General features: G+C 42.6%; 20 non-coding genes and 5 pseudogenes across 20 annotated transcripts; 10 read left to right on the top strand and 15 right to left on the bottom strand.

Annotated features, from left to right (window-relative positions):
* Positions 1–2,370: 2,370 nt before the first annotated feature.
* Positions 2,371–2,547, bottom strand: LOC140285760 (U2 spliceosomal RNA; annotated as a pseudogene).
* A 5,072-nt stretch (positions 2,548–7,619) lies between these two features.
* On the top strand, positions 7,620–7,733 carry LOC140285777 (U5 spliceosomal RNA). Its single transcript, XR_011910730.1, has one exon. It is a non-coding gene; the product is annotated as a U5 spliceosomal RNA (small nuclear RNA).
* Positions 7,734–8,041: 308 nt separating this feature from the next.
* Positions 8,042–8,225, top strand: LOC140285749 (U2 spliceosomal RNA). The gene has a single exon (XR_011910723.1). It is a non-coding gene; the product is annotated as a U2 spliceosomal RNA (small nuclear RNA).
* A 3,175-nt stretch (positions 8,226–11,400) lies between these two features.
* On the bottom strand, positions 11,401–11,514 carry LOC140285779 (U5 spliceosomal RNA). The gene has a single exon (XR_011910731.1). It is a non-coding gene; the product is annotated as a U5 spliceosomal RNA (small nuclear RNA).
* A 15,257-nt stretch (positions 11,515–26,771) lies between these two features.
* Positions 26,772–26,885, top strand: LOC140285776 (U5 spliceosomal RNA). Its single transcript, XR_011910729.1, has one exon. It is a non-coding gene; the product is annotated as a U5 spliceosomal RNA (small nuclear RNA).
* A 316-nt stretch (positions 26,886–27,201) lies between these two features.
* On the top strand, positions 27,202–27,392 carry LOC140285739 (U2 spliceosomal RNA). Its single transcript, XR_011910714.1, has one exon. It is a non-coding gene; the product is annotated as a U2 spliceosomal RNA (small nuclear RNA).
* Positions 27,393–30,032: 2,640 nt separating this feature from the next.
* On the bottom strand, positions 30,033–30,216 carry LOC140285747 (U2 spliceosomal RNA). Its single transcript, XR_011910721.1, has one exon. It is a non-coding gene; the product is annotated as a U2 spliceosomal RNA (small nuclear RNA).
* Positions 30,217–30,524: 308 nt separating this feature from the next.
* On the bottom strand, positions 30,525–30,638 carry LOC140285780 (U5 spliceosomal RNA). The gene has a single exon (XR_011910732.1). It is a non-coding gene; the product is annotated as a U5 spliceosomal RNA (small nuclear RNA).
* Positions 30,639–62,676: 32,038 nt separating this feature from the next.
* LOC140285735 (U2 spliceosomal RNA) lies at positions 62,677–62,866 on the top strand. The gene has a single exon (XR_011910710.1). It is a non-coding gene; the product is annotated as a U2 spliceosomal RNA (small nuclear RNA).
* Positions 62,867–63,263: 397 nt separating this feature from the next.
* LOC140285727 (U5 spliceosomal RNA) lies at positions 63,264–63,377 on the top strand. The gene has a single exon (XR_011910703.1). It is a non-coding gene; the product is annotated as a U5 spliceosomal RNA (small nuclear RNA).
* A 275-nt stretch (positions 63,378–63,652) lies between these two features.
* Positions 63,653–63,829, top strand: LOC140285752 (U2 spliceosomal RNA; annotated as a pseudogene).
* Positions 63,830–65,694: 1,865 nt separating this feature from the next.
* Positions 65,695–65,859, bottom strand: LOC140285774 (U2 spliceosomal RNA; annotated as a pseudogene).
* Positions 65,860–66,041: 182 nt separating this feature from the next.
* On the top strand, positions 66,042–66,232 carry LOC140285741 (U2 spliceosomal RNA). The gene has a single exon (XR_011910716.1). It is a non-coding gene; the product is annotated as a U2 spliceosomal RNA (small nuclear RNA).
* Positions 66,233–73,697: 7,465 nt separating this feature from the next.
* On the top strand, positions 73,698–73,847 carry LOC140285773 (U2 spliceosomal RNA; annotated as a pseudogene).
* Positions 73,848–78,500: 4,653 nt separating this feature from the next.
* On the bottom strand, positions 78,501–78,688 carry LOC140285748 (U2 spliceosomal RNA). The gene has a single exon (XR_011910722.1). It is a non-coding gene; the product is annotated as a U2 spliceosomal RNA (small nuclear RNA).
* A 267-nt stretch (positions 78,689–78,955) lies between these two features.
* Positions 78,956–79,069, bottom strand: LOC140285726 (U5 spliceosomal RNA). The gene has a single exon (XR_011910702.1). It is a non-coding gene; the product is annotated as a U5 spliceosomal RNA (small nuclear RNA).
* A 411-nt stretch (positions 79,070–79,480) lies between these two features.
* Positions 79,481–79,668, bottom strand: LOC140285746 (U2 spliceosomal RNA). Its single transcript, XR_011910720.1, has one exon. It is a non-coding gene; the product is annotated as a U2 spliceosomal RNA (small nuclear RNA).
* A 275-nt stretch (positions 79,669–79,943) lies between these two features.
* On the bottom strand, positions 79,944–80,057 carry LOC140285725 (U5 spliceosomal RNA). The gene has a single exon (XR_011910701.1). It is a non-coding gene; the product is annotated as a U5 spliceosomal RNA (small nuclear RNA).
* Positions 80,058–80,468: 411 nt separating this feature from the next.
* Positions 80,469–80,656, bottom strand: LOC140285744 (U2 spliceosomal RNA). The gene has a single exon (XR_011910719.1). It is a non-coding gene; the product is annotated as a U2 spliceosomal RNA (small nuclear RNA).
* A 275-nt stretch (positions 80,657–80,931) lies between these two features.
* Positions 80,932–81,045, bottom strand: LOC140285724 (U5 spliceosomal RNA). The gene has a single exon (XR_011910700.1). It is a non-coding gene; the product is annotated as a U5 spliceosomal RNA (small nuclear RNA).
* Positions 81,046–81,456: 411 nt separating this feature from the next.
* Positions 81,457–81,644, bottom strand: LOC140285743 (U2 spliceosomal RNA). Its single transcript, XR_011910718.1, has one exon. It is a non-coding gene; the product is annotated as a U2 spliceosomal RNA (small nuclear RNA).
* A 275-nt stretch (positions 81,645–81,919) lies between these two features.
* LOC140285781 (U5 spliceosomal RNA) lies at positions 81,920–82,033 on the bottom strand. Its single transcript, XR_011910733.1, has one exon. It is a non-coding gene; the product is annotated as a U5 spliceosomal RNA (small nuclear RNA).
* A 411-nt stretch (positions 82,034–82,444) lies between these two features.
* Positions 82,445–82,634, bottom strand: LOC140285722 (U2 spliceosomal RNA). The gene has a single exon (XR_011910699.1). It is a non-coding gene; the product is annotated as a U2 spliceosomal RNA (small nuclear RNA).
* A 41,249-nt stretch (positions 82,635–123,883) lies between these two features.
* On the top strand, positions 123,884–124,074 carry LOC140285750 (U2 spliceosomal RNA). The gene has a single exon (XR_011910724.1). It is a non-coding gene; the product is annotated as a U2 spliceosomal RNA (small nuclear RNA).
* Positions 124,075–137,261: 13,187 nt separating this feature from the next.
* On the bottom strand, positions 137,262–137,438 carry LOC140285765 (U2 spliceosomal RNA; annotated as a pseudogene).
* Positions 137,439–144,179: the final 6,741 nt, after the last annotated feature.

The following is a 144,179-nucleotide window of genomic DNA, read 5'->3' as shown; positions in this document are numbered from 1 at the left end:
TCGAACCTTTTCTTACCCGCTTTTTACAAACTATGGTTGGACATTCAAACCTTCTTGTAGCCGAACACATCCAGTCCTGCTTTTGATGATGTATGGTTGGGCATTCGCACCTTTTTTTTTACCCATTTTTGAGGAATTATGGGTGGACATTCACACCTTCTTGCAGCTGAACCCCTCTGCTCCCACTTATGATCATGTGCGGTTGGATATTCGAACATTTTTTTTCATGTTTTCTAGCAATTATTGATGGACATTCAGACCTTCTTGCAGCTGAACACCTCCGCTCCCGCTTTTGATGGTGTATAGTCGGGCTTCCGAGCCTTTTCTTCCCCGGTTTTTACAAATTATGGTTGGACATTTAGACCTTCTTGCAGCCGAAAACCTCCGTTCCCTCTTTTGATCATACATTGTAGGGCATTCGCACCTTTTCTTACCCGCTTTTTACAAACAATGGTCGGACTTTCACACCTTTTAGTAGCTAAACAACTCCGCTCCCGCTATTGATTGTGTACAGTCGGGTATTTTAACCTTTTCTTACCCGCTTTTTACCAATTATGGTGGGACATTCACACCTTCTTACAGCGGAACACCTCCGCTCCCTGTTTTGATCATTTATGGTCTGGCAATACTACCTTTTCTTACCCGTTTTTGAGTTATTATGGCTGGACATTCACAGCTTCTTGCAGCCGAACACCTCTTCTCCGGCTTTTGATGATGAATGGTCCGGCATTCTTACCTTTTCTAACACATTTTTCAGCAATTATTGTCGGTCATTCACACCTTTCTCATCAGCTTTTTACAAATTATGATCTGACATTCACACCTACTTGCAGCCGAACACCTCGGCTTCCGCTTTTGATGGTGTATATTTTGGCATTCGAACCTTTTCTTACCCGCTTTTTACAAACCATGGTCGGACTTTCATACCTTCTTTTAGCCGAACAACTCCGCTCCCGCTATTGATTGTGTAGAGTTGGGTATTTTAGCCTTTTCTTACCCGCTTTTTACCAACTATGGTCGGACATTCACACCGTCTTACAGCGGAACACCTCCGCTCCCTCTTTTGATGGTGTATGTTCTGGCATTCGAACCTTTTCTTACCCACTTTTTACAAACTATGCTCGGACATTCACACCTTCTTGCAGTGAAACACCTCCGCTCCCTCTTTTGATTGTGTATGTTCGGGCATTCGAACCTTTTCTTACCCGCCTTTTACAAACTATGGTCGGACATTTAAACCTTCTTGTGGCCGAACACATCCACTTCTGCTTGTGATGATGTATAGTTGGGCATTTACACCTTTTCTTACCCATTTTTCAGTAATTATTGGTGGACATTCAGACCTTCTTGCAGCTGAACACCTCCGCTCCCGCTTTTGATGGTGTATAGTCGGGCTTTCGAGCCTTTTCTTCAACGGTGTTTACAAATTATGGTTGGAAATTCAGACCTTGCAGCCGAACAACTCCGCTCCCTCTTTTGATCATACATTGTCGGGCATTCGCACCTTGTCTTACCCGCTTTTTACAAACCATGGTCGGACTTTCACACCTTCTTGCAGCCGAACACCTCCGCTTCCGCTTTTGATGGTATATATTCCGGCATTCGAACCTTTTCTTACCCACTTTTTACAAACTATGCTCGGACATTCAAACCTTCTTGTAGCCGAACACATCCACTCCTGCTTTTGATGATGTATGGTATGGCATTCGAACCTACTTGTTGCCCGCTTTTCATTAATTATGGGTGGACATTCACACCTTGTCGCAGCCAAACACCCTGTTTCGATCATGTATGGTTGGACATTCGCACTTTTTCTCACCCGCTTTTTGCAAACTATGGTCGGCCATTCACAGCTTCCTCTCCACCATACTTGTATGGTGGGATATTCACACCCACTTGCATCCGAAGACCTCCGCCCCCACTTTTGTTGATATTTAGTCGGTCATTCGCACCTTACCCGCTTTTGGCAAACTATGGCCTTCTTGCAGCCAAAAACCTCTGATCTCGCTTTTGATGATGTAAGGTTGGGCATTCAGACCTTGCTTCACCTGCTTTTCACCAAATATAGTCGGACATTCACACCTTCTTGCAGCCGAACACTTCCTTCCGCTCCACCTTTTAGTTTTCTATGGGGCATTCACACCTTTATTTTCACCGCATTTTATAAAAACACCACAGGAACACCGTATTGAGGCTTTGTTCTGACCGCTCATTCGGTGTCGCGTTTCTTTCAAGCATTTCTCCTGGTTAGCCCGCACTCGGCTCGCTCCCAGAGCCGTGTTAAAGTCTACTTCGCATTCACTCTCTTTTCTCAGCAGACTAAAAGAAACTTCCATCCTGCACCGCTGTTAGCTTTTTCACAAGAGCAGAGGAGAGCGCATCGTTCCCAGCGGCACTGCAGTACCGGGTCGATGCTTGGAGTGAACGGAGCAAGCTCCTTTTTCAACTCCTATTGATAAAAATCCATTTAATATGTAGTCCTTGCATAGACATATCACATATTAAACTGATAAGTACAGATGGATTATGTGCAATTAGTAAAGAGAGTAGAGGACGATCTCTCTCGTTGGAAGTCCTTACCTATATCAATTATGGGGAGAGTTACAACCATTAAAATGATGATACTACCAAAAGTTAACTATTTGTTCTCAATGATCCCCATAAAAAACTATTTGCTACTTGGTTTAAGTCACTAGATTCATGCATCTCCAAATTTCTGTGGAAAAACAAACCACCACGTATTAGTTTAAAAACCCTACAGAAGACCAAGGACAGTGGTGGATTAGATTTACCTCATTTTCAGCACTATTCCTTAGCCAATAGGTTACAATATATATCAAAATGGTTTAAACCTTGTTGTTGTCACAGTTCCCAGAGACGTTGTAATCGTTGAGGATTCTATATTCACCCCCTCATTAGAGGCACGTGTTGCAGATTGATGACACTGAATCTTCTTCTCTGTTCATTGCTGGCATCATTCCCAGCATCGTAAGTGTTCGTGGCATTGTTAGCCTCTTCTTCTGGATCTTGATATCGAGCATCCTTTTGTATTTCTGGTTTGTAAGTCGTCTCTCTTCGTTCACCGGAGTCTTCGTCTCTTTGTCCTTGAGTTTGGTGATTTTTTCTTCTTTTGATGCCTTGACACAGTGTGACAGGTGATACCACATGGGAGATCCTTTAACTTGGACTGCTGTCCCTGTGCTGCGAAATGGCTGTGCTGCTCAAATGGTCTCTCCTTCATCATATACACAGTTATTTATACATCACCTTCCACCATGAAGCGTTGTCCCTTTTTGTTTCTCTCTTTGTTCTTAAAATGCTGTTATAAATGTCTAAACCAATCCATTAAACTAGATCATTTTGGCAGTAAAGCGATCTACAATGTGCTTGGTTGCAAAGCTGCTCATCTGTGGTAAACAGCTCTTCAGAAAGGCATTCTTCAATTGATTTCACTCATTTTATGTAATAATTTTGTGATTTCCTACAAAACTACACTTCTTCTCCCATCTGTCTGAGTATTTAATATTGTCTGGGTCCCGTTAAAACATGTATTTTTCCCATCTAATTCCTTGTTTGCTTTAAAACAAGTATTCCCCATTTTCTATCCCTTCAGTAGCCAACCAGTTTGTATGGAGTACACTGGAGCAACTTGACTGATCAGTAAAACACTGCTTTTGTTGTCACCGCAAGGCTTCCCCCGTCGGTTGTTTCACTGAGACACTACTGAGTAACTACAACTCAACACAGTTTATACACATAACATTCATATACATACTAACAAACAAACAAACAATAATTTATCGCAATTTTCTCATCTCTGTTTGAACGTACACCCAGGTAAATATTCCTGTAGTCTTCTCATACCGACTATGGACCCATTCATTGTTTAACTTCACTGTTTTGCAAATCCTAATTGGATATTACACATTGACATTGAACTTTACTGGATAAGCAGGTCTTCATTGCATTCAGCAGCCTATATGTGAGCATTTATGTGTAAGCTGTTCTTCTTTGCATTTATCAGCAGCAAGCAATTCTTCACTGCACATGCATATGTAAATAGTAAAACAATTACAATGTGTTAGCGAAACCTTCTATATCACAGTGGTTTCTAAGGTCTATTTTAAGTTCTTTGCCATCAGTGAGATGACATTGTTTACAAAGTGTGTCAAATTATCACTGAAGATCTTTTCAGGAATTTCAAATCTAGAAATGAGTTATTTTACGCGTGATTTTGCTACTGAGAGTGCATCTGCTTGTGCACATGGAAATATTTCAGACCATTTGGTAAAAACCTCTGTTGTCACTGAGCAGAACCGTTTCCCTTAACATTAATTTAGTTCAATGAAATCTACAAAATAATGAAATAATGAAATCCAAACAAATATGTTGAAAAAGATACACTGGCTTAGGGAATTATCTTCGTTTTGGTCTTAGATTGCCCTGTGGAATGTATTTTGCACATATTTGACCTGCTAGACAAAACTTTATTCATTTATTTATTCTAAAAAAATGTTTTTAATAATTAGTAAAACCATATGCTGTAAAAACCTGGTTCATTATTGCTTCCATCCCTCCTGTTGAGACATGACATGGTCCGTGGCTCAATACTGCAGCATATTTAAACAAATTCTTTGGCAGTATGGTTTTCCTTCCGGTCATTCATACGAGTCTATTGTAGATGGCAATTGAATAACATCTAATAATGCTAAAATATTTGTAGTTTATACATTTAGCTGTGGATGTCAACATACCTGTTTTTCCAATGCTGTGTTAACACATGTACAGTTGAGAAGGCATACTGACTGTCAGTGTAAACGTTAACAACCTTTTTGTTATTTAATTTACAAGCTTCAGTTAAAGCTACCAATTCGACTGCTTGAACAGAGTAATTTTTTGGTAGTGGTTGTTTTAAGAAAACTTCAGTTTCTGTTACTACTGCAAATCCTGTAGCATTTGTGCCATCAGGGTTTTTTTCCTTGATCTGTTGAATAAATATAGTTATTTCTGCATTTTCATAATGTATATCAGTTAAGTCTGGCCTGGGTAAAACACTGATGGTTATTTCTGACATGCAATCATGAGGCTTTCCATCTGTGGGGTAGGTAGCAGTGTGGATGGATTAAGTGTAGCACATCTCTCGACAACAAGGTGTGGCTGTGAAAGAAGAACTGTTATGTAGGAGAGATGTCTGGTAAAGATATTTTGTTAAGTAACCATATCACAGCCACTGCATGAGGTACCTTAAGTGTTAATGGGTGAAATAACACCATTATTGTTGATGCCTGCACTGCCAATGGCTTCTGGCCATTGATTCAAAAGTACGATCTCGTCCCTTTTTCCCCTTTCAGTGGACACTGGCCCCTAATTACCGCAATTCAGCAGGGGGTCTTTCATTAGGAGTACTAGACTCCCCCGTGCACGGTTTCAGCTCCGACCCTGGACAGCGGAAAAAACGTTGAGATCTGGTTTGAGGACCCAATTGTTGAGAAAAGTCTCTCAATGAGACTCAGAGTTGCTGGAGTCAGTTAATGCAAAGGTTTAATCTTGCAGCAAGTTCAAGAATGTGTGTGTGTATGGGTGTATGTGTGCGAACGTGTGTGAGTTTGTGTGTGTGAGAGTTTAAAGAACCTGTAATCCACAGGCAGGCCTTAACTAGTATGGCACGGGTCCAGCCTGTCTCATCTTTTTTGGAAGGTCCAGCGCTCGGCCGTAACCCTTCTGTCTGTTTGGACTCTCACATACATTCGGTTAATCATAGAAAAACGAGAACAAAACTTTTTAGCCCCTTAAATTCATAAAACAGACATGGTGCAGTTATTTCCATTCTAGAAAATAAGAGTAATCACCACCATTCCTATAAATTCTGGATATTCTAACAATCTGAATCTTTTTTAAATGTTCGATGAAGCCCTTTGCTGTTCTGTTTAGAGACTCAGCTGATCATAAACCAAGTTTTGCTCTTGAACCAAGCTTCTAAACTCTTCACCTTTTTCATTTCTCAGTTAGTATTCACTTTAAAACTGATTAAAAGAAAAATTAAATGAATGCCTATCAACAAATGTGGGATCTAAACTCTAGTGCTTCCTCTAAAATAATTTCCTTTCTCAATTCAGAAATGTGTGTGTGTAAGTCACAACACCCGTGACACCAAAACGGCTTTCTTTTCTCTCTTTTCTCTACACTCTGCACTATGAGCACACACACCAAATCAGAAAGGCTTTTTTCTCTCTTTTCTACATTATGGACTGTGGGGACACAAAACCACTCTCTCTTCTTTTTTTTTTGATTGTGTGCCAGGGCGTTGTCTCACGTATTAGATTATGCTTAAGATACGAATGGGTTTATCAGTCACATCAGAATCCATACATACTGATCCTCCCGTAATAAAATGGTCGGATCTTATCAAACAGACTTTGTTTCTTGTGACAATCAAGTCAGCGAAACAGCGTATACACGTCAAGACACTGAATCAAGTTTGCCACAAGAACTCATAAGTTTGGCAGTATTGCTCTGCCGTCAGCAATCATACACCCATTTTATTTTCGTGAGACGTGCAGGCACCTGTTCATCTACTGTTCTATCACTATGAATTAGTTTATCTATTATCAATAAGGATACTTCTACAACTACTATCAAAGTATGTCCGGACTTCTTATGTTGTCAGTTGCTATATATGAATAAGTGGGTAGCTACTGACAAGCATTAAGCATGTCACACAGCCCAAACATATAACATTTCAGGACACACCACACAGTTAACAACCACAGTGAAGTGTCAAAGCCCAAACATTCAACAGGACACTTACACAACACATTCAAATCAAACAGTCAGACAACATACAAGAACATATACCCCAGCCGGCATTGCTCCCTGCCTATTTTCCTACAGCTCACTATGTGTGCGCACACCTTTATTCACAAACTCTTCAACTTATACTCTTTTACCGAAGCTGCTACAGCTCGATTGGCCGAATACCCTTAGATCCTATTTCGGTGAATTTGACATCTGCCTTACATGTAACAGATTAGCGGTTTAGCAGTTTTAATTTAGTTTGAGTGAAGGAATTCATTTTATAGCAAAATCCGAAATCGTGAAGCACTCCTGAAAGTAAGCTTATTCTCGGATTCCTGAAACTTTAGATTTGCTCTTTCTTTTACTGCAAAGTACAACGTTGTTTTTTTTGTTTAAATCTTTCTAGACATGGTAAATATGAACGACAAAGCAGTTTTAACATAGTTTGAGTGAAGGAATTCATTTTATAGATAAAATCCCAAGAGTCTGCTGAGAAAAGAGAGTGAATGCGAAGTAGACTTTAACACGGCTATGGGAGCGAGCCGAGTGTCGGCTAACCGGGAGAATTGCTTGAAAGAAACGCGACACCGAATGAGCGGTCAGAACAAAGCCTCAATACGGGATTCTCGTGGTGTTTTTGTTGCTGCCTTGTCTTTTGCATAGAGTAAAAGACAAGGCAGCCATCGAATAGGGCCCGATTGTTCCTACTTGGTCAGCCGAGGAGCAAGGGGGGGGGGCAAGCGTCTCAACCAAGCAAAGCTCACCATGGGGAAGGTGGCTAAACCAACTAGCCTGATGCCCTGCTCCCGCAGTGACGGATAATCGTACTCTGGTTTCTCTTCATAACATACAAGTCTTTCGCCTTTTACTAAAGACTTCCGTGGAGAGCAGCACTAATGAGTTGTTTCTATTATTGGCAGGCTTTACCTTTGCGGGTGAAGCCCTTTCTGTCTGTGCAAAAGAAATCTTGCTACTTTGCAGAGTGACTTCTCTGAGTAGAGTCGCCTTACTTGTTGCGACTGTGCCGATGTTCGAAGCTGGAGTGCAAAGTTGTTGCTTGAATGGTGCTTGCTGGAGCATGCGGGAGTGCAAAGTTATACCATTTAAAAGGGCTGAAGAGTGCTCAGTGCAGCGGGTGGGCGGAGGTGCAACGTGACACTCTGGCCACCTATGGCCATAAAAAGAACACTGCTAAAAGTGCGCATTGTGCCAGCAAGGGCCCTTTGACCTGAAACAGTGGACAGTTATCGCTTCGCGGCCTTTTGGCTAAGATCAAGTGTAGTATCTGTTCTTATCAGTTTAATATGTCCTCTATACGAGGACAACATATTAAATGGATTTTTAAGAATAGGAGTTGAAAAAGAAGCTTGCTCCGTTAACTCCAAGCCTCGACCCGGTACTGCAGTGCCGCTGGGAACGGTGCGCTCTCCTCTGCTCTTGTGAAAAAGCAAACAGCGGTGCAGGATGGAAGTTTCAGGGAGCCCAAGATGAAACTTTCTTTTAATCTGCTGAGAAAAGAGAGTGAATGCGAAGTGGAGTTTAACACGGCTCTGGGAGCGAGCCGAGTGCGGGCTAACCGGGAGAATTGCTTGAAAGAAACGCGACACCGAATGAGTGGTCAGAACAAAGCCTCAATACGGTGTTCCCGTGGTGTTTGTGGCTGCCTTGTCTTTTGCACAGAGTAAAAGACAAGGCAGCCATCGAATAGATTGTTTCTACCTGGTCAGCCGAGGAGCAGGGGGGGGGGGCAAGCGTCTCAACCAAGCAAAGCTCACCAAGTAGGAACAATCGGGCCCTTTTCGATGGCTGCAACACCTGAAAGAGATATTGATGCGAGACCCGATCAAATGCTTTTTCAAAGTCTAAATTTAAGATGACAAGCCGGGTGTTTCTGTCTCTAGCGTAATCAATGATGTCTCGAATCAGTACGAGGCTGTCGGTGAGTTGTCTCCCTGAGATGGCACAAGCTTGGTCTGGGTGAATTACCTCCTCTAAAACAGAGGACATCCGTGTCGCTAAAACCTTGCTAAAAAGTTTACAGTCAAAGTTTAAAAGTGTGATGGGCCTCCAATTCTTTAGGTCAGTCTTATCATTTTTTTTATAAAGTAGAGTCACTATTCCCACTCTAAAACTGTCAGGCAGTCGGTCGAGTTTTTCAAAATCTTTAAAAACATCTAAAATGTCTGATGATAAAAGGTCCCAATAGGTCAGATAGAATTCTGCAGGAAGCCCGTCTAAACCCGGAGCTCAACTTCTCTTAAAACCTGTTAGGCATTTTTTTAACTTAGCCGATGTTTCCAAGTGCACTGGTTTCTCTTTGTACATGTTACTATAAAAGGTATGTACAGTTTCAATCATCTCTTGTGTGGATTTTGTTAAAAACCCATCTTCTCTTTTTAGATTTTGATTACACTCCTTTTTATTTATAACTTTCTTTCTTTTTCACCTTCCTCAATTTCCTGCTCCCTGCTTCTTACAAAAATTCCTTTACTCTTTATTTCTGCTAAAACTGACATTTCCTTTTTGACATCTTTGATTTCTTCTTTAAAGTCTATGCCACACTGATTTAGTTTAAAGTAGCGCTGTAAGCGTTTATGTAGTCCCATCATACATCTATTCTCTTTCCTTTTTTTACGTTTACCTTGCTGTTTAAAAAAAGTCTGGGTCATTTCCTTCACCATTTCCCACCATTGTGCATGTGTTTCGTAGAGGTCTTGAAGGGTCTGCCACTCTTTATAACATTCCCTGTACTGACTGACTATGATTTCATCCTCCAACAGGGAACAGTTGAGTTTCCACAGACCACTTCCTACCGTCACACCAGAAGGGGGTGAAAGGGTGCAGGAGAGCATAAGGTGGTCTGAAAAGAAAACAGGGGTTAATCTAACATCAGTGGGTGGGCAATCTCTAGTAAAGAAATAATCAACGCGAGAGGCTCTGGTGCCATCATGACTAAACCAGGTGAAGCCCTCCTCTCTGGGATGCATGGTTTTAAAACAGTCAGTAAGCTTAAAATCCCTGCATATGCCCTGAAGTAAAATCGAAGTCTTATCCACTTTAAAATCTACCCCTGCTCTTTTTCTATCTTTCCTGCTCAAGATACAGTTAAAATCCCCTCCTACAACTAAAGGTACTTGCCCTAGCATGTAAAGCTGTATATCTTCTAAAAGGTCATACCTTTCATTTTTTCCATTGAAACCATAAATATTTAAGAGGTTAAAGTCTTGCCCCATAAAATTCAAGTGTGCTAAAAGTGCCCGTCCGTCTCTCACCACTGTGCTACCTTTCACCAGAACATGCGGATTTTTAATTAGAATGGCCACACCATCATTTTTATTTTGATTTGAGCCACTCCATATCGATAAATGGGGCCACATTTCCTCCCATTGTCTATGGTTTTTTAAAAAAGGTAGTCCACATTCTTGTATTAAAAACACATCTGATTTTATGGAGTCTAAGAAGGATAAAATACTCTGGGCTCTTGTCTTTGATTTCACACTTCTCACATTTAGTGTTGAGAAGGTGAGAACCATTAAAAGCATAAAGGAAAGTAGGTATGTCATTTTCGTTTTTCTAAGTTATCAAAACAAATTACACACAGGTTATTTCTTGGGAAACTAGCTCTTCCTTCATTTCTTTAGGTGAAAAGTGAGTAGGGTGATCTATATTTCCTTTTCGGACTCTCGGTGTTGGCCTCTGACGCAATGTTGCATTTAACTTTGAGTCCCTGGGGGTTGATTGCAGAGCTGAAGTTAAAAAGGAGACCTCATTTGGTGAGTCGGAGGGGAAGACTCTAGGTTCTTCCACTGAAGAACTGTCTGAAAGGGACCTAACCCTTCCCCTCTTCTCTGATACCACTGGGGAATCAGAGGCTCAGATGCCGTCCTCTTCGGCTGTTGACCTTCGGGGAGGTGAGTATCTTCACTAGACTCACCTGTCTGCTCTTCCTCCTCATTTAGCGTAGCTCCACCCTCTGCCTGTGAATTCTCACAGACTTCAACACTGAGTGGTGAGGCCTCTACAGGCCCCTCCCCTTTTTGCTCCTCACTTCCAATCCAAGCTTTTGGCGGGAAGTTTGAATTTATTGGGTCAACCTCTTCACTTTGTTCACCAACTGCCACCTTTGGTCCTTCTCTTTGTTGGCTTGACTGTGGCTTTACCGTCTTTAATTTGTTGGCAAAAGATTTAGGGCAATCTCTGAAGAGGTGATTTAATTCTCCACAGAGATTACATTTCCTGCCATTTGGACACTCTCCAAAAGTTTGCCCAATTTCTCTGCTCTTCCCACATAACACCTTGGTACAAGCCTCAACCAGGTGTCCATGCTCACCACACTTGCGGCAGAACTTGGGCTGCCCCTGGTAGTGGATGTAACCTCGGTTTTCAAGGTGGCCAGAGTGTCGCCCACCCGCTGCACTGAGCACTCTTCAGCCCTTTTAAATGGTATAACTTTGCACTCCCGCACGCTCCAGCAAGCACCATTCAAGCAACAACTTTGCACTCCAGCTTCGAACATCGGCACAGTCGCAACAAGTAAGGCGACTCTACTCAGAGAAGTCACTCTGCACAGTAAGAAGATTTCTTTTGCACAGACAGAAAGGGCTTCACCCGCAAAGGTAAAGCCTGCCAAAAATAGAAACAACTCATTAGTGCTGCTCTCCACAGAAATCTTTAGTAAAAGGCGAAAGACTTGTACGTTATGAAGAGAAACCAGAGTACGATTATCCGTCACTGCGGGAGCAGGGCATCAGGCTAGTTGGCATAGCCACCTTCCCCATGGTGAGCTTTGCTTGGTTGAGACGCTTGCTCCCCCCCCCCTTGCTCCTCGGCTGACCAAGTAGGAACAATCGGGCCCTATTCGATGGCTGCCTTGTCTTTTACTCTGTGCAAAAGACAAGGCAGCAACAAAAATACCACGAGAATCCCGTATTGAGGCTTTTTTCTGATCGCTCATTCGGTGTCGCGTTTCTTTCAAGCAATTCTCCCGGTTAGCCCACACTCGGCTCGCTTCCATAGCCGTGTTAAAGTCTACTTCGCATTCACTCTCTTTTCTCAGCAGACTCTTGGGATTTTATCTATAAAATGAATTCCTTCACTCAAACTATGTGAAAACTGCTTTGTCCTTAATATTTACCATGTCTAGAAAGATTTAAACAAAAAAAACAACGTTGTACTTTGCAGTAAAAGAAAGAGCAAATCTAAAGTTTCAGGAATCCGAGGATAAGCTTACTTTCATGAGTTCTTCACGATTTCGGATTTTGCTATAAAATGAATTCCTTCACTCAAACTAAATTAAAACTGCTAAACCGCTAATCTGTTACTTGCAAGGCAGATGTCAAATTCACCGAAATAGGATCTAAGGGTATTTGGCCAATCGAGCTGTAGCAGCTTCGGTAAAAGAGTATAAGTTGAAGAGTTTGTGAATAAAGGTGTGCGCACACATAGTGAGTTGTAGGAAAATAGGCAGGGAGCAATGCCGGCTGGGGTATAGGTTCTTGTATGTTGTCTGACTGTTTGATTTGAATGTGTTGTGTAAGTGTCCTGTTGAATGTTACATGTTTGGGCTTTGACACGCTTCACTGTGGTTGTTAACTGTGTGGTGTGTCCTGAAATGTTATATGTTTGGGCTGTGTGACATGCTTAATGCTTGTCAGTAGCTGCCCACTTATTCATATATAGCAACTGACAACATAAGAAGTCCGGACATACTTTGATAGTAGTTGTAGAAGTATCCTTATTGATAATAGATCACTAATTCATAGTGATAGAACAGTAGATGAACAGGTGCTTGCACATGTCTCACGAAAATAAAATGGGTGTATGATTGCTGACGGCAGAGCAATACTGCCAAACTTATGAGTTCTTGTGGCAAACTTGATTCAGTGTCTTGACGTGTATACGCTGTTTCGCTGACTTGATTGTCACAAGAAACAAAGTGTGTTTGATAAGATCCGACCATTTTATTACGGGAGGATCAGTATGTATGGATTCTGATGTGACTGATAAATCCATTCGTATCTTAAGCATAATCTAATACGTGAGACAACGCCCTGGCACACGATTAAAAAAAAAAAAGAGAGAGAGCGGTTTTGTGTCCCCACAGTCCATAATGTAGAAAAGAGAGAAAAAAGCCTTTCTGATTTGGTGTGTGTGCTCATAGTGCAGAGTGTAGAGAAAAGAAAGCCGTTTTGGTGTCACGGGTGTTGTGACTTACACACACACATTTCTAAATTGAGAAAGGAAATTATTTTAGAGGAAGCACTAGAGTTTAGATCCCACATTTGTTGATAGGCATTCATTTATTTCTTCACTTCTGATGAAGTTTCAACAATAAACAACAAACTTTGTATTATGAGATAGAACCAGACTCATTCTTCAGGAATCCGAAAATAAGCTCTATTTTATGAGTTATGCACGAATTCGGATTCTCCTATAAAACGAATTCATTAACTCAAACCAAGTTAAGACTGCTTTGTCCTTCATATTTATTCATGTCTAATCAAGTTTCAACGATAAACAATGTTGTACTTTGTAGAATGAGAAAGAACTTCTTCAGCAATAAGCATCTCTCGACATATGACGAAATACAGATTTTGCTATAAAATTAATTCCTTCTATCAGCCTGACTTAAAACTGTTTTTCCTCCTTATTTATCCACTTCAAATCAAGTTTCAACAATTAAAAAAAATTTGTAGTTTGAGAAAGAACAACTTAATCTTCAGCAATCAGTATAAAAAGAGGTGCAAATGCCAACCATACATACCTAAAAGGTGGAGCGGAAGTATTCAGCTGCAAGTAGGTGTGAATGTTCGACCATAATTTGTAAAAAGCGGGTAAGAAAAGGTTCGAATGCCCGACTATATATTAACAAAAGCGAGATCAGAGGTGTTTGGCTGCAAGAAGGCCATAGTTTGCCAAAAGCGGGTAAGGTGCGAATGACCGACTAAATATCAACAAAAGTGGGGGCGGAGGTCTTCGGATGCAAGTGGGTGTGAATATCCCACCATACAAGTATGGTGGAGAGGAAGCTGTGAATGGCCGACCATAGTAAAAGGCGGGTGAGAGAAGGTGTGAATGTCCAACCATAGTTGGTAAAAAGCGGGTAAGAAAAGGTTAAAATACCCGACTGTACACAATCAATAGCGGGAGCGGAGTTGTTCGGCTACTAAAAGGTGTGAAAGTCCGACCATGGTTTGTAAAAAGCGGGTAAGAAAAGGTGCGAATGCCCGACAATGTATGATCAAAAGAGGGAGTGGAGGTTTTCGGCTGCAAGAAGGTCTGAATGTCCAACCATAATTTGTAAAAACCGGGGAAGAAAAGGCTCGAAAGCCCGACTATACACCATCAAAAGTGGGAGCGGAGGTGTTCAGCTGCAAGACGGTCTGAATGTCCGTCAATAATTGCTAGAAAACATGAAAGAAAATTTTCGAATATCAAACTGCACATGATCATAAGCGGGAGAGGAGGTGTTCAGCTGCAAGAAGGTGTGAATGTCTACCCATAATTACTGAAAAATGGGTAAGAAAAGGTGCGAATGCCTAACCATACATCATCAAAAGAGGGAGCGGAGGTGTTCCGCTGTAAGACGGTGTGAATGTCCGACCATAGATGGTAAAAAGCGGGTAAGAAAAGGTTAAATTACCCGACTGTACACAATCAAAAGAGGGAGCGGAGTTGTTCAGCTAAGAGAAGGTGTGAAAGTCCGACCTTGGTTTGTAAAAAGCGGGTAAGAAAAGGTTCGTATGCCCGAATATACACCATCAAAAGCGGAAGCGGAGGTGTTCGGCTGCAAGATATTGTGAACGTCCGACCAAAGTTTGTAAAAAGCAGTTAAGAAAAGGTTCGAATATCTAACCAAACATAATCAAAAGCGGGAGCAGAGCTGTTCGACTGGAAGTAGGTGTGAATGTCAGATCATAATTTGCAAAAAGCTGATGAGAAAGGGTGAGAATGCCCGACTATACACCATCAAATGCGGTAGCGGAGTTGTTCGGCTGTGAGTAGGTGTGAATCTCCAACCATAATTGCTGAAAAATGTGTTAGAAAAGGTAAAAATGCCGGTCCATACATCATCAAAATCGGGAGAGGTGGTGTTCAGCTGCAAGAAGGTCTAAATGTCCATCAATAATTGCTAGAAAACATGAAAGAAAATTTTCGAAAATCAAACCGCACATGATCATAAGTGGGAGAGGAGGTGTTCAACTGCAAGAAGGTGTGAATGTCCACCCATAATACCTGAAAAATGGGTAAAAAAAAGGTGCGAATGCCCAACCATACATCATCAAAAGCAGGAGTGCATGTGTTCGGCTACAAGAAGGTGTGAACGTGCAACCAAAGTTTGTAAAAAGCAGTTAAGCAAAGGTTCGAATATCCAACCATACATAATCAAAAGCGGGAGCAGAGCTGTTCGACTGCAAGTAGGTGTGAATGTCAGATCATAATTTGCAAAAAGCTGATGAGAAAGGGTGAGAATGCCCGACTATACACCATCAAATGCGGGAGCGGAGTTGTTCGGCTGTGAGTAGGTGTGAATGTCCAGCCATAATTACTCACAAACGGGTAAGAAAAGGTAGTATTGCCAGACCATATATGATCAAAACAGGGAGCGGAGGTGGTTCAGCTGCAAGAAGGTTTGAATGTCCGACTAAAGTTCAAATATATTAACAAAAGCGGGAGGAGAGGTCTTCGGATGAGAGTGGTTGAAAATTTCCAACCATAATGTATAAAATGCGGTGAAAAAAAGGTGTGATAGAACACTAAAAGGTGGAGCGGAAGTGTTCGGCTTCAAGAAGGTGTGAATGTCCGACTATATTTGGTGAAAAGCAGGTGAAGCAAGGTCTGAATGCCCAACCTTACATCATCAAAAGCGAGATCAGAGGTGTTTGGCTGCAAGAAGGCCATAGTTTGCCAAAAGCAGGTAAGGTGCGAATGTCCGACTAAATATCAACAAAATTTGGGGCAGAGGTCTTCGGATACAAGTATGGTGGAGAGGAAGCTGTGAATGGCCGACCATAGTAAAAGGCGGGTGAGAGAAGGTGCGAATGTCAAACCATACATAATCAAAACAGGGAGCGGAGGTGTTCTGCTGTAAGAAGGTGTGAATGTCCAACCATAGTTGGTAAAAAGCGGGTAAGAAAAGGTTAAAATACCCGACTGTACACAATCAATAGCGGGAGCGGAGTTGTTCGGCTACTAAAAGGTTTGAATGTCCCACCATAGTTTGTAAAAAGCGGGTAAGAAAAGGTTCGAAAGCCCGACTATACACCATCAAAAGCGGGAGCAGAGGTGTTCCGCTGTAAGACGGTGTGAATGTCCGACCATAGTTGGTAAAAAGCGGGTAAGAAAAGGTTAAAATACCCGACTGTACACAATCAATAGCGGGAGCGGAGTTGTTTGGCTACAAGAAGGTGTGAAAGTCACACCATGGTTTGTAAAAACCGGGAAGAAAAGGCTCGAAAGCCCGACTATACACAATCAAAAAGAAGGTTTGAATGTCCATCAATAATTGCTTTAAAACAAGAAAGTAAATTTTCGAATATCAAACCGTACATGATCATAAGCGGGAGAGGAGGTGTTCCGCTGTAAGACGGTGTGAATGTCCGACCATAGTTGGTAAAAAGCGGGTAAGAAAAGGTTAAAATACCCGACTGTACACAATCAATAGCGGGAGCGGAGTTGTTCGGCTACTAAAAGGTGTGAAAGTCCGACCCTGGTTTGTAAAAGCGGGTAAGAAAAGGTTCGAATGCCCGAACATACACCATCAAAAGAGGGAGCGGAGGTGTTCCGCTGTAAGACGGTGTGAATGTCCGATCATAGTTGGTAAAAAGCGGGTAAGAAAAGGTTAAAATACCCGACTGTACACAATCAAAAGAGGGAGCGGAGTTGTTCAGCTAAGAGAAGGTGTGAAAGTCCGACCATGGTTTGTAAAAAGCGGGTAAGAAAAGGTTCGTATGCCCGAATATACACTATCAAAACCGGAAGCGTAGGTGTTCGGCTGCAAGAAGGTGTGAACGTCCGACCAAAGTTTGTAAAAAAGCAGTTAAGAAAAGGTTCGAATATCTAACCAAACATAATCAAAAGCGGGAGCAGAGCTGTTCGACTGCAAGTAGGTGTGACTGTCAGAGAATAATTTGCAAAAAGCTGATGAGAAAGGGTGAGAAATCCCGACTATACACCATCAAATGCGGTAGCGGAGTTGTTCGACTGTGAGTAGGTGGGATTCTCCAACCATAATTGCTGAAAAATGTGTTAGAAAAGGTAAGAATGCCGGTCCATACATCATCAAAAGCGGGAGAGGTGGTGTTCGGCTGCAAGTAGGTGTGAATGTCCATTAATAATTGCTTTAAAACATGAAAGAAAATTTTCGAATATCAAACCTTACATGATCATTAGCGGGAGAGGAGGTGTTCAGCTGCAAGAAGATGTGAATATCCACCCATAATTACTGAAAAATGGGTAGGAAAAGATGCGAATGTCCAACCATAAATCATCAAAAGCAGGAGTGGAGTTGTTCAGCTACAAGAAGGTATGAAAGTCCAACCATGGTTTGTAAAAAGCGGGTAAGAGAAGGTTCGAATACTGAAAAATGTGTTAGAAAAGGTAAGAATGCCGGACCATATATCATCAAAAGCGGGAGAGGTTGTGTTCGGCTGCAAGAAGGTGTGAATGTCCAGCCATAATTACTCACAAACGGGTAAGAAAAGGTACTATTGCCAGACCATATATGATCAAAACAGGGAGCGGAGGTGGTTCAGCTGCAAGAAGGTTTGAATGTCCGACTAAAGTTTGTAAAAAGCGGGTAAGACAAGGTGTGAATGCCCGACAATGTATGATCAAAAGAGGTGCGGAGGTTTTCAGCTGCAAGAAGGTCTGAATATCCACCCATAATTACTGAAAAATGGGTAAGAAAAGGTGCGAAAGCCCAACCGCACATGATCATAAGTGGATGAGAAGGTGTTCGACTGCAAGTAGGTGTGAATGTAAGATCATAATTTGTAAAAAGCGGGTAAGAAAAGGTAAGAATGCCCAACCATAAATTATCAAAAGTGGCAGCAGAGTTTCGGCTGGTATTTATCAATGTCTAGATAGATTTCAACAAAAAACAACGTTGTACTTTGCAGTAAAAGAAAGTGCAAATCAAAAGTTTTAGGAATCCGAGAATAAGCTTATTTTCATGAGTTCTGCACGATTTCGGATTTTATGTATAAAATGAATTTCTTCACGCAAACTAAGTTAACACTGCTTTGTCCTTCATATGTACCCATTTCTACATATATTTCAAGCATAAACTTCCTCATATTACCCTGAATGAGAAAGAGCCACACTTGTGATTAAGCCATACCTCCCTTTTGAGGAGTTCTGCATGATTTGGGATTTTATCTATAAAATTAATTCCTTCACTCAAACTATGTTAAAACGGCTTTTACCTTCATATTTATCAATGTCTCGATAGATTTAAACAAAAAACCCACGTTGTACTTTGCAATAAAAGAAAGAGCCAATCAAAAGTTTTAGGAATCCGAGAATAAGCTTATTTTCATGAGTTCTGCACGATTTCGGATTTTATGTATAAAATGAATTCATTCACTTAAACCAAGTTAAAACTGCTTTTTCCTTCATATTTATCAATGTCTAGATCGACTTCAACAAAGAACAACATTGTATTTTGCAGTAGAAGAAAGAGCAAAACTGAAGGATCAGGAATCCGAGAATAAGCTTCTTTTCATACGTTCTGCATGATTTGGGATTTTATGTATAAAATGAATTCCTTCACTCAAACTAAGTTAACACTGCTTTGTCCTTCATATGTACCCATTTCTACATATATTTCAAGCATAAACTTCCTCATACTACCCTGAATGAGAAAGAACCACACTTGTGATTAAGCCATACGCCCCTTTTGAGGAGTTCTGCATGATTTGGGATTTTATCTATAAAATCAATTCCTTCACTCAAACTATGTTAAAACGGCTTTTACCTTCATATTTATCAATGTCTCGATAGATTTAAACAAAAAAACAACGTTGTTTAAATATTTCTAGACATGGTAAATATGAAGGACAAATCAGTTTTAACATAGTTTGAGTGAAGTAATGCATTTTATAAGCAAAATCCCAAATCATGCAGAACTCACGAAATGCTTTTTCTCACTTTTCACTGCTTTTTACAAACTTTGGTCGGACGTTCACACCTTCTTGCATCCGAACACCTCCGCTTCCGCTTTTGATGATGTATATTCGGGCATTCGAACCTTTTTTTACCCGCTTTTTACAAACCATTGTCGGACTTTCACACCTTCTTGCAGCCGAACACCACCTCTCCCGCTTTTAATGATGTATGGTCCAGTATTCTTACCTTTTCTAACACATTTTTCAGCAATTATGGTCGGACATTCACACCTACTCACAGCTGGACACCTCCGCTCTCGCTTTTGATTATACAATGAAGGGACATCGCTCCTTGTCTTACCAGCTTTTTACAAACTTTAGTCGAACATTCACACCTTCTTGCAGCTGAACACATCCGCTCCCGCTTTTGATGATGTATAGTCGGGCTTTCGAGCCTTTTCTTACCCGGTTTTTACAAATTATGGTTGGACATTCAGACCTTGCAGCCGAACACCTCCGCTCTCTCTTTTGATCATACATTGTTGGGCATTCGCACCTTGTCTTACCCGCTTTTTACAAACTATAGTCAGACATTCACACCTTGCAGCTGAACCTCCGCTCCCTGTTTTGATCATGTATGGTCTGGCAATACTACCTTTTCTTCCCCCGTTTGTGAGTAATTATGGCTGGACATTCACACCTACTTGCAGTCGAACAGCTCTGCTCCCGCTTTTGATTATGTTTGGTTGGATATTCGAACCTTTTCTTAACTGCTTTTTACAAACCATGGTCGGACTTTCACACCTTCTTGTAGCCGAACAACTCCGCTCCTGCTATTGATTGTGTACAGTCGGGTATTTTAACCTTTTCTTACCCGCTTTTTACCAACTATGGTCGGACATTCACACCGTCTTACAGCGGAACACCTCCGCTCCCGCTTTTGATGGTGTATAGTCGGGCATTCGAACCTTTTCTTACCCGCTATTTACAAACTATGGTAGGACATACAAACCTTCGTGTATCCGAAAACCTCCGCTCTCTCTTTTGATCATACATTGTCGGACATTCGCACCTTTTCTTACCCGCTTTTTATAAACCATGGTCGGACTGTCACACCTTCTTGTAGCCGAACACATCCGCTCCCGCTATTGATTGTGTACAGTCGGGTATTTTAACCTTTTCTTACCCGCTTTTTACCAAGTATGGTTGGACATTCACACTTTCGTACAGCGGAACACCTCCGCTCCCTCTTTTGATGGTGTATGTTCGGGCATTCAAACCTTTTCTTACCCGCTTTTTCCAAACTATGGTCGGCTATTCACAGCTTCCTCTCCACCATACTTGTATGGTGGGATATTCACACCCACTTGCATCCGAAAACCTCCGCCCCAAATTTTGTTGATATTTAGTCGGACATTCGCACCTTACCCGCTTTTGGCAAACTATGGCCTTCTTGCAGCCAAACAACTCTGATCTCGCTTTTGATGATGTAAGGTTGGGCATTCAGACCTTGCTTCACCTGCTTTTCACCAAGTATAGTCGGACATTCACACCTTCTTGCAGCCGAACACTTCCGCTCCACCTTTTAGTGTTCTATCACACCTTTTTTTTCACCGCATTTTATACATTATGGTTGGAAATTTTCAACCACTTTCATCCAAAGACCTCTCCTCCCGCTTTTGTTAATATATTTGAACTTTACTTTGACATTCAAACCTTCTTGCAGCCTTACCACCTCCGCTCCCTGTTTTGATCATATATGGTCTGGCAATACTACCTTTTCTTACCCGTTTGTGAGTAATTATGGCTGGACATTCACACCTACTTGCAGCCGAACACAACCTCTCTCGCTTTTGATGATGTATGGACCGGCATTTTTACCTTTTCTAACACATTTTTCAGCAATTATGGTCGGAGATTCACACCTACTCACAGCCGAACAACTCCGCTCCCGCATTTGATGGTGTATAGTCGGGCATTCTCACCCTTTCTCATCAGCTTTTTGCAAATTATGATCTGACATTCACACCTACTTGCAGTCGAACAGCTCTGCTCCCGCTTTTGATTATGTTTGGTTGGATATTCGAACCTTTTCTTAACTTCTTTTTACATATTTTGGTTGGACGTTCACACCTTCTTGTTGCCGAACACTTCCACTCCTGCTTTTGATGATGTATGGTTGGGCATTCACACCTTTTTTTTGCCCATTTTTCAGGAATTATGGGTGGACATTCACACCTTGCAGCTGAACACCTCCTATCCCACTTATGATCATGTGCGGTTTGATTTTCGAAAAGTTTCTTTCATGTTTTCTAGCAATTATTGATGGACATGTAGACCTTCTTGCAGCTGAACACCTCCGCTACCGCTTTTGATCATACATTGTCAGGCATTCGCACCTTGTCTTACCCACTTTTTACAAACTTTAGTCGAACAGTCACACCTTTTTGCAGCCGAACACCACCTCTACCGCTTTTGATGATGTATGGTCCAGCATTCTTACCTTTTCTAACACATTCTTCAGCAATTATGGTCGGACATTCACACCTACTCAGAGCCGAACACCTCCGCTCCCGCATTTGATGGTCTATAGTCGGGCATTCTACAGCGGAAAAGACTCATTCTTATGTTTGGTTAGATATTCGAACCTTTTCTTAACTGCTTTTTACAAACTTTGGTCGGACGTTCACAATATCTTGCAGCCGAACACCTCCGCTTCCGCTTTTGATGGTGTATATTCGGGCATACGAACCTTTTCTTACCCGCTTTTTACAAACCAAGGTCGGACTTTCACACCTTCTCTTAGCTGAACAACTCCGCTCCCTCTTTTGATGGTGTACAGTCGGGTAATTTAACCTTTTCTTACCCGCTTTTTACCATCTATGGTCGGACATTCACACCGTCTTACAGCGGAACACCTCCGCTCCCTCTTTTGATGATGTATGGTTAGGCATTCGCACCTTTTCTTACCCATTTTTCAGTAATTATGGGTAGACATTCACACCGTCTTGAAGTTGAACACCTCCGCTCCCACTTTTGATGGTGTATAGTCGGGCTTTCGAGCCTTTTCTTCCCCGGTTTTTACAAATTATGGTTGGACATTCAGACCTTCTTGCAGCCGAAAACCTCCACTCCCTCTTTTGATCATACATTGTCGGGCATTCGCACCTTTTCTTACCCGCTTTTTACAAACCATGGTCGGACTTTCACACCTTCTTGTAGCGGAACAACTCCGCTCCCGCTATTGATTGTGTACAGTCGGGTATTTTAACCTTTTCTTACCCGCTTTTTACCAACTATTGTTGGACATTCACACCGTCTTACAGCGGAACACCTCCGCTCCCTCTTTTGATGGTGTATGTTCGGGCATTCGAACCTTTTCTTACCAGCTTTTTACAAACTATGCTCGGACATTCAAACCTTCTTGTAGCCGAACACATCCACTCCTGCTTTTGATGATGTATGGTATGGCATTCGAACCTACTTGTTGCCCGCTTTTCATTAATTATGGGTGGACATTCACACCTTGTCGCAGCCAAACACCTCCGCTCCCTGTTTTGATCATGTATGATTGGACATTCGCACCTTTTCTCACCCGCTTTTTACTATGGTCGGCCATTCACAGCTTCCTCTCCACCATACTTTATGGTGGAATATTCACACCCACTTGCATCCGAAGACCTCCGCCCCCACTTTTGTTGATATTTAGTCGGTCATTCGCAGCTTACCCGCTTTTGGCAAACTATGGCCTTCTTGCAGCCAAACACCTCTGATCTCGTTTTTGATGATGTAAGGTTGGGCATTCAGACCTTGCTTCACCTGCTTTTCACCAAATATAGTCGAACAGTCACACCTTCTTGCAGCCGAACACTTCTGCTCCACCTTTTAGTGTTCTATGGGGTATTCGCACCTTTTTTTTCACCGCATTTTATTGATTATGGTTGGAAATTCTCACCCACTCTTATCCGAAGACCTCTCCTCCTGCTTTTGTTAATATATAGTCGAGCATTCAAACCTTTTCTTACCCGCTTTTTACAAATTATGGTCGAACATTCACACCTACTTGCAGCCGAACACCTCCGCTCCCGCTTTTGATGGTGTATAGTCGGGCTTTCGAGCCTTTTCTTCCCCGGTTTTTACAAATTATGGTTGTACATTCAGACCTTGCAGCCGAAAACCTCCGCTCCCTCATTTGATCATACATTGTCAGGCATTCGCACCTTGTCTTACCCGCTTTTTATAAACTTTAGTCAGACATTCACACCTTGCAGCTGAACCACCTCCGCTCCCTGTTTTGATAATGTATGGTCTGGCAATACTACCTTTTCTTACCGGTTTGTGAGTAATTATGGCTGTATATTCACACCTACTTGCAGCCGAACACCACTTTTCCCGCTTTTGATGATGTATGGTCCGGCATTCTAGTCTTTTCTAACACATTTTTCAGCAATTATGGTTTGACATTCACACCTACTCACAGCCGAACACTTCCGCTCCCGCATTTGATGGTGTATAGCCGGGCATTCTCACCCTTTCTCATCAGCTTTTTGCAAATTATGATCTGACATTCACACCTACTTGCAGTTGAACAGCTCTGCTCCCGCTTTTGATTATGTTTGGTTGGATATTCGAAACTTTTCTTCACTGCTTTTTACAAACTTTGGTCGGACGTTCACACCTTCTTGTAGCCGAACACATCCACTCCTGCTTTTGATGATGGGTATTCAAACCTACTTGTTGCCCGCTTTTCATTAATTATGGGTGGACATACACACCTTGTCGCAGCCAAACACCTCCGCTCCCTGTTAGGATCATGTATGGTTGGGCATTCGTACCTTTTCTTACCCATTTTGCAGTAATTATGGGTGGACATTCACACCTTCTTGCATTTGAACACCTCCTCTCCCGCTTATGATCATGTGCGGTTTGATATTCGAAAATTCTCTTCCATGTTTTCTAGCAATTATTGATGGACATTCAGACCTTCTTGCAGCTGAACACCTCCGCTCCAGCTGTTGATGGTGTATAGTCGGGCTTTCGAGCCTTTTCTTCCCAGATTTTTACAAAATATGGATGGACATTCAGACCTTGTTTCAGCCGAAAACCTCCTCTCCCTCTTTTGATCATACATTGTCGGGCATTCACACCTTTTCTTACCCGCTTTTTACAAACCATGGTCGGACTTTCACACCTTTTAGTAGCGGAACAACTCTGCTCCCGCTATTGATTGTGTACAATCGGGTATTTTATCCTTTTCTTACCTGCTTTTTGCCAACTATGGTCGGACATTCACACCTTCTTACAGCTGAACACCTCCGCTCCCTCCTTTGATGGTGTATGTTCGGGCATTCGAACCTTTTCTTACCCGCTTTTTACAAACTATGGTCAGACATTCACACCTTCTTGCAGCCGAACACTTCCGCTCTACCTTTTAGTGTTCTATGGGGTATTCACACCTTTTTTTTCACCGCATTTTATAGATTATGGTTGTAAATTCTCACCCACTCTTATCCGAAGACCTCTCCTCCTGCTTTGGTTAATATATAGTCGGGCATTCGAACCTTTTCTTACCCGCTTTTTACAAATTATGGTCGAACATTCACACCTACTTGCAGCCGAACACCTCCGCTCCTGCTTTTGATGGTGTATAGTCGGGCTTTCGAGCCTTTTCTTCCCCGGTTTTTACAAATTATGGTTGGACATTCAGACCTTGCAGCCGAAAACCTCCGCTCCCTCTTTTGATCATACATTGTCAGGCATTCGCACCTACTTGCAGCCGAATACTTCCGCTCCACCTTTTAGTGATGTATGGTTGGCATTTGCACCTTTTCTTACCCTTTCTTACCCTACTGATTGCTTAAGATGAAGTTGTTTTTTCTCAAACTACAAAATTTTTTTAATTGTTGAAACTTGATTTGAAGTGGATAAATAAGGAGGACAAACAGTTTTAAGTCAGGCTGATAGAAGGAATTAATTTTATAGCAAAATCTGTATTTCGTCATATGTCGAGAGATGCTTATTGCTGAAGAAGTTCTTTCTCATTCTAGAAAGTACAACGTTGTTTATCGTTGAAACTTGATTAGACATGAATGAATATGAAGTACAAAGCAGTCTTAACTTGGTTAGAGTTAAGGAATTCGTTTTATAGGAGAATCCGAATTCGTGCATAACTCGTAAAATAGAGCTTATTTTCGGATTCCTGAAGAATGAGTCTGGTTCTTTCTCATAATACAAAGTTTGTTGTTTATTGTTGAAACTTCATCAGAAGTGAAGAAATAAATGAATGCCTATCAACAAATGTGGGATCTAAACTCTAGTGCTTCCTCTAAAATAATTTCCTTTCTCAATTCAGAAATGTGTGTGTGTAAGTCACAACACCCGTGACACCAAAACGGCTTTCTTTTCTCTCTTTTCTCTACACTCTGCACTGTGAGCACACACACAAAATCAGAAAGGCTTTTTTCTCTCTTTTCTACATTATGGACTGTGGGGACACAAAACCGCTCTCTCTTTTTTTTTTTGATTGTGTGCCAGGGCGTTGTCTCACGTATTAGATTATGCTTACGATACGAATGGGTTTATCAGTCACATCAGAATCCATACATACTGATCCTCCCCTAATAAAATGGTCGGATCTTATCAAACACACTTTGTTTCTTGTGACAATCAAGTCAGCGAAACAGCGTATACACGTCAAGACACTGAATCAAGTTTGCCACAAGAACTCATAAGTTTGGCAGTATTGCTCTGCCGTCAGCAATCATACACCCATTTTATTTTCGTGAGACATGTGCAGGCACCTGTTCATCTACTGTTCTATCACTATGAATTAGTTTATCTATTATCAATAAGGATACTTCTACAACTACTATCAAAGTATGTCCAGACTTCTTATGTTGTCAGTTGCTATATATGAATAAGTGGGTAGCTACTGACAAGCATTAAGCATGTCACACAGCCCAAACATATAACATTTCAGGACACACCACACAGTTAACAACCACAGTGAAGTGTCAAAGCCCAAACATGTAACATTCAACAGGACACTTACACAACACATTCAAATCAAACAGTCAGACAACATACAAGAACATATACCCCAGCCGGCATTGCTCCCTGCCTATTTTCCTACAGCTCACTATGTGTGCGCACACCTTTATTCACAAACTCTTCAACTTATACTCTTTTACTGAAGCTGCTACAGCTCGATTGGCCGAATACCGAATAATCCTAATTCGGTGAATTTGACATCTGCCTTACATGTAACAGATTAGCGGTTTAGCAGTTTTAATTTAGTTTGAGTGAAGGAATTCATTTTATAGCAAAATCCGAAATCGTGAAGAACTCATGAAAGCAAGCTTATTCTCGGATTCCTGAAACTTTAGATTTGCTCTTTCTTTTACTGCAAAGTACAACGTTGTTTTTTTTTTGTTTAAATCTTTCTAGACATGGTAAATATGAAGGACAAAGCAGTTTTAACATAGTTTGAGTGAAGGAATTCATTTTATAGATAAAATCCCAAGAGTCTGCTGAGAAAAGAGAGTGAATGCGAAGTAGACTTTAACACGGCTCTGGGAGCGAGCCGAGTGTGGGCTAACCGGGAGAATTGCTTGAAAGAAACGCGACACCGAATGAGCGGTCAGAACAAAGCCTCAATACGGTTTTCCCGTGGTGTTTTTGTTGCTGCCTTGTCTTTTGCACAGAGTAAAAGACAAGGCAGCCATCGAATAGGGCCCGATTGTTCCTACTTGGTCAGCCGAGGAGCAAGGGGGGGGGGGGGGGCAAGCGTCTCAACCAAGCAAAGCTCACCATGGGGAAGGTGGCTAAACCAACTAGCCTGATGCCCTGCTCCCGCAGTGACGGATAATCGTACTCTGGTTTCTCTTCATAACATACAAGTCTTTCGCCTTTTACTAAAGACTTCCGTGGAGAGCAGCACTAATGAGTTGTTTCTATTATTGGCAGGCTTTACCTTTGCGGGTGAAGCCCTTTCTGTCTGTGCAAAAGAAATCTTGTTACTGTGCAGAGTGACTTCTCTGAGTAGAGTCGCCTTACTTGTTGCGACTGTGCCGATGTTCGAAGCTGGAGTGCAAAGTTGTTGCTTGAATGGTGCTTGCTGGAGCGTGCGGGAGAGCAAAGTTATACCATTTAAAAGGGCTGAAGAGTGCTCAGTGCAGCAGGTGGACGGAGGTGCAAAGTGACACTCTGGCCACCTATTGCCATAAAAAGAACAGGGGTGTTAGCGGACAAGTGCGCATTGTGCCAGGAAGGGCCCTCGGACGTGAACCAGTGCACAGTTGTCGCTTCTCGGCCTTTTGGCTAAGATCAAGTGTAGTATCTGTTCTTATCAGTTTAATATCTGATATGTCCTCTATACGAGGACTACATATTAAATGGATTTTTAGCAATAGGAGTTGAAAAATTAGCTTGCTCCGTTCACTCCAAGCATTGACCCCGTACTGCAGTGCCGCTGGGAACGGTGCGCTCTTCTCTACTCTTGTGAAAAAGCAAACAGCGGTGCAGGATGCAAGTTTCAGGGAGCCCAAGATGAAACTTTCTTTTAGTCTGCTGAGAAAAGAGAGTGAATGCGAAGTAGATTTTAACACGGCTCTGGGAGCGAGCCGAGTGCGGGCTAACCGGGAGAATTGCTTGAAAGAAAAGCCATACCAAATGAGCGGTCAGAACAAAGCCTCAATACAGTGTTCCCGTTGTGTTTTTGTTGCTGCCGCTGTTTGCTTTTTCACAAGAGCGCACCTGTTGAGGGGGGTTCTGGGGGGGCCTGGGTGATGGTGGGTCTCAGGCCTGGGCTGCTGCGACTGGTGTGACCGGGTGGTTTGTTTGTTTGTTTTTTGTTGTTGTTTGTTTGTTTTTTGTAGAGGTCCTCCGGAGTGGGGTTGGGTTGAGTGGGGTGGGGCGGGATGGGTACCTTCTGGGGGTACAGTAGCTCCCAGAATATGGTCGCTGCAGGCCCCGAGCCTGGTGGACATCAGGCCCTCCTGTCCTGTGTTGGCTCCCTGGTAGCGGGGATGCCTATTGCAGCCAGTCCCTGGCTGCCCCCAGTGTATATCCCCATACCCCTCTCCCTTCTGGCTCCTGTACACAGCACACACTCACACATGAAGGGTTTTGGGGGCGTGTGTGTTCGGTGGGGTGTAGTGGACTCTGCAGTAGTTGCACTCTGCAGTTCCCACCCCTGTTTTAATTACACCTTAGACATTACTACTTATCAAACACACTCACACACACACATTAGGTCTTGGGGGGTGGTTGCACTGAGTGGCATCTGGTGGGCGGGGCTCTTTGGGTATGTAGGCTTCCCAGAGGGCCACGCTCCCAGTTCTACAAGTTTGGCTGCCCCTCAATTTTAATTGCTCACTATTAGAAAATATTGAAGAGCCAGAAGGGTGAGGGGAGGGGTCTTCTTCGCACACCCCTGCTTCCTGGTTGCTGCTCGGGGTGGGAGGGGCCAGGAGGATTAATTAATTGTTCTGCTGGTTTGGGGTCTGTGGTGGCTGGGGGGCTGCTGGCCCCCTGGTGTGCCCGCTGCACTACACCCCAGCGGAGTCGAGGGAGGGAGGACGTGTGGATGTATGGGACATGAAAGTGTGTGTGGTAATGATTGGGCCTGGATCTTGGACTTGCTGTCGCCTGGCCTGCCTGTGCTTCTCCCGATGGGGGGGGCGGCGTGGCCTCTCTCCGCTGCTCGCGACTTCACCCACCTGTGGGCACGTCTTGACTCCCAGGGCACTTGGCCAGGGGTGCTGGGGCAGGCGCTGACCCACTGTGTGGCTGTCTGGGGCGCTTGGCCCTCCTGGGTATTGGGTGGGGCCTCTGCCGGGGGGTTTGGGGGCGCTCGGGCTCCTGGGGCCCGGATCCAGTGCACGGCCCATGTCTGGGCGGCTGGTGCCTGGCGACGTCGGTGGGCTGTTGCCCCTGGCTCCCGGAGGGCCTCTGCCCTATGCTTATGGGGGCTCTTTCCGGGGGCTTCCTCTGCAGTCTTCTGGGTGGATGCGTGGTTGCCCCTGCGGTGGGCTTCCTGGGTTCTGTGCTCTGTGGGGGCTGCTGGTGGCCCGGGTCTTGTGGCCCTCTCTGCCTGCTTCTGATTGCTTGGGGGGGCTGTGGATTGTGGCCCTGTATGCTTATACACTCATAACTAAGCACGGTTATCATGTAGGTCCTGTGCCATGGGTGTTGCATGTTCTCACACACACACAACCACATTCATTAGTCCAGTAGCATGGTCGCTAAGCAGTTGATGTATTATCATGTCGTCTCAGGTCATCTATATCCACAGCTGTGTTGTATGCGATGTATGTTCTGTTTTTCTCTTCTTTCCTCTTCTTCTTTCCTTGTCCCCCGGTCCGGTTCAGTTCTATTACATGTCATATATTGTAAACAGAAATAAATAAATGGGCATCAAGGGGAGCTTTACATTTATAAAACTTCCCTTGGCAAAGCAAATCTGTTTGGCATCAAAGGTATTCAGACTACAATTCTGCTGCCATAATACTGAACACGATAAGGGGAAAAAAAAAAAAAGTAAAGAAGACAGTTCTGCCGAAAGCCAGGGACTAGACCTGTTCTAAGTTCTGTACTTTTTAAAAGGGAGCCAACACAGGACAGGAGGGCCTGATGTCCACCAGGCTCGGGGCCTGCAGCGACCATATTCTGGGAGCTACTGTACCCCCAGAAGGTACCCATCCCGCCCCACCCCACTAAACCCAACCCCACTCCGGAGGACCTCTACAAAAAACAAACAAACAACAACAAAAAACAAACAAACAAACCACCCGGTCACACCAGTCGCAGCAGCCCGGGCCTGAGACCCACCATCACCCAGGCCCCCCCCAGGCCCCCCCTCAACAGGTGCGCTCTTGTGAAAAAGCAAACAGCGGCAGCAACAAAAACACAACGGGAACACCGTATTGAGGCTTTGTTCTGACCGCTCATTTGGTATGGCGTTTCTTTCAAGCAATTCTCCCGGTTAGCCCACACTCGGCTCGCTCCCAGAGCTGTGTTAAAGTCTACTTCGCATTCACTCTCTTTTCTCAGCAGACTAAAAGAAAGTTTCATCTTGGGCTCCCTGAAACTTCCATCCTGCACCGCTGTTTGCTTTTTCACAAGAGCAGAGAAGAGCGCACCGTTCCCAGCGGCACTGCAGTACTGGGTCGATGCTTGGAGTGAACGGAGCAAGCTTCTTTTTCAACTCCTATTCTTAAAAATCCATTTAATATGTAGTCCTCGTATAGAGGACATATTAAACTGATAAGAACAGATACTACACTTGATCTTAGCCAAAAGGCCGAGAAGCGATAACTGTCCACTGTTTCAGGTCCGAGGGCCCTTGCTGGCACAATGCGCACTTGTAGCAGTGTTCTTTTTATGGCCATAGGTGGCCAGAGTGTCACGTTGCACCTCCGCCCACCCGCTGCACTGAGCACTCTTCAGCCCTTTTAAATGGTATAACTTTGCACTCCCGCATGCTCCAGCAAGCACCATTCAAGCAACAACTTTGCACTCCAGCTTCGAACATCGGCACAATCGCAACAAGTAAGGCGACTCTACTCAGAGAAGTCACTCTGCACAGTAACAAGATTTCTTTTGCACAGACAGAAAGGGCTTCACCCGCAAAGGTAAAGCCTGCCAAAAATAGAAACAACTCATTAGTGCTGCTCTCCACGAAAGTCTTTAGTAAAAGGCGAAAGACTTGTATGTTATGAAGAGAAACCAGAGTACGATTATCCGTCACTGCGGGAGCAGGGCATCAGGCTAGTTGCCATAGCCACCTTCCCCATGGTGAGCGTTGCTTGGTTGAAACGCTTGCCCCTGTGCAATCGACAAGGCAGCAACAAAAACACCACGGGAACACCGTATTGAGGCTTTGTTCTGACCGCTCATTTGGTGTCGCGTTTCTTTCAAGCAATTCTCCCGGTTAGCCCACACTCGGCTCGCTCCCAGAGCCGTGTTAAAGTCTACTTCGCATTCACTCTCTTTTCTCAGCAGACTCTTGGGATTTTATCTATAAAATGAATTCCTTCACTCAAACTATGTTAAAACTGCTTTGTCCTTCATATTTACCATGTCTAGAAAGATTTAAACAAAAAAAAAACAACGTTGTACTTTGCAGTAAAAGAAAGAGCAAATCTAAAGTTTCAGGAATCCGAGAATAAGCTTACTTTCATGAGTTCTTCACGATTTCGGATTTTGCTATAAAATGAATTCCTTCACTCAAACTAAATTAAAACTGCTAAACCGCTAATCTGTTACATGTAAGGCAGATGTCAAATTCACCGAAATAGGATCTAAGGGTATTCGGCCAATCGAGCTGTAGCAGCTTTGGTAAAAGAGTATAAGTTGAAGAGTTTGTGAATAAAGGTGTGCGCACACATAGTGAGCTGTAGGAAAATAGGCAGGGAGCAATGCCGGCTGGGGTATATGTTCTTGTATGTTGTCTGACTGTTTGATTTGAATGTGTTGTGTAAGTGTCCTGTTGAATGTTACATGTTTGGGCTTTGACACTTCACTGTGGTTGTTAACTGTGTGGTGTGTCCTGAAATGTTATATGTTTGGGCTGTGTGACATGCTTAATGCTTGTCAGTAGCTACCCACTTATTCATATATAGCAACTGACAACATAAGAAGTCTGGACATACTTTGATAGTAGTTGTAGAAGTATCCTTATTGATAATAGATAAACTAATTCATAGTGATAGAACAGTAGATGAACAGGTGCCTGCACATGTCTCACGAAAATAAAATGGGTGTATGATTGCTGACGGCAGAGCAATACTGCCAAACTTATGAGTTCTTGTGGCAAACTTGATTCAGTGTCTTGACGTGTATACGCTGTTTCGCTGACTTGATTGTCACAAGAAACAAAGTGTGTTTGATAAGATCCGACCATTTTATTACGGGAGGATCAGTATGTATGGATTCTGATGTGACTGATAAACCCATTCGTATCGTAAGCATAATCTAATACGTGAGACAACGCCCTGGCACACAATAAAAAAAAAAAAGAGAGAGCGGTTTTGTGTCCCCACAGTCCATAATGTAGAACAGAGAGAAAAAAGCCTTTCTGATTTGGTGTGTGTGCTCACAGTGCAGAGTGTAGAGAAAAGAGAGAAAAGAAAGCCGTTTTGGTGTCACGGGTGTTGTGACTTACACACACACATTTCTGAATTGAGAAAGGAAATTATTTTAGAGGAAGCACTAGAGTTTAGATCCCACATTTGTTGATAGGCATTCATTTATTTCTTCACTTCTGATGAAGTTTCAACAATAAACAACAAACTTTGTATTATGAGAAAGAACCAGACTCATTCTTCAGGAATCCGAAAATAAGCTCTATTTTACGAGTTATGCACAAATTCGGATTCTCCTATAAAACGAATTCCTTAACTCTAACCAAGTTAAGACTGCTTTGTCCTTCATATTTATTCATGTCTAATCAAGTTTCAACGATAAACAACGTTGTACTTTGTACTTCTTCAGCAATAAGCATCTCTCGACATATGACGAAATACAGATTTTGCTATAAAATTAATTCCTTCTATCAGCCTGACTTAAAACTGTTTGTCCTCCTTATTTATCCACTTCAAATCAAGTTTCAACAATTAAAAAAATGTTGTAGTTTGAGAAAAAACAACTTAATCTTAAGCAATCAGTAGGGTAAGAAAGGGTAAGAAAAGGTGCAAATGCCAACCATACATCACTAAAAGGTGGTGCGGAAGTATTCGGCTGCAAGTAGGTGCGAATGCCTGACAATGTATGATCAAAAGAGGGAGCGGAGGTTTTCGGCTGCAAGGTCTGAATGTCCAACCATAATTTGTAAAAACCGGGGAAGAAAAGGCTCGAAAGCCCGACTATACACCATCAAAAGCGGGAGCGGAGGTGTTCGGCTGCAAGTAGGTGTGAATGTTCGACCATAATTTGTAAAAAGCGGGTAAGAAAAGGTTCGAATGCCCGACTATATATTAACCAAAGCAGAAGGAGAGGTCTTCGGATAAGAGTGGGTGAGAATTTACAACCATAATCTATAAAATGCGGTGAAAAAAAAGGTGTGAATACCCCATAGAACACTAAAAGGTAGAGCGGAAGTGTTCGGCTGCAAGAAGGTGTGAATGTCTGACCATAGTTTGTAAAAAGCGGGAAAGAAAAGGTTCGAATGCCCGACAATGTATGATCAAAAGAGGGAGCGGAGGTTTTCGGCTGAAACAAGGTCTGAATGTCCATCCATAATTTGTAAAAATCTGGGAAGAAAAGGCTCGAAAGCCCGACTATACACCATCAACAGCTGGAGCGGAGGTGTTCAGCTGCAAGAAGGTCTGAATGTCCATCAATAATTGCTAGAAAACATGGAAGAGAATTTTCGAATATCAAACCGCACATGATCATAAGCGGGAGAGGAGGTGTTAAAATGCAAAAAGGTGTGAATGTCCACCCATAATTACTGCAAAATGGGTAAGAAAAGGTACGAATGCCCAACCATACATCATCAAAAGCAGGAGTGGATGTGTTCGGCTACAAGAAGGTTTTAATGTCCGACCATAGTTTGTAAAAAGCGGGTAAGAAAAGGTTCGAGTGCCCGAATATACACCATCAAAAGAGGGAGCGGAGGTGTTCCGCTGTAAGACGGTGTGAATGTCCAACAATAGTTGGTAAAAAGCGGGTAAGAAAAGGTTAAAATACCCGACTGTACACAATCAATAGCGGGAGCGGAGTTGTTCGGCTACAAGAAGGTGTGAAAGTCCGACCATGGTTTGTAAAAAGCGGGTAAGAAAAGGTGCGAATGCCCGACAATGTATGATCAAAAGAGGGAGTGGAGGTTTTCGGCTGCAAGAAGGTCTGAATGTCCAACCATAATTTGTAAAAACCGGGGAAGAAAAGGCTCGAAAGCCCGACTATACACCATCAAAAGTGGGAGCGGAGGTGTTCAGCTTCAAGACGGTCTGAATGTCCATCAATAATTGCTAGAAAACATGAAAGAAAATTTTCGAATATCAAACCACACATCATCATAAGCGGGAGAGGAGGTGTTCAGCTGCAAGAAGGTGTGAATGTCTACCCATAATTACTGAAAAATGGGTAAGAAAAGGTGCGAATGCCTAACCATACATCATCAAAAGAGGGAGCGGAGGTGTTCCGCTGTAAGACGGTGTGAATGTCCGACCATAGATGGTAAAAAGCGGGTAAGAAAAGGTTAAATTACCCGACTGTACACAATCAAAAGAGGGAGCGGAGTTGTTCAGCTAAGAGAAGGTGTGAAAGTCCGACCTTGGTTTGTAAAAAGCGGGTAAGAAAAGGTTCGTATGCCCGAATATACACCATCAAAAGCGGAAGCGGAGGTGTTCGGCTGCAAGATATTGTGAACGTCCGACCAAAGTTTGTAAAAAGCAGTTAAGAAAAGGTTCGAATATCTAACCAAACATAAGAATGAGTCTTTTCCGCTGTAGAATGCCCGACTATAGACCATCAAATGCGGGAGCGGAGGTGTTCGGCTCTGAGTAGGTGTGAATGTCCGACCATAATTGCTGAAGAATGTGTTAGAAAAGGTAAGAATGCTGGACCATACATCATCAAAAGCGGTAGAGGTGGTGTTCGGCTTCAAAAAGGTGTGACTGTTCGACTAAAGTTTGTAAAAAGTGGGTAAGACAAGGTTGCTAATGCCTGACAATGTATGATCAAAAGCGGGAGCGGAGGTGTTCAGCTGCAAGAAGGTCTACATGTCCATCAATAATTGCTAGAAAACATGAAAGAAACTTTTCGAAAATCATACCGCACATGATCATAAGTGGGATAGGAGGTGTTCAGCTGCAAGGTGTGAATGTCCACCCATAATTCCTGAAAAATGGGCAAAAAAAAGGTGTGAATGCCCAACCATACATCATCAAAAGCAGGAGTGGAAGTGTTCAGCTACAAGAAGGTGTGAACGTCCAACCAAAATATGTAAAAAGAAGTTAAGAAAAGGTTCGAATATCCAACCAAACATAATCAAAAGCGGGAGCAGAGCTGTTCGACTGCAAGTAGGTGTGAATGTCAGATCATAATTTGCAAAAAGCTGATGAGAAAGGGTGAGAATGCCCGACTATACATCATCAAATGCGGGAGCGGAGTTGTTCGGCTGTGAGTAGGTGTGAATCTCCGACCATAATTGCTGAAAAATGTGTTAGAAAAGGTAAAAATGCCGGTCCATACATCATCAAAAGCGAGAGAGGTTGTGTTCGGCTGCAAGTAGGTGTGAATGTCCAGCCATAATTACTCACAAACGGGTAAGAAAAGGTAGTATTGCCAGACCATATATGATCAAAACAGGGAGCGGAGGTGGTTCAGCTGCAAGAAGGTTTGAATGTCAAACTAAAGTTAAAATATATTAACAAAAGCGGGAGGAGAGGTCTTCGGATGAAAGTGGTTGAAAATTTCCAACCATAATGTATAAAATGCGGTGAAAAAAAAGGTCAGATAGAACACTAAAAGGTGGAGCGGAAGTGTTCGGCTGCAAGAAGGTGTGAATGTCCGACTATATTTGGTGAAAAGCAGGTGAAGCAAGGTCTGAATGCCCAACCTTACATCATCAAAAGCAAGATCAGAGTTGTTTGGCTGCAAGAAGGCCATAGTTTGCCAAAAGCGGGTAAGGTGCGAATGTCCGACAAAATATCAACAAAATTTGGGGCGGAGGTTTTCGGATGCAAGTGGGTGTGAATATCCCACCATACAAGTATGGTGGAGAGGAAGCTGTGAATAGCCGACCATAGTTTGGAAAAAGCGGGTAAGAAAAGGTTTGAATGCCCGAACATACACCATCAAAAGAGGGAGCGGAGGTGTTCCGCTGTACGAAGGTGTGAATGTCCGACCATACTTGGTAAAAAGCGGGTAAGAAAAGGTTAAAATACCCGACTGTACACAATCAATAGCGGGAGCGGATGTGTTCGACTACAAGAAGGTGTGACAGTCTGACCATGGTTTGTAAAAAGCGGGTAAGAAAAGGTGCGAATGTCCGACAATGTATGATCAAAAGAGAGAGCGGAGGTTTTCGGATACACGAAGGTTTGAATGTCCTACCATAGTTTGTAAATAGCGGGTAAGAAAAGGTTTGAATGCCCGACTATACACCATCAAAAGAGGGAGCGGAGGTGTTCCGCTGTACGAAGGTGTGAATGTCCGATCATATTTGGTAAAAAGCGGGTAAGAAAAGGTTAAAATACCCGACTGTACACAATCAATAGCGGGAGCGGAGTTGTTCGGCTACAAGAAGGTGTGAAAGTCCGACCATGGTTTGTAAAAAGCAGTTAAGAAAAGGTTCGAATATCCAACCAAACATAATCAAAAGCGGGAGCAGAGCTGTTCGACTGCAAGTAGGTGTGAATGTCCAGCCATAATTACTCACAAACGGGGGAAGAAAAGGTAGTATTGCCAGACCATACATGATCAAAACAGGGAGCGGAGGTTCAGCTGCAAGGTGTGAATGTCTGACTATAGTTTGTAAAAAGCGGGTAAGACAAGGTGCGAATGCCCAACAATGTATGATCAAAAGAGAGAGTGGAGGTGTTCGGCTGCAAGGTCTGAATGTCCAACCATAATTTGTAAAAACCGGGTAAGAAAAGGCTCGAAAGCCCGACTATACATCATCAAAAGCAGGAGCGGAGGTCTTCAGCTGCAAGAAGGTGTGAATGTTCGACTAAAATTTGTAAAAAGCTGGTAAGACAAGGAGCGATGTCCCGACATTGTATGATCAAAAGCGGGAGCGGAGGTGTCCAGCTGTGAGTAGGTGTGAATGTCCGACCATAATTGCTGAAAAATGTGTTAGAAAAGGTAAGAATACTGGACCATACATCATCAAAATTGGGAGAGGTGGTGTTCGGCTGCAAGAAGGTGTGAAAGTCTGACAATGGTTTGTAAAAAGCGGGTAAAAAAAGGTTCGAATGCCCGAATATACATCATCAAAAGCGGAAGCGGAGGTGTTCGGATGCAAGAAGGTGTGAACGTCCGACCAAAGTTTGTAAAAAGCAGTGAAAAGCGAGAAAAAGCATTTCGTGAGTTCTGCATGATTTGGGATTTTGCTTATAAAATGCATTACTTCACTCAAACTATGTTAAAACTGATTTGTCCTTCATATTTACCATGTCTAGAAATATTTAAACAAAAAAACAACGTTGTACTTTGCAGTAAAAGAAAGAGCAAATCTAAAGTTTCAGGAATCCGAGAATAAGCTTACTTTCATGAGTTCTGCACGATTTCGGATTTTGCTATAAAATGAATTGCTTTGCTCAAACCAAGTTAAAACTGCTTTGTCCTTCCATATTCATCAATGTCTAGATCGACTTCAACAAAGAAAAACATTGGACTTTGCAGTAGAAGAAGTTGAAATCCATCTACACATTGATAATTATGAAGGACAAAGCAGTTCCCACTTGCCCATAAGAAAACAAGCTTATTCTCGGATTCCTGATCCTTCAGTGTTGCTCTTTCTTCTACTGCAAAATACAACGTTGTTCTTTGTTGAAGTCGATCTAGACATTGATAAATATGAAGGAAAAAGCAGTTTTAACTTGGTTTGAGTGAATGAATTCATTTTATACATAAAATCCGAAATCGTGCAGAACTCATGAAAATAAGCTTATTCTCGGATTCCTAAAACTTTTGATTGGCTCTTTCTTTTACTGCAAAGTACAACGTTGTTTTTTTGTTTAAATCTATCGAGACATTGATAAATATGAAGGTAAAAGCCGTTTTAACATAGTTTGAGTGAAGGAATTGATTTTATAGATAAAATCCCAAATCATGCAGAACTCCTCAAAAGGGGCGTATGGCTTAATCACAAGTGTGGTTCTTTCTCATTCAGGGTAGTATGAGGAAGTTTATGCTTGAAATATATGTAGAAATGGGTACATATGAAGGACAAAGCAGTGTTAACTTAGTTTGAGTGAAGGAATTCATTTTATACATAAAATCCCAAATCATGCAGAACGTATGAAAAGAAGCTTATTCTCGGATTCCTGATCCTTCAGTTTTGCTCTTTCTTCTACTGCAAAATACAATGTTGTTCTTTGTTGAAGTCGATCTAGACATTGATAAATATGAAGGAAAAAGCAGTTTTAACTTGGTTTGAGTGAATGAATTCATTTTATACATAAAATCCGAAATCGTGCAGAACTCATGAAAATAAGCTTATTCTCGGATTCCTAAAACTTTTGATTTGCTCTTTCTTTTATTGCAAAGTACAACGTTGTTTTTTGTTTAAATCTATCGAGACATTGATAAATATGAAGGTAAAAGCCGTTTTAACATAGTTTGAGTGAAGGAATTAATTTTATAGATAAAATCCCAAATCATGCAGAACTCCTCAAAAGGGAGGTATGGCTTAATCACAAGTGTGGCTCTTTCTCATTCAGGGTAATATGAGGAAGTTTATGCTTGAAATATATGTAGAAATGGGTACATATGAAGGACAAAGCAATGTTAACTTAGTTTGCGTGAAGAAATTCATTTTATACATAAAATCCGAAATCGTGCAGAACTCATGAAAATAAGCTTATTCTCGGATTCCTAAAACTTTTGACTTGCACTTTCTTTTACTGCAAAGTACAACGTTGTTTTTTGTTGAAATCTATCTAGACATTGATAAATACCAGCCGAAACTCTGCTGCCGCTTATGATAATTTATGGTTGGGCATTCTTACCTTTTCTTACCCGCTTTTTACAAATTATGATCTTACATTCACACCTACTTGCAGTCGAACACCTTCTCATCCACTTATGATCATGTGCGGTTGGGCTTTCGCACCTTTTCTTACCCATTTTTCAGTAATTATGGGTGGACATTCAGACCTTCTTGCAGCCGAAAACCTCCGCTCCTCTTTTGATCATACATTGTCGGGCATTCACACCTTGTCTTACCCGCTTTTTACAAACTTTAGTCGGACATTCAAACCTTCTTGCAGCTGAACCACCTCCGCTCCCTGTTTTGATCATATATGGTCTGGCAATAGTACCTTTTCTTACCCGTTTGTGAGTAATTATGGCTGGACATTCACACCTTCTTGCAGCCGAACACAACCTCTCCCGCTTTTGATGATATATGGTCCGGCATTCTTACCTTTTCTAACACATTTTTCAGCAATTATGGTCGGACATTCACACCTACTCACAGACGAACACCTCCGCTCCCGCATTTGATAGTGTATAGTCGGGCATTCTCACCCTTTCTCATCAGCTTTTTGCAAATTATGATCTGATATTCACACCTACTTGCAGTCGAACAGCTCTGCTCCCGCTTTTGATTATGTTTGGTTGGATATTCGAACATTTTCTTAATGCTTTTTACAAACTTTGGTCGGACGTTCACACCGTCTTGCAGCCGAACACCTCCGCTTCCGCTTTTGATGGTGTATAGTCGGGCATTCGAGCCTTTTCTTACCCACCTATTACTTACTATGGTTGGACATTCAAACCTTCTTGTAGCCGAACACATCCGCTCCTGCTTTTGATGATGTATGATTTGGCATTCGCACCTTTTCTTACCCATTTTTCAGTAATTATTGGTCGGACGTTCAGACCTTCTTGCACCTGAACACCTCTGCTCCCGCTTTTGATGGTGTATAGTCGGGCTTTCGAGCCTTTTCTTCCCCGATTTTTACAAATTATGGTTGGACATTCAGACCTTGCAGCCGAAAACCTCCGCTCCCTCTTTTGATCATACATTGTCGGGCATTCGCCCCTTGTCTTACACGGTTTTTACAAACTTTAGTCAGACATTCACACCTTGCAGCTGAACCACCTCCATTCCCTGTTTTGATCATGTGTGGTCTGGAAATACTACCTTTTCTTTCCCCGTTTGTGAGTAATTATGGCTGGACATTCACATCTACTTGCAGCCGAAAAACCACCTCTCCCGCTTTTGATGATGTATTGTCCGGCATTCTAGTCTTTTCTATCACATTTTTCAGCAATTATGATCTGACATTCACACCTACTTGCAGTCGAACAGCTCTGCTCCCGCTTTTGATTATGTTCGGTTGGATATTCAAACCTTTTCTTAACTGCTTTTTACAAACTTTGGTCGGACGTTCACGCCTTCTTGCAGCCGAACACCACCTCTCCCGATTTTGATGATGTATGGACCGTCATTCTTACCTTTTCTAACACATTTTTCAGCAATTATGGTTGGAGAATCACACCTACTCACAGCCGAACAACTCCGCTACCGCATTTGATGGTGTATAGTCGGGATTTCTCACCCTTTCTCATCAGCTTTTTGCAAATTATTCTCTAACATTCACACCTACTTGCAGTTGAACAGCTCTGCTCCCGCTTTTGATTATGTTTGGTTAGATAATCGAACCTTTTCTTAACTGCTTTTTTACAAACTTTGGTCGGACGTTCACACCTTCTTGCAGCCGAACACCTACGCTTCCGGTTTTGATAGTGTATATTCGGGCATACGAACCTTTTCTTACCCGCTTTTTACAAACCATGGTCGGACTTTCACTATTTCTCTTAGCTGAACAACTCCGCTCCCTCTTTTGATTGTGTACAGTCGGGTATTTTAACCTTTTCTTACCCGCTTTTTACCAACTATGATCGGACATTCACACCGTCTTACAGCGGAACACCTCCGCTCCCTCTTTTGATGGAGTATGTTCGGGCATTCGAACCTTTTCTTACCCGCTTTTTACAAACCAGGGTCGGACTTTCACACCTTTTAGTAGCCGAACAACTCCGCTCCCGCTATTGATTGTGTACAGTCGGGTATTTTACCTTTTCTTACCCGCTTTTTACCAACTATGGTCAGACATTCACACCGTCTTACAGCGGAACACCTCCTCTCCCGCTTATGATCATATACGGTTTGATATTCGAAAATTTACTTTCTTGTTTTAAAGCAATTATTGATGGACATTCAAACCTTCTTTTTGATGGTGTATAGTCGGGCTTTCGAGCCTTTTCTTCCCGGTTTTTACAAACCATGATCGGACTTTCACACCTTCTTGTAGCCGAACAACTCCGCTCCCGCTATTGATTGTGTACAGTCGGGTATTTTAACCTTTTCTTACCCGCTTTTTACCAACTATGGTCGGACATTCACACCGTCTTACAGCGGAACACCTCTGCTCCCACTTTTGATGGTGTATAGTCGGGCATTCGAACCTTTTCTTACCCGCTTTTTACAAACTATGGTGGGACATTCAAACCTTCTTGTATCCGAAAACCTCCGCTCTCTCTTTTGATCATACATTGTCGGACATTCGCACCTTTTCTTACCCGCTTTTTACAAACTATGGTCGGACTTTCACACCTTCTTGTAACCGAACACATCCGCTCCCGCTATTGATTGTGTACAGTCGGGTATTTTAACCTTTTCTTACCCGCTTTTTACCAACTATGGTCGGACATTCACACCTTCGTACAGCGGAACACCTCCGCTCCCTCTTTTGATGGTGTATGTTCGGGTATTCAAACCTTTTCTTACCCGCTTTTTCCAAACTATGGTCGGCTATTCACAGCTTCCTCTCCACCATACTTGTATGGTTGGATATTCACACCCACTTGCATCCGAAGACCTCTGCCCCAAATTTTGTGGATATTTAGTCGGACATTCGCACCTTACCCGCTTTTGGCAAACTATGGCCTTCTTGCAGCCAAACACCTCTGATCTCGCTTTTGATGATGTAAGGTTGGGCATTCAGACCTTGCTTCACCTGCTTTTCACCAAATATAGTCGGACATTCACACCTTCTTGCAGCCGAACACTTCCGCTCCACCTTTTAGTGTTCTATCACACCTTTTTTTCACCGCATTTTATACATTATGGTCGGAAATTTTCAACCACTCTCATCCGAAGACCTCTCCTCCCGCTTTCTTTAATATATTTGAACTTTAGTCGGACATTCAAACCTTCTTGCAGCTGAACCACCTCCGCTCCCTGTTTTGATCATATATGGTCTGGCAATACTACCTTTTCTTACCCGTTTGTGAGTAATTATGGCTGGACATTCACACCTACTTGCAGCCGAACACAACCTCTCTCGCTTTTGATGATGTATGGACCGGCATTTTTACCTTTTCTAACACATTTTTCAGCAATTATGGTCGGAGATTCACACCTACTCACAGCCGAACAACTCCGCTCCCGCATTTGATGATGTATAGTCGGGCATTCTCACCCTTTCTCATCAGCTTTTTGCAAATTATGATCTGACATTCACACCTACTTGCAGTCGAAAAGCTCTGTTCCCGCTTTTGATTATGTTTGGTTGGATATTCGAACCTTTTCTTAACTGCTTTTTACATATTTTGGTTGGATGTTCACACCTTCTTGTAGCCGAACACTTCCACTCCTGCTTTTGATGATGTATGGTTGGGCATTCACACCTTTTTTTTGCCCATTTTTCAGGAATTATGGGTGGACATTCACACCTTGCAGCTGAACACCTCCTATCCCACTTATGATCATGTGCGGTTTGATTTTCGAAAAGTTTCTTTCATGTTTTCTAGCAATTATTGATGGACATTTAGACCTTCTTGCAGCTGAACACCACCTCTCCCGATTTTGATTATGTATGGACCGGCATTTTTACCTTTTCTAACACATTTTTCAGCAATTATGGTTGGAGATTCACACCTACTCACAGCCGAACAACTCCGCTCCCGCATTTGATGGTGTATAGTCGGGCATTCTCACCCTTTCTCATCAGCTTTTTGCAAATTATGATCTGACATTCACACCTACTTGCAGTTGAACAGCTCTGCTCCCGCTTTTGATTATGTATGGTTGAATATTCTAACCTTTTCTTAACTGCTTTTTACAAACTTTGGTTGGACGTTCACACCTTCTTGTAGCCGAACACATGCACTCCTGCTTTTGATGATGTATGGTTGGGCATTCGCACCTTTTTTTTTACCCATTTTTCAGGTATTATGGGTGGACATTCACACCTTCTTGCAGCTGAACACCTCCTCTCCCACTTATGATCATGTGTGGTTTGATTTTCGAAAATTTTCTTTCATGTTTTCTAGCAATTATTGATGGACATTTAGACCTTCTTGCAGCTGAACACCACCTCTCCCGATTTTGATTATGTATGGACCGGCATTTTTACCTTTTCTAACACATTTTTCAGCAATTATGGTTGGAGATTCACACCTACTAACAGCCGAACAACTCCGCTACCGCATTTGATGGTGTATAGTCAGGCATTCTCACCCTTTCTCATCAGCTTTTTGCAAATTATGATCTGACATTCACACCTACTTGCAGTCGAACAGCTCTGCTCCCGCTTTTGATTATGTTTAGTTAGATATTCGAACCTTTTCTTAACTGCTTTTTACAAACTTTGGTCGGACGTTCACAATATCTTGCAGCCGAACACCTCCGCTTCCGCTTTTGATGGTGTATATTCGGGCATACGAACCTTTTCTTACCCGCTTTTTACAAACCAAGGTCGGACTTTCACACCTTCTCTTAGCTGAACAACTCCGCTCCCTCTTTTGATTGTGTACAGTCGTGTAATTTAACCTTTTCTTACCCGCTTTTTACCATCTATGTTCGGACATTCACACCGTCTTACAGCGGAACACCTCCGCTCCCTCTTTTGATGATGTATGGTTAGGCATTCGCACCTTTTCTTACCCATTTTTCAGTAATTATGGGTAGACATTCACACCTTCTTGCAGCTGAACACCTCCTCTCCCGCTTATGATCATGTGCAGTTTGATATTCGAAAATTTTCTTTCATGTTTTCTAGCAATTATTGATGGACATTCAGACCGTCTTGCAGCTGAACACCTCCGCTCCCACTTTTGATGGTGTATAGTCGGGCTTTCGAGCCTTTTCTTCCCCGGTTTTTACAAATTATGGTTGGACATTCAGACCTTCTTGCAGCCGAAAACCTCCACTCCCTCTTTTGATCATACATTGTCGGGCATTCGCACCTTTTCTTACCCGCTTTTTACAAACCATGGTCGGACTTTCACACCTTTTAGTAGCCGAACAACTCTGCTCCCGCTATTGATTGTGTACAGTCGGGTATTTTAACCTTTTCTTACCCGCTTTTTACCAACTATGGTTGGAAATTCACACCTTCTTACAGCAGAACACCTCCGCTCCCTGTTTTGATTATGTATGGTTTGACATTCGCACCTTCTCTCACCCGCCTTTTACTATGGTCGGCCATTCACAGCTTCCTCTCCACCATACTTGTATGGTGGGATATTCACACCCACCTGCATCCGAAGACCTCCGCCCCCACTTTTGTTGATATTTAGTCGGTCATTCGCACCTTACCCGCTTTTGGCAAACTATGGCCTTCTTGCAGCCCAACACCTCTGATCTCGCTTTTGATGATGTAAGGTTGGGCATTCAGACCTTGCTTCACCTGCTTTTCACCAAATATAGTCGGACATTCACACCCACTTGCATCCGAAGACCTCCGCCCCAAATTTTGTTGATATTTAGTCGGACATTCGCACCTTACCCGCTTTTGGCAAACTATGGCCTTCTTGCAGCCAAACACCTCTGATCTCGCTTTTGATGATGTAAGGTTGGGCATTCAGGCCTTGCTTCACCTGCTTTTCACCAAATATAGTCGGACAGTCACACCTTCTTGCAGCCGAACACTTCCGCTCCACCTTTTAGTGTTCTATCACACCTTTTTTTCACCGCATTTTATACATTATGGTTGGAAATTTTCAACCACTCTCATCCGAAGACCTCTCCTCCCGCTTTTGTTAATATATTTGAACTTTAGTCGGACATTCAAACCTTCTTGCAGCTGAACCACCTCCGCTCCCTGTTTTGATCATATATGGTCTGGCAATACTACCTTTTCTTACCCGTTTGTGAGTAATTATGGCTGGACATTCACACCTACTTGCAGCCGAACACCACCTCTCTCGCTTTTGATGATGTATGGACCGGCATTCTTACCTTTTCTAACACATTTTTCAGCAATTATGGTCGGAGATTCACACCTACTCACAGCCGAACAACTCCGCTCCCGCATTTGATGGTGTATAGTCGGGCATTCTCACCCTTTCTCATCAGCTTTTTGCAAATTATGATCTGACATTCACACCTACTTGCAGTCGAACAGCTCTGCTCCCGCTTTTGATTATGTATGGTTGGATATTCGAACCTTTTCTTAACTGCTTTTTACAAACTTTGGTTGGACGTTCACACCTTCTTGTAGCCGAACACATGCACTCCTGCTTTTGATGATGTATGGTTGGGCATTCGCACCTTTTTTTTACCCATTTTTCAGGTATTATGGGTGGACATTCACACCTTCTTGCAGCTGAACACCTCCTCTCCCACTTATGATCATGTGTGGTTTGATTTTCGAAAATTTTCTTTCATGTTTTCTAGCAATTATTGATGGACATTTAGACCTTCTTGCAGCTGAACACCACCTCTCCAGATTTTGATGATGTATGGACCGGCATTTTTACCTTTTCTAACACATTTTTCAGCAATTATGGTTGGAGATTCACACCTACTTGCAGCCGAACAACTCCGCTACCGCATTTGATGGTGTATAGTCGGGCATTCTCACCCTTTCTCATCAGCTTTTTACAAATTATGATCTGACATTCACACCTACTTCCAGTCGAACAGCTCTGCTCCCGCTTTTGATTATGTTTGGTTAGATATTCGAAACTTTTCTTAACTGCTTTTTACAAACTTTGATCGGACGTTCACAATATCTTGCAGCCGAACACCTCCGCTTCCGCTTTTGATGGTGTATATTCGGGCATACGAACCTTTTCTTACCCGCTTTTTACAAACCAAGGTTGGACTTTCACACCTTCTCTTAGCTGAACAACTCCGCTCCCTCTTTTGATTGTGTACAGTCGGGTAATTTAACCTTTTCTTACCCGCTTTTTACCATCTATGGTCGGACATTCACACCGTCTTACAGCGGAACACCTCCGCTCCCTCTTTTGATGATGTATGGTTAGGCATTCGCACCTTTTCTTACCCATTTTTCAGTAATTATGGGTAGACATTCACACCTTCTTGCAGCTGAACACCTCCTCTCCCGCTTATGATCATGTGCAGTTTGATATTCGAAAATTTTCTTTCATGTTTTCTAGCAATTATTGATGGACATTCAGACCGTCTTGCAGCTGAACACCTCCGCTCCCACTTTTGATGGTGTATAGTCGGGCTTTCGAGCCTTTTCTTCCCCGGTTTTTACAAATTATGGTTGGACATTCAGACCTTCTTGCAGCCGAAAACTTCCACTCCCTCTTTTGATCATACATTGTCGGGCATTCGCACCTTTTCTTACCCGCTTTTTACAAACCATGGTCGGACTTTAACACCTTTTAGTAGCCGAACAACTCCGCTCCCGCTATTGATTGTGTACAGTCGGGTATTTTAACCTTTTCTTACCCGCTTTTTACCAACTATGGTTGGACATTCACACCTTCTTACAGCAGAACACCTCCGCTCCCTGTTTTGATTATATATGGTTTGACATTCGCACCTTCTCTCACCCGCCTTTTACTATGGTCGGCCATTCACAGCTTCCTCTCCACCATACTTGTATGGTGGGATATTCACACCCACTTGCATCCGAAGACCTCCGCCCCCACTTTTGTTGATATTTAGTCGGTCATTCGCACCTTACCCGCTTTTGGCAAACTATGGCCTTCTTGCAGCCAAACACCTCTGATCTCGCTTTTGATGATGTAAGGTTGGGCATTCAGACCTTGCTTCACCTGCTTTTCACCAAATATAGTCGGACATCCACACCTTCTTGCAGCCGAACACTTCCGCTTTTAGTGTTCTATGAGGCATTCACATATTTTATTTCACCGTATTTTATAGATTATGGTTGGAAATTCTCACCCACTCTCATCCGAAGACCTCTCCTCCCGCTTTTGTTAATATATAGTCGGGCATTCGAACCTTTTCTTACCCGCTTTTTACAAATTATGGTCGAACATTCACACCTACTTGCAGCTGAATACTTCCGCTCCACCTTTTAGGTATGTATGGTTGGCATTTGCACCTCTTTTTATACTGATTGCTGAAGATTAAGTTGTTCTTTCTCAAACTACAAATTTTTTTTAATTGTTGAAACTTGATTTGAAGTGGATAAATAAGGAGGACAAACAGTTTTAAGTCAGGCTGATAGAAGGAATTAATTTTATAGCAAAATCTGTATTTCGTCATATGTCGAGAGATGCTTATTGCTGAAGAAGTTCTTTCTCATTCTACAAAGTACAACGTTGTTTATCGTTGAAACTTGATTAGACATGAATAAATATGAAGGACAAAGCAGTCTTAACTTGGTTTGAGTTAATGAATTCGTTTTATAGGAGAATCCGAATTCGTGCATAACTCACAAAATAGAGCTTATTTTCGGATTCCTGAAGAATGAGTCTGGTTCTTTCTCATAATACAAAGTTTGTTGTTTATTGTTGAAACTTCATCAGAAGTGAAGAAATAAATGAATGCCTATCAACAAATGTGGGATCTAAACTCTAGTGCTTCCTCTAAAATAATTTCCTTTCTCAATTTAGAAATGTGTGTGTGTAAGTCACAACACCCGTGACACCAAAACGGCTTTCTTTTCTCTACACTCTGCACTATGAGCACACACACCAAATCAGAAAGGCTTTTTTCTCTCTTTTCTACATTATGGACTGTGGGGACACAAAACCGCTCTCTCTCTTTTTTTTTTTTATCGTGTGCCAGGGCGTTGTCTCACGTATTAGATTATGCTTAAGATACGAATGGGTTTATCAGTCACATCAGAATCCATACATACTGATCCTCCCGTAATAAAATGGTCGGATCTTATCAAACACACTTTGTTTCTTGTGACAATCAAGTCAGCGAAACAGCGTATACACGTCAAGACACTGAATCAAGTTTGCCACAAGAACTCATAAGTTTGGCAGTATTGCTCTGCCGTCAGCAATCATACACCCATTTTATTTTCGTGAGACATGTGCAAGCACCTGTTCATCTACTGTTCTATCACTATGAATTAGTGATCTATTATCAATAAGGATACTTCTACAACTACTATCAAAGTATGTCCGGACTTCTTATGTTGTCAGTTGCTATATATGAATAAGTGGGTAGCTACTGACAAGCATTAAGCATGTCACACAGCCCAAACATATAACATTTCAGGACACACCACACAGTTAACAACCACAGTGAAGCGTGTCAAAGCCCAAACATGTAACATTCAACAGGACACTTACACAACACATTCAAATCAAACAGTCAGACAACATACAAGAACATATACCCCAGCCGGCATTGCTCCCTGCCTATTTTCGTACAGCACACTATGTGTGCACACACCTTTATTCACAAACTCTTCAACTTATACTCTTTTACCGAAGCTGCTACAGCTCGATTGGCCGAATACCCTTTGATCCTATTTCGGTGAATTTGACATCTGCCTTACATATAACAGATTAGCGGTTTAGCAGTTTTAATTTAGTTTGAGTGAAGGAATTCATTTTATAGCAAAATCTGAAATCGTGAAGAACTCATTAAAGTAAGCTTATTCTCGGATTCCTGAAACTTTAGATTTGCTCTTTCTTTTACTGCAAAGTACAACGTTGTTTTTTTTGTTTAAATCTTTCTAGACATGGTAAATATTAAGGACAAAGCAGTTTTCACATAGTTTGAGTGAAGGAATTCATTTTATAGATAAAATCCCAAGAGTCTGCTGAGAAAAGAGAGTGAATGCGAAGTAGACTGTAACACAGCTATGGGAGCGAGCCGAGTGTGGGCTAACAGGGAGAATTGCTTGAAAGAAACGCGACACCGAATGAGCGATCAGAACAAAGCCTCAATACGGGATTCTCGTGGTGTTTTTGTTGCTGCCTTGTCTTTTGCACAGAGTAAAAGACAAGGCAGCTATCGAATAGGGCCCGATTGTTCCTAGTTGGTCAGCCGAGGAACAAGGGGGGGGGGGGGGAGCAAGCGTCTCAACCAAGCAAAGCTCACCATGGGGAAGGTGGCTATGCCAACTAGCCTGATGCCCTGCTCCCGCAGTGACGGATAATCGTACTCTGGTCCAGGCTCTCAGAGCTAACAAAGCTAATTTATGTGCAATTATTAATGACAGTAGAGGACAATCTCTCTCGTTGGAAGTCCTTACCTATATCACTTATGGGGAGAGTTACAACCATTAAAATGATGATACTACCAAAAGTTAACTATTTGTTCTCAATGATCCCCATAAAACCAACCTGCTACTTGGTTTAAGTCACTAGATTCATGCATCTCCAAATTTCTGTGGAAAAACAAACCACAGTTTGTTTAAAAACCCTACAGAAGACCAAGGACAGTGGTGGATTAGATTTACCTAATTTTCAGCACTATTCCTTAGCCAATAGGTTACGGTATATATCAAAATGGTTTAAACCTAGCCCAATAGATGAACATGGATAAATATAGAACAAGCATTGTGTGATAATCTGGAAATCTCTGACCTGCCACTTATTAGTCAAAACGTAAAAAATCACAAATGTTTCAAAAGCATTAACATCAGCACCTCTCTGACAGCCTGGTGGGAATTTCTTAAAATAACAAAGTCTTCACTTGTCCCGTGTAAGCTTACACCCATCTGGAACAATCCTGACATCCTGCAAAACAAAAAAATGCTAAACTTTACTCTGTGGAAGATCAAAGGAATCAAACATCTGGAACATATAATCCAAAATGGACATTTTATTTCATTTGATGAGCTCATATCACAACATGAGATAGGCAGCAATAAATTCCTAGAATATCAACAACTTAAGTCTATAATAACAAAGAAATATATCCTCCACCAACCAGACTTACAACTCCCGATTAGGGTAGTAGAATTTCTAAGCATCTGCACCCCAAAACTACTATCAAAAATATATAAATTATTGTCTAAGATAGATGACACAATGTCTCTACCGTCCTCAAAATGGGAGGCAGATTTATCCATCAGTTCTAGTCATAGCTTCTGGCCACATATATGTTTGAACACCTTCAGAATGACTCAAAATCCTAATTTAGAGCTCATACAATACAAAATTCTTCATAGAACACACTATACAGGACAAAGGATGTTCAGGATGGGTCTAACACACTCAAACATCTGCTCACATTGCACAGATAACACACCTGATGATTATGCACACGCTTTGTGGTTTCGTGCGCCTGTCCAGAGGTTCTGGCTTGAAGTCTGTGCGGACCTATCAACATGACTAAAGTGTAGCATTCCTGCATGCCCCACACTGTGCATACTGGGTGACTTAGACAACATCAATGTGGAATTTAGCTTAGCACACATGATCCTCACAGTGTTATGTATAGCAAAGAAAACTATTCTCATGAACTGGAAAGCGAAGAACAATCTGTGTATTAACCAGTTTAGAAATTTTCTTTTAGATTATATTAGCATGGAAACAATGTCTGCTTCCTCAAAACATCAATTGGCTGAATTTAATTCTCTCTGGTCCCTTCTGATTAGCTTGATCACATAGTGGTGGTGGTGGGTTGCTGTCCCGTCGCTCTGGGCGGTTGGGTGTGTGCTGGGGGGGGCTGTGTGGTTTCGGGCGTCTGGTGGTCTCTCGGGTCGTGGGGAAATACAGCAGCCCTGTATTATTGCTTCCTGTGAAATCAAGATACAATGTGCACATGCTGGTTACAAATAAGAAAATACAAACAACAAACAGTTTCTTCCATGGTTCACAGCATGTGTATGATCATCTTCATCGCTGGTCTCAGTAAGGATGTTTCAATCTTCGGTGTCAGAGGTTACTAGCACTTAACACACCGTTGGAGTACAGCTTTTACTGCTGACTCTTATCTTTGTCCTTCCGGGCGTGTTGGTTAGGCTGATGTATGTCAGGGTGGAAGTCATCTACTGGTTCTGGTACCTTCTTACAGTGACTGGCATGAATCCAGGTTGCTCTCTCTGCAACTTTAACAGCTGTGTGAGTGACCAGTAGCACCTGGAACGGGCCTTGCCAACGCTTGGACTTCCAATGTTTCCTGCGAAGTTCCTTCACCACCTGTCATCTGGTTGGAGTGGTGTGTTTTCTGTGGCTGGAAGGGCTGCTTTTACTGTCTGTGAAACTTGAGATAGAACAGTGGAAAGGTTTCGACAGTAAGACAACATAGCATCATCACAAACAGTTGTGGAAGGGAGGGGTCTGGTTACAGGTCCCAATCCCAGGTTAGGAGGTCTGCCAAATAAAATTTCAAATGGGCTGAGATTCACTTGAGCTCTGATTCTCATTCTCATGTAGGTAAGCACAATAGGTAATGCTTTTGTCCATGGCAGACCTGTTTCTTCACAACATTTGGCTAACTTGGACTTTAATGTACCATTTTCTCTTTCCACAGCACCTCCACTCTGTGGATGATAAGCACAATGTGTGCGCAAGGTTATTCCCAGGAATTTACCAACCTCAGTCAATGCAGTGTTTACAAAATGTGTGCCATTATCACTGCTGATCTTCTCTGGAATGCCCCATCTAGGAATGATTTCTGTTTAGCAGTGCTTTAGTCACTGCATTACTGTTTGCATGTTTTGCAGGGAAAACTTCAACCCATTTACTAAACACGTCCACTATTACTAGTGCATATTTCTTTCCTTCAGCTGGTGTGAGTTCAACAAAATCCATCATCAAATGTTCAAAAGGTTTCTCTGGTGGAGGGTGTGCAACTTGCGATGTGTGTAATGCCTTTCCTACATTATGTGTGGCACAAACCATACATGACTGACAGTATTTTTGCGCATATGAACTGAACCCTTTTGTGAACCACTGAGCAGTGAGTGCATTCAGCATCCCCCCTTTTGACACATGGTTCAAACCATGTGTCAATTTTGAAAAATGAGGAAAAAAATGTTTAGGTAGACAGGGTTTACCATCAGGTCCCATCCAAACACCATCCGTATGAGTTGCACCCACAGAGGACCAAATGCGTCCAGAGGACCAAATTTCATCTGCAGAGGCAAAAGTTTGCAAAGCATGGAGATCTGTGAGGGAGTCTTCTGCCTGCAAAGAGAGGGAAGCGAAAACAGGAAAAAAATTAGCTGCTTGCTTAGCTGCAGCATCAGCTCTGGCATTGCCACAAGCAACAGGATCGTCTGAGTTAGTGTGAGCCGCACACTTACAGACCGAGATTGCTGTAGGCAAAAGGATCGCATCAAGAAGATCAGAAACCTGCTTGGAGTTCAGAATAGTTTTACCATCTGATTTAAGGAAATGCCTGTGTTTTCACAGCGCACCAAAGTCATGAACAACACCAAAAGCATATCTGGAATCTGTGTAAATAGTGACAGACTTACCAGCTGCCAACTTACAAGCTTCAGTAAGTGCAATAAGCTCAGTAGTTTGAGCAGAGAAATGTTTAGGAAGAGAACCAGACAACAAAGTGTCATGTGAAGAACATACTGCAAACCAAACACAGTTAGTACCTGTGGCTGGATCACGCAAAGCTGATCCATCTACAAAAAGAATCATGTCAGAGTTTGGAAGAGGAGTCTCTAAAAGATCAGGTCGGGGTGTACAAACTTGTTCCAAAACAGCCACCTCATTCCGTGTCGTGTTTCTTTCAAGCAATTCTCCTGGTTAGCCCGCACTCGGCTCGCTCCCAGAGCCGTGTTAAAGTCTACTTCGCATTCCGCACCTCCGCCCACCCGCTGCACTGAGCACTCTTCAGTCCTTTTAAATGGTATAACTTTACACTACCACACGCTCCAGCGAGCACCATTCAAGCAACAACTTTGCACTCCAGCTTCGAACATCGGCACAGTCGCAACAAGTAAGGCGACTCTACTCAGAGAAGTCACTCTGCACAGTAACAAGATTTCTTTTGCACAGACAGAAAGGGCTTCATCCGCAAAGGTAAAGCCTGCCAACAATAGAAACAACTCATTAGTGCTGCTCAACGTTGTACTTTGCAGTAAAAGAAAGAGCAAATCTAAAGTTTCAGGAATCCGAGAATAAGCTTACTTTCATGAGTTCTACACAATTTCGGATTTTGACATAAAATGAATTCCTTCACTCAAACTAAGTTAAAACTGCTTTGTCCTTCATATTTATCCATGTCCAAATAGCTTTAAACAAAAAAGACCGTTGTACTTTGCAGGATAGGAAAGAACAACACTAAACCTTTTCAGGAATCCGAGAATAAGCGTCGTTTGACGAGTTCTACACAATATCGGATTTTGATATAAAATTAATTCCTTCACTCAAACCAAGTTAAAACTGCTTTGTCCTTCATATTTATCCATGTCTAAATACCTTTAAACAAAAACGAACGTAGTACTTTTCAGGATAGGAAACAACAACACTAATTTTTTTCAGGAATCCAAGAATAAGCTTCTTTTCACGAGTTCTACACAATTCCGGATTTTGATATAAAATTAATTCCTTCACTCAAACCAAGTTAAAACTGCTTTGTCCTTCATATTTATCCATGTCTAAATAGCTTTAAACAAAAAAGAACGTTGTACTTTGCAGGATAGGAAAGAACAACACTGAACCTTTAGGAATCCGAGAATAAGCTTATTTTCACGAGTTCTACACAATTTCAGATTTTGTTATAAAATGAATTCCTTCACTCAAACCAAGTTAAAACTGCTTTGTCCTTCATATTTTTGCATGTCTAAATAGGTTTCAGGCATAAAATTCCTCATATTACCCTGTATGTGAAAGAAGCATACTTGTGATGGAGCAATACACTCCTTTTGGGTAACCTAAACTGATGGTTGGGGAGGAAAGTTAGAAGAACAATCAACTATCAACCAAAGACAGATGACGTGATGAGCGGGCAATATAACTGTGTGTTTTTGCTTCAGTGGTCAGAGCAACTCTGTATTCTGTACTGTGTTGTTCTCTCTTTCAAGATATTATTATCAAAGCCTCTTATCTCCTCAGAAGAAAATAACTGACTCTGTGCGTTACTAAATTTCCACCACAATTTTGGCGTCACGAACAGGATCCCTCGACTGGTGTCTCTGGACCGGATCGCAGTGCATGGCCAGCCTGGACTGAAGTAGCTGTTCCAGCCTCATACCTCCAAGGGCTTTTCTGAGAGAGAGGACTGGCAGGTCCTTTTCTTGAATACCAGCGCTGGGATCATTTTTGAAATATGATAGTCTGAGACGATAGGACTGCTTTTTAGTTTTTATTTGAATAAAAGAGGGTTTCCCGGTTGTGTCATTAGTGAGACAGAGATTTCATGGGTAAGTGAAACTTTTGAAGCAGTCCGAAGAAGTGTGAAGTACTCCGAAGAAGTGTGAGTACAGATTAAGGTCCTCATTGGAGACGTCCTTTGAGTGAAGGAATATATTTCCCCATTCCAAGTCTGAGAATTGGAAACAGTAGGTCTCAGACTTTTGACCCTACCGGGGGACCTAAGCATGATGAAATGAAAAAGACATATGGTCCAGAGGTTTTCCACCAGAAGGTTCTTTTAGTATGTTAGAAATAAGAAAATTAGAAGAAAAGTTTTGCAAATATGAGAAAGAGATGAAGCAAAAAAAAAGAAAATTAAGTTTAAATAAGAAGTAAGAAAGGTATAGAATTTTGGAAAAAATAAAGTGTATTAAGAGAAAGAAAGGAAAATGTTAAACAAATGCCATGACGGAATGATGATAATAATTTAGTATTAGCTGTGCCGGATCCAGACCTGGACTCCTGCCCTCCACGACGCCTGCAACAACAACAGCCAGCCCTGCCACAAGCCTCTGGCTCTCGGGAAGAAGGGACTTCTTCCATCCTCCCTCGGGAAGAAATTCCATCATTCTCACAACATCAGCTACATAGGTCTGATGATGAGGAAAAGGAAGACGTTTGGTTCTCCAGCGTACCTGCCCAAGTACTTTTAACGCAAGTGACAAAAATCCTTTACCCACAATCTGGACTTCAGAGATCTAAACGTGAGAAAAAACAAAACCAGATTCAAACCATGCCTATGGTTAAAGTTGCAGTTCCCACTGGACCATTACTGGTTTATCGACCCTGGACTGAGACTGACATCATGGAAGCATAACAATGCTTACCAGATCCAGAGATTTCTGGACCCCATTTTGCTGACGAGTTGCGAGATTTCTGCGCACAATTCTGCCCGACTGGGGTTGAATTGCATCGCATATTGGCAAAAAAGTTCAAACCGTCCGACCTCTGCAAAATAGAGGCCAGTATGCTACAACTGGATTTGCGACCTACCAACAGTGAACGAGGACATAATGATAACGCTCAATATGAAGCAACCAACCAAAGACTGTGTCAAGCCATCACCACTCAATTTCCAACCAAAATCAATATGTCCCACATTTACACCTGCAAACAGAAACCCGGTGAAGGGACTGATGATTTTGTACACCGCCTCCTTGAGGAAGTCAGCAAGCACAGCGGTCATCAGAGACCAAGGGATTTGGGTAATGAATCAGGACCATGGGAGAGTATTGCATGCAATGCAATAATTAAAGGCCTCATGCCAGATGTCGCCACTGAAGTAAAGAACATTTACGTGGGATGGTGTGAGGGTCCTCGTTTGGCTGACGTTCGCCGATATGCTCGCCATGCTCATAACCAAGTTGAGACGCGTAAGACAACCAAAAGGGACAAGTGTGAAAAGGAGCTGCATTTGGCAGCCATGACCATGTATTACGCAGTTGGTGTAAACAGAGGACGAGGCCGAAGTCGAAGACGTGGACGTGTGGGATCAGAGCTATGATCCGAATATTTGTTTTTACTGTGGCCAGACTGGACACTGGAAGAAGGACTGTCCACAGCTGAAAAGTGATGAAATTTAGGAGGAAAGTTAGAAGAACAATCAACTATCAACCAAAGACAGATGACGTGATGAGCGGGCAACCAAAGAAATTGGGCAAAAGGCTGACTGAGGGTGGGAGGCAGGTTCTGGACGTCACGCGGCAGCGGAGCCTCCACTAATGGGTGATAGCACAAACACACTCACACATTTTTCCTGCTCTGTGTAGTGAAGAAACGCTTGCCGACTGTGATTCACGTAGTAAAGTTTTGCATGCTATTTCCGTCCTAGAGCAAAGATATTTCTCTCAGAATATGGGAACTTATGTTCATCAGTAGTGACGTCAGGGGAGTTTTATTGTCCTCCAAAGTTAAGTGGAAACCACGTTTACTGTATGTCTGCCTCAGGCCAGGTTGTGAAGGAGAAAATGACAATGCCCATTGCGTGTTGTCACTCCCGATGAGCTCTCCTTCAAACACTCATTTTTGTTATCAGAGTTGTGTCCCATTAACCTGATGGGCTGTGATCTCATGTGTAAATTAGGCATTATTTTAACTTCTACACCAGAGGGTGTTAAGGTTATGTTACAGCCTGACAAAGTTTTCACAGCAGTGCAGTTTGATTCATCGGCACTTACATATGCTTATGAGTGGAAACTTCCCAGCTCTCCTTTTTCACAACAACTAGTGGAAGAAGCAAAAGCGTTAGTTTCACCCCTTTCTGATTTCATGCAACCTACTGATTTGCACTGCACATCACACATTTCTTTGGGGCCTGACAATGAAGAAGAATGAGAAGAAGTGAAAAAATATGTGCGCCTACTTTATTGGCTGTGTCGCTCACTCCAGAGCACTTCGATTTTTTTAATGTTTGTGGTACTCGCCCTCACATTTCCTTGGCCAAACGTACACACTGGCAGTGACAAGGTGTGGGAGAGTTTGTTGCTACATGTCAGAAAGAAATGGAGTGGACTGTTTCACCTGCTGATCCAAATTTGATGTTTTCTGAACGATTGTCAGCATACAAAAAAATATTTTTGAGTACAATGCATTGTCAAAGAACTGTGGACTTAATTCCTACCACAGAATCACATTTTGAAGCATGTTTTTTATCTGAAACAGATTTGTCTTCGATACCCATGTTGGCTGAAGTGCCCAATGATCTTTGGGCTAAGAGCAAATATGATGTGGGGTTGATAAAAGGCTGTGAACCAGTAATTGTCACCCCTAAATCAGACTTTTGTCCATGTAAAAAACAATACCCTTTTAAGCCTGAAGCAATTAAAGGGATTAAACCTGTTTTTCAATCTTTTCAGAAAACAGGCGTTATTGTTCCTTTTGAAAATTCACCTGTGCTTACTCCATTGTTTCCTGTTAAAAAGATTAAAGATGCTGGCCAGCCAGATGAATGGCGTTTTGTACAGGACCTCCAAGCGGTGAATGCTGCAGTTCAGCCACATGCTCCTACTGTGCCCAACCCACACACTATTTTGTCTCAAATTACATCAGATGCACAGTTTTTCTCAGTGGTTGACTTGTCGCCAGTGCACCCTGATAGCCCATTTTGGTTTGCTTTTTAGTTTGAAGGGAGATCTTGGACTTTTACCCGGTTATGCCAGGGGTACTGTGAAAGTCCCACTATTTACAATGCTGCCCTCAAAGCTAGTCTGGATTAACTTCAATCAACCACAGGCTCTGCTCTTTTGCAGTATGTGGATGACATCCTTTTATGTAGTCCATCTAAACAACAGTGTGAAAAAGACCAAATGACTCAAATAACTTTCTTGCTTTCAAAATTTTTCCTCTAGTGACGCTGACTTAGAGAGGGATGAAGATAATCATGTTTAATTGTTCATGTTTTGATAGTTTATCATTGGACCCTTTATTACTATGATGCCTGCATTTTAAACTCACGTTGTGTGCAAATGCAGGCTGATGTTTTACAGATAAAGTTATTATTTTCCTTGTTTCTTTTGGGTTGATTAATATAATGGTATTATTATAATCAAAAGGGAGGAATGTAATGGAAAATAATTCTTATATGCATTGTATTGAGTGTTACTGTGTATAACCTGCAAATGACCGAGCTGCAAGGTACCACCCTGCCCTGTTTTCTTAAATTCCTCTTTACAATGGTGGGCTTGTTATAATGAGATAGGTGCACTTTAGGGGGGACAGGGTTAGGCTGGTATTTACGAGTGTGTCTGGGTAACCTCAACTGATGGTTGGGGAGGAAAGTTAGAAGAACAATCAATTATACCCAAAAACAGATGACGTGATGAGCGGGCAATATAACTGTGTGTTTTTGCTTCAGTGGTCAGAGCAACTCTGTATTCTGTACTGTGTTGTTCTCTCTTGCAAGATATTATTATTAAAGCCTCTTATCTCCTCACAAGAAAATAACTGACTCCCCAAATGCAAGTGTCAGGACAAATGATCAAACTTCTCCAAGCTTCAGTCTGCAGAGAAGTACAAGACAGGGTTGCTCACTTTCTCCCTCACTTTTTGCTATTTTCATCAAACCTTTAGCAGCTGCTATCAGACAAGATAGAAATATTAAAGACATCCAACCCCAAAATATTGAGCATAAAATAAGTCTTTATGCTGATGATGTATTACTTTTCCTTCAGAACTCACAGACGTCTCTCACTCACACGATCACACTCATAAATAAATTCTCAGCACTTTCTGACTACTCTATCAATTGGTCTAAGACCACAGTTCTGCCCATTAACTGTAGGGTCCAGAATATACCTGCGATCACTTTACAGTCAGGAAATATTAGATATTTAGGCATAAACATTTCCTCCAGGCTCTCAGAGCTAACAAAGCTAATTTATGTGCAATTATTAAAGACAGTAGAGGACAATCTCTCTCGTTGGAAGTCCTTACCTATATCACTTATGGGGAGAGTTACAACCATTAAAATGATGATACTACCAAAAGTTAACTATTTGTTCTCAATGATCCCCATAAAACCAACCTGCTACTTGGTTTAAGTCACTAGATTCATGCATCTCCAAATTTCTGTGGAAAAACAAACCACCGCGTATTAGTTTAAAAACCCTACAGAAGACCAAGGACAGTGGTGGATTAGATTTACCTAATTTTCAGCACTATTCCTTAAACCTAGCCCAATAGATGAACATGGATAAATATAGAACAAGCATTGTGTGATAATCTGGAAATCTCTGACCTGCCACTTATTAGTCATAACGTAAAAAATCACAAATGTTTCAAAAGCATTAACATCAGCACCTCTCTGACAGCCTGGTGGGAATTTCTTAAAATAACAAAGTCTTCACTTGTCCCGTGTAAGCTTACACCAATCTGGAACAATCCTGACATCCTGCAAAACAAAAAAATGCTAAACTTTACTCTATGGAAGATCAAAGGAATCAAACATCTGGAACATATAATCCAAAATGGACATTTTATTTCATTTGATGAGCTCATATCACAACATGAGATAGGCAGCAATAAATTCCTAGAATATCAACAACTTAAGTCTATAATAACAAAGAAATATATCCTCCACCAACCAGACTTACAACTCCCAATTAGGGTAGCAGAATTTCTAAGCATCTGCACCCCAAAACTACTATCAAAAATATATAAATTATTGTCTAAGATAGATGACACAATGTCTCTACCGTCCTCAAAATGGGAGGCAGATTTATCCATCAGTTCTAGTCATAGCTTCTGGCCACAAATATGTTTGAACACCTTCAGAATGACTCAAAATCCTAATTTACAGCTCATACAATACAAAATTCTTCATAGAACACACTATACAGGACAAAGGATGTTCAGGATGGGTCTAACACACTCAAACATCTGCTCACATTGCACAGATAACACACCTGATGATTATGCACACGCTTTGTGGTTTTGTGCGCCTGTCCAGAAGTTCTGGCTTGAAGTCTGTGCGGACCTGTCAACATGGCTAAAGTGTAGCATTCCTGCATGCCCCACACTGTGCATACTGGGTGACTTAGACAACATCAACGTGGAATTTAACTTAGCACACATGATCCTCACAGTGTTATGTATAGCAAAGAAAACTATTCTCATGAACTGGAAAGCGAAGAACAATCTGTGTATTAACCAGTTTAGAAATCGCTCTGGGCGGTTGGGTGTGTGCTGGGGGGGGGCTGTGTGGCTTCGGGCGTCTGGTGGTCTCTCGGGTCGTGGGGACCGGGTTGGTCATTGTTGGGGGGGACTGTGTGTCGGGCTTGGAGGGCAGTTTTGGGGGCTTGCGGGTGGGGCTGTCTTGCGGTGTGGGGCGGGGTCCCTTAGGGGCCTTGGGGTGGTGGCTGCTGGCTCTGTACCGGGTGACCGGGCCGCTCTGGCGTGGGTGGTGGAGCTGGGCCTGGACCTGGTGGCTTGCCGCTGCCTTGCGCCCGGGGCGGGGCCCTGCCTGTGCCTGGGGGGTCTGGGTTGCCCTGGACATGCCACAGTATGCGTGGGTTGGTGCAGGTCCTGGTGCCGGCCTTGTTGCTCTGGGAACTCCAAGGTGTCCGCAGGTGGTTGTTTTTTTTAGGGTGTTGGGGCGTGCGGTGAGGAGGAGGGGGTCTGTATGGGGGTGTGCTTTTCCCCAGTTGGGGGGGGCCTGGGGGGGCCTGGTTGATGGTGGGTCTCAGGCCCGGGCTGCTGCGACTGGTGTAACCGGGTGATTTGTTTGTTTGTTTGTTTGATTTTTGTTGTTGTTTGTTTGTTTTTGTAGAGGTCCTCCGGGGTGGGGTTGGGTTGAGTGGGATGGGGCGGGATGGGTTCCTTCTGGGGGTACAGTAGCTCCCGGAATATGGTGACTGCAGGCCCCGAGCCTGGTGGACATCAGGCCCTCCTGCCCTGTGTTGGGTCCCAGGTAGCGGGGATGCCTATTGCAGCCAGTCTCTGGCTGCCCTCTCTGGGGTGGGAGGGACAAGGAGGATGAATTAATTATTCTGCTAGTTTATATATTGTAAACATAAACAATAAACATTTATAAAACTTCCCTTGGCAAAGCAAATCTGTTTGGCATAAAGGTATTCAGACTACAATTCTAGTGCAGCAAGTTCAAGAATGTGTGTGTGTATGGGTGTATGTGTGCGAACGTGTGTGAGTTTGTGTGTGTGAGAGTTTAAAGAACCTGTTATCCACAGGCAGGTCTTAACTAGTATGGCACGGGTCCAGCCTGTCTCATCTTTTTTGGAAGGTTCAGCGCTCGGCCGTAACCCTTCTGTCTGTTTGGACTCTCACATACATTCGGTTAATCATAGAAAAACGAGAACAAAACTTTTTAGCCCCTTAAATTCATAAAACAGACATGGTGCAGTTATTTCCATTCTAGAAAATAAGAGTAATCACCACCATTCCTATAAATTCTGGATATTCTAACAATCTGAATCTTTTTTAAATGTTCGATGAAGCCCTTTGCTGTTCTGTTTAGAGACTCAGCTGATCATAAACCAAGTTTTGCTCTTGAACCAAGCTTCTAAACTCTTCACCTTTTTCATTTCTCAGTTAGTATTCACTTTAAAACTGATTAAAAGAAAAATTAAATGAATGCCTATCAACAAATGTGGGATCTAAACTCTAGTGCTTCCTCTAAAATAATTTCCTTTCTCAATTCAGAAATGTGTGTGTGTAAGTCACAACACCCGTGACACCAAAACGGCTTTCTTTTCTCTCTTTTCTCTACACTCTGCACTGTGAGCACACACAACAAATCAGAAAGGCTTTTTTCTCTCTTTTCTACATTATGGACTGTGGGGACACAAAACCGCTCTCTCTTTTTTTTTTTTGATTGTGTGCCAGGGCGTTGTCTCACGTATTAGATTATGCTTAAGATACGAATGGGTTTATCAGTCACATCAGAATCCATACATACTGATCCTCCCGTAATAAAATGGTCGGATCTTATCAAACACACTTTGTTTCTTGTGAAAAGTCAGCCAAACAGCGTATACACGTCAAGACACTGAATCAAGTTTGCCACAAGAACTCATAAGTTTGGCAGTATTGCTCTGCCGTCAGCAATCATACACCCATTTTATTTTCATGAGACATGTGCAGGCACCTGTTCATCTACTGTTCTATCACTATGAATTAGTTTATCTATTATCAATAAGGATACTTCTACAACTACTATCAAAGTATGTCCGGACTTCTTATGTTGTCAGTTGCTATATATGAATAAGTGGGTTGCTACTGAAAAGCATTAAGCATGTCACACAGCCCAAACATATAACATTTCAGGACACACCACACAGTTAACAACCACAGTGAAGCATGTCAAAGCCCAAACATGTAACATTCAACAGGACACTTACACAACACATTCAAATCAAACAGTCAGACAACATACAAGAACCTATACCCCAGCCGGCATTGCTCCCTGCCTATTTTCCTACAACTCACTATGTGTGCGCACACCTTTATTCACAAACTCTTCAACTTATACTCTTTTACCGAAGCTGCTACAGCTCGATTGGCCAAATACCCTTAGATCCTATTTCGGTGAATTTGACATCTGCCTTGTATGTAACAGATTAGCGGTTTAGCAGTTTTAATTTAGTTTGAGTGAAGGAATTCATTTTATAGCAAAATCCGAAATCGTGAAGAACTCATGAAAGTAAGCTTATTCTCGGATTCCTGAAACTTTAGATTTGCTCTTTCTTTTACTGCAAAGTACAACGTTGAGCAGCACTAATGAGTTGTTTCTATTTTTGGCAGGCTTTACCTTTGCGAATGAAGCCCTTTCTGTCTGTGCAAAAGAAATCTTGTTACTGTGCAGAGTGACTTCTCTGAGTAGAGTCGCCTTACTTGTTGCGACTGTGCCGATGTTCGAAGCTGAAGTGCAAAGTTGTTGCTTGAATGGTGCTCGCTGGAGCGTGTGGTAGTGTAAAGTTATACCATTTAAAAGGGCTGAAGAGTGCTCAGTGCAGCGGGTGGGCGGAGGTGCAAAGTGACACTATGGCCATAAAAAGAACACCGCTACAAGTGCGCATTGTGCCAGGAAGGGCCCTCGGACGTGAACCAGTGGACAGTTATCGCTTCTCGGCCTTTTGGCTAAGATCAAGTGTAGTATCTGTTCTTATCAGTTTAATGTCTGATATGTCCTCTATGCGAGACTACATATTAAATGGATTTGTATCAATAGGAGTTGAAAAAGGAGCTTGCTCCGTTCACTCCAAGCATCGACCCGGTACTGCAGTGCCGCTGGGAACGGTGCGCTCTCCTCTGCTCTTGTGAAAAAGCAAACAGCGGTGCAGGATGGAAGTTTCAGGGAGCCTAAGATGAAACTTTCTTTTAATCTGCTGATAAAAGAGAGTGAATGCGAAGCAGACTTTAACACGGCTCTGGGAGCGAGCCGAGTGCGGGCTAACCGGGAGAATTGCTTGAAAGAAACGCGACACCGAATGAGCAGTCAGATCAAAGCCTCAATACGGTGTTCCCGTGTTGTTTGTGGCTGCCTTGTCTTTTGCACAGAGTAAAAGACAAGGCAGCCATCGAATAGGGCCCGATTGTTCCTACTTGGTCAGCCGAGGAGCAAGGGGGGGGAGCAAGCGTCTCAACCAAGCAAAGCTCACCATGGGGAAGGTGGCTATGCCAACTAGCCTGATGCCCTGCCCCGCAGTACACTGGTTTCTCTTCATAATGTACAAGTCTTTCGCCTTTTACTAAAGACTTCCGTGGAGAGCAGCACTAATGAATTGTTTCTATTTTTGGCAGGCTTTACCTTTGCGGGTGAAGCCCTTTCTGTCTGTGCAAAAGAAATCTTGTTACTGTGCAGAGTGACTTCTCTGAGTAGAGTCACCTTACTTGTTGCGACTGTGCCGATGTTGCTTGAATGGTGCTCGCTGGAGCGTGCGGTAGTGTAAAGTTATACCATTTAAAAGGGTTGAAGAGTGCTCAGTGCAGCGGGTGGGCGGAGGTGCAAAGTGACACTATGGCCATAAAAAGAACACCGCTACAAGTGCGCATTGTGCCAGGAAGGGCCCTCGGACGTGAACCAGTGGACAGTTATCGCTTCTCGGCCTTTTGGCTAAGATCAAGTGTAGTATCTGTACTTATCAGTTTAATATGTGATATGTCTATGCAAGGACTACATATTAAATGGATTTTTATCAATAGGAGTTGAAAAAGGAGCTTGCTCCGTTCACTCCAAGCGTCTACAAGAAGGTGTGAATGGCCGACCATTTTTTGTAAATAGCGGGTAAGAAAAGGTGCGAATGCCCGACAATACACCATCAAAAGCGGGAGCAGAGGGGTTCAGCTGCAAGAAGGTCTGAATTTCCATCAATAATTGCTAGAAAACATGAAAGAAAATTTTCGAATATCCAACCGCACATGATCATAAGTGGGAGAGGAGGTGTTCAGCTGCAAGAAGGTGTGAATGTCCACCCATAATTCCTGAAAAATGGGTAAAAAAAGGTGCGAATGCCCAACCATACATCATCAAAAGCATGTGTGAATGTCAGATCATAATTTGCAAAAACCTGATTGTGTGCAGCTGAACACCTCTGCTCCCGCTTTTGATGGTGTATAGTCGGGCTTTCGAGGCTTTTCTTCAACGGTGTTTACAAATTATGGTTGGAAATTCAGACCTTGCAGCCGAACACCTACGCTCCCTCTTTTGATCATACATTGTCGGGCATTCGCACCTTGTCTTACCCGCGTTTTACAAACCATGGTCGGACTTTCACACCTTCTTGTAGCTGAACAACTCCGCTCCCGTTATTGATTGTGTACAGTCGGGTATTTTAACCTTTTCTTACCCGCTTTTTACCAATTATGGTCAGACATTCACACCGTCTTACAGCGGAACACCTCCGCTCCCTCTTTTGATGATGTATGGTCCGGCATTCTTACCGTTTCTAACACATTTTTCAGCAATTATGGTAGGACATTCACACCTTCTTGCAGCTGAACACCTCCTCTCCCACTTATGATCATGTGCGGATTGATTTTCGAAAATTTTCTTTCATGTTTTCTATTAATTAAAAATGGACATTTAGACCTTCTTGCAGCTGAACACCTCCGCTCCCGCTTTTGATCATACATTGTCAGGCATTCGCACCTTGTCTTACCCGCTTTTTACAAAATTTAGTCGAACATTCACACCTTTTTGCAGCCGAACACAGTTTTTTGCAGCCGAATTTGGGCATTCGAACCTTTTCATACCCACTTTTTACCAACTATGGTCGGACATTCACACCGTCTTACAGCGGAACACCTCCGCTCCCTCTTTTGATGGTGTATGTTCGGGCATTCGAACCTTTTCTTACCCGCTTTTTACAAACTATGCTCGGACATTCAAACCTTCTTGTAGCCGAACACATCCACTCCTGCTTTTGATGATGTATGGTTGGGCATTCGAACCTACTTGTTGCCCGCTTTTCATTAATTATGGGTGGACATTCACACCTTGTCGCAGCCAAACACCTCCGCTCCCTGTTTTGATCATGTATGGTTGGACATTCGCACCTTTTCTCACCCGCTTTTTGCAAACTATGGTCGGCCATTCACAGCTTCCTCTCCACCATACTTGTATGGTGGGATATTCACACCCACTTGCATCTGAAGACCTCCGCCCCCACTTTTGTTGATATTTAGCCGATCATTCGCACCTTACCCGCTTTTGGCAAACTATGGCCTTCTTGCAGCCAAAAACCTCTGATCTCGCTTTTGATGATGTAAGGTTGGGCATTCAGACCTTGCTTCACCTGCTTTTCACCAAATATAGTCGGACATTCACACCTTCTTGCAGCCGAACACTTCCGCTCCACCTTTTAGTTTTCTATGGGGCATTCACACCTTTTTTTACACCGCATTTTATAAAAACACCACAGGAACACCGTATTGAGGCTTTGTTCTGACCGCTCATTCGGTGTCGCGTTTCTTTCAAGCAATTCTCCTGGTTAGCCCGCACTCGGCTCGCTCCCAGAGCCGTGTTAAAGTCTGCTTTGCATTCACTCTCTTTTCTCAGCAGATTAAAAGAAAGTTTCATCTTAGGCTCCCTGAAACTTCCATCCTGCACCGCTGTTTGCTTTTTCACAAGAGCAGAGGAGAGCGCACCGTTCCCAGCGGCACTGCAGTACCGGGTCGATGCTTGGAGTGAATGGAGCAAGCTCCTTTTTCAACTCCTATTGATAAAAATAAAACTTCTCTGAGTAGAGTCGCCTTACTTGTTGCGACTGTGCCGATGTTCGAAGCTGGAGTGCAAAGTTGTTGCTTGAATGGTGCTCGCTGAAGCGTGCGGTAGTGTAAAGTTATACCATTTAAAAGGGCTGAAGAGTGCTCAGTGCAGCGGGTGGGCGGAGGTGCAAAGTGACACTATGGCCATAAAAAGAACACCGCTACAAGTGCGCATTGTGCCAGGAAGGGCCCTCGGACGTGAACCAGTGGACAGTTATCGCTTCTCGGCCTTTTGGCTAAGATCAAGTGTAGTATCTGTACTTATCAGTTTAATGTCTGATGTGTCCTCTATGCAAGGACTACATATTAAATGGATTTGTATCAATAGGAGTTGAAAAAGGAGCTTGCTCCGTTCACTCCAAGCATCGACCCGGTACTGCAGTGCCGCTGGGAACGGTGCGCTCTCCTCTGCTCTTGTGAAAAAGCAAACAGCGGTGCAGGATGGAAGTTTCTTTTAATCTGCTGAGAAAAGAGAGTGAATGCGAAGCAGACTTTAACACGGCTCTGGGAGCGAGCCGTGTGCGGGCTAACCGGGAGAATTGCTTGAAAGAAATGCGACACCGAATGAGCGGTCAGAACAAAGCCTCAATACGGTGTTCCTGTGGTGTTTTTATAAAAAAAAAGGTGTGAATGCCCCATAGAAAACTAAAAGGTGGAGCGGAAGTGTTCGGCTGCAAGAAGGTGTGAATGTCCGACTATATTTGGTGAAAAGCAGGTGAAGCAAGGTCTGAATGCCCAACCTTACATCATCAAAAGCGAGATCAGAGGTTTTTGGCTGCAAGAAGGCCATAGTTTGCCAAAGGTGCGAATGACCGACTAAATATCAACAAAAGTGGGGGCGGAGGTCTTCGGATGCAAGTGGATGTGAATATCCCACCATACAAGTATGGTGGAGAGGAAGCTGTGAATGGCCGACCATAGTTTGCAAAAAGCGGGTGAGAAAAGGTGCGAATGTCCAACCATACATGATCAAAACAGGGAGCGGAGGTGTTTGGCTGCGACAAGGTGTGAATGTCCACCCATAATTAATGAAAAGCGGGCAACAAGTAGGTTCGAATGCCCAACCATACATCATCAAAAGCAGGAGTGGATGTGTTCGGCTACAAGAAGGTTTGAATGTCCGAGCATAGTTTGTAAAAAGCGGGTAAGAAAAGGTTCGAATGCCCGAACATACACCATCAAAAGAGGGAGCGGAGGTGTTCCGCTGTAAGACGGTGTGAATGTCCGACCATATTTGGTAAAAAGTGGGTATGAAAAGGTTCGAATGCCCAAATTCGGCTGCAAAAAACTGTGTTCGGCTGCAAAAAGGTGTGAATGTTTGACTAAAGTTTGTAAAAAGCGGGTAAGACAAGGTGCGAATGCCTGACAATGTATGATCAAAAGCGGAAGAAGAGGTGTTCAGCTGCAAGAAGGTCTAAATGTCCATCATTAATTGCTAGAAAACATGAAAGAAAATTTTCGAAAATCAATCCGCACATGATCATAAGTGGGAGAGGAGGTGTTCAGCTGCAAGAAGGTGTGAATGTCCTACCATAATTGCTGAAAAATGTGTTAGAAACGGTAAGAATGCCGGACCATACATCATCAAAAGCTAGAGAGGTGGTGTTCGGTTGCAAGTAAGTATGAGTGTCTGACTAAAGTTGAAATATATTGACAAAAGCGGGAGGAGAGGTCTTCGGATGAGTGGTTGAGAATTTTCAACTATAATCTATAAAATGCGGTGAAAAAAAAGGTGTGATAGAAACCTAAAAGGTGGAGCGGAAGTGTTGCAAGAAGGTGTGAATGTCCGTCTATAGTTGGTGAAAAGCAGGAAAAGCAAGGTCTTATTGCCCAATCTTACATCATCAAAAGCGAGATCAGAGGTGTTTGGCTGCAAGAAAACGGGTAAGGTGTGAATGACCGACTAAATATCAACAAAAGTGGGGGCGGAGGTCTTCGGATGCAAGTGGGTGTGAATATCCCACCATACAAGTATGGTGGAGAGGAAGCTGTGAATGGCCGACCATAGTTTGCAAAAAGCGGGTGAGAAAAGGTGCGAATGTCCAACCATACATGATCAAAACAGGGAGCGGAGGTGTTTGGCTGCGACAAGGTGTGAATGTCCACCCATAATTAATGAAAAGCGGGCAACAAGTAGGTTCGAATGCCCAACCATACATCATCAAAAGCAGGAGTGGATGTGTTCGGCTACAAGAAGGTTTGAATGTCCGAGCATAGTTTGTAAAAAGCGGGTAAGAAAAGGTTCGAATGCCCGAACATACACCATCAAAAGAGGGAGCGGAGGTGTTCCGCTGTAAGACGGTGTGAATGTCCGACCATATTTGGTAAAAAGTGGGTATGAAAAGGTTCGAATGCCCAAATTCGGCTGCAAAAAACTGTGTTCGGCTGCAAAAAGGTGTGAATGTTTGACTAAAGTTTGTAAAAAGCGGGTAAGACAAGGTGCGAATGCCTGACAATGTATGATCAAAAGCGGAAGAAGAGGTGTTCAGCTGCAAGAAGGTCTAAATGTCCATCATTAATTGCTAGAAAACATGAAAGAAAATTTTCGAAAATCAATCCGCACATGATCATAAGTGGGAGAGGAGGTGTTCAGCTGCAAGAAGGTGTGAATGTCCTACCATAATTGCTGAAAAATGTGTTAGAAACGGTAAGAATGCCGGACCATACATCATCAAAAGCTAGAGAGGTGGTGTTCGGTTGCAAGTAGGTGTGAGTGTCTGACTAAAGTTGAAATATATTAACAAAAGCGGGAGGAGAGGTCTTCGGATGAGTGGTTGAGAATTTTCAACTATAATCTATAAAATGCGGTGAAAAAAAAGGTGTGATAGAAACCTAAAAGGTGGAGCGGAAGTGTTCGGCTGCAAGAAGGTGTGAATGTCCGTCTATAGTTGGTGAAAAGCAGGAAAAGCAAGGTCTTATTGCCCAATCTTACATCATCAAAAGCGAGATCAGAGGTGTTTGGCTGCAAGAAAACGGGTAAGGTGTGAATGACCGACTAAATATCAACAAAAGTGGGGGCGGAGGTCTTCGGATGCAAGTGGGTGTGAATATCCCACCATACAAGTATGGTGGAGAGGAAGCTGTGAATGTCCGACCATGGTTTGTAAAACGCGGGTAAGACAAGGTGCGAATGTCCGACAATGTATGATCAAAAGAGGGAGCGGAGGTGTTCGGCTGCAAGGTCTGAATTTCCAACCATAATTTGTAAACACCGTTGAAGAAAAGCCTCGAAAGCCCGACTATACACCATCAAAAGCGGGAGCAGAGGTGTTCAGCTGCAAGAAGGTCTGAATGTCCACCAATAATTACTGAAAAATGGGTAAGAAAAGGTGTGAATGCCCAACTATACATCAACAAAAGCAGGAGTGGATGTGTTTGGCTACAAGAAGGTTTGAATGTCCGAGCATAGTTTGTAAAAAGCGGGTAAGAAAAGGTGCGAATGCCCGACAATGGATGATCAAAAGAGGGAGTGGAGGTTTTCGGCTACAAGAAGGTATGAATGTCCGACCATAGTTTGTAAAAAGCGGGTAAGAAAAGGTGCGAATGCCCGAACATACACCATCAAAAGAGGGAGCGGAGGTGTTTCGCTGTAAGATGGTGCGAATGTCCGACCATAGTTGGTAAAAAGCGGGTAAGAAAAGGTTCGAATGCCCGAATATATACCATCAAAAGCGGAAGCGGAGGTGTTCGGCTGCAAGAAGGTGTGAACGGCCGACCAAAGTTTGTAAAAAGCAGTTAAGAAAAGGTTCGAATATCCAACCAAACATAATCAAAAGTGGGAGGAGAGCTGTTCGACTGCAAGTAGGTGTGAATGTCCACCCATAATTCCTGAAAAATGGGTAAGAAAAGGTGCGAATATCCAACCATACATCATCAAAAGAAGAAATGGATGTGTTCTGCTACAAGAAGGTTTGAATGTCCGAACATAGTTTGTAAAAAGTGGGTAAGAAAAAGTTCGAATGCCCGAACATACACCATCAAAAGAGGGAGCGGAGGTGTTCCGCTGTAAGACGGTGTGAATGTCCGAGCATAATTGGTAAAAAGCGGGTAAGAAAAGGTTAAAATACCCGACTCTACACAATCAATAGCGGGAGCGGAGTTGTTCGGCTAAAAGAAGGTGTGAAAGTCCGACCATGGTTTGTAAAAAGCGGGTAAGAAAAGGTTCGAATGCCAAAATATACACCATCAAAAGCGGAATCCGAGGTGTTCGGCTGCAAGTAGGTGTGAATGTCAGATCATAATTTGCAAAAAGCTGATGAGAAAGGTGTGAATGACCGACAATAATTGCTGAAAAATGTGTTAGAAAAGGTAAGAATGCCGGACCATTCATCATCAAAAGCGGGAGAAGAGGTGTTCCGCTGTAAGATGGTGTGAATGTCCGACCATAGTTGGTAAAAAGCGGGTAAGAAAAGGTTCGAATGCCCGAATATATACCATCAAAAGCGGAAGCGGAGGTGTTCGGCTGCAAGAAGGTGTCAACGTCCGACCAAAGTTTGTAAAAAGTAGGTAAAAAAAGGTGCGAATGCCAGAACATACACCATCAAAAGAGGGAGCGGAGGTGTTCCGCTTTAAGATGGTGTGAATGTCCGACCATAGTTGGTAAAAAGCGGGTAAGAAAAGGTTCGAATGCCCGAATATATACCATCAAAAGCGGAAGCGGAGGTGTTCAGCTGCAAGAAGGTGTGAACGTACACACACACACACACACACACCTCGCCATGCGAGCTGTGTGTGTGTGTGTGTGTGGGGGTGGGGGGGGGTTAGGCCGGACCGCTCCCCGGCCAAGGTCAGGCGGTGGAGGTATGTGGAGGGGGCGTGGTGCATCAGCTGCAGGAGAGAGCTGTGGAGAGAGCTCTGGGGAGCAGGACTAGGTGAGTTATTAGTACACCGGCAGTCACTTGTCTAATCACTCTCCTCTTTAAAAAACTCAGAGCTGTAAGGAGGATTGAAGTGGAGTCGGCAGCACGAACCGGGAGGGAAGGCCTGCGAACGACTCCACATTCATGAAAAAGGGTTAAATAAACTATACGTTGAACCGTCCTCTGTCTCTGAGTCTCTCTGAAAGAACCCGCAGTGGCAACAGGCCGCCTCAATGTGGAATTATTAAAGACAGTAAAGGACGATCTCTCTCGTTGGAAGTCCTTACCTATATCACTTATGGGGAGAGTTACAACCATTAAAATGATGATACTACCAAAAGTTAACTATCTGTTCTCAATGATCCCCATAAAACCACCTGCTACTTGGTTTAAGTCACTAGATTCATGCATCTCTAAATTTCTGTGGAAAAACAAACCACCACGTATTAGTTTAAAAACCCTACAGAAGACCAAGGACAGGGTGGATTAGATTTACCTAATTTTCAGCACTATTCCTTAGCCAATAGGTTACAGTATATATCAAAATGGTTTAAACCTAGCCCAATAGATGAACATGGATAAGTATAGAACAAGCATTGTGTGATAATCTGGAAATCTCTGACCTGCCACTTATTAGTCAAATAGTGAAAAATCACAAATGTTTCAAAAGCATTAACATCAGCACCTCTCTGACAGCCTGGTGGGAATTTCTTAAAATAACAAAGTCTTCACTTGTCCCGTGTAAGCTTACACCCATCTGGAACAATCCTGACATCCTGCAAAACAAAAAAATGCTAAACTTTACTCTGTGGAAGATCAAAGGAATCAAACATCTGGAACATATAATCCAAAATGGACATTTTATTTCATTTGATGAGCTCATATCACAACATGAGATAGGCAGCAATAAATTCCTAGAATATCAACAACTTAAGTCTATAATAACAAAGAAATATATCCTCCACCAACCAGACTTACAACTCCCGATTAGGGTAGCAGAATTTCTAAGCATCTGCACCCCTAAACTACTATCAAAAATATATAAATTATTGTCTAAGATAGATGACACAATGTCTCTACCGTCCTCAAAATGGGAGGCAGATTTATCCATCAGTTCTAGTCATAGCTTCTGGCCACAAATATGTTTGAACACCTTCACAATGACTCGAAATCCTAATTTACAGCTCATACAATACAAAATTCTTCATAGAACACACTATACAGGACAAAGGATGTTCAGGATGGGTCTAACACACTCAAACATCTGCTCACATTGCACAGATAACACACCTGATGATTATGCACACGCTTTGTGGTTTTGTGCGCCTGTCCAGAAGTTCTGGCTTGAAGTCTGTGCGGACCTATCAACATGGCTAAAGTGTAGCATTCCTGCATGCCCCACACTGTGCATACTGGGTGACTTAGACAACATCAACGTGGAATTTAGCTTAGCACACATGATCCTCACAGTGTTATGTATAGCAAAGAAAACTATTCTCATGAACTGGAAAGCGAAGAACAATCTGTGTATTAACCAGTTTAGAAATTTTCTTTTAGATTATATTAGCATGGAAACAATGTCTGCTTCCTCAAAACATCAATTGGCTGAATTTAATTCTCTCTGGTCCCCTCTGATTAGCTTGATCACATAGTGTTGGTGGTGGGTTGATGTCCCGTCGCTCTGGACGGTTGGGTGTGTGCTGGGGGGGGGCTGTGTGGCTTCGGGCGTCTGGTGGTCTCTCGGGTCGTGGGGACCGGGTTGGTCATTGCTGGGGGGGACTGTGTGTCGGGCTTGGAGGGCAGTTTTGGGGGCTTGCGGGTGGGGCTGTCTTGCGGTGTGGGGCGGGGTCCCTGAGGGCCTTGGGGTGGTGGCTGCTGGCTCTGTACCGGGTGACGGGGCCGCTCTGGCGTGGGTGGTGGAGCTGGGCCTGGACCTGGTGGCTTGCCGCTGCCTTGTGCCCGGGGCGGGGCCCTGCCTGTGCCTGGGGGGTCTGGGTTGCCCTGGACATGCCACAGTATGCGTGGGTTGGTGCAGGTCCTGGTGCCGGCCTTGTTGCTCTGGGAACTCCAAGGTGTCCGCAGGTGGTTGTTTTTTTTAGGGTGTTGGGGCGTGCGGTGAGGAGGAGGGGGTCTGTATGGGGGTGTGCTTTTCCCCTGTTGGGGGGGGCCTGGGGGGGCCTGGGTGATGGTGGGTCTCAGGCCCGGGCTGCTGCGACTGGTGTAACCGGGTGATTTGTTTGTTTGTTTGTTTGATTTTTGTTGTTGTTTGTTTGTTTTTGTAGAGGTCCTCTGGGGTGGGGTTGGGTTGAGTGGGGTGGGGCGGGATGGGTTCCTTCTGGGGGTACAGTAGCTCCCGGAATATGGTGACTGCAGGCCCCGAGCCTGGTGGACATCAGGCCCTCCTGCCCTGTGTTGGGTCCCAGGTAGCGGGGATGCCTATTGCAGCCAGTCTCTGGCTGCCCCCTCCGGGCTGGGAGGGACCAGGAGGATGAATTATTTATTCTGCTAGTTTATATATTGTAAACATAAACAATAAACAATTATAAAACTTCCCTTGGCAAAGCAAATCTGTTTGGCATAAAGGTATTCAGACTACAATTCTGCTGCCATAATGCACAATTCCGGATTTTGATATAAAATGAATTCCTTCACTCAAACCAAGTTAAAACTGCATTTTCCTTCATATTTATCCATGTCTAAATAGCTTTGAACAAAAAAGAACGTTGTACTTTGCAGGATAGGAAACAACAACACTAAACCTTTAGGAATCCGAGAATAAGCTTATTTTACGAGTTCTACACAATTTCGGATTTTGATATAAAATGAATTCCTTCACTCAAACTAAGTTAAAACTTCTTTGTCCTTCATATTTATCCATGTCCAAATAGCTTTAAACAAAAAAGAACGTTGTACTTTGCAGGATAGGAGAGAACAACACTAAACCTTTTCAGGAATCCGAGAATAAGCGTCGTTTCACGAGTTCTACACAATTCCGGATTTTGATATAAAATTAATTCCTTCACTCAAACCAAGTTGTGATATGTCTATGCAAGGACCACATATTAAATGGATTTGTATCAATAGGAGTTGAAAAAGGAGCTTGCTCCGTTCACTCCAAGCATCGACCCGGTACTGCAGTGCCGCTGGGAACGGTGCGCTCTCCTCTGCTCTTGTGAAAAAGCAAACAGCGGTGCAGGATGGAAGTTTCAGGGACCCCAAGATGAAACTTTCTTTTAGTCTGCTGAGAAAAGAGAGTGAATGCGAAGTAGACTTTAACACGGCTCTGGGAGCGAGCCGAGTGCGGGCTAACCAGGAGAATTGCTTGAAAGAAATGCGACACCGAATGAGCGGTCAGAACAAAGCCTCAATATGGTGTTCCTGTGGTGTTTTTATAAAATGCGGTGAAAATAAAGGTGTGAATGCCCCATAGAAAACTAAAAGGTGGAGCGGAAGTGTTCGGCTGCAAGAAGGTGTGAATGTCCGACTATATTTGGTGAAAAGCAGGTGAAGCAAGGTCTGAATGCCCAACCTTACATCATCAAAAGCGAGATCAGAGGTTTTTGGCTGCAAGAAGGCCATAGTTTGCCAAAAGCGGGTAAGGTGCGAATGACCGACTAAATATCAAGTAAAAGTGAAGTAAAATATAAATAAAAGTGGGGGCGGAGGTCTTCGGATGCAAGTGGGTGTGAATATCCCACCATACAAGTATGGTGGAGAGGAAGCTGTGAATGGCCGACCATAGTTTGCAAAAAGCGGGTGAGAAAAGGTGCGAATGTCCAACCATACATGATCAAAACAGGGAGCGGAGGTGTTTGGGTGCGACAAGGTGTGAATGTCCACCCATAATTAATGAAAAGCGGGCAACAAGTAGGTTCGAATGCCATACCATACATCATCAAAAGCAGGAGTGGATGTGTTCGGCTACAAGAAGCTGTGAATGTCCAGCCATAATTACTCAAAAACGGGTAAGAAAAGGTAGTATTGCCAGACCATAAATGATCAAAACAGGGAGCGGAGGTGTTCCGCTGTAAGAAGGTGTGAATGTCCGACCATAATTGGTAAAAAGCGGGTAAGAAAAGGTTAAAATACCCGACTGTACACAATATATAGCGGGAGCGGAGTTGTTTGGCTACTAAAAGGTGTGAAAGTCCGACCATGGTTTGTAAAAAGCGGGTAAGAAAAGGTGCGAATGCCGGACAATGTATGATCAAAAGAGGGAACGGAGGTTTTCGGCTGCAAGAAGGTCTAAATGTCCAACCATAATTTGTAAAAACCGGGGAAGAAAAGGCTCGGAAGCCCGACTATACACCATCAAAAGCGGGAGCGGAGGTGTTCAGCTGCAAGAAGGTCTGAATGTCCATCAATAATTGCTAGAAAACATGAAAAAAAATGTTCGAATATCCAACCGCACATGATCATAAGTGGGAGAGGAGGTGTTCAGCTTCAAGAAGGTGTGAATGTCCACCCATAATTCCTCAAAAATGGGTAAAAAAAAAGGTGCGAATGCCCAACCATACATCATCAAAAGCAGGACTGGATGTGTTCGGTTACAAGAAGGTTTGAATGTCCGAGCATAGTTTGTAAAAAAATTTCCAGTTCACTCCATTAAATGCTTTTTCTGCATCTAGAGAGTCGATTGTGGTTTCCAAGTTGTTGATGGTAGAATAGTCTATGAGATTAATGATCCGGTTTGTGAACGAACTGTTGTGCCTACTGCTCTTCAGCCTGTCAAATGAAACGTAGAATTTAAAACGTGACAAATGAACGAAGACCCAAGGAGTTGAGTCGTAAACTAATCAATACTGTTTCCTGTGCGAGGACCTGTCAGTCGAGGAGTTGAGTCATGAACGAATCAATACTGTTTCCTGTCCTGCTGACTGAGCTTATGAAGCTGCCGCCTGCCATGTGGTGAGGAAGGGTACTGCATGAAAATGAACGAATCACTCACTGAGACAACTCGTTACTCCCGAGTCATATAAAAAATTTGTTCATGTCGAACGAATTGCTCACGAACGACACATCACTATCTATTTGACGAGTTATGCATGAATTCGGATTTTGCAATAAAATTAATTCCTTCTCTCAAACCAAGTTCAAACTGCTTTGTCCTTCATATTTATCTACTTCTAATCTAGTTTCAACAATAAACAACCCCACATCATATTTGCTCTTCGCCCAAAGATCATTGGGCACTTCAGCCAACATGGGTATCGAAGACAAATCTTTTTCAGATTAAAAACATGCTTCAAAATGTGATTCTGTGGTAGGAATTAATTCCACAGTTCTTTGACAATGCATTGTACTCAAAAATATTTTTTTGTATGCTGACAATCGTTCAGAAAACATAAAATTTGGATCAGCAGGTGAAACGGTCCAATCCGTTTCTTTCTGACATGTAGCAACAAACTCTCCCACACCTTGTCAATGCCAGTGTGTAGGTTTGGCCAAGGAAATGTGAGGGCGAGTACCACAAACATTAAAAAAATCGAATTGCTCTGGAGTGAGCGACACAGCCAATAAAGCAGGCGCACATATTTTTTCACTTCTTCTCATAGTCATTGTCAGGCCCCAAAGAAATGTGTGATCTTCAGTGCAAATCAGTAGGTTGCATGAAATCAGAAAGGGGTGAAACTAACGCTTTTGCTTCTTCCACTAGTTGTTGTGAAAAAGGAGAGCTGGGAAGTTTCCACTCATAAGCATATGTAAGTGCAGATGAATCAAACTGCACTGCTGTGAAAACTTTGTCAGACTGTAACATAACGTTAATACCCTCTGGTGTAGAAGTTAAAATAATGCCTAATTTACACATGAGATCACAGCCCATTAGGTTAATGGGACACAACTCTGATAACAAAAATGAGTGTTTGAAGGAGAGCCCATCGGGAGTGACACACGCAATGGGCGATATCATTTTCTCCTTCACAACCTGGCCTGATGCAGACATAGAGTAAACGTGGTTTCCACTTAACTTTGGAGGACAATCAAACTCCCCTGACGTCACTACTGATGAACATGTTCCTATATTCTGAGAGAAATATCTTTGCTCTAGGACGGAACTAGCATGCAAAACTTTACTACGTGAATCACAGTCGGCAAGCGTTTCTTCACTACACAGAGCAGGAAAAATGTGTGAGTGTGTTTGTGCTATCACCCATTAGTGGAGGCTCCGCTGCCGCGTGACGTCCAGAACCTGCCTCCCACCCTCAGTCAGCCTTTGGCCAAATTTCATCACTTTTCAGCTGTGGACAGTCCTTCTTCCAGTGTCCAGTCTGGCCACAGTAAAAACAAATATTCGGATCATAGCTCTGGCGTGGCCCATTTCGACCTCCTCTCTCACACGTCCACGTCTTCGACTTCGGCCTCGTGCTCTGTTTACACCAACTGCGTAATACATGGTCATGGCTGCCAAATGCAGCTCCTTTTCACACTTGTCCCTTTTGGTTGTCTTACGCGTCTCAACTTGGTTCTGAGCATGGCGAGCATATCGGCGAACGTCAGCCAAACGAGGACCCTCATACCATCCCACGTAAATGTTCTTTACTTCAGTGGCGACATCTGGCATGAGGCCTTTAATTATTGCATCGCAAACTGTGGCCTTCTCTCAGCCAAACACCTCTGATCTCGCTTTTCATGATGTAAGGTTGGGCATGCAGACCTTGCTTCACCTGCTTTTCACTAAATATAGTCGGACATTCACACCTTCTTGCAGCCGAACACTTCCGCTCCACCTTTTAGTGTTCTATCACACCTTTTTTTTCACCGCATTTTATAGATTATGGTTGGAAATTCTAAACCACTCTCATCCGAAGACCTCTCCTCCCGCTTTTGATCATAGATTGTCAGGCATTCGCACCTTGTCTTACCCGCTTTTTACAAAATTTAGTCGAACATTCACACCTTTTTGCAGCCGAACACAGTTTTTTGCAGCCGAATTTGGGCATTCGAACCTTTTCATACCCACTTTTTACCAACTATGGTCGGACATTCACACCGTCTTACAGCGGAACACCTCCGCTCCCTCTTTTGATGGTGTATGTTCGGGCATTCGAACCTTTTCTTACCCGCTTTTTACAAACTATGCTTGGACATTCAAACCTTCTTGTAGCCGAACACATCCACTCCTGCTTTTGATGATGTATGGTTGGGCATTCGAACCTACTTGTTGCCCGCTTTTCATTAATTATGGGTGGACATTCACACCTTGTCGCAGCCAAACACCTCCGCTCCCTGTTTTGATCATGTATGGTTGGACATTCGCACCTTTTCTCACCCGCTTTTTGCAAACTATGGTCGGCCATTCACAGCTTCCTCTCCACCATACTTGTATGGTGGGATATTCACACCCACTTGCATCCGAAGACCTCCGCCCCCACTTTTGTTGATATTTAGCCGATCATTCGCACCTTACCCGCTTTTGGCAAACTATGGCCTTCTTGCAGCCAAAAACCTCTGATCTCGCTTTTGATGATGTAAGGTTGGGCATTCAGACCTTGCTTCACCTGCTTTTCACCAAATATAGTCGGACATTCACACCTTCTTGCAGCCGAACACTTCCGCTCCACCTTTTAGTTTTCTATGGGGCATTCACACCTTTTTTTACACCGCATTTTATAAAAACACCACAGGAACACCGTATTGAGGCTTTGTTCTGACCGCTCATTCGGTGTCGTGTTTCTTTCAAGCAATTCTCCTGGTTAGCCCGCACTCGGCTCGCTCCCAGAGCCGTGTTAAAGTCTGCTTCGCATTCACTCTCTTTTATCAGCAGATTAAAGAAACTTCCATCCTGCACCGCTGTTTGCTTTTTCACAAGAGCAGAGGAGAGCGCACCGTTCCCAGCGGCACTGCAGTAACGGGTCGATGCTTGGAGTGAACGGAGCAAGCTCCTTTTTCAACTCCTATTGATAAAAATCCATTTAATATGTAGTCCTTGCATAGACATATCACATATTAAACTGATAAGTACAGATACTACACTTGATCTTAGCCAAAAGGCCGAGAAGCGATAACTGTCCACTGGTTCACGTCCGAGGGCCCTTCCTGGCACAATGCGCACTTGTAGCGGTGTTCGTTTTATGGCCATAGTGTCACTTTGCACCTCCGCTGCACTGAGCACTCTTCAACCCTTTTAAATGGTATAACTTTACACTACCGCACGCTCCAGCGAGCACCATTCAAGCAACATCGGCACAGTCGCAACAAGTAAGGCGACTCTACTCAGAGAAGTCACTCTGCACAGTAACAAGATTTCTTTTGCACAGACAGAAAGGGCTTCACCCGCAAAGGTAAAGCCTGCCAAAAATAGAAACAATTCATTAGTGCTGCTCTCCACGGAAGTCTTTAGTAAAAGGCGAAAGACTTGTACATTATGAAGAGAAACCAGTGTATGATTATCCATCACTGCGGGAGCAGGGCATCAGGCTAGTTGGCATAGCCACCTTCCCCATGGTGAGCTTTGCTTGGTTGAGACTCTTGCTCCCCCCCCTTGCTCCTCGGCTGACCAAGTAGGAACAATCGGGCCCTATTCGATGGCTGCCTTGTCTTTTACTCTGTGCAAAAGACAAGGCAGCCACAAACAACACGGGAACACCGTATTGAGGCTTTGATCTGACTGCTCATTCGGTGTCGCGTTTCTTTCAAGCAATTCTCCCGGTTAGCCCGCACTCGGCTCGCTCCCAGAGCCGTGTTAAAGTCTGCTTCGCATTCACTCTCTTTTATCAGCAGATTAAAAGAAAGTTTCATCTTAGGCTCCCTGAAACTTCCATCCTGCACCGCTGTTTGCTTTTTCACAAGAGCAGAGGAGAGCGCACCGTTCCCAGCGGCACTGCAGTACCGGGTCGATGCTTGGAGTGAACGGAGCAAGCTCCTTTTTCAACTCCTATTGATAAAAATCCATTTAATATGTAGTCCTTGCATAGACATATCACATATTAAACTGATAAGTACAGATACTACACTTGATCTTAGCCAAAAGGCCGAGAAGCGATAACTGTCCACTGGTTCACGTCCGAGGGCCCTTCCTGGCACAATGCGCACTTGTAGCGGTGTTCGTTTTATGGCCATAGTGTCACTTTGCACCTCCGCCCACCCGCTGCACTGAGCACTCTTCAACCCTTTTAAATGGTATAACTTTACACTACCGCACGCTCCAGCGAGCACCATTCAAGCAACATCGGCACAGTCGCAACAAGTAAGGCGACTCTACTCAGAGAAGTCACTCTGCACAGTAACAAGATTTCTTTTGCACAGACAGAAAGGGCTTCACCCGCAAAGGTAAAGCCTGCCAAAAATAGAAACAATTCATTAGTGCTGCTCTCCACGGAAGTCTTTAGTAAAAGGCGAAAGACTTGTACATTATGAAGAGAAACCAGTGTATGATTATCCATCACTGCGGGAGCAGGGCATCAGGCTAGTTGGCATAGCCACCTTCCCCATGGTGAGCTTTGCTTGGTTGAGACGCTTGCTCCCCCCCCTTGCTCCTCGGCTGACCAAGTAGGAACAATCGGGCCCTATTCGATGGCTGCCTTGTCTTTTACTCTGTGCAAAAGACAAGGCAGCCACAAACAACACGGGAACACCGTATTGAGGCTTTGATCTGACTGCTCATTCGGTGTCGCGTTTCTTTCAAGCAATTCTCCCGGTTAGCCCGCACTCGGCTCGCTCCCAGAGCCGTGTTAAAGTCTGCTTCGCATTCACTCTCTTTTATCAGCAGATTAAAAGAAAGTTTCATCTTAGGCTCCCTGAAACTTCCATCCTGCACCGCTGTTTGCTTTTTCACAAGAGCAGAGGAGAGCGCACCGTTCCCAGCGGCACTGCAGTACCGGGTCGATGCTTGGAGTGAACGGAGCAAGCTCCTTTTTCAACTCCTATTGATAAAAATCCATTTAATATGTAGTCCTTGCATAGACATATCACATATTAAACTGATAAGTACAGATACTACACTTGATCTTAGCCAAAAGGCCGAGAAGCGATAACTGTCCACTGGTTCACGTCCGAGGGCCCTTCCTGGCACAATGCGCACTTGTAGCGGTGTTCGTTTTATGGCCATAGTGTCACTTTGCACCTCCGCCCACCCGCTGCACTGAGCACTCTTCAACCCTTTTAAATGGTATAACTTTACACTACCGCACGCTCCAGCGAGCACCATTCAAGCAACATCGGCACAGTCGCAACAAGTAAGGCGACTCTACTCAGAGAAGTCACTCTGCACAGTAACAAGATTTCTTTTGCACAGACAGAAAGGGCTTCACCCGCAAAGGTAAAGCCTGCCAAAAATAGAAACAATTCATTAGTGCTGCTCTCCACGGAAGTCTTTAGTAAAAGGCGAAAGACTTGTACATTATGAAGAGAAACCAGTGTATGATTATCCATCACTGCGGGAGCAGGGCATCAGGCTAGTTGGCATAGCCACCTTCCCCATGGTGAGCTTTGCTTGGTTGAGACGCTTGCTCCCCCCCCTTGCTCCTCGGCTGACCAAGTAGGAACAATCGGGCCCTATTCGATGGCTGCCTTGTCTTTTACTCTGTGCAAAAGACAAGGCAGCCACAAACAACACGGGAACACCGTATTGAGGCTTTGATCTGACTGCTCATTCGGTGTCGCGTTTCTTTCAAGCAATTCTCCCGGTTAGCCCGCACTCGGCTCGCTCCCAGAGCCGTGTTAAAGTCTGCTTCGCATTCACTCTCTTTTATCAGCAGATTAAAAGAAAGTTTCATCTTAGGCTCCCTGAAACTTCCATCCTGCACCGCTGTTTGCTTTTTCACAAGAGCAGAGGAGAGCGCACCGTTCCCAGCGGCACTGCAGTACCGGGTCGATGCTTGGAGTGAACGGAGCAAGCTCCTTTTTCAACTCCTATTGATAAAAATCCATTTAATATGTAGTCCTTGCATAGACATATCACATATTAAACTGATAAGTACAGATACTACACTTGATCTTAGCCAAAAGGCCGAGAAGCGATAACTGTCCACTGGTTCACGTCCGAGGGCCCTTCCTGGCACAATGCGCACTTGTAGCGGTGTTCGTTTTATGGCCATAGTGTCACTTTGCACCTCCGCCCACCCGCTGCACTGAGCACTCTTCAACCCTTTTAAATGGTATAACTTTACACTACCGCACGCTCCAGCGAGCACCATTCAAGCAACATCGGCACAGTCGCAACAAGTAAGGCGACTCTACTCAGAGAAGTCACTCTGCACAGTAACAAGATTTCTTTTGCACAGACAGAAAGGGCTTCACCCGCAAAGGTAAAGCCTGCCAAAAATAGAAACAATTCATTAGTGCTGCTCTCCACGGAAGTCTTTAGTAAAAGGCGAAAGACTTGTACATTATGAAGAGAAACCAGTGTATGATTATCCATCACTGCGGGAGCAGGGCATCAGGCTAGTTGGCATAGCCACCTTCCCCATGGTGAGCTTTGCTTGGTTGAGACGCTTGCTCCCCCCCCTTGCTCCTCGGCTGACCAAGTAGGAACAATCGGGCCCTATTCGATGGCTGCCTTGTCTTTTACTCTGTGCAAAAGACAAGGCAGCCACAAACAACACGGGAACACCGTATTGAGGCTTTGATCTGACTGCTCATTCGGTGTCGCGTTTCTTTCAAGCAATTCTCCCGGTTAGCCCGCACTCGGCTCGCTCCCAGAGCCGTGTTAAAGTCTGCTTCGCATTCACTCTCTTTTATCAGCAGATTAAAAGAAAGTTTCATCTTAGGCTCCCTGAAACTTCCATCCTGCACCGCTGTTTGCTTTTTCACAAGAGCAGAGGAGAGCGCACCGTTCCCAGCGGCACTGCAGTACCGGGTCGATGCTTGGAGTGAACGGAGCAAGCTCCTTTTTCAACTCCTATTGATAAAAATCCATTTAATATGTAGTCTCGCATAGAGGACATATCAGACATTAAACTGATAAGAACAGATACTACACTTGATCTTAGCCAAAAGGCCGAGAAGCGATAACTGTCCACTGGTTCACGTCCGAGGGCCCTTCCTGGCACAATGCGCACTTGTAGCGGTGTTCTTTTTATGGCCATAGTGTCACTTTGCACCTCCGCCCACCCGCTGCACTGAGCACTCTTCAGCCCTTTTAAATGGTATAACTTTACACTACCACACGCTCCAGCGAGCACCATTCAAGCAACAACTTTGCACTCCAGCTTCGAACATCGGCACAGTCGCAACAAGTAAGGCGACTCTACTCAGAGAAGTCACTCTGCACAGTAACAAGATTTCTTTTGCACAGACAGAAAGGGCTTCATCCGCAAAGGTAAAGCCTGCCAAAAATAGAAACAACTCATTAGTGCTGCTCAACGTTGTACTTTGCAGTAAAAGAAAGAGCAAATCTAAAGTTTCAGGAATCCGAGAATAAGCTTACTTTCATGAGTTCTTCACGATTTCGGATTTTGCTATAAAATGAATTCCTTCACTCAAACTAAATTAAAACTGCTAAACCGCTAATCTGTTACATACAAGGCAGATGTCAAATTCACCGAAATAGGATCTAAGGGTATTTGGCCAATCGAGCTGTAGCAGCTTCGGTAAAAGAGTATAAGTTGAAGAGTTTGTGAATAAAGGTGTGCGCACACATAGTGAGTTGTAGGAAAATAGGCAGGGAGCAATGCCGGCTGGGGTATATGTTCTTGTATGTTGTCTGACTGTTTGATTTGAATGTGTTGTGTAAGTGTCCTGAAATGTTATATGTTTGGGCTGTGTGACATGCTTAATGCTTTTCAGTAGCAACCCACTTATTCATATATAGCAACTGACAACATAAGAAGTCCGGACATACTTTGAAAGTAGTTGTAGAAGTATCCTTATTGATAATAGATAAACTAATTCATAGTGATAGAACAGTAGATGAACAGGTGCCTGCACATGTCTCATGAAAATAAAATGGGTGTATGATTGCTGACGGCAGAGCAATACTGCCAAACTTATGAGTTCTTTTGGCAAACTTGATTCAGTGTCTTGACGTGTATACGCTGTTTCGCTGACTTGTCACAAGAAACAAAGTGTGTTTGATAAGATCCGACCATTTTATTACGGGAGGATCAGTATGTATGGATTCTGATGTGACTGATAAACCCATTCGTATCTTAAGCATAATCTAATACGTGAGACAACGCCCTGGCACACAATCAAAAAAAAAAAGAGAGAGAGCGGTTTTGTGTCCCCACAGTCCATAATGTAGAAAAGAGAGAAAAAAGCCTTTCTGATTTGGTGTGTGTGCTCACAGTGCAGAGTGTAGAGAAAAGAGAGAAAAGAAAGCCGTTTTGGTGTCACGGGTGTTGTGACTTACACACACACATTTCTGAATTGAGAAAGGAAATTATTTTAGAGAAAGCACTAGAGTTTAGATCCCACATTTGTTGATAGGCATTCATTTAATTTTTCTTTTAATCAGTTTTAAAGTGAATACTAACTGAGAAATGAAAAAGGTGAAGAGTTTAGAAGCTTGGTTCAAGAGCAAAACTTGGTTTATGATCAGCTGAGTCTCTAAACAGAACAGCAAAGGGCTTCATCGAACATTTAAAAAAGATTCAGATTGTTAGAATATCCAGAATTTATAGGAATGGTGGTGATTACTCTTATTTTCTAGAATGGAAATAACTGCACCATGTCTGTTTTATGAATTTAAGGGGCTAAAAAGTTTTGTTCTCGTTTTTCTATGATTAACCGAATGTATGTGAGAGTCCAAACAGACAGAAGGGTTACGGCCGAGCGCTGGACCTTCCAAAAAAGATGAGACAGGTTGGACCTGTGCCATACTAGTTAAGACCTGCCTGTGGATAACAGGTTCATTAAACTCTCACATACACAAACTCACACACGTTCGCACACATACACCCATTCACACACACATTCTTGAACTTGCTGCAAGATTAAACATTTGCATTAACTGACTCCAGCAACTCTGAGTCTCATTGAGAGACTTTTCTCAACAATTGGGTCCTCAAACCAGATCTCAACGTTTTTTCCGCTTTCCAGGGTCGGAGCTGAAACCGTGCACGGGGGAGTCCAGTACTCCTAATGAAAGACCCCCTGCTGAATTGCGGTAATTAGGGGCAAGTGTCCACTGAAAGGGGGAAACAGGGACGAGATCGTACTTTTGAATCAATGGCCAGAAGCCATTGGCAGTGCAGGCATCAACAATAATGGTGTTATTTCACCCATTAACACTTAAGGTACCTCATGCAGTGGCTGTGATATGGTTACTTAACAAAATATCTTTACCAGACATCTCTCCTACATAACAGTTCTTCTTTCACAGCCACACCTTGTTGTCGAGAGATGTGCTACACTTAATCCATCCACACTGCTACCTACCCCACAGATGGAAAGCCTCATGATTGCATGTCAGAAATAACCATCAGTGTTTTACCCAGGCCAGACTTAACTGATATACGTTATGAAAATGCAGAAATAACTATATTTATTCAACAGGTCAAGCAAAAAACCCTGATGGCACAAATGCTACAGGATTTGCAGTAGTAACAGAAACTGAAGTTTTCTTAAAACACCAACTACCAAAAAATTACTCTGTTCAAGCAGTCGAATTGGTAGCTTTAACTGAAGCTTGTAAATTAAATAACAAAAAGGTTGTTAACGTTTACACTGACAGTCAGTATGCCTTCTCAACTGTACATGTGTTAACACAGCATTGGAAAAACAGGTATGTTGACATCCACAGCTAAATGTATAAACTACAAATATTTTAGCATTATTAGATGTTATTCAATTGCCATCTACAATAGACTCGTATGAATGACCGGAAGGAAAACCATACTGCCAAAGAATTTGTTTAAATATGCTGCAGTATTGAGCCACGGACCATGTCATGTCTCAACAGGAGGGATGGAAGCAATAATGAACAAGGTTTTTACAGCATATGGTTTTACTAATTATTGAATTTTTTTTTTAGAATAAATAAATGAATAAAGTTTTGTCTAGCAGGTCAAATATGTGCAAAATACATTCCACAGGGCAATCTAAGACCAAAACGAAGATAATTCCCTAAGCCAGTGTATCTTTTTCAACATATTTGTTTGTATTTCATTATTTCATTATTGTGTAGATTTCATTGAACTAAATTAATGTTAAGGGAAACGATTCTGCTCAGTGACAACAGAGGTTTTTACCAAATGGTCTGAAATATTTCCATGTGCACAAGCAGATGCACTCTCAGTAGCAAAATCACGCGTAAAATAACTCATTTCTAGATTTGAAATTCCTGAAAAGATCTTCAGTGATAATTTGACACACTTTGTAAACTATGTCATCTCACTGATGGCAAAGAACTTAAAATAGATCTTAGAAACCACTGTGATATAGAAGGTTTCGCTAACACATTGGAATTGTTTTACTATTTACATATGCATGTGCAGTGAAGAATTGCTTGCTGCTGATAAATGCAAAGAAGAACAGCTTACACATAGATGCTCACATATAGGCTGCTGAATGCAATGAAGACCTGCTTATCCAGTAAAGTTCAATGTCAATGTGTAATATTCAATTAGGATTTGCAAAACAGTGAAGTTAAACAATGAATGGGTCCATAGTCGGTATGAGAAGACTACAGGAATATTTACCTGGGTGTACGTTCAAACAGAGATGAGAAAATTGCGATAAATTATTGTTTGTTTGTTTGTTAGTATGTATATGAATGTTATGTGTATAAACTGTGTTGAGTTGTAGTTACTCAGTAGTGTCTCAGTGAAACAACCGACGGGGGAAGCCTTGCGGTGACAACAAAAGCAGTGTTTTACTGATCAGTCAAGTTGCTCCAGTGTACTCCATACAAACTGGTTGGCTACTGAAGGGATAGAAAATGGGGAATACTTGTTTTAAAGCAAACAAGGAATTAGATGGGAAAAATACATGTTTTAACGGGACCCAGACAATATTATATAGATGTCGCCACTGAAGTAAAGAACATTTACGTGGGATGGTGTGAGGGTCCTCGTTTGGCTGACGTTCGCCGATATGCTCGCCATGCTCAGAACCAAGTTGAGACGCGTAAGACAACCAAAAGGGACAAGTGTGAAAAGGAGCTGCATGTGGCAACCATGACCATGTATTACGCAGTTGGTGTAAACAGAGGACGAGGCCGAAGTCGAAGACGTGGACGTGTGGGAGAGGAGCCACGCCAGAGCTATGATCCGAATATTTGTTTTTACTGTGGCCAGACTGGACACTGGAAGAAGGACTGTCCACAGCTAAAAAGTGATGAAATTGGGCAAAAGGCTGACTGAGGGTGGGAGGCAGGTTCTGGACGTCACGCGGCAGCGGAGCCTCCACTAATGGGTGATAGCACAAACACACTCACACATTTTTCCTGCTCTGTGTAGTGAAGCAACGCTTGCCGACTGTGATTCACGTAGTAAAGTTTTGCATGCTATTTCCGTCCTAGAGCAAAGATATTTCTCTCAGAATATAGGAACTTATGTTCATCAGTAGTGACGTCAGGGGAGTTTGATTGTCCTCCAAAGTTAAGTGGAAACCACGTTTACTGTATGTCTGCATCAGGCCAGGTTGTGAAGGAGAAAATGACAATGCCCATTGCGTGTTGTCACTCCCGATGAGCTCTCCTTCAAACACTCATTTTTGTTATCAGAGTTGTGTCCCATTAACCTGATGGGCTGTGATCTCATGTGTAAATTAGGCATTATTTTAACTTCTACACCAGAGGGTGTTAAGGTTATGTTACAGCCTGACAAAGTTTTCACAGCAGTGCAGTTTGATTCATCGGCACTTACATATGCTTATGAGTGGAAACTTCCCAGCTCTCCTTTTTCACAACAACTAGTGGAAGAAGCAAAAGCGTTAGTTTCACCCCATTCTGATTTCATGCAACCTACTGATTTGCACTGCACATCACACATTTCTTTGGGGCCTGACAATGACTATGAGAAGAAGTGAAAAAATATGTGCGCCTACTTTATTGGCTGTGTCGCTCACTCCAGAGCATTTCGATTTTTTTAATGTTTGTGGTACTCGCCCTCACATTTCCTTGGCCAAACGTACACACTGGCAGTGACAAGGTGTGGGAGAGTTTGTTGCTACATGTCAGAAAGAAATGGAGTGGACTGTTTCACCTGCTGATCCAAATTTGATGTTTTCTGAACGATTGTCAGCATACAAAAAAACATTTTTGAGTACAATGCATTGTCAAAGAACTGTGGACTTAATTCCTACCACAGAATCACATTTCGAAGCATGTTTTTTATCTGAAACAGATTTGTCTTCGATACCCATGTTGGCTGAAGTGCCCAATGATCTTTGGGCTAAGAGCAAATATGATGTGGGGTTGATAAAAGGCTGTGAACCAGTAATTGTCACCCCTAAATCAGACTTTTGTCCATGTAAAAAACAATACCCTTTTAAGCCTGAAGCAATTAAAGGGATTAAACCTGTTTTTCAATCTTTTCAGAAAACAGGCGTTATTGTTCCTTTTGAAAATTCACCTGTGCTTACTCCATTGTTTCCTGTTAAAAAGATTAAAGATGCTGGCCAGCCAGATGAATGGCGTTTTGTACAGGACCTCCAAGCGGTGAATGCTGCAGTTCAGCCACATGCTCCTACTGTGCCCAACCCACACACTATTTTGTCTCAAATTACATCAGATGCACAGTTTTTCTCAGTGGTTGACTTGTCGCCAGTGCACCCTGATAGCCCATTTTGGTTTGCTTTTTAGTTTGAAGGGAGATCTTGGACTTTTACCCGGTTATGCCAGGGGTACTGTGAAAGTCCCACTATTTACAATGCTGCCCTCAAAGCTAGTCTGGATTAACTTCAATCAACCACAGGCTCTGCTCTTTTGCAGTATGTGGATGACATCCTTTTATGTAGTCCATCTAAACAACAGTGTGAAAAAGACCAAATGACTCAAATAACTTTCTTGCTTTCAAAATTTTTCCTCTAGTGACGCTGACTTAGAGAGGGATGAAGATAATCATGTTTAATTGTTCATGTTTTGATTGTTTATCATTGGACCCTTTATTACTATGATGCCTGCATTTTAAACTCACGTTGTGTGCAAATGCAAGCTGATGTTTTACAGATAAAGTTATTATTTTCCTTGTTTCTTTTGGGTTGATTAATATAATGGTATTATTATAATCAAAAGGGAGGAATGTAATGGAAAATAATTCTTATATGCATTGTATTGAGTGTTACTGTGTATAACCTGCAAATGACCGAGCTGCAAGGTACCACCCTGCCCTGTTTTCTTAAATTCCTCTTTACAATGGTGGGCTTGTTATAATGAGATAGCTGCACTTTAGGGGGGACAGGGTTAGGCTGGTATTTACGAGTGTGTCTGGGTAACCTCAACTGATGGTTGGGGAGGAAAGTTAGAAGAACAATCAATTATACCCAAAAACAGATGACGTGATGAGCGGGCAATATAACTGTGTGTTTTTGCTTCAGTGGTCAGAGCAACTCTGTATTCTGTACTGTGTTGTTCTCTCTTGCAAGATATTATTATTAAAGTCTCTTATCTCCTCACAAGAAAATAACTGACTCCCCAAATGCAAGTGTCAGGACAAATGATCAAACTTCTCCAAGCTTCAGTCTGCAGAGAAGTACAAGACAGGGTTGCTCACTTTCTCCCTCACTTTTTGCTATTTTCATCAAACCTTTAGCAGCTGCTATCAGACAAGATAGAAATATTAAAGACATCCAACCCCAAAATATTGAGCATAAAATAAGTCTTTATGCTGATGATGTATTACTTTTCCTTCAGAACTCACAGACGTCTCTCACTCACGATCACACTCATAAATAAATTCTCAGCACTTTCTGACTACTCTATCAATTGGTCTAAGACCACAGTTCTGCCCATTAACTGTAGGGTCCAGAATATACCTGCGATCACTTTACAGTCAGGAAATATTAGATATTTAGGCATAAACATTTCCTCCAGGCTCTCAGAGCTAACAAAGCTAATTTATGTGCAATTATTAAAGACAGTAGAGGACAATCTCTCTCGTTGGAAGTCCTTACCTATATCACTTATGGGGAGAGTTACAACCATTAAAATGATGATACTACCAAAAGTTAACTATTTGTTCTCAATGATCCCCATAAAACCAACCTGCTACTTGGTTTAAGTCACTAGATTCATGCATCTCCAAATTTCCGTGGAAAAACAAACCACCACGTATTAGTTTAAAAACCCTACAGAAGACCAAGGACAGTGGTGGATTAGATTTACCTAATTTTCAGCACTATTCCTTAGCCAATAGGTTACAGTATATATCAAAATGGTTTAAACCTAGCCCAATAGATGAACATGGATAAATATAGAACAAGCATTGTGTGATAATCTGGAAATCTCTGACCTGCCACTTATTAGTCAAAACGTAAAAAATCACAAATGTTTCAAAAGCATTAACATCAGCACCTCTCTGACAGCCTGGTGGGAATTTCTTAAAATAACAAAGTCTTCACTTGTCCCGTGTAAGCTTACACCCATCTGGAACAATCCTGACATCCTGCAAAACAAAAAAATGCTAAACTTTACTCTGTGGAAGATCAAAGGAATCAAACATCTGGAACATATAATCCAAAATGGACATTTTATTTCATTTGATGAGCTCATATCACAACATGAGATAGGCAGCAATAAATTCCTAGAATATCAACAACTTAAGTCTATAATAACAAAGAAATATATCCTCCACCAACCAGACTTACAACTCCCGATTAGGGTAGCAGAATTTCTAAGCATCTGCACCCCAAAACTACTATCAAAAATATATAAATTATTGTCTAAGATAGATGACACAATGTCTCTACCGTCCTCAAAATGGGAGGCAGATTTATCCATCAGTTCTAGTCATAGCTTCTGGCCACAAATATGTTTGAACACCTTCAGAATGACTCAAAATCCTAATTTACAGCTCATACAATACAAAATTCTTCATAGAACACACTATACAGGACAAAGGATGTTCAGGATGGGTCTAACACACTCAAACATCTGCTCACATTGCACAGATAACACACCTGATGATTATGCACACGCTTTGTGGTTTTGTGCGCCTGTCCAGAAGTTCTGGCTTGAAGTCTGTGCGGACCTATCAACATGGCTAAAGTGTAGCATTCCTGCATGCCCCACACTGTGCATACTGGGTGACTTAGACAACATCAACGTGGAATTTAGCTTAGCACACATGATCCTCACAGTGTTATGTATAGCAAAGAAAACTATTCTCATGAACTGGAAAGCGAAGAACAATCTGTGTATTAACCAGTTTAGAAATTTTCTTTTAGATTATATTAGCATGGAAACAATGTCTGCCTCCTCAAAACATCAATTGGCTGAATTTAATTCTCTCTGGTCCCCTCTGATTAGCTTGATCACATAGTGTTGGTGGTGGGTTGCTGTCCCGTCGCTCTGGGCGGTTGGGTGTGTGCTGGGGGGGGCTGTGTGGCTTCGGGCGTCTGGTGGTCTCTCGGGTCGTGGGGACCGGGTTGGTCATTGCTGGGGGGGACTGTGTGTCGGGCTTGGAGGGCAGTTTTGGGGGCTTGCGGGTGGGGCTGTCTTGCGGTGTGGGGCGGGGTCCCTTAGGGGCCTTGGGGTGGTGGCTGCTGGCTCTGTACCGGGTGACCGGGCCGCTCTGGCGTGGGTGGTGGAGCTGGGCCTGGACCTGGTGGCTTGCCGCTGCCTTGCGCCCGGGGCGGGGCCCTGCCTGTGCCTGGGGGGTCTGGGTTGCCCTGGACATGCCACAATATGCGTGGGTTGGTGCAGATCCTGGTGCCGGCCTTGTTGCTCTGGGAACTCCAAGGTGTCCGCAGGTGGTTATTTTTTTTAGGGTGTTGGGGCGTGCGGTGAGGGGGAGGGGGTCTGTGTGGGGGTGTGCTTTTCCCCTGTTGGGGGGGGCCTGGGTGATGGTGGGTCTCGCTGCTGCGACTGGTGTGACCGGGTGATTTGTTTGTTTGTTTGTTTGATTTTTGTTGTTGTTTGTTTGTTTTTGTAGAGGTCCTCCGGGGTGGGGTTGGGTTGAGTGGGGTGGGGCGGGATGGGTTCCTTCTGGGGGTACAGTAGCTCCCGGAATATGGTGACTGCAGGCCCCGAGCCTGGTGGACATCAGGCCCTCCTGCCCTGTGTTGGGTCCCAGGTAGCGGGGATGCCTATTGCAGCCAGTCTCTGGCTGCCCTCTCCGGGGTGGGAGGGACCAGGAGGATGAATTAATTATTCTGCTAGTTTATATATTGTAAACATAAACAATAAACATTTATAAAACTTCCCTTGGCAAAGCAAATCTGTTTGGCATAAAGGTATTCAGACTACAATTCTGCTGCCATAATGCACAATTCCGGATTTTGATATAAAATGAATTCCTTCACTCAAACCAAGTTAAAACTGCTTTGTCCTTCATATTTTTGCATGTCTAAATAGGTTTCAGGCATAAAATTCTTCATATTACCCTGTATGTGAAAGAAGCATACTTGTGATGGAGCAATACACTCCTTTTGGGTAACCTAAACTGATGGTTGGGGAGGAAAGTTAGAAGAACAATCAACTATCAACCAAAGACAGATGACGTGATGAGCGGGCAATATAACTGTGTGTTTTTGCTTCAGTGGTCAGAGCAACTCTGTATTCTGTACTGTGTTGTTCTCTCTTTCAAGATATTATTATTAAAGCCTCTTATCTCCTCAGAAGAAAATAACTGACTCTGTGCGTTACTAAATTTCCACCACAATTTTGGCGTCACGAACAGGATCCCTCGACTGGTGTCTCTGGACCGGATCGCAGTGCATGGCCAGCCTGGACTGAAGTAGCTGTTCCAGCCTCATACCTCCAAGGCCTTTTCTGAGAGAGAGGACTGGCAGGTCCTTTTCTTGAATACCAGCGCTGGGATCATTTTTGAAATATGATAGTCTGAGACGATAGGACTGCTTTTTAGTTTTTATTTGAATAAAAGAGTGTTTCCCGGTTGTGTCATCAGTGAGACAGAGATTTCATGAGTAAGTGAAACTTTTGAAGCAGTCCGAAGAAGTGTGAAGTACTCCGAAGAAGTGTGAGTACAGATTAAGGTCCTCATTGGAGACGTCCTTTGAGTGAAGGAATATATTTCCCCATTCCAAGTCTGAGAATGGGAAACAGTAGGTCTCAGACTTTTGACCCTACCGGGGGACCTAAGCATGATGAAATGAAAAAGACATATGGTCCAGAGGTTTTCCACCTGAAGGTTCTTTTAGTATGTTAGAAATAAGAAAATTAGAAGAAAAGTTTTGCAAATATGAGAAAGAGATGAAGCAAAAAAAAGAAAATTAAGTTTAAATAAGAAGTAAGAAAGGTATAGAATTTTGGAAAAAATAAAGTGTATTAAGAGAAAGAAAGGAAAATGTTAAACAAATGCCATGACGGAATGATGATAATAATTTAGTATTAGCTGTGCCGGATCCAGACCTGGACTCCTGCCCTGCAACAACAACAGCCAGCCCTGCCACAAGCCTCTCGGGAAGAAGGGACTTCTTCCATCCTCCCTCTGGAAGAAATTCCATCATTCTCACAACATCAGTTACATAGGTCTGATGATGAGGAAAAGGAAGACGTTTGGTTCTCCAGCGTACCTGCCCAAGAACTTTTAACGCAAGTGACAAAAATCCTTTACCCACAATCTGGACTTCAGAGATCTAAACGTGAGAAAAAACAAAACCAGATTCAAACCATGCCTATGGTTAAAGTTGCAGTTCCCACTGGACCATTACTGGTTTATCGACCCTGGACTGAGACTGACATCATGGAAGCATAACAATGCTTACCAGATCCAGAGATTTCTGGACCCCATTTTGCTGACGAGTTGCGAGATTTCTGCGCACAATCTGCCCGACTGGGGTTGAATTGCGTCGCACATTGGCAAAAAAGTTCAAACCGACCGACCTCTGCAAAATAGAGGCCAGTATGCTACAACTGGATTTGCGACCTACCAACAGTGAACGAGGACATAATGATAACGCTCAATATGAAGCAGCCATCCAAAGACTGTGTCAAGCCATCACCACTCAATTTCCAACCAAAATCAATATGTCCCACATTTACACCTGCAAACAGAAACCCGGTGAAGGGACTGATGATTTTGTACACCGCATCCTTGAGGAAGTCAGCAAGCACAGCGGTCATCAGAGACCAAGGGATTTGGGTAATGAATCAGGACCATGGGAGAGTATTGCATGCAATGCAATAATTAAAGGCCTCATGCCAGATGTCGCCACTGAAGTAAAGAACATTTACGTGGGATGGTGTGAGGGTCCTCGTTTGGCTGACGTTCGCCGATATGTTTGCCATGCTCATAACCAAGTTGAGACGCGTAAGACAACCAAAAGGGACAAGTGTGAAAAGGAGCTGCATTTGGCAGCCATGACCATGTATTACGCAGTTGGTGTAAACAGAGGACGAGGCCGAAGTTGAAGACGTGGACGTGTGGGAGAGGAGGTCGAAATGGGCCACGCCAGAGCTATGATCCGAATATTTGTTTTTACTGTGGCCAGACTGGACACTGGAAGAAGGACTGTCCACAGCTGAAAAGTGATGAAATTGGGCAAAAGGCTGACTGAGGGTGGGAGGCAGGTTCTGGACGTCACGCGGCAGCGGAGCCTCCACTGATGGGTGATAGCACAAACACACTCACACATTTTTCCTGCTCTGTGTAGTGAAGAAACGCTTGCCGACTGTGATTCACGTAGTAAAGTTTTGCATGCTATTTCCGTCCTAGAGCAAAGATATTTCTTTCAGAATATAGGAACTTATGTTCATCAGTAGTGACGTCAGGGGAGTTTGATTGTCCTCAAAAGTTAAGTGGAAACCACGTTTACTGTATGTCTGCCTCAGGCCAGGTTGTGAAGGAGAAAATGACAATGCCCATTGCGTGTTGTCACTCCCGATGAGCTCTCCTTCAAACACTCATTTTTGTTATCAGAGTTGTGTCCCATTAACCTGATGGGCTGTGATCTCATGTGTAAATTAGGCATTATTTTAACTTCTACACCAGAGGGTGTTAAGGTTATGTTACAGCCTGACAAAGTTTTCACAGCAGTGCAGTTTGATTCATCGGCACTTACATATGCTTATGAGTGGAAACTTCCCAGCTCTCCTTTTTCACAACAACTAGTGGAAGAAGCAAAAGCGTTAGTTTCACCCCTTTCTGATTTCATGCAACCTACTGATTTGCACTGCACATCACACATTTCTTCGGGGCCTGACAATGACTATGAGAAGAAGTGAAAAAATATGTGCGCCTACTTTATTGGCTGTGTCGCTCACTCCAGAGCACTTCGATTTTTTTAATGTTTGTGGTACTCGCCCTCACATTTCCTTGGCCAAATGTACACACTGGCAGTGACAAGGTGTGGGAGAGTTTGTTGCTACATGTCAGAAAGAAATGGAGTGGACCGTTTCACCTGCTGATCCAAATTTGATGTTTTCTGAACGATTGTCAGCATACAAAAAAACATTTTTGAGTACAATGCATTGTCAAAGAACTGTGGACTTAATTCCTACCACAGAATCACATTTTGAAGCATGTTTTTTATCTGAAACAGATTTGTCTTCGATACCCATGTTGGCTGAAGTGCCCAATGATCTTTGGGCTAAGAGCAAATATGATGTGGGGTTGATAAAAGGCTGTGAACCAGTAATTGTCACCCCTAAATCAGACTTTTGTCCATGTAAAAAACAATACCCTTTTAAGCCTGAAGCAATTAAAGGGATTAAACCTGTTTTTCAATCTTTTCAGAAAACAGGCGTTATTGTTCCTTTTGAAAATTCACCTGTGCTTACTCCATTGTTTCCTGTTAAAAAGATTAAAGATGCTGGCCAGCCAGATGAATGGCGTTTTGTACAGGACCTCCAAGCGGTGAATGCTGCAGTTCAGCCACATGCTCCTACTGTGCCCAACCCACACACTATTTTGTCTCAAATTACATCAGATGCACAGTTTTTCTCAGTGGTTGACTTGTCGCCAGTGCGCCCTGATAGCCCATTTTGGTTTGCTTTTTAGTTTGAAGGGAGATCTTGGACTTTTACCCGGTTATGCCAGGGGTACTGTGAAAGTCCCACTATTTACAATGCTGCCCTCAAAGCTAGTCTGGATTAACTTCAATCAACCACAGGCTCTGCTCTTTTGCAGTATGTGGATGACATCCTTTTATGTGGTCCATCTAAACAACAGTGTGAAAAAGACAGTGAATCTGTTGAAACATCTTCCTTCTTATGGCCATAAAGCCAGCCTTTCTAAGTTACAGTTTGTACAGGACGAAGTCACCTTTTTGGGTCATGTGATTTCTAAGGATGGGCGCTCACTTTCTCCTAAACGTGTTGCTGCAGTTCAGATCATTCCTAAACCGGTTACTAAAAAACAGCTTATGTCATTCTTAGGTATAACATCTTACTGCAGGAACTTTATTCCTAACTACTCTTTTCTCGAAGCTCTCTTAGGTGCTCTTATCCATGGTAAAGGCAGCTGCAGTTCTGACATGCAGCTCCAGCCTTTAGTCAGCTTAAGCTGGCTCTTCAAACAGCACCAACACTTGGCATTCCAGATCCTCATAAACCTTTCATACAGGCAGTTGATGAGAAGCATGGTTGTATGACATCTGTTCTTATGCAGGAACATGGGGCAGGCAAAGGCCAGTGGCTCATTTCTCAGCAAAACTGGACTCTGTGGCTGCAGGCCTGCCTGGTTGTCTTCGTGCTGTTGCAGCTGCAGAGAAAGCTGTCCTGGCCTCCCAAGATATTGTGGGCTACGCTAATTTGACTGTTTTGGTTCCTCATGCTGTTGCCTTTATTCTTCTCGAGCAGAAAACTTCACATCTTTCAACTGCTCGTTGGCTCAGATACACCTCTGTGATATGCCAAATGTCACTGTTAAACGTTGTACTGTTCTGAATCCTGCTACTTTGCTTCCGACTCCTGAGGATGGGGAGCCTCATGACTGTGAAGCTGTTTTGGAACAAGTTTGTACACCCCGACCTGATCTTTTAGAGACTCCTCTTCCAAACTCTGACATGATTCTTTTTGTAGATGGATCAGCTTTGCGTGATCCAGCCACAGGTACTAACTGTGTTTGGTTTGCAGTATGTTCTTCACATGACACTTTGTTGTCTGGTTCTCTTCCTAAACATTTCTCTGCTCAAACTACTGAGCTTATTGCACTTACTGAAGCTTGTAAGTTGGCAGCTGGTAAGTCTGTCACTATTTACACAGATTCCAGATATGCTTTTGGTGTTGTTCATGACTTTGGTGCGCTGTGGAAACACAGGCATTTCCTTAAATCAGATGGTAAAACTATTCTGAACTCCAAGCAGGTTTCTGATCTTCTTGATGCGATCCTTTTGCCTACAGCAATCTCGGTCTGTAAGTGTGCGGCTCACACTAACTCAGACAATCCTGTTGCTTGTGGCAATGCCAGAGCTGATGCTGCAGCTAAGCAAGCAGCTAAATCTTTTCCTGTTTTCGCTTCCCTCTCTTTGCAGGCAGAAGACTCCCTCACAGATCTCCATGCTTTGCAAACTTTTGCCTCTGCAGATGAAATTTGGTCCTCTGGACGCATTTGGTCCTCTGTGGGTGCAACTTATATGGATGGTGTTTGGATGGGACCTGATGGTAAACCCTGTCTACCTAAACATTTTTTTCCTCATTTTTCAAAATTGACACATGGGTTGGACCATGTGTCAAAAGGGGGGATGCTGAATGCACTCACTGCTCAGTGGTTCACAAAAGGGTTCAGTTCATATGCGCAAAAATACTGTCAGTCATGTATGGTTTGTGCCACACATAATGTAGGAAAGGCATTACACACATCGCAAGTTGCACACCCTCCATCAGAGAAACCTTTTGAACATTTGATGATGGATTTTGTTGAACTCACACCAGCTGAAGGAAAGAAATATGCACTAGTAATAGTGGACGTGTTTAGTAAATGGGTTGAAGTTTTCCCTGCAAAACATGCAAACAGTAATGCAGTGACTAAAGCACTGCTAAACAGAAATCATTCCTAGATGGGGCATTCCAGAGAAGATCAGCAGTGATAATGGCACACATTTTGTAAACACTGCATTGACTGAGGTTGGTAAATTCCTGGGAATAACCTTGCGCACACATTGTGCTTATCATCCACAGAGTGGAGGTGCTGTGGAAAGAGAAAATGGTACATTAAAGTCCAAGTTAGCCAAATGTTGTGAAGAAACAGGTCTGCCATGGACAAAAACATTACCTATTGTGCTTACCTACATGAGAATGAGAATCAGAGCTCAAGTGAATCTCAGCCCATTTGAAATTTTATTTGGCAGACCTCCTAACCTGGGATTGGGACCTGTAACCAGACCCCTCCCTTCCACAACTGTTTGTGATGATGCTATGTTGTCTTACTGTCGAAACCTTTCCACTGTTCTATCTCAAGTTTCACAGACAGTAAAAGCAGCCCTTCCAGCCACAGAAAACACACCACTCCAACCAGATGACAGGTGGTGAAGGAACTTCGCAGGAAACATTGGAAGTCCAAACGTTGGCAAGGCCCGTTCCAGGTGCTACTGGTCACTCATACAGCTGTTAAAGTTGCAGAGAGAGCAACCTGGATTCATGCCAGTCACTGTAAGAAGGTACCAGAACCAGTAGATGACTTCCACCCTGACATACATCAGCCTAACCAACACGCCCGGAAGGACAAAGATAAGAGTCAGCAGTAAAAGCTGTACTCCACCGGTGTGTTAAGTGCTAGTAACCTCTGACACCGAAGATTGAAACATCCTTACTGAGACCTGTGATGAAGATGATCATACACATGCTGTGAACCATGGAAGAAACTGTTTGTTGTTTGTATTTTCTTATTTGTAACCAGCATGTGCACATTGTATCTTGATTTCACAGGAAGCAATAATACAGGGCTGCTGTATTTTTCCCTGTGTGAAAGGCCTCATTGTATGTATCTCACCAAATGATTCAAATGACTCAAAGAACTTTTTTGCTTTCAAAATTTTTCCTCTAGTGACGCTGACTTAGAGAGGGATGAAGATAATCATATTTAATTGTTCATGTTTTGATTGTTTATCATTGGACCCTTTATCACTATGATGCCTGCATTTTAAACTCACGTTGTGTGCAAATGCAGGCTGATGTTTTACAGATAAAGTTATTATTTTCCTTGTTTCTTTTGGGTTGATTAATATAATGGTATTATTATAATCAAAAGAGAGGAATGTAATGGAAAATAATTCTTATATGCATTGCATTGAGTGTTACTGTGTATAACCTGCAAAACACTGAGCTTCAAGGTACCACCCTGCCCTGTTTTCTTAAATTCCTCTTTACAATGGTGGGCTTGTTATTATGAGATAGCTGCACTTTAGGGGGGACAGGGTTAGGCTGGTATTTACGAGTGTGTCTGGGTAACCTCAACTAATGGTTGGGGAGGAAAGTTAGAAGAACAATCAACTATACCCAAAAACAGATGACGTGATGAGTGGGCAATATAACTGTGTGTTTTTGCTTCAGTGGTCAGAGCAACTCTGTATTCTGTACTGTGTTGTTCTCTCTTGCAAGATATTATTATTAAAGCCTCTTATCTCCTCAAAAGAAAATAACTGACTCCCCAAGTGCAAGTGTCAGGACAAATGATCAAACTTCTCCAAGCTTCAGTCTGCAGAGAGGTACAAGACAGGGTTGCCCACTTTCGCCCTCACTTTTTGCTATTTTCATCGAACCTTTAGCAGCTGCTATCAGACAAGATAGAAATATTAAAGGCATCCAACCCCAAAATATTGAGCATAAAATAAGTCTTTATGCTGATGATGTATTACTTTTCCTTCAGAACTCACAAACGTCTCTCACTCACACGATCACACTCATAAATAAATTCTCAGCACTTTCTGACTACTCTATCAATTGGTCTAAGACCACAGTTCTGCCCATTAACTATAGGGACCAGAATATACCTGCGATCACTTTACAGTCAGGAAATATTAGATATTTAGGAATAAACATTTCCTCCAGGCTCTCAGGGCTAACAAAGCTAAATTATGTGCAATTATTAAAGACAGTAGAGGACAATCTCTCTCGTTGGAAGTCCTTACCTATATCACTTATGGGGAGAGTTACAACCATTAAAATGATGATACTACCAAAAGTTAACTATTTGTTCTCAATGATCCCCATAAAACCATCTGCTACTTGGTTTAAGTCACTAGATTCATGCATCTCCAAATTTCCGTGGAAAAACAAACCACCACGTATTAGTTTAAAAACCCTACAGAAGACCAAGGACAGTGGTGGATTAGATTTACCTAATTTTCAGCACTATTCCTTAGCCAATAGGTTACAGTATATATCAAAATGGTTTAAACCTAGCCCAATAGATGAACCATGGATAAATATAGAACAAGCATTGTGTGATAATCTGGAAATCTCTGACCTGCCACTTATTAGTCAAAACGTAAAAAATCACAAATGTTTCAAAAGCATTAACATCAGCACCTCTCTGACAGCCTGGTGGGAATTTCTTAAAATAACATAGTCTTCACTTGTCCCGTGTAAGCTTACACCCATCTGGAACAATCCTGACATCCTGCAAAACAAAAAAATGCTAAACTTTACTCTCTGGAAGATCAAAGGAATCAAACATCTGGAACATATAATCCAAAATGGACATTTTATTTTATTTGATGAGCTCATATCACAACATGAGATAGGCAGCAATAAATTCCTAGAATATCAACAACTTAAGTCTATAATAAAAAAGAAATATATCCTCCACCAACCAGACTTACAACTCCCGATTAGGGTAGTAGAATTTCTAAGCATCTGCACCCCAAAACTACTATCAAAAATATATAAATTATTGTCTAAGATAGATGACACAATGTCTCTACCGTCCTCAAAATGGGAGGCAGATTTATCCATCAGTTCTAGTCATAGCTTCTGGCCACATATATGTTTGAACACCTTCAGAATGACTCGAAATCCTAATTTACAGCTCATACAATACAAAATTCTTCATAGAACACACTATACAGGACAAAGGATGTTCAGGATGGGTTTAACACACTCAAACATCTGCTCACATTGCACAGATAACACACCTGATGATTATGCACACGCTTTGTGGTTTTGTGCGCCTGTCCAGAAGTTCTGGCTTGAAGTCTGTGCGGACCTATCAACATGACTAAAGTGTAGCATTCCTGCATGCCCCACACTGTGCATACTGGGTGACTTAGACAACATCAACGTGGAATTTAGCTTAGCACACATGATCCTCACAGTGTTATGTATAGCAAAGAAAACTATTCTCATGAACTGGAAAGCGAAGAACAATCTGTGTATTAACCAGTTTAGAAATTTTCTTTTGGATTATATTAGCATGGAAACAATGTCTGCTTCCTCAAAACATCAATTGGCTGAATTTAATTCTCTCTGGTCCCTTCTGATTAGCTTGATCACATAGTGGTGGTGGTGGGTTGCTGTCCCGTCGCTCTGGGCGGTTGGGTGTGTGCTGGGGGGGGCTGTGTGGCTTCGGGCGTCTGGTGGTCTCTCGGGTCGTGGGGAAATACAGCAGCCCTGTATTATTGCTTCCTGTGAAATCAAGATACAATGTGCACATGCTGGTTACAAATAAGAAAATACAAACAACAAACAGTTTCTTCCATGGTTCACAGCATGTGTATGATCATCTTCATCGCTGGTCTCAGTAAGGATGTTTCAATCTTCGGTGTCAGAGGTTACTAGCACTTAACACACCGGTGGAGTACAGCTTTTACTGCTGACTCTTATCTTTGTCCTTCCGGGCGTGTTGGTTAGGCTGATGTATGTCAGGGTGGAAGTCATCTACTGGTTCTGGTACCTTCTTACAGTGACTGGCATGAATCCAGGTTGCTCTCTCTGCAACTTTAACAGCTGTGTGAGTGACCAGTAGCACCTGGAACGGGCCTTGCCAACGTTTGGACTTCCAATGTTTCCTGCGAAGTTCCTTCACCACCTGTCATCTGGTTGGAGTGGTGTGTTTTCTGTGGCTGGAAGGGCTGCTTTTACTGCCTGTGAAACTTGAGATAGAACAGTGGAAAGGTTTCGACAGTAAGACAACATAGCATCATCACAAACAGTTGTGGAAGGGAGGGGTCTGGTTACAGGTCCCAATCCCAGGTTAGGAGGTCTGCCAAATAAAATTTCAAATGGGCTGAGATTCACTTGAGCTCTGATTCTCATTCTCATGTAGGTAAGCACAATAGGTAATGCTTTTGTCCATGGCAGACCTGTTTCTTCACAACATTTGGCTAACTTGGACTTTAATGTACCATTTTCTCTTTCCACAGCACCTCCACTCTGTGGATGATAAGCACAATGTGTGCGCAAGCTTATTCCCAGGAATTTACCAACCTCAGTCAATGCAGTGTTTACAAAATGTGTGCCATTATCACTGCTGATCTTCTCTGGAATGCCCCATCTAGGAATGATTTCTGTTTAGCAGTGCTTTAGTCACTGCATTACTGTTTGCATGTTTTGCAGGGAAAACTTCAACCCATTTACTAAACACGTCCACTATTACTAGTGCATATTTCTTTCCTTCAGCTGGTGTGAGTTCAACAAAATCCATCATCAAATGTTCAAAAGGTTTCTCTGGTGGAGGGTGTGCAACTTGCGATGTGTGTAATGCCTTTCCTACATTATGTGTGGCACAAACCATACATGACTGACAGTATTTTTGCGCATATGAACTGAACCCTTTTGTGAACCACTGAGCAGTGAGTGCATTCAGCATCCCTCCTTTTGACACATGGTTCAACCCATGTGTCAATTTTGAAAAATGAGGAAAAAAATGTTTAGGTAGACAGGGTTTACCCTCAGGTCCCATCCAAACACCATCCGTATGAGTTGCACCCACAGAGGACCAAATGCGTCCAGAGGACCAAATTTCATCTGCAGAGGCAAAAGTTTGCAAAGCATGGAGATCTGTGAGGGAGTCTTCTGCCTGCAAAGAGAGGGAAGCAAAAACAGGAAAAAAATTAGCTGCTTGCTTAGCTGCAGCATCAGCTCTGGCATTACCACAAGCAACAGGATCGTCTGAGTTAGTGTGAGCCGCACACTTACAGACCGAGATTGCTGTAGGCAAATGGATCGCATCAAGAAGATCAGAAACCTGCTTGGAGTTCAGAATAGTTTTACCATCTGATTTAAGGAAATGCCTGTGTTTCCACAGCGCACCAAAGTCATGAACAACACCAAAAGCATATCTGGAATCTGTGTAAATAGTGACAGACTTACCAGCTGCCAACTTACAAGCTTCAGTAAGTGCAATAAGTTCAGTAGTTTGAGCGGAGAAATGTTTAGGAAGAGAACCAGACAACAAAGTGTCATGTGAAGAACATACTGCAAACCAAACACAGTTAGTACCTGTGGCTGGATCACGCAAAGCTGATCCATCTACAAAAAGAATCATGTCAGAGTTTGGAAGAGGAGTCTCTAAAAGATCAGGTCGGGGTGTACAAACTTGTTCCAAAACAGCTTCACAGTCATGAGGCTCCCCATCCTCAGGAGTCGGAAGCAAAGTAGCAGGATTCAGAACAGTACAACGTTTAACAGTGACATTTGGCATATCACGGAGCACAGAGGTGTATCTGAGCCAACAAGCAGTTGAAAGATGTGAAGTTTTCTGCTCGAGAAGAATAATGGCAACAGTATGAGGAACCAAAACAGTCAAATTAGCGTAGCCCACAATATCTTGGGAGGCCAGGACAGCTTTCTCTGCAGCTGCAACAGCACGAAGACAACCAGGCAGGCCTGCAGCCACAGAGTCCAGTTTTGCTGAGAAATGAGCCACTGGCCTTTGCCTGCCCCATGTTCCTGCATAAGAACAGATGTCATACAACCATGCTTCTCATCGACTGCCTGTATGAAAGGTTTATGAGGATCTGGAATGCCAAGTGTTGGTGCTGTTTGAAGAGCCAGCTTAAGCTCACTAAAGGCTGATTCAGCCTCAGGAGTCCATGGAACACGATCAGCTGACTGGAGCTGCATGTCAGAACTGCAGCTGCCTTTACCATGGATAAGAGCACCTAAGAGAGCTTCGAGAAAAGAGTAGTTAGGAATAAAGTTCCTGCAGTAAGATGTTATACCTAAGAATGACATAAGCTGTTTTTTAGTAACCGGTTTAGGAATGATCTGAACTGCAGCAACACGTTTAGGAGAAAGTGAGCGCCCATCCTTAGAAATCACATGACCCAAAAAGGTGACTTCGTCCTGTACAAACTGTAATTTAGAAAGGCTGGCTTTATGGCCATAAGAAGGAAGATGTTTCAACAGATTCACTGTCTTTTTCACACTGTTGTTTAGATGGACCACATAAAAGGATGTCATCCACATACTGCAAAAGAGCAGAGCCTGTGGTTGATTGAAGTTAATCCAGACTAGCTTTGAGGGCAGCATTGTAAATAGTGGGACTTTCACAGTACCCCTGGCATAACCGGGTAAAAGTCCAAGATCTCCCTTCAAACTAAAAAGCAAACCAAAATGGGCTATCAGGGTGCACTGGCGACAAGTCAACCACTGAGAAAAACTGTGCATCTGATGTAATTTGAGACAAAATAGTGTGTGGGTTGGGCACAGTAGGAGCATGTGGCTGAACTGCAGCATTCACCGCTTGGAGGTCCTGTACAAAACGCCATTCATCTGGCTGGCCAGCATCTTTAATCTTTTTAACAGGAAACAATGGAGCAAGCACAGGTGAATTTTCAAAAGGAACAATAACGCCTGTTTTCTGAAAAGATTGAAAAACAGGTTTAATCCCTTTAATTGCTTCAGGCTTAAAAGGGTACTGTTTTTTACATGGACAAAAGTCTGATTTAGGGGTGACAATTACTGGTTCACAGCCTTTCATCAACCCCACATCATATTTGCTCTTAGCCCAAAGATCATTGGGCACTTCAGCCAACATGGGTATCGAAGACAAATCTGTTTCAGATAAAAAACATGCTTCAAAATGTGATTCTGTGGTAGGAATTAAGTCCACAGTTCTTTGACAATGCATTGTACTCAAAAATGTTTTTTTGTATGCTGACAATCGTTCAGAAAACATCAAATTTGGATCAGCAGGTGAAACAGTCCACTCCATTTATTTCTGACATGTAGCAACAAACTCTCCCACACCTTGTCACTGCCAGTGTGTACGTTTGGCCAAGGAAATGTGAGGGCGAGTACCACAAACATTAAAAAAATCGAAGTGCTCTGGAGTGAGCGACACAGCCAATAAAGTAGGCGCACATATTTTTTCACTTCTTCTCATAGTCATTGTCAGGCCCCAAAGAAATGTGTGATGTGCAGTGCAAATCAGTAGGTTGCATGAAATCAGAAAGGGGTGAAACTAACACTTTTGCTTCTTCCACTAGTTGTTGTGAAAAAGGAGAGCTGGGAAGTTTCCACTCATAAGCATATGTAAGTGCCGATGAATCAAACTGCACTGCTGTGAAAACTTTGTCAGGCTGTAACATAACCTTAACACCCTCTGGTGTAGAAGTTAAAATAATGCCTAATTTACACATGAGATCACAGCCCATCAGGTTAATGGGACACAACTCTGATAACAAAAATGAGTGTTTGAAGGAGAGCTCATCGGGAGTGACAACACGCAATGGGCATTGTCATTTTCTCCTTCACAACCTGGCCTGAGGCAGACATAGAGTAAACGTGGTTTCCACTTAACTTTGGAGGACAATAAAACTCCCCTGACGTCACTACTGATGAACATAAGTTCCCATATTCTGAGAGAAATATCTTTGCTCTAGGACGGAAATAGCATGCAAAACTTTACTACGTGAATCACAGTCGGCAAGCGTTTCTTCACTACACAGAGCAGGAAAAATGTGTGAGTGTGTTTGTGCTATCACCCATTAGTGGAGGCTCCGCTGCTGCGTGACGTCCAGAACCTGCCTCCCACCCTCAGTCAGCCTTTTGCCCAATTTCATCACTTTTCAGCTGTGGACAGTCCTTCTTCCAGTGTCCAGTCTGGCCACAGTAAAAACAAATATTCGGATCATAGCTCTGATCCCACACGTCCACGTCTTCGACTTCGGCCTCGTCCTCTGTTTACACCAACTGCGTAATACATGGTCATGGCTGCCAAATGCAGCTCCTTTTCACACTTGTCCCTTTTGGTTGTCTTACGCGTCTCAATTTGGTTCTGAGCATGGCGAGCATATCGGCGAACGTCAGCCAAACGAGGACCCTCACACCATCCCACGTAAATGTTCTTTACTTCAGTGGCGACATCTGGCATGAGGCCTTTAATTATTGCATTGCATGCAATACTCTCCCATGGTCCTGATTCATTACCCAAATCCCTTGGTCTCTGATGACCGCTGTGCTTGCTGACTTCCTCAAGGATGCGGTGTACAAAATCATCAGTCCCTTCACCAGGTTTCTGTTTGCAGGTGTAAATGTGGGACATATTGATTTTGGTTGGAAATTGAGTGGTGATGGCTTGACACAGTCTTTGGTTGGCTGCTTCATATTGAGCGTTATCATTATGTCCTCGTTCACTGTTGGTAGGTCGCAAATCCAGTTGTAGCATACTGGCCTCTATTTTGCAGAGGTCGGACGGTTTGAACTTTTTTGCCAATATGCGACGCAATTCAACCCCAGTCGGGCAGAATTGTGCGCAGAAATCTCGCAACTCGTCAGCAAAATGGGGTCCAGAAATCTCTGGATCTGGTAAGCATTGTTATGCTTCCATGATGTCAGTCTCAGTCCAGGGTCGATAAACCAGTAATGGTCCAGTGGGAACTGCAACTTTAACCATAGGCATGGTTTGAATCTGGTTTTGTTTTTTCTCACGTTTAGATCTCTGAAGTCCAGATTGTGGGTAAAGGATTTTTGTCACTTGCGTTAAAAGTTCTTGGGCAGGTACGCTGGAGAACCAAACGTCTTCCTTTTCCTCATCATCAGACCTATGTAGCTGATGTTGTGAGAATGATGGAATTTCTTCCCGAGGGAGGATGGAAGAAGTCCCTTCTTCCCGAGAGCCAGAGGCTTGTGGCAGGGCTGGCTGTTGTTGTTGCAGGCGTTGTGGAGGGCAGGAGTCCAGGTCTGGATCCGGCACAGCTAATACTAAATTATTATCATCATTCCGTCATGGCATTTGTTTAACATTTTCCTTTCTTTCTCTTAATACACTTTATTTTTTCCAAAATTCTATACCTTTCTTACTTCTTATTTAAACTTAATTTTCTTTTTTTTTGCTTCATCTCTTTCTCATATTTGCAAAACTTTTCTTCTAATTTTCTTATTTCTAACATACTAAAAGAACCTTCTGGTGGAAAACCTCTGGACCATATGTCTTTTTCATTTCATCATGCTTAGGTCCCCCGGTAGGGTCAAAAGTCTGAGACCTACTGTTTCCCATTCTCAGACTTGGAATGGGGAAATATATTCCTTCACTCAAAGGACGTCTCCAATGAGGACCTTAATCTGTACTCACACTTCTTCGGAGTACTTCACACTTCTTCGGACTGCTTCAAAAGTTTCACTTACCCATGAAATCTCTGTCTCACTAATGACACAACCGGGAAACCCTCTTTTATTCAAATAAAAACTAAAAAGCAGTCCTATCGTCTCAGACTATCATGTCTGTTTTATGAATTTAAGGGGCTAAAAAGTTTTGTTCTCGTTTTTCTATGATTAACCGAATGTATGTGAGAGTCCAAACAGACAGAAGGGTTACGGCCGAGCGCTGGACCTTCCTACCCGGCTGGGGTATATGTTCTTGTATGTTGTCTGACTGTTTGATTTGAATGTGTTGTGTAAGTGTCCTGTTGAATGTTACATGTTTGGGCTTTGACACGCTTCACTGTGGTTGTTAACTGTGTGGTGTGTCCTGAAATGTTATATGTTTGGGCTGTGTGACATGCTTAATGCTTTTCAGTAGCAACCCACTTATTCATATATAGCAACTGACAACATAAGAAGACATACTTTGATAGTAGTTGTAGAAGTATCCTTATTGATAATAGATAAACTAATTCATAGTGATAGAACAGTAGATGAACAGGTGCCTGCACATGTCTCATGAAAATAAAATGGGTGTATGATTGCTGACGGCAGAGCAATACTGCCAAACTTATGAGTTCTTGTGGCAAACTTGATTCAGTGTCTTGACGTGTATACGCTGTTTCGCTGACTTGTCACAAGAAACAAAGTGTGTTTGATAAGATCCGACCATTTTATTACGGGAGGATCAGTATGTACGGATTCTGATGTGACTGATAAACCCATTCGTATCTTAAGCATAATCTAATACGTGAGACAACGCCCTGGCACACAATCAAAAAAAAAAAGAGAGAGAGCGGTTTTGTGTCCCCACAGTCCATAATGTAGAAAAGAGAGAAAAAAGCCTTTCTGATTTGGTGTGTGTGCTCACAGTGCAGAGTGTAGAGAAAAGAGAGAAAAGAAAGCCGTTTTGGTGTCACGGGTGTTGTGACTTACACACACACATTTCTGAATTGAGAAAGGAAATTATTTTAGAGAAAGCACTAGAGTTTAGATCCCACATTTGTTGATAGGCATTCATTTAATTTTTCTTTTAATCAGTTTTAAAGTGAATACTAACTGAGAAATGAAAAAGGTGAAGAGTTTAGAAGCTTGGTTCAAGAGCAAAACTTGGTTTATGATCAGCTGAGTCTCTAAACAGAACAGCAAAGGGCTTCATCGAACATTTAAAAAAGATTCAGATTGTTAGAATATCCAGAATTTATAGGAATGGTGGTGATTACTCTTATTTTCTAGAATGGAAATAACTGCACCATGTCTGTTTTATGAATTTAAGGGGCTAAAAAGTTTTGTTCTCGTTTTTCTATGATTAACCGAATGTATGTGAGAGTCCAAACAGACAGAAGGGTTACGGCCGAGCGCTGGACCTTCCAAAAAAGATGAGACAGGCTGGACCTGTGCCATACTAGTTAAGACCTGCCTGTGGATAACAGGTTCATTAAACTCTCACATACACAAACTCACACACGTTCGCACACATACACCCATTCACACACACATTCTTGAACTTGCTGCAAGATTAAACATTTGCATTAACTGACTCCAGCAACTCTGAGTCTCATTGAGAGACTTTTCTCAACAATTGGGTCCTCAAACCAGATCTCAACGTTTTTTCCGCTTTCCAGGGTCGGAGCTGAAACCGTGCACGGGGGAGTCCAGTACTCCTAATGAAAGACCCCCTGCTGAATTGCGGTAATTAGGGGCAAGTGTCCACTGAAAGGGGGAAAAAGGGACGAGATCGTACTTTTGAATCAATGGCCAGAAGCCATTGGCAGTGCAGGCATCAACAATAATGGTGTTATTTCACCCATTAACACTTAAGGTACCTCATGCAGTGGCTGTGATATGGTTACTTAACAAAATATCTTTACCAGACATCTCTCCTACATAACAGTTCTTCTTTCACAGCCACACCTTGTTGTCGAGAGATGTGCTACACTTAATCCATCCACACTGCTACCTACCCCACAGATGGAAAGCCTCATGATTGCATGTCAGAAATAACCATCAGTGTTTTACCCAGGCCAGACTTAACTGATATACGTTATGAAAATGCAGAAATAACTATATTTATTCAACAGGTCAAGCAAAAAACCCTGATGGCACAAATGCTACAGGATTTGCAGTAGTAACAGAAACTGAAGTTTTCTTAAAACAACCACTACCAAAAAATTACTCTGTTCAAGCAGTCGAATTGGTAGCTTTAACTGAAGCTTGTAAATTAAATAACAAAAAGGTTGTTAACGTTTACACTGACAGTCAGTATGCCTTCTCAACTGTACATGTGTTAACACAGCATTGGAAAAACAGGTATGTTGACATCCACAGCTAAATGTATAAACTACAAATATTTTAGCATTATTAGATGTTATTCAATTGCCATCTACAATAGACTCGTATGAATGACCGGAAGGAAAACCATACTGCCAAAGAATTTGTTTAAATATGCTGCAGTATTGAGCCACGGACCATGTCATGTCTCAACAGGAGGGATGGAAGCAATAATGAACAAGGTTTTTACAGCATATGGTTTTACTAATTATTGAATTTTTTTTTTTAGAATAAATAAATGAATAAAGTTTTGTCTAGCAGGTCAAATATGTGCAAAATACATTCCACAGGGCAATCTAAGACCAAAACGAAGATAATTCCCTAAGCCAGTGTATCTTTTTCAACATATTTGTTTGGATTTCATTATTTCATTATTGTGTAGATTTCATTGAACTAAATTAATGTTAAGGGAAACGATTCTGCTCAGTGACAACAGAGGTTTTTACCAAATGGTCTGAAATATTTCCATGTGCACAAGCAGATGCACTCTCAGTAGCAAAATCACGCGTAAAATAACTCATTTCTAGATTTGAAATTCCTGAAAAGATCTTCAGTGATAATTTGACACACTTTGTAAACTATGTCATCTCACTGATGGCAAAGAACTTAAAATAGATCTTAGAAACCACTGTGATATAGAAGGTTTCGCTAACACATTGGAATTGTTTTACTATTTACATATGCATGTGCAGTGAAGAATTGCTTGCTGCTGATAAATGCAAAGAAGAACAGCTTACACATAGATGCTCACATATAGGCTGCTGAATGCAATGAAGACCTGCTTATCCAGTAAAGTTCAATGTCAATGTGTAATATTCAATTAGGATTTGCAAAACAGTGAAGTTAAACAATGAATGGGTCCATAGTCGGTATGAGAAGACTACAGGAATATTTACCTGGGTGTACGTTCAAACAGAGATGAGAAAATTGCGATAAATTATTGTTTGTTTGTTTGTTAGTATGTATATGAATGTTATGTGTATAAACTGTGTTGAGTTGTAGTTACTCAGTAGTGTCTCAGTGAAACAACCGACGGGGGAAGCCTTGCGGTGACAACAAAAGCAGTGTTTTACTGATCAGTCAAGTTGCTCCAGTGTACTCCATACAAACTGGTTGGCTACTGAAGGGATAGAAAATGGGGAATACTTGTTTTAAAGCAAACAAGGAATTAGATGGGAAAAATACATGTTTTAACGGGACCCAGACAATATTAAATACTCAGACAGATGGGAGAAGAAGTGTAGTTTTGTAGGAAATCACAAAATTATTACATAAAATTAGTGAAATCAATTGAAGAATGCCTTTCTGAAGAGCTGTTTACCACAGATGAGCAGCTTTGCGACCAAGCACATTGTAGATCGCTTTACTGCCAAAATGATCTAGTTTAATGGATTGGTTTAGACATGCATAACAGCATTTTAAGAACAAAGAGAGAAACAAAAAGGGACAACGCTTCATGGTGGAAGGTGATGTATAAATAACTGTGTATATGATGAAGGAGAGACCATTTGAGCAGCACAGCCATTTCGCAGCACAGGGACAGCAGTCCAAGTTAAAGGATCTCCCACGTGGTATCACCTGTCACACTGTGTCAAGGCATCAAAAGAAGAAAAAATCACCAAACTCAAGGACAAAGAGACGAAGACTCCGGTGAACGAAGAGAGAGGACTTACAAACCAGAAATACAAAAGGATGCTCGATATCAAGATCCAGAAGAAGAGGCTAACAATGCCACGAACACTTACGATGCTGGGAATGATGCCAGCAATGAACAGAGAAGAAGATTCAGTGTCATCAATCTGCAACACGTGCCTCTAATGAGGGGGTGAATATAGAATCCTCAACGATTACAACGTCTCTGGGAACTGTGACAACAACAAGGTTTAAACCATTTTGATATATATTGTAACCTATTGGCTAAGGAATAGTGCTGAAAATTAGGTAAATCTAATCCACCACTGTCCTTGGTCTTCTGTAGGGTTTTTAAACTAATACGTGGTGGTTTGTTTTTCCACAGAAATTTGGAGATGCATGAATCTAGTGACTTAAACCAAGTAGCAAATGGTTTTATGGGGATCATTGAGAACAAATAGTTAACTTTTGGTAGTATCATCATTTTAATGGTTGTAACTCTCCCCATAAGTGATATAGGTAAGGATTTCCAACGAGAGAGATCGTCCTCTACTCTCTTTAATAATTGCACATAATTTAGCTTTGTTAGCTCTGAGAGCCTGGAGGAAATGTTTATGCCTAAATATCTAATATTTCCTGACTGTAAAGTGATCGCAGGTATATTCTGGACCCTACAGTTAATGGGCAGAACTGTGGTCTTAGACCATTTGATAGAGTAGTCAGAAAGTGCCGAGAATTTATTTATGAGTGTGATCGTGTGAGTGAGAGACGTCTCTGAGTTCTGAAGGAAAAGTAATACATCATCAGCATAAAGACTTATTTTATGCTCAATATTTTGGGGTTGGATGCCTTTAATATTTCTATCTTGTCTGATAGCAGCTGCTAAAGGTTTGATGAAAATAGCAAAAAGTGAGGGAGAAAGTGAGCAACCCTGTCTTGTACCTCTCTGCAGACTGAAGCTTGGAGAAGTTTGATCATTTGTCCTGACACTTGCATTTGGGGAGCTATATAATATCCTTATCCAGTTGATGAAGTGTGACCCAAACCCGAATTTGTTTTATGCTGCGAATAAAAATTTCCAGTTCCCTCCATTAAATGCTTTTTCTGCATCTAGAGAGTCGATTGTGGTTTCCAAGTTGTTGATGGTAGAATAGTCTATGAGATTAACGATGCGGTTTGTGAACGAACTGTTGTGCCTACTGCTCTTCAGCCTGTCAAATGAAACGTAGAATTTAAAACGTGACAAATGAACGAAGACCCAAGGAGTTGAGTCGTAAACTAATCAATACTGTTTCCTGTGCGAGGACCCGTCAGTCGAGGAGTTGAGTCATGAACGAATCAATACTGTTTCCTGTCCTGCTGACTGAGCTTATGAAGCTGCCGCCTGCCATGTGGTGAGGAAGGGTACTGCATGAAAATGAACGAATCACTCACTGAGACAACTCGTTACTCCCGAGTCATATAAAAAATTTGTTCATATCGAACAAATCGCTCACGAACGACACTTCACTATCTATTTGACGAGTTATGCATGAATTCGGATTTTGCAATAAAATTAATTCCTTCTCTCAAACCAAGTTCAAACTGCTTTGTCCTTCATATTTATCTATTTCTAATCTAGTTTCAACAATAAACAACCCCACATCATATTTGCTCTTCGCCCAAAGATCATTGGGCACTTCAGCCAACATGGGTATCGAAGACAAATCTTTTTCAGATTAAAAACATGCTTCAAAATGTGATTCTGTGATAGGAATTAATTCCACAGTTCTTTGACAATGCATTGTACTCAAAAATGTTTTTTTGTATGCTGACAATCGTTCAGAAAACATAAAATTTGGATCAGCAGGTGAAACGGTCCAATCCGTTTCTTTCTGACATGTAGCAACAAACTCTCCCACACCTTGTCAATGCCAGTGTGTAGGTTTGGCCAAGGAAATGTGAGGGCGAGTACCACAAACATTAAAAAAATCGAATTGCTCTGGAGTGAGCGACACAGCCAATAAAGTAGGCGCACATATTTTTTCACTTCTTCTCATAGTCATTGTCAGGCCCCAAAGAAATGTGTGATGTTCAGTGCAAATCAGCAGGTTGCATGAAATCAGAAAGGGGTGAAACTAACGCTTTTGCTTCTTCCACTAGTTGTTGTGAAAAAGGAGAGCTGGGAAGTTTCCACTCATAAGCATATGTAAGTGCAGATGAATCAAACTGCACTGCTGTAAAAACTTTGTCAGGCTGTAACATAACGTTAACACCCTCTGGTGTAGAAGTTAAAATAATGCCTAATTTACACATGAGATCACAGCCCATCAGGTTAATGGGACACAACTCTGATAACAAAAATGAGTGTTTGAAGGAGAGCCCATCGGGAGTGACACACGCAATGGGCGATGTCATTTTCTCCTTCACAACCTGGCCTGATGCAGACATAGAGTAAACGTGGTTTCCACTTAACTTTGGAGGACAATCAACCTCCCCTGACGTCACTACTGATGAACATAAGTTCCTATATTCTGAGAGAAATATCTTTGCTCTAGGACGGAACTAGCATGCAAAACTTTACTACGTGAATCACAGTCGGCAAGCGTTTCTTCACTACACAGAGCAGGAAAAATGTGTGAGTGTGTTTGTGCTATCACCCATTAGTGGAGGCTCCGCTGCCGCGTGACGTCCAGAACCTGCCTCCCACCCTCAGTCAGCCTTTTGCCCAATTTCATCACTTTTCAGCTGTGGACACAGCCACAGTAAAAACAAATATTCGGATCATAGCTCTGGCGTGGCCCATTTCGACCTCCTCTCCCACACGTCCACGTCTTCAACTTCGGCCTCGTCCTCTGTTTACACCAACTGCGTAATACATGGTCATGGCTGCCAAATGCAGCTCCTTTTCACACTTGTCCCTTTTGGTTGTCTTACGCGTCTCAACTTGGTTATGAGCATGGCGAGCATATCGGCGAACGTCAGCCAAACGAGGACCCTCACACCATCCCACGTAAATGTTCTTTACTTCAGTGGCGACATCTGGCATGAGGCCTTTAATTATTGCATTGCATGCAATACTCTCCCATGGTCCTGATTCATTACCCAAATCCCTTGGTCTCTGATGACCGCTGTGCTTGCTGACTTCCTCAAGGATGCGGTGTACAAAATCATCAGTCCCTTCACCGGGTTTCTGTTTGCAGGTGTAAATGTGGGACATATTGATTTTGGTTGGAAATTGAGTGGTGATGGCTTGACACAGTCTTTGGATGGCTGCTTAATATTGAGCGTTATCATTATGTCCTCGTTCACTGTTGGTAGGTCGCAAATCCAGTTGTAGCATACTGGCCTCTATTTTGCAGAGGTCGGTCAGTTTGAACTTTTTTGCCAATATGCGACGCAATTCAACCCCGGTCGGGCAGAATTGTGCGCAGAAATCTCGCAACTCGTCAGCAAAATGGGGTCCAGAAATCTCTGGATCTGGTAAGCATTGTTATGCTTCCATGATGTCAGTCTCAGTCCAGGGTCGATAAACCAGTAATGGTCCAGTGGGAACTGCAACTTTAACCATAGGCATGGTTTGAATCTGGTTTTGTTTTTTCTCACGTTTAGATCTCTGAAGTCCAGATTGTGGGTAAAGGATTTTTGTCACTTGCGTTAAAAGTTCTTGGGCAGGTACGCTGGAGAACCAAACGTCTTCCTTTTCCTCATCATCAGACCTATGTAACTGATGTTGTGAGAATGATGGAATTTCTTCCCGAGGGAGGATGGAAGAAGTCCCTTCTTCCCGAGAGCCAGAGGCTTGTGGCAGGGCTGGCTGTTGTTGTTGCAGGCGTCGTGGAGGGCAGGAGTCCAGGTCTGGATCCGGCACAGCGAGAGCGCTCAGGGTGGGGTAAAGAGGTGCAGAAGGAGAAAAAGTGTTATCAGTGGAATATGGTGGTGGTTTAAAAGAAGATTCAGTCTTAATCAGAGCTGAATTATGTTTTCGTCCACATACTAAATTATTATCATCATTCCGTCATGGCATTTGTTTAACATTTTCCTTTCTTTCTCTTAATACACTTTATTTTTTCCAACATTCTATACCTTTCTTACTTCTTATTTAAACTTAATTTTCTTTTTTTTGCTTCATCTCTTTCTCATATTTGTAAAAAACTTTTATTCTAATTTTCTTATTTCTAACATACTAAAAGAACCTTCAGGTGGAAAACCTCTGGACCATATTTCTTTTTCATTTCAACATGCTTAGGTCCCCCGGTAGGGTCAAAAGTCTGAGACCTACTGTTTCCCATTCTCAGACTTGGAATGGGGAAATATATTCCTTCACTCAAAGGACGTCTCCAATGAGGACCTTTAATCTGTACTCACACTTCTTCGGAGTACTTCACACTTCTTCGGACTGCTTCAAAAGTTTCACTTACCCATGAAATCTCTGTCTCACTAATGACACAACCGGGAAACCCTCTTTTATTCAAATAAAAACTAAAAAGCAGTCCTATCGTCTCAGACTATCATATTTAAAAAATGATCCCAGCGCTGGTATTCAGGAAAAGGACCTGCCAGTCCTCTCTCTCAGAAAAGGCCTTGGAGGTATGAGGCTGGAACAGCTACTTCAGTCCAGGCTGGCCATGCACTGCGGTCCGGTCCAGAGACACCAGTCGAGGGATCCTGTTCGTAACGCCAAAATTGTGGACATTGAAGGGCATGTTGAAGGTGTGAATGTCCGACCATAGTTGGTAAAAAGCGGGTAAGAAAAGGTTAAAATACCCGACTCTACACAATCAATAGCGGGAGCGGAGTTGTTCGGCTAAAAGAAGGTGTGAAAGTCCGACCATGGTTTGTAAAAAGCGGGTAAGAAAAGGTTCGAATGCCAAAATATACACCATCAAAAGCGGAAGCCGAGGTGTTCGGCTGCAAGTAGGTGTGAATGTCAGATCATAATTTGCAAAAAGCTGATGAGAAAGGTGTCAATGACCAACAAAAGTTGCTGAAAAATGTGATTCTGTGGTAGGAATTAATTCCACAGTGACAATGCATTGTACTCAAAAATGTTTTTTTGTATGCTGACAATCGTTCAGAAAACATCAAATTTGGATCAGCAGGTGAAACGGTCCAATCTGTTTCTTTCTGACATGTAGCAACAAACTCTCCCACACCTTGTCAATGCCAGTGTGTAGGTTTGGCCAAGGAAATGTGAGGGCGAGCACCACAAACATTAAAAAAATCGAATTGCTCTGGAGTGAGCGACACAGCCAATAAAGTAGGCGCACATATTTTTTCACTACTGTTTCCCATTCTCAGACTTGGAATGGGGAAATATATTCCTTCACTCAAAGGACGTCTCCAATGACGGTGTGAATGACCGACAATAATTGCTGAAAAATGTGTTAGAAAAGGTAAGAATGCCAGACCATTCATCATCAAAAGCGGGAGTAGAGGTGTTCCGCTGTAAGATGGTGCGAATGTCCGACCATAGTTGGTAAAAAGCGGGTAAAAAAAGGTTCAAATGCCCGAATATATACCATCAAAAGCGGAAGCGGAGGTGTTCGGCTGCAAGAAGGTGTGAATGTCCGACCAAAGTTTGTAAAAAGCAGTTAAGAAAAGGTTCGAATATCCAACCAAACAATCAAAAGTGGGAGCAGAGCTGTTCGACTGCAAGTAGGTGTGAATGTCCACCCATAATTCCTGAAAAATGGGTAAGAAAAGGTGCGAATGCCCAACCATACATCATCAAAAGAAGAAGTGGATGTGTTCTGCTACAAGAAGGTTTGAATGTCCGACCATAGTTTGTAAAAAGTGGGTAAGAAAAAGTTCGAATGCCCGAACATACACCATCAAAAGAGGGAGCGGAGGTGTTCCGCTGTAAGACGGTGTGAATGTCCGACCATAATTGGTAAAAAGCGGGTAAGAAAAGGTTAAAATACCCAACTGTACACAATCAATAGCGGGAGCGGAGTTGTTCGGCTACAAGAAGGTGTGAAAGTCCGACCATGGTTTGTAAAACGCGGGTAAGACAAGGTGCGAATGCCCGACAATGTATGATCAAAAGAGGGAGCGGAGGTGTTCGGCTGCAAGGTCTGAATTTCCAACAATAATTTGTAAACACCGTTGAAGAAAAGCCTCGAAAGCCCGACTATACACCATCAAAAGCGGGAGCAGAGGTGTTCAGCTGCAAGAAGGTCTGAATGTCCACCAATAATTACTGAAAAATGGGTAAGAAAAGGTGTGAATGCCCAACTATACATCATAAAAAGCAGAAGTGGATGTATTCGGCCACAAGAAGGTTTGAATGTCCGACCATAGTTTGTAAAAGGCGGGTAAGAAAAGGTTTGAATGCCCGAACATACACAATCAAAAGAGGGAGCGGAGGTGTTTCGCTGTAAGAAGGTGTGAATGTCCGAGCATAGTTTGTAAAAAGTCGGTAAGAAAAGGTTCGAATGCCAGAACATACACCATCAAAAGAGGGAGCGGAGGTGTTCCGCTGTAAGAAGGTGTGAATGTCCGACCATAGTTGGTAAAAAGCGGGTAAGAAAAGGTTAAAATACCCGACTCTACACAATCAATAGCGGGAGCGGAGTTATTCGGCTAAAAGAAGGTGTGAAAGTCCGACCATGGTTTGTAAAAAGCGGGTAAGAAAAGGTTCGAATGCCAAAATATACACCATCAAAAGCGGAAGCCGAGGTGTTCGGCTGCAAGTAGGTGTGAATGTCAGATCATAATTTGCAAAAAGCTGATGAGAAAGGTGTGAATGACCGACAATAATTGCTGAAAAATGTGTTAGAAAAGGTAAGAATGCCGGACCATTCATCATCAAAAGCGGGAGAAGAGGTGTTCGGCTGCAAGAAGCTGTGAATGTCCAGCCATAATTACCTAAAAACGGGTAAGAAAAGGTAGTATTGCCAGACCATAAATTATCAAAACAGGGAGCGGAGGTGTTCCGCTGAAAGAAGGTGTGAATGTCCGACCATAATTGGTAAAAAGCGGGTAAGAAAAGGTTAAAATACCCGACTGTACACAATCAATAGCGGGAGCGGAGTTGTTTGGCTACTAAAAGGTGTGAAAGTCCGACCATGGTTTGTAAAAAGCGGGTAAGAAAAGGTTCGAATGCCAAAATATACACCATCAAAATAGGGAGCGGAGGTGTTCAGCTGCAAGAAGGTCTGAATGTCCATCAATAATTGCGAGAAAACATGAAAAAAAAATTTCGAATATCCAACCGCACATGATCATAAGTGGGAGAGGAGGTGTTCAGCTGCAAGAAGGTTTGAATGTCCGACCATAGTTTGTAAAAAGCGGGTAAGAAAAGGTTCAAATGCCCGAACATACACCATCAAAAGAGGCAGCGGAGGTGTTCCGCCATAAGAAGGTGTGAATGTCCGACCGTAGTTGGTAAAAAGTGGGTAAGAAAAGGTTAAAAAACCCGACTGTACACAATCAATAGCGGGAGCGGAGTTGTTCGGCTACAAGAAGGTGTGAAAGTCCGACCATGGTTTGTAAAAAGCGGGTAAGAAAAGGTTCGAATGCCAAAATATACACCATCAAAAGCGGAAGCCGAGGTGTTCGGCTGCAAGTAGGTGTGAATGTCAGATCATAATTTGCAAAAAGCTGATGAGAAAGGTGTGAATGACCGACAATAATTGCTGAAAAATGTGTTAGAAAAGGTAAGAATGCCGGACAATTCATCATCAAAAGCGGGAGAAGAGGTGTTCGGCTGCAAGAAGCTGTGAATGTCCAGCCATAATTACCTAAAAACGGGTAAGAAAAGGTAGTATTGCCAGACCATAAATGATCAAAACAGGGAGCGGAGGTGTTCCGCCGAAAGAAGGTGTGAATGTCCGACCATAATTGGTAAAAAGCGGGTAAGAAAAGGTTAAAATACCCGACTGTACACAATCAATAGCGGGAGCGGAGTTGTTTGGCTACTAAAAGGTGTGAAAGTCCGACCATGGTTTGTAAAAAGCGGGTAAGAAAAGGTTCGAATGCCAAAATATACACCATCAAAAGAGGGAGCGGAGGTGTTCAGCTGAATGTCCATCAATAATTGCTAGAAAAAATTTCGAATATCCAACCGCACATGATCATAAGTGGGAGAGGAGGTGTTCAGCTGCAAGAAGGTGTGAATGTCCACCCATAATTCCTCAAAAATGGGTAAAAAAAAAGGTGCGAATGCCTAACCATACATCATCAAAAGAGGGAGCGGAGGTGTTCCGCTGTAAGACGGTGTGAATGTCCGATCATAGATGGTAAAAAGCGGGTAAGAAAAGGTTAAATTACCCGACTGTACACAATCAAAAGAGGGAGCGGAGTTGTTCAGCTAAGAGAAGGTGTGAAAGTCCGACCTTGGTTTGTAAAAAGCGGGTAAGAAAAGGTTCGTATGCCCGAATATACACCATCAAAAGCGGAAGCGGAGGTGTTTGGCTGCAAGATATTGTGAACGTCCGACCAAAGTTTGTAAAAAGCAGTTAAGAAAAGGTTCGAATATCTAACCAAACATAATCAAAAGCGGGAGCAGAGCTGTTCGACTGGAAGTAGGTGTGAATGTCAGATCATAATTTGCAAAAAGCTGATGAGAAAGGGTGAGAATGCCCGACTATACACCACCAAATGCGGTAGCGGAGTTGTTCGGCTGTGAGTAGGTGTGAATCTCCAACCATAATTGCTGAAAAATGTGTTAGAAAAGGTAAAAATGCCGGTCCATACATCATCAAAATCGGGAGAGGTGGTGTTCAGCTGCAAGAAGGTCTAAATGTCCATCAATAATTGCTAGAAAACATGAAAGAAAATTTTCGAAAATCAAACCGCACATGATCATAAGTGGGAGAGGAGGTGTTCAACTGCAAGAAGGTGTGAATGTCCACCCATAATACCTGAAAAATGGGTAAAAAAAAGGTGCGAATGCCCAACCATACATCATCAAAAGCAGGAGTGCATGTGTTCGGCTACAAGAAGGTGTGAACGTGCAACCAAAGTTTGTAAAAAGCAGTTAAGAAAAGGTTCGAATATCCAACCATACATAATCAAAAGCGGGAGCAGAGCTGTTCGACTAAAAGTAGGTGTGAATGTCAGATCATAATTTGCAAAAAGCTGATGAGAAAGGGTGAGAATGCCCGACTATACACCATCAAATGCGGTAGCGGAGTTGTTCGGCTGTGAGTAGGTGTGAATCTCCAACCATAATTGCTGAAAAATGTGTTAGAAAAGGTAAAAATGCCGGTCCATACATAATCAAAATCGGGAGAGGTGGTGTTCAGCTGCAAGAAGGTCTAAATGTCCATCAATAATTGCTAGAAAACATGAAAGAAAATTTTGGAAAATCAAACCACACATGATCATAAGTGGGAGAGGAGGTGTTCAGCTGCAAGAAGGTGTGAATGTCCACCCATAATACCTGAAAAATGGGTAAAAAAAAGGTGCGAATGCCCAACCATACATCATCAAAAGCAGGAGTGCATGTGTTCGGCTACAAGAAGGTGTGAACGTCCAACCAAAGTTTGTAAAAAGCAGTTAAGAAAAGGTTCGAATATCCAACCATACATAATCAAAAGCGGGAGCAGAGCTGTTCGACTGCAAGTAGGTGTGAATGTCAGATCATAATTTGCAAAAAGCTGATGAGAAAGGGTGAGAATGCCCGACTATACACCATCAAATGCGGGAGCGGAGTTGTTCGGCTGTGAGTAGGTGTGAATCTCCGACCATAATTGCTGAAAAATGTGTTAGAAAAGGTAAGAATGCCGGTCCATACATCATCAAAAGCGAGAGAGGTTGTGTTCGGCTGCAAGTAGGTGTGAATGTCCAGCCATAATTACTCACAAACGGGTAAGAAAAGGTAGTATTGCCAGACCATATATGATCAAAACAGGGAGCGGAGGTGGTTCAGCTGCAAGAAGGTTTGAATGTCCGACTAAAGTTCAAATATATTAACAAAAGCGGGAGGAGAGGTCTTCGGATGAGAGTGGTTGAAAATTTCCAACCATAATGTATAAAATGCGGTGAAAAAAAGGTGTGATAGAACACTAAAAGGTGGAGCGGAAGTGTTCGGCTGCAAGAAGGTGTGAATGTCCGACTATATTTGGTAAAAAGCAGGTGAAGCAAGGTCTGAATGCCCAACCTTACATCATCAAAAGCGAGATCAGAGGTGTTTGGCTGCAAGAAGGCCATAGTTTGCCAAAAGCAGGAAAGGTGCGAATGTCCGACTAAATATCAACAAAATTTGGGGCAGAGGTCTTCGGATGCAAGTGGGTGTGAATATCCCACCATACAAGTATGGTGGAGAGGAAGCTGTGAATGGCCGACCATAGTAAAAGGCGGGTGAGAGAAGGTGCGAATGTCAAACCATACATAATCAAAACAGGGAGCGGAGGTGTTCTGCTGTAAGAAGGTGTGAATGTCCAACCATAGTTGGTAAAAAGCGGGTAAGAAAAGGTTAAAATACCCGACTGTACACAATCAATAGCGGGAGCGGAGTTGTTCGGCTACTAAAAGGTGTGAAAGTCCGACCATGGTTTGTAAAAAGCGGGTACGAAAAGGTGCGAATGTCCGACAATGTATGATCAAAAGAGAGAGCGGAGGTTTTCGGATACAAGAAGGTTTGAATGTCCCACCATAGTTTGTAAAAAGCGGGTAAGAAAAGGTTCGAAAGCCCGACTATACACCATCAAAAGCGGGAGCAGAGGTGTTCCGCTGTAAGACGGTGTGAATGTCCGACCATAGTTGGTAAAAAGCGGGTAAGAAAAGGTTAAAATACCCGACTGTACACAATCAATAGCGGGAGCGGAGTTGTTTGGCTACAAGAAGGTGTGAAAGTCACACCATGGTTTGTAAAAACCGGGAAGAAAAGGCTCGAAAGCCCGACTATACACAATCAAAAAGAAGGTTTGAATGTCCATCAATAATTGCTTTAAAACAAGAAAGTAAATTTTCGAATATCAAACCGTACATGATCATAAGCGGGAGAGGAGGTGTTCCGCTGTAAGACGGTGTGAATGTCCGACCATAGTTGGTAAAAAGCGGGTAAGAAAAGGTTAAAATACCCAACTGTACACAATCAATGGCGGGAGCGGAGTTGTTCGGCTACTAAAAGGTGTGAAAGTCCGACCCTGGTTTGTAAAAGCGGGTAAGAAAAGGTTCGAATGCCCGAACATACACCATCAAAAGAGGGAGCGGAGGTGTTCCGCTGTAAGACGGTGTGAATGTCCGATCATAGTTGGTAAAAAGCGGGTAAGAAAAGGTTAAAATACCCGACTGTACACAATCAAAAGAGGGAGCGGAGTTGTTCAGCTAAGAGAAGGTGTGAAAGTCCGACCATGGTTTGTAAAAAGCGGGTAAGAAAAGGTTCGTATGCCCGAATATACACTATCAAAACCGGAAGCGTAGGTGTTCGGCTGCAAGAAGGTGTGAACGTCCGACCAAAGTTTGTAAAAAAGCAGTTAAGAAAAGGTTCGAATATCTAACCAAACATAATCAAAAGCGGGAGCAGAGCTGTTCGACTGCAAGTAGGTGTGACTGTCAGAGAATAATTTGCAAAAAGCTGATGAGAAAGGGTGAGAAATCCCGACTATACACCATCAAATGCGGTAGCGGAGTTGTTCGACTGTGAGTAGGTGTGATTCTCCAACCATAATTGCTGAAAAATGTGTTAGAAAAGGTAAGAATGCCGGTCCATACATCATCAAAAGCGGGAGAGGTGGTGTTCGGCTGCAAGTAGGTGTGAATGTCCATTAATAATTGCTTTAAAACATGAAAGAAAATTTTCGAATATCAAACCTTACATGATCATTAGCGGGAGCGGAGGTGTTCAGCTGCAAGAAGATGTGAATATCCACCCATAATTACTGAAAAATGGGTAGGAAAAGATGCGAATGTCCAACCATAAATCATCAAAAGAAGGAGTGGAGTTGTTCAGCTACAAGAAGGTATGAAAGTCCAACCATGGTTTGTAAAAAGCGGGTAAGAGAAGGTTCAAATACTGAAAAATGTGTTAGAAAAGGTAAGAATGCCGGACCATATATCATCAAAAGCGGGAGAGGTTGTGTTCGGCTGCAAGAAGGTGTGAATGTCCAGCCATAATTACTCACAAACGGGTAAGAAAAGGTACTATTGCCAGACCATATATGATCAAAACAGGGAGCGGAGGTGGTTCAGCTGCAAGAAGGTTTGAATGTCCGACTAAAGTTTGTAAAAAGCGGGTAAGACAAGGTGTGAATGCCCAACAATGTATGATCAAAAGAGGTGCGGAGGTTTTCAGCTGCAAGAAGGTCTGAATATCCACCCATAATTACTGAAAAATGGGTAAGAAAAGGTGCGAAAGCCCAACCGCACATGATCATAAGTGGATGAGAAGGTGTTCGACTGCAAGTAGGTGTGAATGTAAGATCATAATTTGTAAAAAGCGGGTAAGAAAAGGTAAGAATGCCCAACCATAAATTATCAAAAGTGGCAGCAGAGTTTTGGCTGGTATTTATCAATGTCTAGATAGATTTCAACAAAAAACAACGTTGTACTTTGCAGTAAAAGAAAGTGCAAATCAAAAGTTTTAGGAATCCGAGAATAAGCTTATTTTCATGAGTTCTGCACGATTTCGGATTTTATGTATAAAATGAATTTCTTCACGCAAACTAAGTTAACACTGCTTTGTCCTTCATATGTACCCATTTCTACATATATTTCAAGCATAAACTTCCTCATATTACCCTGAATGAGAAAGAGCCACACTTGTGATTAAGCCATACCTCCCTTTTGAGGAGTTCTGCATGATTCAAGTGTAGTATCTGTTCTTATCAGTTTAATGTCTGATGTGTCCTCTATGCGAGGACTACATATTAAATGGATTTGTATCAATAGGAGTTGAAAAAGGAGCTTGCTCCGTTCACTCCAAGCATCGACCCGGTACTGTAGTGCCCCTGGGAACGGTGCGCTCTCCTCTGCTCTTGTGAAAAAGCAAACAGCGGTGCAGGATGGAAGTTTCAGGGAGCCCAAGATGAAACTTTCTTTTAGTCTGCTGAGAAAAGAGAGTGAATGCGAAGTAGACTTTAACACGGCTCTGGGAGCGAGCCGAGTGCGGGCTAACCAGGCGAATTGCTTGAACGAAACGCGACACCGAATGAGCGGTCAGAACAAAGCCTCAATACGGTGTTCCTGTGGTGTTTTTATAAAATGCGGTGAAAAAAAAGGTGTGAATGCCCCATAGAAAACTAAAAGGTGGAGCGGAAGTGTTCGGCTGCAAGAAGGTGTGAATGTCCGACTATATTTGGTGAAAAGCAGGTGAAGCAAGGTCTGAATGCCCAACCTTACATCATCAAAAGCGAGATCAGAGGTTTTTGGCTGCAAGAAGGCCATAGTTTGCCAAAAGTGGGTAAGGTGCGAATGACCGACTAAATATCAACAAAAGTGGGGGCGGAGGTCTTCGGATGCAAGTGGGTGGGAATATCCCACCATAGAAGTATGGTGGAGAGGAAGCTGTGAATGGCCGACCATAGTTTGCAAAAAGCGGGTGAGAAAAGGTGCGAATGTCCAACCATACATGATCAAAACAGGGAGCGGAGGTGTTTGGCTGCGACAAGGTGTGAATGTCCACCCATAATTAATGAAAAGCGGGCAACAAGTAGGTTCGAATGCCCAACCATACATCATCAAAAGCAGGAGTGGATGTGTTCGGCTACAAGAAGGTTTGAATGTCCGAGCATAGTTTGTAAAAAGCTGGTAAGAAAAGGTTCGAATGCCTGAACATACATCATCAAAAGCAGGACTGGATGTGTTCGGCTACAAGAAGGTTTGAATGTCCGACCATAGTTGGTAAAAAGTGGGTATGAAAAGGTTCGAATGCCCAACTTCGGCTGAAAAAAACTGTGTTCGGCTGCAAAAAGGTGTGAATGTTTGACTAAAGTTTGTAAGACAAGGTTCGAATGCCTGACAATGTATGATCAAAAGCGGGAGCGGAGGTGTTCAGCTGCAAGAAGGTCTAAATGTCCATCATTAATTGCTAGAAAACATGAAAGAAAATTTTCGAAAATCAATCTGCACATGATCATAATTGGGAGAGGAGGTGTTCAGCTGCAAGAAGGTGTGAATGTCCTACCATAATTGCTGAAAAATGTGTTAGAAACGGTGCCAATGCCCAACCATACATCATCAAAAGAAGAAGTGGATGTGTTCTGCTACGAGAAGGTTTGAATGTCCGACCATAGTTTGTAAAAAGCGGGTAAGAAAAAGTTCGAATGCCCGAACATACACCATCAAAAGAGGGAGCGGAGGTGTTCCGCTGTAAGATGCTGCGAATGTCCGACCATAGTTGGTAAAAAGCGGGTAAGAAAAGGTTAAAAAACCGGACTGTACACAATCAATAGCGGGAGCGGAGTTGTTCGGCTACAAGAAGGTCTGAATGTCCATTAATAATTTCTAGAAAACATGAAAAAAAATTTTCGAATATCCAACCGCACATGATCATAAGTGGGAGAGGAGGTGTTCAGCTGCAAGAAGGTGTGAATGTCCACCCATAATTCCTCAAAAATGGGTAAAAAAAAAAGGTGCGAATGCCCAACCATACATCATCAAAAGCAGGACTGGATGTGTTCGGCTACAAGAAGGTGTGAATGTCCGACCATAGTTGGTAAAAAGTGGGTATGAAAAGGTGCGAATGCCCAAATTCGGCTGCAAAAAACTGTGTTCGGCTGCAAAAAGGTGTGAATGTTCGACTAAAGTTTGTAAAAAGCGGGTAAGACAAGGTGCGAATGCCTGACAATGTATGATCAAAAGCGGGAGCGGAGGTGTTCAGCTGCAAGAAGGTCTAATTGTCCATTATTAATTGCTAGAAAACATGAAAGAAAATTTTTCGAAAATCAATCCGCACATGATCATAAGTGGGAGAGGAGGTGTTCAGCTGCAAGAAGGTGTGAATATCCTACCATAATTGCTGAAAAATGTGTTAGAAACGGTAAGAATCCCGGACCATACCTCATCAAAAGCTAGAGAGGTGGTGTTCGGCTACAAGTAGGTGTGAATGTCTGACTAAAGTTCAAATATATTAACAAAAGCGGGAGGAGAGGTCTTCGGATGAGTGGTTGAGAATTTCCAACCATAATCTATAAAATGCGGTGAAAAAAAAAGGTGTGATAGAAACCTAAAAGGTGGAGCGGAAGTGTTCGGCTGCAAGAAGGTGTGAATGTCCATCTATAGTTGGTGAAAAGCAGGAAAAGCAAGGTCTGAATGCCCAATCTTACATCATCAAAAGCGAGATCAGAGGTGTTTGGCGGCAAGAAAACGGGTAAGGTGTGAATGACCGACTAAATATCAACAAAAGTGGGGGCGGAGATCTTCGGATGCAAGTGGGTGTGAATATCCCACCATACAAGTATGGTGGAGAGGAAGCTGTGAATGGCCGACCATAGTTTGCAAAAAGCGGGTGAGAAAAGGTGCGAATGTCCAACCATACATGATCAAAACAGGGAGCGGAGGTGTTTGGCTGCGACAAGGTGTGAATGTCCACCCATAATTAATGAAAAGCGGGCAACAAGTAGGTGCGAATGCCCAACCATACATCAACAAAAGCAGGAGTGGATGTGTTTGGCTACAAGAAGGTTTGAATGTCCGAGCATAGTTTGTAAAAAGCGGGTAAGAAAAGGTGCGAATGCCCGACAAAGTATGATCAAAAGAGGGAGTGGAGGTTTTCGGCTACAAGAAGGTTTGAATGTCCGAGCATAGTTTGTAAAAAGCTGGTAAGAAAAGGTGCGAATGCCTGAACATACATCATCAAAAGCAGGACTGGATGTGTTCGGCTACAAGAAGGTTTGAATGTCCGACCATAGTTGGTAAAAAGTGGGTATGAAAAGGTTCGAATGCCCAACTTCGGCTGAAAAAAACTGTGTTCGGCTGCAAAAAGGTGTGAATGTTTGACTAAAGTTTGTAAGACAAGGTTCGAATGCCTGACAATGTATGATCAAAAGCGGGAGCGGAGGTGTTCAGCTGCAAGAAGGTCTAAATGTCCATCATTAATTGCTAGAAAACATGAAAGAAAATTTTCGAAAATCAATCTGCACATGATCATAAGTGGGAGAGGAGGTGTTCAGCTGCAAGAAGGTGTGAATGTCCTACCATAATTGCTGAAAAATGTGTTAGAAACGGTAAGAGTGCCGGACCATACATCATCAAAAGCTAGAGAGGTGGTGTTCGGCTGCAAGTAGGTGTGAATGTCTGACTAAAGTTCAAATATATTAACAAAAGCGGGAGGAGAGGTCTTCGGATGAGTGGTTGAGAATTTCCAACCATAATCTATAAAATGCGGTGAAAAAAAAGGTGTGATAGAAACCTAAAAGGTGGAGCGGAAGTGTTCGGCTGCAAGAAGGTGTGAATGTCCGTCTATAGTTGGTGAAAAGCAGGAAAAGCAAGGTCTGAATGCCCAATCTTACATCATCAAAAGCGAGATCAGAGGTGTTTGGCTGCAAGAAAACGGGTAAGGTGTGAACGACCGACTAAATATCAACAAAAGTGGGGGCGGAGGTCTTCGGATGCAAGTGGGTGTGAATATCCCACCATACAAGTATGGTGGAGAGGAAGCTGTGAATGTCCGACCATGGTTTGTAAAACGCGGGTAAGACAAGGTGCGAATGTCCGACAATGTATGATCAAAAGAGGGAGCGGAGGTGTTCGGCTGCAAGGTCTGAATTTCCAACCATAATTTGTAAACACCGTTGAAGAAAAGCCTCGAAAGCCCGACTATACACCATCAAAAGCGGGAGCAGAGGTGTTCAGCTGCAAGAAGGTCTGAATGTCCACCAATAATTACTGAAAAATGGGTAAGAAGAGGTGTGAATGCCCAACTATACATCATCAAAAGCAGAAGTGGATGTGTTCGGCCACAAGAAGGTTTGAATGTCCGACCATAGTTTGTAAAAGGCGGGTAAGAAAAGGTTTGAATGCCCGAACATACACAATCAAAAGAGGGAGCGGAGGTGTTTCGCTGCAAGAAGGTGTGAATGTCCGAGCATAGTTTGTAAAAAGCGGGTAAGAAAAGGTTCGAATGCCCGAACATACACCATCAAAAGAGGGAGCGGAGGTGTTCCGCTGTAAGAAGGTGTGAATGTCCAACCATAGTTGGTAAAAAGCGGGTAAGAAAAGGTTAAAATACCCGACTCTACACAATCAATAGCGGGAGCGGAGTTGTTCGGCTAAAAGAAGGTGTGAAAGTCCGACCATGGTTTGTAAAAAGCGGGTAAGAAAAGGTTCGAATGCCAAAATATACACCATCAAAAGCGGAAGCCGAGGTGTTCGGCTGCAAGTAGGTCTGAATGTCCACCCATAATTAATGAAAAGTGGGCAACAAGTAGGTTCGAATGCCCAACCATACATCAACAAAAGCAGGAGTGGATGTGTTTGGCTACAAGAAGGTTTGAATGTCCGAGCATAGTTTGTAAAAAGCGGGTAAGAAAAGGTGCGAATGCCCGACAATGTATGATCAAAAGAGGGAGTGGAGGTTTTCGGCTACAAGAAGGTTTGAATGTCCAACCATAGTTTGTAAAAAGCGGGTAAGAAAAGGTGCGAATGCCCGAAAATACACCATCAAAAGAGGGAGCGGAGGTGTTCCGCTGTAAGATGGTGCGAATGTCCGACCATAGTTGGTAAAAAGCGGGTAAGAAAAGGTTCGAATGCCCGAATATATACCATCATAAGCGGAAGCGGAGGTGTTCGGCTGCAAGAAGGTGTGAACGTCCGACCAAAGTTTGTAAAAAGCAGTTAAGAAAAGGTTCGAATATCCAACCAAACATAATCAAAAGTGGGAGCAGAGCTGTTCGACTGCAAGTAGGTGTGAATTTCCACCCATAATTCCTGAAAAATGGGTAAGAAAAGGTGCGAATGCCCAACCATACATCATCAAAAGAAGAAGTGGATGTGTTCTGCTACAAGAAGGTTTGAATGTCCGACCATAGCTTGTAAAAAGTGGGTAAGAAAAAGTTCGAATGCTCGAACATACACCATCAAAATTGGGAGCGGAGGTGTTCCGCTGTAAGACGGTGTGAATGTCCGACCATAATTGGTAAAAAGCGGGTAAGAAAAGGTTAAAATACCCGACTGTACACAATCAATAGCGGGAGCGGAGTTGTTCGGCTACAAGAAGGTGTGAAAGTCCGACCATGGTTTGTAAAACGCGGGTAAGACAAGGTGCGAATGCCCGACAATGTATGATCAAAAGAGGGAGCGGAGGTGTTCGGCTGCAAGGTCTGAATTTCCAACCATAATTTGTAAACACCGTTGAAGAAAAGCCTCGAAAGCCCGACTATACACCATCAAAAGCGGGAGCAGAGGTGTTCAGCTGCAAGAAGGTCTGAATGTCCACCAATAATTACTGAGAAATGGGTAAGAAAAGGTGTGAATGCCCAACTATACATCATCACAAGCAGAAGTGGATGTGTGCGGCCACAAGAAGGTTTGAATGTCCGACCATAGTTTGTAAAAGGCGGGTAAGAAAAGGTTTAAATGCCCGAACATACACAATCAAAAGAGGGAGCGGAGGTGTTTCGCTGCAAGAAGGTGTGAATGTCCGAGCATAGTTTGTAAAAAGTGGGTAAGAAAAGGTTCGAATGCCAGAACATACACCATCAAAAGAGGGAGCGGAGGTTTTCCGCTGTAAGAAGGTGTGAATGTCCGACCATAGTTGGTAAAAAGCGGGTAAGAAAAGGTTCGAATGCCCGAATATATACCATCAAAAGCGGAAACGGAGGTGTTCGGCTGCAAGAAGGTGTGAACGTCCGACCAAAGTTTGTAAAAAGCAGTTAAGAAAAGGTTCGAATATCCAACCAAACACAATCAAAAGTGGGAGCAGAGCTGTTCGACTGCAAGTAGGTGTGAATGTCCACCCATAATTCCTGAAAAATGGGTAAGAAAAGGTGCGAATGCCCAACCATACATCATCAAAAGAAGAAGTGGATGTGTTCTGCTACAAGAAGGTTTGAAGGTCCGACCATAGTTTGTAAAAAGTGGGTAAGAAAAAGTTTGAATGCCAAAACATACACCATCAAAAGAGGGAGCGGAGGTGTTCCGCTGTAAGACGGTGTGAAAGTCCGACCATAATTGGTAAAAAGCGGGTAAGAAAAGGTTAAAATACCCGACTCTACACAATCAATAGCGGGAGCGGAGTTGTTCGGCTACAAGAAGGTGTGAAAGTCCGACCATGGTTTGTAAAACGCGGGTAAGACAAGGTGCGAATGCCCGACAATGTATGATCAAAAGAGGGAGCGGAGGTGTTCGGCTGCAAGGTCTGAATTTCCAACCAATAATTACTGAAAAATGGGTAAGAAAAGGTGTGAATGCCCAACTATATATCATAAAAAGCAGAAGTGGATGTGTTCGGCCACAAGAAGGTTTGAATGTCCGACCATAGTTTGTAAAAGCGGATAAGAAAAGGTTCGAATGCCCTAACATACACAATCAAAAGAGGGAGCGGAGGGGTTTCGCTGCAAGAAGGTGTGAATGTCCGAGCATAGTTTGTAAAAAGTGGGTAAGAAAAGGTTCGAATGCCAAAATATACACCATCAAAAACTGAAGCCGAGGTGTTCGGCTGCAAGTAGGTGTGAATGTCAGATCATAATTTGCAAAAAGCTGATGAGAAAGGTGTGAATGACCGACAATAATTACTGAAAAATGTGTTAGAAAAGTTAAGAATGCCGGACTATTCATCATCAAAAGCAGAGAAGAGGTGTTCGGATGCAAGAAGCTGTGAATGTCCAGCCATAATTACTCAAAAACGGTTAAGAAAAGGTAGTATTGCCAGACCATAAATGATCAAAACAGGGAGCGGAGGTGTTCCGCTGTAAGAAGGTGTGAATGTCCGACCATAATTGGTAAAAAGCGGGTAAGAAAAGGTTAAAATACCCGACTGTACACAATCAATAGCGGGAGCGGAGTTGTTTGGCTACTAAAAGGTGTGAATGTCCGACCGTAGTTGCTAAAAAGTGGGTAAGAAAAGGTTAAAATACCCGACTGTACACAATCAATAGCGGGAGCGAATGTGTTCGGCTACAAGAAGGTGTGAAAGTCCGACCATGTTTTGTAAATAGCGGGTAAGAAAAGGTGCGAATGCCCGACAATGTATGATCAAAAGAGGGAGCGGAGGTTTTCGGCTAAAAGAAGGTCTGAATGTCCAACCATAATTTGTAAAAACCGGGGAAGAAAAGGCTCGAAAGCCCGACTATACACCATCAAAAGCGGGAGCAGAGGGGTTCAGCTGCAAGAAGGTCTGAATGTCCATCAATAATTGCTAGAAAACATGAAAGAAAATTTTCGAATATCAAACCGCACATGATCATAAGTGGGAGCGGAGGTGTTTAGCTGCAAGAAGGTGTGAATGTCCACCCATAATTCCTCAAAAATGGGTAAAAAAAAAAGGTGCGAATGCCCAACCATACATCATCAAAAGCAGGACTGGATGTGTTCGGCTACAAGGTTTGAATGTCCGAGCATAGTTTGTTAAAAGCGGGTAAGAAAAGGTTCGAATGCCCGAACATACACCATCAAAAGAGGGAGCGGAGGTGTTCCGCCATAAGAAGGTGTGAATGTCCGACCGTAGTTGGTAAAAAGCGGGTAAGAAAAGGTTAAAATGGCCGTCTGTACACAATCAATAGCGGGAAGGGATGTGTTCGGCTACAAGAAGGTGTGAAAGTCCGACCATAATTCCTGAAAAATGGGTAAAAAAAAGGTGCGAATGCCCAACCATACATCATCAAAAGCAGGTGTGAATGTCAGATCATAATTTGCAAAAACCTGATGAGAAATGGTGAGAATGCCCGACTATACACCATCAAATGCGGGAGCGGAGGTGTTCGGCTGTGAGTAGGTGTGAATGTCCGACCATACTTGCTGAAAAATATGACAAAGCAGTTTTCACTTGGTTTGAGTGAAGGAATTCATTTTATATAGAAATCCGAAATTGTGTAGAACTCGTGGAAATAAGTTTATTCTCGGATTCCTAAAGGTTTAGTGTTGTTCTTTGGTATACTGCAAAGTAATACTTTTTATTTTGTTGAAACCGATTCAGACATGGATAAATATCAAGGAAAAAGCAGTTTTAACTTGGTTTGAGTGAAGGAATTCATTTTATATCAAAATCCGAAATTGTGTAGAACTCGTGGAAATAAGTTTATTCTCGGATTCCTAAAGGTTTAGTGTTGTTCTTTGGTATACTGCAAAGTAATACTTTCTATTTTGTTGAAACCGATTAAGTTAAAACTGCTTTGTCCTTCATATTTATTCATGTCTAAATAGCTTTAAACAAAAAAGAACGTTGTACTTTGCAAGATAGGAAAGAACAACTCTAAACCTTTTCAGGAATCCGAGAATAAGCGTCGATTGACTCGTTCTACACAATTTCGGATTTTGATATAAAATGAATTCCTTCACTCAAACCAAGTTAAAACTGCTTTTGTCCTTCATATTTATCCATGTCTGAATAGGTTTCAACAAAAAAGAAAGTATTAATTTGCAGTATACCAAAGAACAATACTAAACCTTTAGGAATCCGAAAATAAGCTTCTTATCACCAGTTCTACACAATTTCGGATTTTGATATAAAATGAATTCCTTCACTCAAACCAAGTTAAAACTGCTTTGTCCTTAATATTTATCCATGTCTGAATAGGTTTCAACAAAAAAGAAAGTATTACTTTGCAGTATACCAAAGAACAACACTAAACCTTTAGGAATCCGAGAATAAGCTTCTTTTCACCAGTTCTACACAATTTTGGATTTTGATATAAAATGAATTCCTTCACTCAAACCAAGTTAAAACTGCTTTGTCCTTCATATTTATCCATGTCTGAATGGGTTTCAACAAAATAGAAAGTATTACTTTGCAGTGTACCAAAGAACAACACTAAACCTTTAGGAATCCGAGAATAAACTTATTTCCACGAGTTCTACACAAATTCGGATTTTGATATAAAATGAATTCCTTCACTCAAACCAAGTGAAAACTGCTTTGTCATATTTTTCAGCAAGTATGGTCGGACATTCACACCTACTCACAGCCGAACACCTCCGCTCCCGCATTTGATGGTGTATAGTCGGGCATTCTCACCATTTCTCATCAGGTTTTTGCAAATTATGATCTGACATTCACACATGCTTTTGATGTTGTATGGTTGGGCATTCGCACCTTTTTTTACCCATTTTTCAGGAATTATGGGTGGACATTCACACCATCTTGCAGCTGAACACCTCCTCTCCCGCATATGATCATGTGCGGTTTGATATTCGAAAATTTTCTTTCATGTTTTCTAGCAATTATTGATGGACATTGAGACCTTCTTGCAGCTGAACACCTCTGCTCCCGCTTTTGATGGTGTATAGTCGGGCTTTCGAGCCTTTTCTTCCCCGGTTTTTACAAATTATGGTTGGACATTCAGACCTTCTTGCAGCCGAAAACCTCCGCTCCCTCTTTTGATCATACATTGTCGGGCATTCGCACCTTTTCTTAACCACTTTTTACAAAACATGGTTGGACTTTCACACTTTCTTGTAGCCGAACACATCCCTTCCCGCTATTGATTGTGTACAGTCGGGTATTTTAACCTTTTCTTACCCGCTTTTTACCAATTATGGTGGGACATTCACACCTTCTTACAGCGGAACACCTCCGCTCCCTGTTTTGATCATTTATGGTCTGGCAATACTACCTTTTCTTACCCGTTTTTGAGTTATTATGGCTGGACATTCACAGCTTCTTGCAGCCGAACACCTCTTCTCCCGCTTTTGATGATGAATGGTCCGGCATTCTTACCTTTTCTAACACATTTTTCAGCAATTATTGTTGGTCATTCACACCTTTCTCATCAGCTTTTTACAAATTATGATCTGACATTCACACCTACTTGCAGCCGAACACCTCGGCTTCCACTTTTGATGGTGTATATTTTGGCATTCGAACCTTTTCTTACCCGCTTTTTACAAACCATGGTCGGACTTTCATACCTTCTTTTAGCCGAACAACTCCGCTCCCGCTATTGATTGTGTAGAGTTGGGTATTTTAGCCTTTTCTTACCCGCTTTTTACCAACTATGGTCGGACATACACACCTTCTTACAGCGGAACACCTCCGCTCCCTCTTTTGATGGTGTATGTTCTGGCATTCGAACCTTTTCTTACCCACTTTTTACAAACTATGCTCGGACATTCACACCTTCTTGCAGTGAAACACCTCCGCTCCCTCTTTTGATTGTGTATGTTCGGGCATTCGAACCTTTTCTTACCCGCCTTTTACAAACTATGGTCGGACATTCAAACCTTCTTGTGGCCGAACACATCCACTTCTGCTTGTGATGATGTATAGTTGGGCATTCACAACTTTTCTTACCCATTTTTCAGTAATTATTGGTGGACATTCAGACCTTCTTGCAGCTGAACACCTCCGCTCCCGCTTTTGATGGTGTATAGTCGGGCTTTCGAGCCTTTTCTTCAACGGTGTTTACAAATTATGGTTGGAAATTCAGACCTTGCAGCCGAAACACTCCGCTCCCTCTTTTGATCATACATTGTCGGGCATTCGCACCTTGTCTTACCCGCTTTTTACAAACCATGGTCGGACTTTCACACCTTCTTGTAGCCGAACAACTCCGCTCCCGCTATTGATTGTGTACAGTCCGGTTTTTTAACCTTTTCTTACCCGCTTTTTACCAACTATGGTCGGACATTCGCAGCATCTTACAGAGGAACACCTCCGCTCCCTCTTTTGATGGTGTATGTTCGGGCATTCGAACTTTTTCTTACCCACTTTTTACAAACTATGGTCGGACATTCAAACCTTCTTGTAGCAGAACACATCCACTTCTTCTTTTGATGATGTATGGTTGGGCATTCGCACCTTTTCTTACCCATTTTTCAGGAATTATGGGTGGATATTCACACCTACTTGCAGTCGAACAGCTCTGTTCCCACTTTTGATTATGTTTGGTTGGATATTCGAACCTTTTCTTAACTGCTTTTTACAAACTTTGGTCGGACGTTCACACCTTCTTGCAGCCGAACACCTCCGCTTCCGCTTTTGATGGTATATATTCGGGCATTCGAACCTTTTCTTACCCACTTTTTACCAACTATGGTCGGACATTCACACCGTCTTTCAAGTGTAACACCTCCGCTCCCTCTTTTGATGGTGTATGTTCGGGCATTCGCACCTTTTCTTACCCGCTTTTTACAAACTATGGTCGTACATTCAAACCTTGTAGCCGAAAACCTCCACTCCCTCTTTTGATCATACTTTGTCGGGCATTCGCACCTTTTCTTACCCGCTTTTTACAAACTATGCTTGGACATTCAAACCTTCTTGTAGCCAAACACATCCACTCCTGCTTTTGTTGATGTATGGTTGGGCATTCGAACCTACTTGTTGCCCGCTTTTCATTAATTATGGGTGGACATTCACACCTTGTCACAGCCAAACACCTCCGCTCCCTGTTTTGATCATGTATGGTTGGACATTCGCACCTTTTCTCACCCGCTTTTTGCAAACTATGGTCGGCCATTCACAGCTTCCTCTCCACCATACTTGTATGGTGGGATATTCACACCCACTTGCATCCGAAGATCTCCGCCCCCACTTTTGTTGATATTTAGTCGGTCATTCACACCTTACCCGTTTTCTTGCCGCCAAACACCTCTGATCTCGCTTTTGATGATGTAAGATTGGGCATTCAGACCTTGCTTTTCCTGCTTTTCACCAACTATAGATGGACATTCACACCTTCTTGCAGCCGAACACTTCCGCTCCACCTTTTAGGTTTCTATCACACCTTTTTTTTCACCGCATTTTATAGATTATGGTTGGAAATTCTGAACCACTCATCCGAAGACCTCTCCTCCCGCTTTTGTTAATATATTTGAACTTTAGTCAGACATTCACACCTACTTGTAGCCGAACACCACCTCTCTAGCTTTTGATGAGGTATGGTCCGGGATTCTTACCGTTTCTAACACATTTTTCAGCAATTATGGTAGGATATTCACACCTTCTTGCAGCTGAACACCTCCTCTCCCACTTATGATCATGTGCGGATTGATTTTCGAAAATTTTCTTTCATGTTTTCTAGCAATTAATTATGGATATTTAGACCTTCTTGCAGCTGAACACCTCCGCTCCCACTTTTGATCATACATTGTCAGGCATTCGCACCTTGTCTTACCCGCTTTTTACAAACTTTAGTCGAACATTCACACCTTTTTGCAGCCGAACACAGTTTTTTGCAGCCGAATTTGGGCATTCGCACCTTTTCATACCCACTTTTTACCAACTATGGTCGGACATTCACACCGTCTTACAGCGGAACACCTCCGCTCCCTCTTTTGATGGTGTATGTTCGGGCATTCGAACCTTTTCTTACCCGCTTTTTACAAACTATGCTCGGACATTCAAACCTTCTTGTAGCCGAACACATCCACTCCTGCTTTTGATGATGTATGGTATGGCATTCGAACCTACTTGTTGCCCGCTTTTCATTAATTGTGGGTGGACATTCACACCTTGTCGCAGCCAAACACCCTGTTTCGATCATGTATGGTTGGACATTCGCACCTTTTCTCACCCGCTTTTTGCAAACTATGGTCGGCCATTCACAGCTTCCTCTCCACCATACTTGTATGGTGGGATATTCACACCCACTTGCATCCGAAGACCTCCGCCCCCACTTTTGTTGATATTTAGTCGGTCATTCGCACCTTACCCGCTTTTGGCAAACTATGGCCTTCTTGCAGCCAAAAACCTCTGATCTCGCTTTTGATGATGTAAGGTTGGGCATTCAGACCTTGCTTCACCTGCTTTTCACCAAATATAGTCGGACATTCACACCTTCTTGCAGCCGAACACTTCCGCTCCACCTTTTAGTTTTCTATGGGGCATTCACACCTTTATTTTCACCGCATTTTATAAAAACACCACAGGAACACCGTATTGAGGCTTTGTTCTGACCGCTCATTCGGTGTCGCGTTTCTTTCAAGCATTTCTCCTGGTTAGCCCGCACTCGGCTCGCTCCCAGAGCCGTGTTAAAGTCTACTTTGCATTCACTCTCTTTTCTCAGCAGACTAAAAGAAACTTCCATCCTGCACCGCTGTTAGCTTTTTCACAAGAGCAGAGGAGAGCGCACCGTTCCCAGCGGCACTGCAGCACCGGGTCGATGCTTGGAGTGAACGGAGCAAGCTCCTTTTTCAACTCCTATTGATAAAAATCCATTTAATATGTAGTCCTTGCATAGACATATCACATATTAAACTGATAAGTACAGATGGATTATGTGCAATTAGTAAAGAGAGTAGAGGACGATCTCTCTCGTTGGAAGTCCTTACCTATATCACTTATGGGGAGAGTTACAACCATTAAAATGATGATACTACCAAAAGTTAACTATTTGTTCTCAATGATCCCCATAAAACCATCTGCTACTTGGTTTAAGTCACTAGATTCATGCATCTCCAAATTTCTGTGGAAAAACAAACCACCACGTATTAGTTTAAAAACCCTACAGAAGACCAAGGACAGTGGTGGATTAGATTTACCTCATTTTCAGCACTATTCCTTAGCCAATAGGTTACAATATATATAAAAATGGTTTAAACCTTGTTGTTGTCACAGTTCCCAGAGACGTTGTAATCGTTGAGGATTCTATATTCACCCCCTCATTAGAGGCACGTGTTGCAGATTGATGACACTGAATCTTCTTCTCTGTTCATTGCTGGCATCATTCCCAGCATCGTAAGTGTTCGTGGCATTGTTAGCCTCTTCTTCTGGATCTTGATATCGAGCATCCTTTTGTATTTCTGGTTTGTAAGTCCTCTCTCTTCGTTCACCGGAGTCTTCGTCTCTTTGTCCTTGAGTTTGGTAATTTTTTCTTCTTTTGATGCCTTGACACAGTGTGACAGGTGATACCACATGGGAGATCCTTTAACTTGGACTGCTGTCCCTGTGCTGCGAAATGGCTGTGCTGCTCAAATGGTCTCTCCTTCATCATATACACAGTTATTTATACATCACCTTCCACCATGAAGCGTTGTCCCTTTTTGTTTCTCTCTTTGTTCTTAAAATGCTGTTATAAATGTCTAAACCAATCCATTAAACTAGATCATTTTGGCAGTAAAGCGATCTACAATGTGCTTGGTCGCAAAGCTGCTCATCTGTGGTAAACAGCTCTTCAGAAAGGCATTCTTCAATTGATTTCACTCATTTTATGTAATAATTTTGTGATTTCCTACAAAACTACACTTCTTCTCCCATCTGTCTGAGTATTTAATATTGTCTGGGTCCCGTTAAAACATGTATTTTTCCCATCTAATTCCTTGTTTGCTTTAAAACAAGTATTCCCCATTTTCTATCCCTTCAGTAGCCAACCAGTTTGTATGGAGTACACTGGAGCAACTTGACTGATCAGTAAAACACTGCTTTTGTTGTCAACGCAAGGCTTCCCCCGTCGGTTGTTTCACTGAGACACTACTGAGTAACTACAACTCAACACAGTTTATACACATAACATTCATATACATACTAACAAACAAACAAACAATAATTTATTGCAATTTTCTCATCTCTGTTTGAACGTACACCCAGGTAAATATTCCTGTAGTCTTCTCATACCGACTATGGACCCATTCATTGTTTAACTTCACTGTTTTGCAAATCCTAATTGAATATTACACATTGACATTGAACTTTACTGGATAAGCAGGTCTTCATTGCATTCAGCAGCCTATATGTGAGCATTTATGTGTAAGCTGTTCTTCTTTGCATTTATCAGCAGCAAGCAATTCTTCACTGCACATGCATATGTAAATAGTAAAACAATTCCAATGTGTTAGCGAAACCTTCTATATCACAGTGGTTTCTAAGGTCTATTTTAAGTTCTTTGCCATCAGTGAGATGACATTGTTTACAAAGTGTGTCAAATTATCACTGAAGATCTTTTCAGGAATTTCAAATCTAGAAATGAGTTATTTTACGCGTGATTTTGCTACTGAGAGTGCATCTGCTTGTGCACATGGAAATATTTCAGACCATTTGGTAAAAACCTCTGTTGTCACTGAGCAGAATCGTTTCCCTTAACATTAATTTAGTTCAATGAAATCTACAAAATAATGAAATAATGAAATCCAAACAAATATGTTGAAAAAGATACACTGGCTTAGGGAATTATCTTCGTTTTGGTCTTAGATTGCCCTGTGGAATGTATTTTGCACATATTTGACCTGCTAGACAAAACTTTATTCATTTATTTATTCTAAAAAAATGTTTTTAATAATTAGTAAAACCATATGCTGTAAAAACCTGGTTCATTATTGCTTCCATCCCTCCTGTTGAGACATGACATGGTCCGTGGCTCAATACTGCAGCATATTTAAACAAATTCTTTGGCAGTATGGTTTTCCTTCCGGTCATTCATACGAGTCTATTGTAGATGGCAATTGAATAACATCTAATAATGCTAAAATATTTGTAGTTTATACATTTAGCTGTGGATGTCAACATACCTGTTTTTCCAATGCTGTGTTAACACATGTACAGTTGAGAAGGCATACTGACTGTCAGTGTAAACGTTAACAACCTTTTTGTTATTTAATTTACAAGCTTCAGTTAAAGCTACCAATTCGACTGCTTGAACAGAGTAATTTTTTGGTAGTGGTTGTTTTAAGAAAACTTCAGTTTCTGTTTGGCATTTGTGCCATCAGGGTTTTTTTCCTTGATCTGTTGAATAAATATAGTTATTTCTGCATTTTCATAATGTATATCAGTTAAGTCTGGCCTGGGTAAAACACTGATGGTTATTTCTGACATGCAATCATGAGGCTTTCCATCTGTGGGGTAGGTAGCAGTGTGGATGGATTAAGTGTAGCACATCTCTCGACAACAAGGTGTGGCTGTGAAAGAAGAACTGTTATGTAGGAGAGATGTCTGGTAAAGATATTTTGTTAAGTAACCATATCACAGCCACTGCATGAGGTACCTTAAGTGTTAATGGGTGAAATAACACCATTGTTGTTGATGCCTGCACTGCCAATGGCTTCTGGCCATTGATTCAAAAGTACGATCTCGTCCCTTTTTCCCCTTTCAGTGGACACTGGCCCCTAATTACCGCAATTCAGCAGGGGGTCTTTCATTAGGAGTACTGGACTCCCCCGTGCACGGTTTCAGCTCCGACCCTGGACAGCGGAAAAAACGTTGAGATCTGGTTTGAGGACCCAATTGTTGAGAAAAGTCTCTCAATGAGACTCAGAGTTGCTGGAGTCAGTTAATGCAAAGGTTTAATCTTGCAGCAAGTTCAAGAATGTGTGTGTGTATGGGTGTATGTGTGCGAACGTGTGTGAGTTTGTGTGTGTGAGAGTTTAAAGAACCTGTAATCCACAGGCAGGCCTTAACTAGTATGGCACGGGTCCAGCCTGTCTCATCTTTTTTGGAAGGTCCAGCGCTCGGCCGTAACCCTTCTGTCTGTTTGGACTCTCACATACATTCGGTTAATCATAGAAAAACGAGAACAAAACTTTTTAGCCCCTTAAATTCATAAAACAGACATGGTGCAGTTATTTCCATTCTAGAAAATAAGAGTAATCACCACCATTCCTATAAATTCTGGATATTCTAACAATCTGAATCTTTTTTAAATGTTCGATGAAGCCCTTTGCTGTTCTGTTTAGAGACTCAGCTGATCATAAACCAAGTTTTGCTCTTGAACCAAGCTTCTAAACTCTTCACCTTTTTCATTTCTCAGTTAGTATTCACTTTAAAACTGATTAAAAGAAAAATTAAATGAATGCCTATCAACAAATGTGGGATCTAAACTCTAGTGCTTCCTCTAAAATAATTTCCTTTCTCAATTCAGAAATGTGTGTGTGTAAGTCACAACACCCGTGACACCAAAACGGCTTTCTTTTCTCTCTTTTCTCTACACTCTGCACTGTGAGCACACACAACAAATCAGAAAGGCTTTTTTCTCTCTTTTCTACATTATGGACTGTGGGGACACAAAACCGCTCTCTCTTTTTTTTTTTTTTGATTGTGTGCCAGGGCGTTGTCTCACGTATTAGATTATGCTTAAGATACGAATGAGTTTATCAGTCACATCAGAATCCATACATACTGATCCTCCCGTAATAAAATGGTCGGATCTTATCAAACACACTTTGTTTCTTGTGACAAGTCAGCGAAACAGCGTATACACGTCAAGACACTGAATCAAGTTTGCCACAAGAACTCATAAGTTTGGCAGTATTGCTCTGCCGTCAGCAATCATACACCCATTTTATTTTCATGAGACATGTGCAGGCACCTGTTCATCTACTGTTCTATCACTATGAATTAGTTTATCTATTATCAATAAGGATACTTCTACAACTACTATCAAAGTATGTCCGGACTTCTTATGTTGTCAGTTGCTATATATGAATAAGTGGGTTGCTACTGAAAAGCATTAAGCATGTCACACAGCCCAAACATGTAACATTCAACAGGACACTTACGCAACACATTCAAATCAAACAGTCAGACAACATACAAGAACCTATACCCCAGCCGGCATTGCTCCCTGCCTATTTTCCTACAACTCACTATGTGTGCGCACACCTTTATTCACAAACTCTTCAACTTATACTCTTTTACCGAAGCTGCTACAGCTCGATTGGACAAATACCCTTAGATCCTATTTCGGTGAATTTGACATCTGCCTTGCATGTAACAGATTAGCGGTTTAGCAGTTTTAATTTAGTTTGAGTGAAGGAATTCATTTTATAGCAAAATCCGAAATCGTGAAGAACTCATGGAAGTAAGCTTATTCTCGGATTCCTGAATCTTTAGATTTGCTCTTTGTTTTACTGCAAAGTACAACGTTGAGCAGCATTTAGTCGGTGCGAATGACCGACTAAATATCAACAAAAGTGGGGGCGGAGGTGTTTGGCTGCGACAAGGTGTGAATGTCCACCCATAATTAATGAAAAGCGGGCAACAAGTAGGTTCGAATGCCCAACCATACATCATCAAAAGAAGAAGTGGATGTGTTCGGCTACAAGAAGGTTTGAATGTCCGAGCATAGTTTGTAAAAAGCGGGTAAGAAAAGGTTCGAATGCCTGAACATACATCATCAAAAGCAGGACTGGATGTGTTCGGCTACAAGAAGGTTTGAATGTCCGACCATAGTTGGTAAAAAGTGGGTATGAAAAGGTTCGAATGCCCAAAATCGGCTGAAAAAAACTGTGTTCGGCTGCAAAAAGGTGTGAATGTTTGACTAAAGTTTGTAAGACAAGGTTCGAATGCCTGACAATGTATGGTCAAAAGCGGGAGCGGAGGTATTCAGCTGCAAGAAGGTCTAAATGTCCATCATTAATTGCTAGAAAACATGAAAGAAAATTTTCGAAAATCAATCTGCATATGATCATAAGTGGGAGAGGAGGTGTTCAGCTGCAAGAAGGTGTGAATGTCCTACCATAATTGCTGAAAAATGTGTTAGAAACGGTAGGAATGCCGGACCATACATCATCAAAAGCTAGAGAGGTGGTGTTCGGCTGCAAGTAGGTGTGAATGTCTGACTAAAGTTCAAATATATTAACAAAAGCGGGAGGAGAGGTCTTCGGATGAGTGGTTGAGAATTTCCAACCATAATCTATAAAATGCGGTGAAAAAAAAGGTGTGATAGAAACCTAAAAGGTGGAGCGGAAGTGTTCGGCTGCAAGAAGGTGTGAATGTCCGTCTATAGTTGGTGAAAAGCAGGAAAAGCAAGGTCTGAATGCCCAATCTTACATCATCAAAAGCGAGATCAGAGGTGTTTGGCGGCAAGAAAACGGGTAAGGTGTGAATGACCGACTAAATATCAACAAAAGTGGGGGCGGAGGTCTTCGGATGCAAGTGGGTGTGAATATCCCACCATACAAGTATGGTGGAGAGGAAGCTGTGAATGTCCGACCATGGTTTGTAAAACGCGGGTAAGACAAGGTGCGAATGTCCGACAATGTATGATCAAAAGAGGGAGCGGAGGTGTTCGGCTGCAAGGTCTGAATTTCCAACCATAATTTGTAAACACCGTTGAAGAAAAGCCTCGAAAGCCCGACTATACACCATCAAAAGCGGGAGCAGAGGTGTTCAGCTGCAAGAAGGTCTGAATGTCCACCAATAATTACTGAAAAATGGGTAAGAAAAGGTGTGAATGCCCAACTATACATCATCAAAAGCAGAAGTGGATGTGTTCGGCCACAAGAAGGTTTGAATGTCCGACCATAGTTTGTAAAAGGCGGGTAAGAAAAGGTTTGAATGCCCGAACATACACAATCAAAAGAGGGAGCGGAGGTGTTTCGCTGCAAGAAGGTGTGAATGTCCGAGCATAGTTTGTAAAAAGTGGGTAAGAAAAGGTTCGAATGCCCGAACATACACCATCAAAAGAGGGAGCGGAGGTGTTCCGCTGTAAGAAGGTGTGAATGTCCAACCATAGTTGGTAAAAAGCGGGGAAGAAAAGGTTAAAATACCCGACTCTACACAATCAATAGCGGGAGCGGAGTTGTTCGGCTAAAAGAAGGTGTGAAAGTCCGACCATGGTTTGTAAAAAGCGGGTAAGAAAAGGTTCGAATGCAAAAATATACACCATCAAAAGCGGAAGCCGAGGTGTTCGGCTGCAAGTAGGTCTGAATGTCCACCCATAATTAATGAAAAGCGGGCAACAAGTAGGTTCGAATGCCCAACCATACATCAACAAAAGCAGGAGTGGATGTGTTTGGCTACAAGAAGGTTTGAATGTCCGAGCATTGTTTGTAGAAAGCGGGTAAGAAAAGGTGCGAATGCCCGACAATGTATGATCAAAAGAGGGAGTGGAGGTTTTCGGCTACAAGAAGGTTTGAATGTCCAACCATAGTTTGTAAAAAGCGGGTAAGAAAAGGTGCGAATGCCCGAAAATACACCATCAAAAGAGGGAGCGGAGGTGTTCCGCTGTAAGATGGTGCGAATGTCCGACCATAGTTGGTAAAAAGCGGGTAAGAAAAGGTTCGAATGCCTGAATATATACCATCAAAAGCGGAAATGGAGGTGTTCGG

Source organism: Leuresthes tenuis, unplaced genomic scaffold (assembly GCF_036924035.1).
Source record: "Leuresthes tenuis unplaced genomic scaffold, fLeuTen1.0.hap1 SCAF_56, whole genome shotgun sequence".
In the NCBI taxonomy this organism is placed as follows: Eukaryota; Metazoa; Chordata; class Actinopteri; order Atheriniformes; family Atherinopsidae; genus Leuresthes; species Leuresthes tenuis.
The sequence above is the reverse complement of the archived record's forward strand: the minus strand, read 5'-3'. Positions and strand labels throughout refer to the sequence as shown.